This window comes from Cherax quadricarinatus, chromosome 48 (genome assembly GCF_038502225.1).
Source record: "Cherax quadricarinatus isolate ZL_2023a chromosome 48, ASM3850222v1, whole genome shotgun sequence".
Lineage (NCBI taxonomy): Eukaryota > Metazoa > Arthropoda > Malacostraca > Decapoda > Parastacidae > Cherax > Cherax quadricarinatus.
In genome coordinates this window covers 6862070-7006248 of record NC_091339.1, presented here as the reverse complement: position 1 = coordinate 7006248, position 144179 = coordinate 6862070, and the positions used below count along the sequence as shown (strand labels likewise).

Below are 144179 nucleotides of genomic sequence, written 5' to 3'. Positions count from 1 at the left end.
AGTGTCCCCTGAGCTGTTACTTTAACGTGTGCCAGCAGCTCATCCTGTGAGCGGTACTCCAAACACGATTACAGAATAGAAGTCACAATGGGTCTTTGTCAGACCCTACTAAACACTGTCACATTACTAGAAAGAAATATTAGTCATTTCACATTCGTAGACTGGCCTGGTGGTACTATAATACAGAGGTGTATTACAATTAATAACTGGGCCCCCCACCTTACAAATTGAGCTTTTCATGATTATTTATATAGAAAGCCCCTTGTTGTGCAGAGCATTTCGGGCAAATTAGGTAAATTTTGTCCCCAGGATACGACCCACACCAGTCGACTAACAGCCAGGTACCTATTTTACTGATAGGTGAACAGGGGCAGCATGTGCCTAATGTCTCCACCCATACAGGGCATCGACCCTCAGACCTCAGAGTGTGAGCCGAGTGTGCGAGCTTGTGGAAACTACGACCGAACAGTGTAATTGTAACTGACTCTTTTCCTCATTACTTGCTCTAAATAGCCTGAGACCTGAATGTAGCTAGGCACTGGAGTACACAAATTATTAAAAAAAAAAGGATTGCGGTTTAACTTTTGTGGATTCTGTCATATAGTTCTCCAAGAGCATGAAGAGTTGATAATTTAGGCACAGGTACACATAGGTACAGTTATCAGTGTAAATTTACTTAGGACAACCTAAAAAACATCAAAGTGACTTATTTTCAAGCATTAAATGTCGAATATAGTTTTTGTTGTTTGAATAAAAGTTTGAAAAGTATTGTCAGAAAAGAACTAGCAAATGAAGAGAATACATTATTAAACCATACCACGGGCGGGGATAAGAACCCGCGATCAGAAAGTCTCAAAAGGTTAGCATTTGTGGTCACAGTGGTGCCTATGCTAACCTTCCTATGGTGTAGAAATATACCTAGTTGGATGAATCTTATTGTGGCTAGCTGGCCCAGTGGCTAACGTGACCGTCTGGAGTTTTGAGACTGATCGCGGGTTCTATCCCCACCCGTGGTATGGTTTGTTTGCAATTGTGTCATTACGATTTCGTGAGTCGAGTAATTATAATAAAGGGGGAGCGCTAAACCCGTAGGATTATGCAGCGCCTCTAGGGGGGGGGGAATGTGGAAGGTATTCAGGCTTAATTCGGGGAACTGGAGCACAGATCCAATTTCCTAGATCAAGAGCCTCTCACCAACATCAAGGAACCTTCCTTGAGGGGAAGGAAAGTAAAACAGAACAGGTAGGAACTAGCATAGGTAGTAAGTAAGTTTATTCAGGTATACACAAATAGTTACATTGAATTATCATACATAGCAGCATATGTTTAGAGAACCTAGGATAACCCAAAAAAGTCAGCCAGAGTGACTTATTTCCACTGGGGTCCCCAAACTCGTGAAGGCGTCACCCTTCATGAAGTTTCAGATTGCCCATCGACACCCGAACATTTATTACACATGTTTAATAAATTGCAAAGGTTAGTGGACGAGTTTGGGAGAGTGTATGAAGGTAGAAAGTTGAAAGTGAACAGAGAAAAGAGTAAGGTGATGAGGGTATCAAATGATTTAGATAAAGAAAAATTGGATATCAAACACCCCTCAAGGAAGGTTCCTTGATGTTGGTGAGGGGCTCTTGATTTAGGGAATTGGATCTGTGCTCCAGTTCCCCGAATTAAGCCTGAATGCCTCCCACATCCCCCCCCCCAGGCGCTGTATAATATTCCGGGTTTAGCGCTTCCCCCTTGATTATAATAATAATGGATATCAAACTGGAGAGGAGGACTATGGAAGAAGTGAATGTTTTCAGATATTTGAGAGTTGACGTGTCAGGTGATGGATTTATGAAGGATGAGGTTAATCATAGAACTGATGAAGCAAAAAAGGTGAGTGGTGCATCGAGGTATATGTGGAGGCAAAAAACATTACCTATGTAGGCAAAGAAGGGAATGTATGAAAGTATAGTAGTACCAACACTCTTATATGGGTGTGAAGCTTGGGTTGTAAATGCTGCAGCGAGGAGACGGTTGGAGGGAGTGGAGATGTCCTGTTTAAGGACAATGTGTGGTGTAAATATGCAGAAAATTGGGAGCGTGGAAATTAGAAGGTGTGGAGTTAATAAGTATTAGTCAGAGGGCTGAAGAGGGGTTGTTGAGGTGGTTTGGTCATTTAGAGAGAATGGATCAAAGTAGAATGACATAAGAACATAAGAAAGGAGGAACACTGCAGGAGGCCTGTTGGCCCATACTAGGCAGGTCCTTTACAGTTCATCCCACAAACAAAACATTTACCCAACCCAATTTTCAATGCCACCCAAGAAATAAGCTCTGATATAAAAGTCCCACTCAAATCCAACCCCACCCACTCATGTACTTATCCAACCTAAATTTGAAACTACCCAAAGTCCTAGCCTCAATAACCCAACTAGGTAGATTGTTCCACTCATCAACTACCCTATTTCCAAACCAATACTTTCCTATGTCCTTTCTAAATCTAAACTTATCTAATTTAAATCCATTACTGCGGGTTCTCTCTTGGAGAGACATCCTCAAGACCTTAATAATATCCCCTTTATTAATACCTATCTTCCACTTATACACTTCGGTCAGGTCTCCCCTCATTCTTCGTCTAACAAGTGAATGTAACTTAAGAGTCTTCAATCTTTCTTCATAAGGAAGATTTCTAATGCTATGTATTAATTTAGTCATCCTACGCTGAATGTTTTCTAACGAATTTATGTCCATTCTGTAATATGGAGACCAGAACTGAGCTGCATAATCTAGGTGAGGCCTTACTAATGATGTATAAAGCTGCAGTATGACCTCTGGACTTCTGTTGCTTACACTTCTTGATATAAATCCCAGTAATCTATTTGCCTTATTACGTACGCTTAGGCATTGCTGTCTTGGTTTAAGGTTGCTGCTCACCATAACCCCCAAGTCCTTTTTGCAATCTGTATGGCTAAGTTCTACATCATTTAACTTATAAGTACTAGGGTTATGGGCACTCCCGAGCTTCAGAACCTTGCATTTATCTACATTGAACTGCATCTGCCACTTTTCTGACCAAGAATAGAGTTTGTTTAAATCCTCCTGAAGTTCCATAACATCTACGTTTGAATCAATTATCCTACCTATCTTTGTGTCATCGGCGAATTTGCTCATATCACTAGTAATTCCCTCATCAAGATCATTGATATATATTATAAACAACAATGGGCCCAAGACTGATCCCTGTGGAACGCCACTTGTTACAGATCCCCACTCGGATTTAACCCCATTTATGGACACTCTGCTTCCTGTCAGTGAGCCATGACTCGATCCACGAGAGCACTTTTCCCCCAATGCCATGAGCTGCCACTTTCTTTAACAGTCTATGGTGCGGAACTCTATCATATAAATCTGTAGGGGAAGGAAGGTGGGGTAGGGGTCGTCCTCGAAAAGGTTGGAGGGAGGGGGTAAAGGAGGTTTTGTGGGCGAGGGGCTTGGACTTTCAGCAAGCATGCATGAGCGTGTTTGATAGGAGTGAATGGAGACAAATGGTATTTGGGACCTGACGAGCTGTTGAAGTGTGAGCAGGGTAATATTTAGTGAAGGGATTCAGGGAAACCGGTTATTTTTATATAGCCGGACTTGAGTACTGGAAATGGGAAGTATAATGCCTGCACTTTAAAGGAGGGGTTTGGGATATTGGCAGTTTGGAAGGATATGTTGTACAGTGGACCCTCAGTTAACGCCTTTAATCCTTTCCAGATTTAGCCTCTAACTGAATTAATTTTCCCCAAAAGAAATAATGGAAATCCAATTAATCCATTTCAGACACCCAAAAGTATTAAACAAAATCATTTTTTTACATGAAATATACATTTCCCTACACAGAAAACAATGATACATGACAAATAAAACAATAATAACATCACACTTACCTTTATTCTGGACTTGCTGATGAGTGATGAGACAGGAGGAGTGCAGAGGATGAAGGTGTTCTATTGTTTGGAAGGGGAATCCCATTCCATGAAGACTTCAGGTAACAAGTCCTTTTCTGGCTTGTGTCCTGGGAGTGCCGTTTCCTTCTGAGTAATATAGGTCCTGTTTGACATTTTCTTCCTAAACAGGCCTGTTTTGTCACAATTGAACACTTGTTGGGGTTTTAATTTTTCAGCCTCTAGTACCCCTTTATGTCCTGCACATATTTTTCAGCCACTTTTTTGTCAGAACTGGCAGCCTCACCATGCCTTATCATACCATACCACCATCACAACCACTACCACCCTCTACCACCACTACTACCACCCTCTACCACCATCACTACTACCCTCTACCACCATCACTACTACCCTCTACCACCACCACTTTTATTTTTCTACAAACTTTTTCTTAAATTATATGTGTCTCTCACATTCTTTACCATAGGGCTGGCACTAGAAGCTTTCTTGGGGCCCATGGTGGTTTATTTAGCAGTTACAAGCACAAAAAAAAATGGAATAATACAAGATATATTGCATGTACGTGCAGAATCGTCCTCACTGCCTTTGTAAACAGTTGCACACTAGCTGGTACACAGAGTGAGTGGTGGACGGGCCCACTCAGGGTGCCATGCCGACACGTTCGGGACAAAAGCTTCTAACCGAGTTTTTAGGTGTTATCCGAGCCAATTTTTTTACGCCAAAGCAAGGCATTATCCAATTTTAGCACTATCCGACGCAGGCGTTAGCTGAGGGTCCACTGTATATCTTTATACGTGTATATGCTTCTAAACTGTTGTGTTCTGGGCACCTCTGCAAAAACAGTGATTATGTATGAGTGAGGTGAAAGTGTTCATTGATGATGAAAGTATTTTCTTTCTGGGGATTTTCTTTCTTTTTGGGTCACCCTGCCTCAGTGGGAGATGGCCGACTTGTTAAAAAAAAAAATTAATAAATAGTGTGCTTTAGCTAATAGTACTAGGATTAACCCTTTGACTGTTTATGCCGTATAAATACATCTTACGCGCCACTGTTTCTGACATATATATACTCAATAATTGATGGAGTCAATGATGGTGAAAGTTTTTCTTTTTCGGGCCACCCTACCTTGGTGGGAATCGGCCAGTGTGATAATAATAAAAAAAAAAAAATAATTCTAGCGGCTTCAAATCAAGCAGGAGAAAGCTGGTAGGCCCACATGTGAGAGAATGGGTCTGTGTGGTCAGTGTGCACCACATAAAAAAAATCCTGCAGCACACAGTGCGTAATGAGAAAAAAAAACTCTGATCATTTTTTTGGATTAAAACGCCGGCTTTGAGATGTATTTTCGTATAGTATTTATCGTTGTATTCGCTTTTTCATGGTCTTAGGTGATAAAATGGAAAACATATTACAGAAATAGAGATGATTTTCATTACTTTGACGATGAAAATTACCTTGAAACTGAGCTCAAAGTAGCGGAAATGTTTGATTTTTACCAATGTTCAGGAGTAAACAAATCACACCACATGTCCAATACGCATCAACTGGGGAGTCTAATATTCTTTCACTAGTGCACTGATATTATTTATACCATTTTTACAATAATGCAGTAGTCTGCATAACAGTAAATTTTGTATTTTTTTGTATGAATAAAAAATCAAAATAGAAAGCAATAATAATATGAGGGGCCTAGAGATGTGACTAATGAACAGAGGATATGTTATTTTAGTGCCAAGAATGTCTACCTTGTTTATTCTGGACCCTATTTTGAAATTGGCATCTTTTTTAATTTGTGTGAAATTGGCCAGATTGCCAATTTCTGACCACTATATTGGGTAGTTCAAATTGGTAAATGGGCGGTTTCTTGTACTCAGCTGATAGATCAAATGGAGTTCTAAAGAAATAGCTATGAGTTTGGTCAACTGGAACAGAATTGGCCGAAAACAGGGCTCAAAGTCGGCAAAATCACCGATACGCATATGTCGCCGAGACCGCTAACTTCACGGGAGCGTAATTCCGTGAGTTTTCGACTAAATTTCGAACTTTTGGTGTCATTACCATCAGGTAATTTTTTTTTTTTTTTTTTCAAAAATTTATCGACATAGAATGACAGTTTCAGAAAGGTGCCTGCGACAGTCAAAGGGTTAATAATGATAATAATGACTTCATAAAAAATAGGTAATATTTAAATTATGATAAATACAAGATTTAACATACCTTTTACTGAAACTTGGTACCATTAATGGAAAGGATACATCTGAAGAGTGTCACAGGAGACTATACATGTATTCATTTATAACAGCACAAAACTTACACAGCATTGGAAAATAAGGAATATCCGCTAGGAATTTTTATTGACCTAAGAAAAGCTTTTGACACAGTAGACCACGGCATCCTACTCCACAAACTTGACCATTATGGTATAAGAGGCCATGTGCTTGCATATTTCAAATCTTACCTTACTAATAGGTATCAGTATGTCACCATTAAAGACAGAGCATCAACAACATGGCCACTTGATACTGGAGTTCCGCAGGGAAGTGTCCTGGGTCCCCTGCTCTTCCTCATAACTGTCTTTAACTACAATATCAGATCTTTAAGCAAGCATTACGATGACCTCATAGCATTACTAAATTCCTTGCATGCCAATATGTCCATCATTACACTAACTGAAACCTGGCTAAAGCCTGATACTACAGATGTCTATGCCATTCCTGGTTACACAGCCATACACAACTGTAGGACAGATCAACAAGGGGGTGGCACAGCTATATACTACTCAGACCAACTAGAATGTATCACTAATACTTGCACAAGGGATGAACATGGGGAATATATAATAGCTAAATTCAAATCCAAATACCGACAAAAACCTCTCACATTGATAAGCATCTACAGAGTTCCACAGTCAAACATTAGCCAATTTAGTCAAAACCTAGGAAGTATGATAACTGATGCACACATGAACAAAGATCACTGTGACTTCAATATAAATCTCAGGTGACTTCAATATAAATCTCCTGCAAGACCAGGACCCACACGTTACTGAATTCACAAACACAATGAGTAACTGCATGTTGCTACCAACAGTAACAAAACCTACAAGAGTTACGGAGACTAGTGTTTCCCTACTTGACCACATCTGGACCAACACCATATCCCCTTTAAAATCAGGCATAATTACAGATAATACCACAGACCACTACCCTACTTTCCTCATAACAACTCTTGGTAAATTACCCCAAGACACTACTAAAGTCACCTTCAGACTTCACAATGAGGCAGCCATTAATAACTTCACAACAGCAGTAACAAACATTGACTGGCAGACTGAGCTAGAAATCTATACAGATATTGACGAATGTTTTAATAATTTTCTAAAAAAGACCCAATACCTCTATAACAAGCACTGCCCTAAAAAAACTAAACAGATGACAGCTAAGCGACTGAACAGTCCCTGGCTAACACCCAGCATTCTCAAATCCATAAATACAAAACACCAATATGAAAAACAGTACAGAATGGGTCACATAACCAGAGACCAAACAAAACGTTACTCGTCAATCCTAACCAGCCTGATAAGAAGGGCAAAAAAATTGTATTATGAAAACAGATTATCCAACTTACGAGGTGATATAAAAAAGACCTGGAAAACCCTATCAGAAATTCTGGGAACAAAAAAGATATCACGAAATAGCGAAATAAAATTAGCAAAATCAGATGAACCCCAACTCCCACCAACAGAAACAACAAACAGACTCAATGATTTCTTCTCCACTATAGGACAAAACCTTGCCAATAAAATCCCAAGCTCAGATACCCCACCAAATGACTACCTCACTGGCAACTACCCAAACACACTGTTCCTAGCTCCGACTAACCCATACGAAGTCTCCCTTATTATCTACGTACTAAAAAACAAGGCAAGAGATGTAAATACCTTACCACCCTTTATATACAAAAAAGTGTCACAAGTGCTATCACCAATCATTGCAACACTCTTTAACAAATCCATTGAATCCTCCACCTTCCCTACAGTTCTCAAAATAGCAAGGGTCACCCTGATCCATAAAGGAGGAGACCAAACAGAGTTGAATAACTATAGGCCAATATCCAATTTACACCCTCTCAAAAATCTTCGAAAAATTAATTCATAAACAAATCTACTCCTACCTCATCTCCCAAAACATACTCAACCCCTGCCAATTTGGATTCAGGCCTAATAAAAATACTAATGATGCTATTATACACATGCTAGAACATATATACACTGCAATAGAGAAAAAAGAAGTCCCGCTGGGGATCTTTATTGACTTACGTAAAGCTTTTGATACAGTTGACCATGACTTGCTCCACGTAAAATTGTCACACTATGGTATAAGAGGGCACTCCCTCAACTACCTCAAGTCATACCTCAGCAACAGAAGCCAATATGTGTACGCAAATGGGGCAAGCTCTTCCGCACAACCAATTACAGTTGGTGTCCCACAGGGAAGTGTCCTTGGCCCTCTTCTCTTTCTCCTATACATAAATGACCTACCAAATGCTTTGCAATTACTCAAACCCACACTATTTGCAGATGACACTACATACGTCTTCTCTCACCCGAGCCCAGTCACGCTAGCCAATACTGTAAATACTGAATTACAGAAAATATCTACCTGGATGAGGACTAACAAACTTACACTAAACATTGACAAAACCTACTTCATTCAGTTTGGTAACAGAGCTACAGATGTCCCTCTTAACATAATGATAAACGGATCACCAATCACAAAGCTAACAGAGGGAAAATTCTTAGGAATCCACCTTGATAATAGACTCAAATTTCATACACATATACAACAAATTTCTAAGAAAATTTCCAAGACTGTAGGCATACTATCGAAGATACGGTACTATGCTCCACAGTCAGCCCTCCTGGCCCTATATCACTCTCTTATTTACCCCTATCTCACCTATGGAATTTGTGCATGGGGCTCAACAACAATTAACCATCTCAGACCACTAATTACCCAACAAAAGGCTGCAGTTAGAATGATAACAAATTCTCACTACAGGCAGGACACTGCACCAATATTCAAAACACTCAACCTACTCACCATACAAAACATCCATACTTATTATTGCACCTATTACATACATAGAACACTTAACTCTGATATTAACCCTCCCCTCAAACATCTCCTTGCCAATCTCAACAGAACACATGACCATAACACAAGGCACAGATCACTCTTTGATGTTCCTCGTGTCCATCTCATGCTATGCAAAAACTCAATGCACATAAAAGGCCCTAAAATCTGGAATTCATTACCTGTAAATATAAAAGAAACACTACCTGTTTATAAATTCAAGTCTCTTCTCAAAGATCACTTACTCACCCAAAATCAAATAAATACTGAATAACTGAACCTTATAAATTGTATATCTTAAATGTTTCTCACAATTATATCACATAAATGTTAAACCTAAAACCCAATCTAACAGAATACTCCATTCGACTGAATGTACAGCAATGCATGCAACCATATGACCTGTCTTTGTAATACTCATTTGTGCTTTATAGTTATCTGTTTACAATAATGTCTTATCACTGATTTCATCATTGCTTAGTTAATCTTAAGTTAATTTTAAGCCAGCCCGTAATGCTATGCATATAAGTGGCTTTGGCATGCTGCTCTTACCTGTATTTTTTTGTACCTCTGTATGTATGCTCAAATTACTAAATAAATAAATAAATAAATAAATAAATAAATAAATAAATAAATAAATAAATATACATCAGTGATCTTCCAAACGTATCCCAACACCTGAACCCCATTCTCTTTGCTGACGACACGACTTATGTCATCTCTCACCCTAATCTTGCCACCCTCAACACCATTGTTAACGAGGAGCTGATCAAAATATTGACTTGGATGACAGCCAATAAACTTACGCTTAACACTGACAAAACCTACTACATTATGTTTGGTAGCAGAGCAGGAGTTGCGCAAATTAACATTAAGATCGACAACACTCTAATTGCCAGACATAATGAGGGCAAATTCCTAGGCCTATACCTCGACAACAACCTGAATTTCAGCACCCATATCCAATACATAACCCAAAAAGTATCCAAAACGGTTGGGATCCTCTCCAAGATACGATACTACGTGCCGCAAAATGCCCTTCTCACACTATACCACTCACTTATTTATCCATACCTCACCTATGCTATTTGTGCTTGGGGATCAACTGCAGCAACACACCTAAAGCCAATAATAACCCAACAAAAAGCTGCAGTAAGAATAATCACTAAATCCCATCCCTGGCAACCCCCCCCCCCCCCCACTCTTCATAGATCTAAACTTACTCCCTGTTCAGTACATCCACACTTACTACTGTGCAATCTACATCTACAGGACCTTAAATTCCAATATTAACCTTGACCTAAAATGCTTTCTTGATAGTTGTGACAGAACCCACAGGCATAACACCAGACAAACATCTCTATGACATTCCCCGTGTCCGACTAAACCTTTACAAAAATTCAATGTATGTCAAAGGCCCTAAAATCTGGAACACCCTACCTGAAAACTCTAGAACTGCAGACACGTTCATCACCTTCAAAACTACCATTAGAAAACATCTTATCTCCCTGATACACCCCGTCAACTAATTACACGAATACCACCTGGTGGTATTCGTGTAATTAGTTGACGGGGTAATTAGTTGACCATAAACAGAAATATCAATCTCAATCTTAAAATAATGAATCCTAACTAGTCATAAGTTGGCCTGTGATACTCCAATACTGAAACTATGTATTGTGCCAAAACAAAAGCATTCACATTGCTAAACTCACAAACTAGTATTTAGTCACTTAGCCATAATACCAACTTACCTCATAATTTGTAATATTTTAAAGTTAAGAATTAATCTAAGTCTGCCCGAAATGCCTAGCCATGCTAGGTGTTCTAGTGGTACACTCTGTAATCATTATTTTACTACATGTAAACCACACAATAACCAAATTCTGTAAACTCTGCACTGTAATCCTTATAGGGAATAAACTTTGAATTTGAATTTGAATTTGAAGGGCACAGATATTTGGTTGATTAGTCAGTTTTAGTTGTAAGTCAGACCAGAATGTTCTTTCAGGTTCAACCTGCTCCTCTGCTTAGCCCTTAAACTGTCCAAATGTAGATTTCGCCCAGCGCTCTGAATATTTTGAAAAAAAAGTTTTTTTTTTAAATGAAGAGAGCATTATTCTACACGTTATAAGATAAAAAAAATAGAATCAGTACTTACCGTGATATAAGCCTGTGAAGTTGGCGCTAGATGCTCATCTGACGGCAACATCGAGTCCTGCCGCAGAAGTGTTGCCGATATACCATTTTCTCTCGTTTTTATTTTAATTATATAATTTTTATGTTCTGATAATTACAATTTATAGTAGTTCTTGTGATTTTATAGCCAATCTTTGTTCTGACACTAATATTAGGTACTGAAACATTACTCAGATAGTCACAAACACACCGACAGGTGAACATTTTCACCTGGCTTGGTCATTTACTATTGTCTAGAAATATATACAAAGTATTTATAGGTCTCAGTAATGTTTTAGACATGCTGGAGTATATATGAAGCATGGTGTTAAGACGAGTGTCACTAAACTGCTGACATTGCAGCAGTGGAGTGGCACTAGAATGTGCACTGCTGCAGGTAACCCTGGCTTTATTTGTTTTCACTGTTATACACAAACATGTATGTCTGTCTGCCTGTGTATCTATCTGTCTGTCTAGCTCTGCATATCTGTCTTTCTGTCTTCCTGTGTGTGACTGTCTTTCTGTCTGCCTGTGTGTGTGTGTGTGTCTGTCTGCCTGTGTCTGTCTTTCTGTCCGTCTGTGTATGTCTGTCTTTCTGTCTGCCTGTGTGTGTCTGTCTTTCTGTCTGCCTGTGTGTGTCTGTCTTTCTGTCTGCCTGTGTGTGTCTGTCTTTCTGTCTGCCGGTGTGTGTGTCTGTCTTTCTGTCTGCCTGTGTGTCTGTCTTTCTGTCTGCCTGTGTGTGTCTGTTTTTCTGTCTGCTTGTCTCTCATGTCTCAGAGTTGCTCATGAACCAACTGGTACTGCACACGATCACGTCAGATTCCTGAACAAGTGAAAATGCGAATTACTTGCCAGTCGCCAGTCATGCATATCATGCATTATATCTACAAGCACAGTATAGCACTTTGTCTGGATTTTTTGGGTTATCCTAGGAAATTTACACTATGTATAATTGTATTTATGTATGTGTACCCATGAGATAGACAGATAAACTGAGACAGAGAGATAGACAAAGATAGATACAGACAGACAGAGATAGAGACAGCCAATCAGCCAGCCAGCCTCCTGAACATGTATTACACATTCCAGAATTGTTTCTTTTTACTTAGGGCATAGGTTATAAGACATTCTGGCAGGATGACACAACCAGTGGTACCAAAATTGAAAGGGTGTTGCACAAATGTTGCACATTGGTTATCGAGGTTTTTTTATATTTCCGTGACCACTTGTGGCCACATCCACCTCAGAGCCACTAAACTCAGGGTCAACATCACTTTCCTCTTAAAAGGGGAGTGTTAATATGACATGATATCAGTGAATCCTTGGTGTTTGTTGCGCTGTTTGCTCTAGCCTGCGCTCAATTGAACTGGTGCTCCCACAAGGTTCTAAGTGGTCTCAGATTTTTTTAATACTGCACACACCGAGTGTTAAGACCCATTCTGTGCTGACCAGGCATCTCAGGCCAATCGTGCCAAATTTGGAGGCAGGAAAAATAAAATGTAATTACATTTGGAGCGCTAGTGGTAAGAACGTAGATCTACGTTTGGACAGTTAACATGTCAAGATTTATTTACTGGAGAATGCATTTTCTCATAGGCTTAAAAATTTCAGAAATGGTGGACTTTACTAGAAGAAAGTTTGGCATTCATTTTGAGGTGTAGAATTTTTAATTTGAAAATTTTATTAATTAAACTGGCTCCCAGGTAATAATAGAGAATGCCTCTTTTGATTGGTTTTGAAAATTAACTGTTGGTGTGTCTTAAATGAAAAGAGTTTTTAGTATTGAATCTGGGCTGTGTGTCAGTCTGCCAAGCTTATACACAAAATTATATCAAATAGTACAGGTCAGCCATCACTAATCCCACAATCAGTAATCTGGTTCCATCAGTAATCCAACACTAATTTTGGCTAGCATAATTTCAAATTTCCAGGGTTGCCACACCAACCTGCCACTGCAGTTTGCTGCATAAGTCATTCCAGTTTCTTTTTTTCCATTTATTGTTATAACCTGCTCATTTTTAGCCCTAGCCATGGTTCCAATGAATAAAAGAAATGCTTCTTGTTGTGTAAAGCACATACACCATACATTGTCCATGAAAGATAAAGTGGCTTTGAAGCCACTGTCAGTTGCCATGAGCTCAGCTCACTCAGATAAGCTGTGACCGGTAAATTTGGGCCTACATATGAGAGAATAGGTCTATGTGGTAAGTGTGCACTATATAACAAAATATCTGCAGCACACAGTGCATAATGAGAAAAAACTGCAACCATGTTTTTGGTATAAAACTGACTACAGTGTATTTTCAAATGGTTTTTATGATTGTAGTCTCGTTTTTTGGTCTCATTTGATAGAATGGAAATATATTACAGAAATAGATATGATTTTGATTGGTTTCACAACAGAAAGTACCTTGAAATTGTGCTCAAAGTAATGGAAATATTCGATTTTTGCCAATGTTTAAGAATAAACAAATGATGTCACCATCCATGTCCAACTGGCCAGTCTAATACGCAGTCACAAATGGGTTGACATTATTTATACAATTACAATAATGCAGTAAATCTTCTATTTTTGTGTGAATAAAAATTTAAAATGGAAAGCAAGCATAGTATAAGAAGGGCCTGGAGATGTGACTAATGAACAGAGAAAATATTATTTTAGTGCCAGGAATGTCTGCATTGTTAATTATGGATCCTATTTTGAAATTGGCATCTCTTGAAATTTGTGTGAAATTCTCCAAATTACTGATTTCCAACGACTTTATTGGATAGTTGAAATAGGTATATGGGCGGTTTCTTGTACTCAGTTGACAGAATAGAAGGAATACTAGCAAAATAGCTATGAGTTTAGTAAACTGGATCAATGGAATTGGAAAAAAATAGGGCATAAAGTGGGTGAAATCGCTGATGCGTAAATACTGCCATTAGGTTAAGTGTATTCTAACCTGGCCACCCTGTAAACCAGCAAAATCACTAATCCGGCACCCTACAGGTCCTGATTGTGCCGGATTAGTGATGGGCAACCTGTACTTTCTAAAAAACAAAATTGTATATTTTTTCTTAAGGGAATGTAGAATATTTTAAATAAAATATAACTGTAAAAAAACTGAGCTGATCACAGTGTTAGGTACAATATTTTTGTCTGCCACTAACTTCCTCCAAGACTTTCATTTATATTTCAGAATGCCTTATTCATTTGACTTCAAATTTTCAACCTTGGTGAACTATAACTAGGGCAAAATTCATGGAACAACTGGCAATTTTGTATAAACCATTCATGGTATTGATTACCATTTGATAACTTTAGAAAACCTCTGTTGACCAGATTCAAAATTTCAACACTTTTGTATCTTAGGTGAAGGTTGGTAATGTTAGTGGGGGTGTGTAGATGCCATTTGCCACTTTTAATCTCAAAATAATACAAGAAAGCCCCGTTTGGATGACTCGTAGGCTCCCAACCTCATATACGTGAAAACACCTGATAACGTGTTTACACTATTATACATTAAGTGGTTAATACAGCTAGGCATGAGTAAAATAAATACACAGTACATACAATACTTATCTTAAAATATGGCTGCGGTCACCCTTCTCATACGCAACTGTGAAAAAGTGCTGGAAAAGTAGTAAAAGAACGAAACATAATGAAAAATGGCTCAATTAACCCTTAAACGGTCGAAACGTATATATACGTTCACTCTGTAGCGCCCCAAACGTAATTGGTCTTAACACTCGGTGTGCACAGTATTAAAAAAATCTGGGACCACTTAGTACCTTGTGGGAGCGCCAGTTAAATTGAGCACCAGCTAGAGCAAACAGTGCGGCAAACACCAAGAATTCACCAATGTAATGTCATGTTAACCCCAAGTTTAGGGTCTGTCGATCTCTGTCTATCTTTGTCTAGCTCTGTCTATCTGCCTCTGTCTATCTGACTCTATCTGTCTTTGTCTATCTGTCTCTGTCTTTGTCTATCTCTGTCTCTGTCTATCTGCCTCTATCTTTGTCTATCTGTCTCTATCTATCTCTGCCTATCTGCCTTTGTCTATCTGTCTATCTGTGTCTGTCTGTCTCTGGCTTTGTCTATCTGTCTCTGTCTATCTCTTTCAATCTGTCTTTGTCTATCTCTGTCTCACAGGTACACATAAATACAAGTATACGTAGTATAAATTACCTAGGATAACCCAAAAATCCAGACAAAGTGCTATACTCTGCTTGAAGATGTGAGTAGAGGTGATGACGCAGTCTTGTGGCTCTCTCTGAGACAGAGAGCTAGACAGATAGACAGGGAGCTTGACAGACAAATAGACAGACAGAAATGTTTGTGTACCAGCAAAAACAAAGGGAGGGGGGTGGTCATCTAATCTTTTCTTATCAGATGCACCCTCCCCCACCCTCGTTTACGCTCATCAAACGTCAGCTCTTATCAGATGTTATCTCCCCTTATCATGTCACTGTCAGGGCTGGACTTTGTTTTTCATGCTTCAGGGGAACATACTATTACATATTATTATTCTTACCTATTATTATTATGTATCGTCGTCAACTCCTCCTCCTCCTTATTATTATTATTATTATTATTATTATTATTATTATATACTTCCACATATCCAAAACATTCCTTGGACCTATAAATACTCTGTTTATATTCCAAGACAATAGTAAATGACCAAGGCAGGTATAAATGTTCACCTGTCAGTATGTTTGTGACAATCTGAGTACAATTTCAGTACCTAATACTAGTGTCAGAACAAAGATTGGTTATAAAATGACAAGAACTACTACAAACTGTAATTATCAGAACATAAAAATTACATAAAATATGAAAAATAAAATAAAAGGTATATCGGCAACACTTCTGCAGGTGCTGGAGGTGCTGTCCTGGTAGACAGTAATGGTGAAGCTGGAGGTGCTGTCCTGGGAGACAGTAATAGTGAGGATGGAGGTGCTGTCCAGGTAGTCAGTAAATGTACGCATGAAGGAATGCATATAAATGACCTCGAGGGAGACAGGAGCTGTAGTGGGGAAACAAGTGTAGTCAAGGACAAGATAAAACCAATATTACAAACTAGTAATACCACAGGAGATAGCAAACAAGGGGACTCCACTAGCAATAGTGAGGATACATTACCAAAAACAACTGGTGAGAGCTCCATTGTTAGTGCTAGTGAGGATAGGAAAGAGACAGGTAAACATGCACCAACAGGGAATACAGTCACAGAAACCCAAGGCAAACGGAAACCAAGTCTGTGCACATACTATGCACTTGGTATCTGTAGGCATGGGAAATCTGGAAAAACAGATGGGACGTGCAGCTTTGACCACCCTAGAAAATGCCGTGCCCATATGACAACAGGAAAATGCAAACTCCCTTCCTTTAAGCTTTTTCACCCTGAAATGTGTCCCTCTTCAGTACAGGAAAGACTGCTATAACTTAAATTGCCAGACACACCATCTAAAGGGGACAAAAAGATACAAAACATCCAGACCATGGGAAAACCTGGGTAGCCACAGCCACTCAAGAGGGAGAGGTTTTTTAGTGCCAGGAAGGAAAAAAAACTGGCAGGAAATGGCAGAAATCGTACACCAAATCTGGTCATTCCTGGAGTGGAACCACAGTCGATGGCCTCCACTCCAAACCAACAGATACAGATACTAATGCCGGAAAAAAAAGTCCCCCCCAGTACCACCAGTCCGATGACATTCTTCTTTGCAAATATACAGGGTCTAAAGCCAGCAACGAACAACAAAATACCTTTCATCCATGGACTGCTTGCAGAGACAAATGCAATGTTCACGGCTTTCACAGAGACCCACATAAAGGATCACTTGGACAACGAAATATGGATCCCAGGTTACAACCTATACAGATGCGACAGAGTGAACAGGCAAAAGGGGAGGGTTGGCCTGTATATCACAGTCACTTGTTTGCACAGAACTGCTTAATGCCTCAAATGATGTAGTGGAAGTTTTAGCAGTAAAGATCGAGAACCAAAACCTAGTCATTGTGGTAGTCTAATAGCCTCCAGATGCAACGTCCCAGCAATTCCAGGAACAGCTGTTAAAAATTGACCACTGTCTGGAAAATCTGCCAGCTCCTGCTCCCAACATCTTGCTCCTGGGGGATTTCAACTTAACCCTTTGACTGTCCAAAGGCCCAATCCTGAAGTGTCTCATGGTGTCGCAAAATATTCGAAAAAAAAAAAATATTTTTTCTTATGAAAATGTTAAGATTATTTTTCTGATTGTTTTAGTCCAAAAAAAAAAAATTCCCATCAGTACTTACCGAGATATAGAGGCATGAAGTTTGCCATACGCTGAACAGCGTATGGCAACAGCGGCGACTGCCGCTCACCCGGTAAACTTTAGTTTACTTGTATTTGAAGGTTTGTTGTTTTTTTCAGTATTTTATTTTTTCACATAACTTATGTGGCCTATGAGACCAAAGTAAGGTGCAATGTACATATATACACTCGTTGTATACAACACAATAAGCACACAAACATAATTATCAATATATTGTTTACAAAACTTGTTTACAAAAACAAACAATACAAAAAATTGTTTATTACTATTGTTCTATAATATATATACCAATATACAGTCACTGAACATACTCCTAGAAGTTCTGCAGCTTGTGGAACTCTTTGAAACATGGTGTCATACACAGTGGTGTTTTACACTCCTCACACATAAAACATGGTGTCATACACAGTGGTGTTTTACACTCCTCACACATAAAACATGGTGTCATATACAGTGGTGTTTTACACTCTCACACATAAAACATGGTGTCATATACAGTGGTGTTTTACACTCACACATAAAACATGGTGTCATATACAGTGGTGTTTTACACTCTCACACATAAAACATGGTGTCATACACAGTGGTGTTTTACACTCACACATAAAACATGGTGTCATACACAGTGGTGTTTTACACTCTCACACATAAAACATGGTGTCATACACAGTGGTGTTTTACACTCACACATAAAACATGGTGTCATACACAGTGGTGTTTTACACTCTCACACATAAAACATGGTGTCATACACAGTGGTGTTTTACACTCTCACACATAAAACATGGTGTCATATACAGTGGTGTTTTACACTCCTCACACATAAAACATGGTGTCATACACAATGGTGTTTTACACTCTCACACATAAAACATGGTGTCATATACAGTGGTGTTTTACACTCCTCACACATAAAACATGGTGTCATATACAGTGGTGTTTTACACTCTCACACATAAAACATGGTGTCATATACAGTGGTGTTTTACACTCCTCACACAAAACATGGTGTCATACACAGTGGTGTTTTACACTCCTCACACATAAAACATGGTGTCATACACAATGGTGTTTTACACTCCTCACACATAAAATCAGTGTGTGTGCATTTTTGTTGAAGTTTTTTTTTTATGTGCAAAGACAAAATACCTCGTCTGAGCAGTTTTCTTCAAAGTATTAGCAGGCAGTTGTGTTATGTAGTTATCCTAGGTAAATGGTCGTGTGTCATCATTCTTTCCTTCCTAATTTTCTTCATTCCTTTCCTACCTGGAGGCTACCTGGAGGGCATTCCATCTTTCTTCCTACATTCCTTCATCTGTCCTTCCTTACTTTTTTCCTTCCTTTCATCTAGTCCTTCCTTCATTCCTGCCTTCCCTTCTTGCTTCTGGTTTCTATAATATATATACACATATATAGTCACTAGATACTTTTATAAAACTGCTATTATCACCCTTCAGCAAGCTTGTCTTGTGTGCGAGTGTGTGGCTTATAATTGTTTTGAGTCAGGAGTCGGTAGCTGTCAAAATGACATATTGTCTCATTACTCACTCCCCCTCCCGCCTGTCAAAACAATGGGGTCGGATGCTGCTTCCCCCTCCATTCTATCTAATTATCTTTCTCCCTCATTCTATCTCTTTCAATCTGTCTCTCTTTCTCTCTGTCTGTCTATCTCTGTCTCACAGGTACACATAAATACAACTATACATAGTGTAAATTACCTAGGATAACTCAAAAAATCCAGACAAAGTGCTATACTCTGCTTGAAGATGTGAGTAAACGTGATGATGACAGTCTTGTGGCTCTCTCTGAGACAGAGCTAGACGGATAGACAGGGAGTTTGGCAGACAGACAAATAGACAGACAGACAAATGTTTATTCGTCGTCATCTTCTCCTCCTCCTCCTTCTCCTCCTCCTCCTTCTCCTTCTCCTTCTTCTCCTCCTCCTCCTCCTTCTCCTCCTCCTTCCCCTCCTCCTCCTTCTCCTCCTCCCTCTTCTCCTTCTCCTCCTCCCTCTTCTCCTTCTCCTCCTCCCTCTTCTTCCTTCTCCTTCTCCTCTTCCTTCTTCTCCTTCTCCTCCACCTTCTTCTCCTTCTTCTCCTCCTCCTTCTCCTTCTTCTCCTTCTCCTCCTTCTTCTACTTCTCCTCCTCCTCCTGGCTCTTGACAGATGGACAGCTGCCCCCCTCCCTCCCCCCTCATTTATGCTCATCAAAGGTCAGCTCTTATCAGATGTTATCTCCCCTTATCTTGTCACCGTCATGGGGTGAACTGTTTTCATGCCTCAAGGGAACATATTATTACATATTATTATTATTAGGTATTATTATTATTCTTCCTCTTCTTCCTATTCTTCCTCCTCTTCTTCTTCTTCTTCTTCTTCTTCTTCCTCCTCCTTCCACCTTCCTCCTCCCTCCTTCCTCCTCCTCCCTCCCTCCTTCCTCCTCCTCCCTTCCTCCTCCTCCCTCCTTCCACCTCCTCCCTCCTTCCACCTCCTCCCTCCTTCCACCTCCTCCCTCCTTCTTCCTCCTCCCTCCTTCTTCCTCCTCCCTCCTTCCTTCCTCTTTCTCCTTCCTTCCTCTTCCTCCTTCCTTCCTCCTCCTCTTCTTCCTCTTCTTCCTCCTCCTCCTCCTCTTCCTCCTCCTCCTCTTCTTCCTCCTCCTCCTCCTCCATTGCTTTTGGTCTCAAACTCCTCGAAATCATGAAATTGATCTTCATTGACACTTCCATCTGTGTTAGAGCATCACTTGGGAAGAGAAGAGTCCCAGATTTGCTGGGAAGTCACATATTTCTTACCGCTAGACATGCTGAAAAAGGACGACTGAAATGGTATTCCCACAATGCACCACTGGCTCCCCGATTTTTTTTATATGGTGCACACTGACCATGGAGATCCATTCTCTCACATGTGGGCCTACCAGCTTTCTCCTGCTTGATTTGAAGCTGCTAGAATTTATGCGTATAGATACAACACAGTATCTCCTATGACGTATATATACGACCGCGACAGTCAAAGGGTTAAGGCACCTAAAATGGAGGAATATAGCAAATAATGTTGTTGCAGTGATAACACCAGGAGGCAGCGCTGATGAAAAATCACACACACACGAGCTTTTAAATCTCTGCACAAAATTCAACTTAAACCAGCAAATAATAGAGCCTACTAGACTGGAAAATACACTAGACCTCATCTTCACTAACAATGATGATCTGATACGAAATGTCACCATATCAAAAACAATATACTCAGATCACAATATAATCGAGGTTCAGACATGTATGCGCAGAGCCCCAGACCGACATAATGAGATTAGTCACGAGGGAGCCTTCACCAAATTCAACTTCAATAACAAGAAAATAAAGTGGGACCAAGTAAACCAAGTCCTAACCGATATAAGCTGGGAAGATAGACTAAGCAACACAGACCTCAACTTGTGCCTAGAACAGATTAACTCTCTGGCACTCGATGTATGCTCAAGGCTTATTCCTTTAAGAAAAAGGAGGAGTAGATGTAAAATAGAAAGAGACAGGCGCTTCCTTTACAGGCAACGAAAAAGAATAACAGAGCGGCTAAAAGAGGCCAATATATCTAAAATGTGTTGGGAGTCACTGGTCAGAGAAATAGCAAACATCGAACTTAAGCTAAAGGAATCTTATGAGTCAAGAATCGCGGGAAGAACTAAAAGCCATAAATGAAATTGAAAGAAACCCAAAGTATTTCTTTTCCTATGCCAAATCAAAGTCGAGAACAACGTCCAGTATTGGGCCCCTACTTAAACAAGATGGGTCCTACACAGATGACAGCAAGGAAATGAGTGAGCTACTCAAGTCCCAATATGACTCAGTTTTTAGCAAGCTGCTAACCAGACTGAGAGTCAAAGATCAAAATTAATTTTTTATGAGAGAGCCACAGAATTTGGTTAACACAAGCCTATCTGATGTTATCCTGACACCAAATAACTTTGAACAGGCGATAAATGACATGCCCATGCACTCTGCCCCAGGGCCAGACTCATGGAACTCCGTGTTCATCAAGAACTGCAAGAAGCCCCTATCACAAGCTTTTACCATCCTATGGAGAGGGAGCATGGACACGGGGTCATCCCACAGTTACTAAAAACAACAGACATAGCCCCACTCCACAAAGGGGGGAGTAAAGCAATAGCAAAGAACTACAGACCAATAGCACTAACATCCCATATCATAAAAATCTTTGAAAGGGTCCTAAGAAGCAAGATCGCCACCCATCTAGAAACCCATCAATTACACAACCCAGGGCAACATGGGTTTAGAGCAGGTCGCTCCTGTCTGTCTCAACTATTGGATCACTACGACAAGGTCCTAGATGCACTAGAAGACAAAAAGAATGCAGATGTAATATATACAGACTTTGCAAAAGCCTTCAACAAGTGTGACCATGGTGTAATAGCGCACAAAATGCGTGCTAAAGGAATAACAGGAGAAGTTGGTAGATGGATCTATAATTTCCTCACAAACAGGACACAAAGAGTAGTAGTCAACATAGTAAAGTCCGAGGTGGCTATGGTGAAAAGCTCTGTTCCACAAGGCACAGTTCTCGCTCCCATCTTGTTTCTCATCCTCATATCTGACATAGACAAGGATGTCAGTCACAGCACTGTGTCTTCCTTTGCAGATGACACCCGAATCTGCATGACAGTGTCTTCCATCACAGACACTGCAAGGCTTCAGGCGGGCATCAACCAAATCTTTCATTGGGCTGCAGAAAACAATATGAAGTTCAACGATGAGAAATTTCAATTACTCCGATATGGTAAACACGAGGAAATTAAAACTTCATCAGAGTACAAAACAAATTCCAGCCACAAAATAGAGTGAAAAACCAATGTCAAAGACCTGGGAGTGATCATGTCGGAGGATCTCACCTTCAAGGACCATAACATTGTATCAATCACAGCTGCTAGAAAAATGACAGGATGGATAATAAGAACCTTCAGAACTAGGGATGCCAAGCCCATGATGACACTCTTCAGGTCGCTTGTTCTCTCTAGGCTGGAATATTGCTGCACGCTAACAGCACCTTTCAAGGCAGGTGAAATTGCTGATCTAGAAAATGTACAGAGGAGAACCTTCACGGCTCGCATAATGGAGATAAAACACCTCAATTACTGGGAGCACTTGAAGTTCCTGAACCTGTATTCCCTGGAATGCAGGCGGGAGAGATACATGATTATATACACCTGGACAATCCTAGAGGGACTAGTACCGAACTTGCACATGAAAATCACTCACAACGAAAGCAAAAGACTTGGCAGACGCTGCAACATCACTCCAATGAAAAGCAGGGGTGTCACTAGCACGTTAAGAGACAATGCAATAAGTGTCAGGGGCCCGAGACTGTTCAACTTCCTCCCAGCATACATAAGGGGAATTACCAATAGACTCCTGACAGTCTTCAAGCTGGCACTGGACAAGCACATAAAGTCGGTACCTGACCAGCCGGGCTATGCCTCGTACGTTGGATTGCGTGCAGCCAGCAGTAACAGCCTGGTTGATCAGGCTCTGATCCACCAGGAGGCCTGGTCACAGACCGGGCCGTGGGGGCGTTGACCCCCGGAACTCTCTCCAGGTAAACTCCAGGCTGTCACATGAGCATCCAGTGCCAACTTCTCGGCCTCATATCTCCATAAGTGCTGACCCTAAATTTTTTTTTATTCTATAATACTTAGAAAAAGGTGCTCTTTTTTTCTTTAAAATTTTTTTTTTTTTTTTAAATATTCAAGGCACTGCACAAGTGAACGTATATATATGTTTGAGGGTTAAAAACCAACGAAAATGTGGAACACCAACAAGAGGGAGTACCAAATATGCAGGGCCCTCCTGCATATTATTTTTTTTTTCCATTAAATACTTGGAGCACATCTACTCAAAGTGGTAGGGGGAGAAAGTGTTTTGATGCTGGTGAGAAGCTCTTGGTCAAGGAACTTGTCTTATAGTCTTTCTAGGATCAAGCCTGAATGCTTCCCAGTCCCCAGATACTACATGACCCCCATGATTTTAGTGCTCTACTCGTATATCGTGCATTAAGGTACAGGGGACTGAGGTTATGCAATACAGGGATACCACTCTGGGATCACAGCAACATTAAGACATTAGTCAAATTTAGATACAGGTCTTTCAATACAAATCTGGCATCATTGGGACCTGTGGTGTGCCGGATTACTGAGTTTGCTGAATTACAGAGTGGTTAGGTTAGAATGCACTTAATAAAATTAACCAACTTGTCTTACACAGTTCATTAAACATCGGCAAAAATCGAACATTTCCGCTACTTTGAGCTCAATTTCAAGGTACTTTTTGTCATGAAAGCAATCAAAATCATGTCTGTTTCTGTAATATATCTTCCATTCTATCAAATGAATCCAAAAAATGAGAATACAACCATAAAAAACATACAAAAATATACTGCAAAGAGGTGGCTAATGGCTGAGAAGTTAACTCCCTTATTTATTGTCCGTCTTTTTTTATTTTTGATGTACGTTAAGAAGCATCTTTCCATCATACATTGCCCAAGTTTCAATGAGATAGCCCAACAAACAACCGAGAAAAAAAAATATTTACCAAAAATCATATATGGCAAGCCCAAGCCAAGTACTGGAAATAAGTCACTTTGTCTGACTTTTCTGGGTTATCCCAGGTTCTCTATACATACACTGCTATGTATGAGAATCTATGTAACTGTATTTGTGTATACCTGAATAAACTTATTTACTTCTAGTCTGTCAACTTACTTCAATAAAGTGGTCAGAAATTGGCAATTTGGCCGATTTTACACAAATTTCAACAGATGCCAATTTCAAAATAGGGTCCAGAATAAACAATGCAGACATTCCTGACACTAAAATAACATTTTCTCTGTTGATTAGTCACGGCTACAGGCCCCTCTTATATTACTCTTGCTTACCATTTGGAATTTTTATTAAAAAAAAATAGAAAGATTTACTGTTATGCAGACTGCATTATTGTAATAATTGCATAAATAATGTCAATCCATTCTTGACTCTGTTTTGGAATTTAGACTGGCAGGTGGACAGGTATTGGACGGTGATGTCATTTGTTTACTCTTGAGCTTCGCTAAAGAATAGAACATTTTTACTACTGTGAGCGCAATTTCAAGGTACTTTTCATCATGAAAGCAATCAAAATCATATCTATTTCTGTAATATATCTTTCATTCTATCAAATGAGACTGAAAAAATGAGAATATAACAATAACAACCATACAAAGATATACCGCTAAGCGGCCGCTAATGGCTGAGAAGTGAACTCCGCTATTTATGGTCTGATTTCTTTTATTTTTGGTGTACGTGAAGAAGTATCTTTCCATCATACATTACCGAAGTTTGAATAAGATAACCCAACAAACAACTGAGAAAATAATATAATAATAATAATAATATCTTTATTTACTACACGTACATGTACAAGGTATACAGGCCTAGCTGACATCAGTGACATACTACTGTATAGAAAGGCACTTGTTATGCAGAGTATTTCAAGAAAATTAGGTCAGTGTCCCAGGATAACACCCACACTAGTCGGCTAACACCCAGGTACCCATTTACTGATGGGTAAACATAGACAACAGGTGTAAAGAAACACGCCTAATGTTTCTACCCTGGCTGGGAATCGAATATTTACCAAAAATCATATATGGCTAACCCAAGCCAGGTACTAAAAATAAGCCACATTGACTTTTTTGGGGTTATCCTAGGTTCTCTACACACATGCTGCTATGTGTGATAATCTATAGAGAGCAAATAACTTTTTTGTTTCATGTTTATGGTGGAGTACGAGTGTTATCATAGTTAGCCCTGTGCTACACTCCGTTTTCTCTAATATAAGCCCCCAAGACAAGGATAGGAGAATGGTATTTGTTTACCATATCCTCTTCATAACTCTGTCGAACTGCTCGGTGTTATGCCAATTATTCATTCTGGAGTATTTAACATGTTTTATGTTATTTATATTGTTTCTTATGTCATATTAGATCAATTGTGATAGGCAAATAAGCTGTAGTGTTGATATTAGTGTAATAATAAAGCATATTCTCCTGCTTCATGAGACTGAGCTCATGGCAACCGACAGTGGCTTCAAAGCCACCTTATCTTTAATAGATAATGTACTGTGTACCTGCTTTACATAAAGAGAAGCATTTTTTTATTCATTAGAACCATGGCTAGGACTAAAAGTAAGCAGGTTAAAACAATAAATGGAGAAAAAGAAATTGGAATGACTAATGCAGCAAGTAGCGCCACCAAACAGTTCCAGCAGGTTGGTGTGGCGACAGTGGAAATTTGAAATTATGCTAGCCAAAATTAGTGCCGAATAACTGATTGCCGGATTTGTGATGGTGGACCTGTACTACCTTTTTTTCCATGAAGCAAACTGTGTTATGCACCTAACCTTGATACAGCAACTCCAGCTTAAGAATAAGAATAATAATAATATTTATTTCTAGGAGTACATGTACAGTGTATACAGACCTAGCTGATAGCAATGACATATTACGTAGAAAGCAACTTGCTATGCAGAGCATTTCAGGGAAATTAGGTTAATTTTGTCCCCAGGATGTGACCCACACCAGTTGGCTAACACCCAGGTACCTATTTACTGCTAAGTGAACAGGGAGAGCGGATGTCTTAGCCCTTTCAGGGTCGACAGGCCCTCTCCTAAACTTGTTCTCAGGGTTGGAAATTTTTCAAAAAAAAAAAAAAATGATTTTTTCTAATGAAATGATAGAGAATCTTTTCCCGATCATAATGACACCAAAATTATGAAATTTGATCGAAAACTTATGGAATTATGCTCTCGCGAAGTTATCGGTCTCGACAATGTTTATGCATTGGTGATTTTGCCCACTTTGAGCCCTATTTTTGGCCAATTCCAGTGTACTAGTCGACAAAAATCATAACTATTTCATTAGAACTCCATTTTTTCTGTTGAATGAGTACAAGAAACTACCCATTTACCGATTTTAACTATCCAATAGTGGTCAGAAATTAGCAATTTTGCCAATTTCACACAAATTTCAAAAGATGCCAATTTCCTAATAGGGTCTAGAATAAACAAGACAGACATTCCTGGCACTAAAATCACATTTCCTCTGTTCATTAGTCACATCCCCAGGCTCCTCTTACATTCCTTTTGCTTTCCACTTTGAATTTTTATTCTCACAAAAAAATAGAAGATTTACTGTTATGCAGACTACTGTATTAGTGTAGAAATGGTATAAATAATATCAGCACACTTGTGAAAGAATATTAGATTCACCAGTTGACATGTATTGGACACATGGCATGATTTGTTTACTTTTGAACTTTGGCAAAAATCGAACATTTCTGCTACTTTGAGCTCAATTTCAAGGTACTTTTCACTGTGAAACCAATCAAAATCTTCTCAATTTCTGTAATATGTCTTCCATTCTATAAAATGAGACCAGGAAAACTAGAATAAAACAATAAATACCATACGAAAATACAGTGCAAAGTCGCTGTTTTAAACCAAAAACAAGGTTGAATTTTTTTTTCTCATTACGCACTGTGTGCTGCAGGATTTTTTTTATACTTCACACACTGACCACATAGACCCATTCTTTCATATGTAGGCCTACCAGCTTTCTCTTGCTAGATTTGAGGGCGCTAGAATTTAGGCGCACTAGTACATCACTAACCCTGGTGCGTAAGCCGTACTAGTACGTCAGAAACCCTGAAAGGGTTAATGTTTCCACCCGTACTGGGGATCGAATCACGAACCTTAATGTGTGTAAGGTGAGTGCACTAGCAATTGAGCTATGAGACACCATAACAGCTCTATTAGAGATTGGTTTTCAGTATCTTTTAATTTTTATCCATTTATTTGAGTGTTCAGCTCAGCTTCAGAAAAGACATTAAATTCAGACTACTTTTTCAGAGCAGCACAATAACAGTATCCAGATTATTATTATAATAATCATAGCTAAGCACTAAACCCACAATGGTCATACAGCATTGCCAATATCCAAAACAGTACTGTACTTTAATTTTCAAATGTTTTCCTACCATTCCTCAAAAAATTAGGTTAAAATTTATATAAAGGATATATAAAAATGCAATTTTTTTTGTAGGAAAGGAGAGGGTCTCAAAAATTTCATTTATATCCAACCTATAGTATGGAGACCAGAACTAAGTGAATCCTTAATAATGAGATATAGAGCTGTAGAATAACCTTTGAACACATTACTTATACTGTTTGATATAAATGCAAGTGGTATGATAACCTTATTCTGCACACTTAGGCAAGGCTGTCTTAGCTTCAAATTTCTTCTTACTATAACTCCCAAGTGTTTTACCTTTTGAGGGTCCAGACCCCCAATCTGAAAATTACCCACAGGGTCCAAGAATTTAAAAAAAAAAAAAATTTTTTTTTCCTATGCAATGGTAGAGAATCTTTTTCTGAAGGTAATAAAACAAAAAAGTATGAAATTTGATCAAAAATTGATGAAATTGTGAATTTTGCAGTATCAGCAATATTTACACATTGGTGATTTTGCCCAATTTGAGTCCTATTTTCAGCCAATTACATTGTTCCATTAGACCAAATTCTTAGCTATTTCACTAGTGTGTGTTACATTTTATCTACTGAGCATAAAAATTCACCCAGTTAAATATTCAACTACCCAATAAAGTGATTGGAAATTGGTAATTTGGCCATTTTCACACAAAGTTCAAAATATTCCAACTTCAAAATAGGGTCCAGAATAAACAGTGCAGGCATTCCCGACACTAAAATCATATTTCCTCTGTTTATAAGTTACATTTCCAGGCTTTACAGATGAATTCCATTTTGATTTTTTAGTCACAAAAAATTTTTATTCACACCAAAAAATAGAAGATTTACAGTTATGCAATACTGTAATACAGTGGACCCCCGGTTTACGATCAGCTCCCAATGCGACAAATTATGTAAGTGTGTTTATGAAAGTGCGTTTGTATGTGTATGTTTGGGGGTCTGAAATGGACTAATCTAATTCACAATATTCCTTATGGGAACAAATTCGGTCAGTACTGGCACCTGAACATACTTCTGGAATGAAATAATATCGTAAACCGGGGGTCCACTGTAATTGTATAAATAATATCAGTGCATTTATGAAGGCACATTAGACCCACAAGTTGATGAGTATTGGACGCATGGTGTGAGTTGTTTACTCTTGAACATCGGCAAAAATTGAACATTTCCACTACTTTGAGCTCAGTTTCAAGCTATTTTCAGTACTAAAACGAATCAAAATACAGTAGACCGTTATATTACATGGTAGTTACGTTCCTGAAAATGCCATGTTAACTAAACTGAAGAACTTATGGGAAAAATAGGGTTACGTTCCTGGGAGCCCCCAAAAAGCCAAACAACTTTTTTTTAGACCAACAGATCTTACAAAAATAAAAGTGAATACGTAATTGTAGTTCATTGCCATGATATATTATGGTTTTACTGCTTAGGACTACAAATGCAGCAAAAATAATAGTATTTCTTACCTTAAATTGTGGTTGCTAGTGTATATCAGTGATTGTGAAGACAGCAGAGATACATGGTTTGGCCCTACTGGGCTGAGGTGGATGGTAGTTTGTTGTCGGCAGAAGCGGATGGTAGAGGTTCTGGTACTAAAGTCGATGGTTGTATTGGAGTGTGCATAAATTCTGTAATGAGTCTCTGGGCTCTTTTACCCTACAGTACATTATACAGCTGATGGTAAGGCATCATCAGCTGGTCTAGACCCCATTTCAAAGCACTGCTTCTAGATTTGTCAGGGTCCTCTTCAGTGAAAAAGTCTGCAGCTTTACCAATAATATGGAACTTCTCACATAACTGCTGCAGTGTTAACTGTTTTTCTTCAGGTTGTTCTTCTTGTTATGTGGCTCCCTTGTATCTGTGCATTGAGCTCTGCCAACATTTCCTCTGGACTCGTCTTCATCATCTTCTAAGAGCTCATTCACATCTTCATTCATATCTTCAAAACCATCACCTGGTACTCTCCTTGCCAGCTGAACAATTTTCTGAACCTGACTCTCAAGTAAGGGAAACCACTGAAAGAACTAACTATAGAAGGCCATAACTTTCCCCAGCCTGCATTTAACCCTTTGACTGTCGCAACCCCCAATCCTGAGGTGTCTCCTGGTGTCGCAAAATTTAAAAAAAAAAAAATTATTTTTTCTTATGAAATGATAGAGAATCTTTTCCCGATTGTAATGACACCAAAAAAACGAAATTTGATCGAAAACTGACGGAATTATGCTCTCGCAAAGTTAGCGACCTCGACGCTGTTTACAAATCGGCGATTTCGCCCACTTTGAGCCCTATTTTCAGCTACTTCCATTATTCCAGTCGCCCAAACTCATAGCTACTTCTTTAGAACTCCATTTTTTTCTATCGATTGAGTACAAGAAACTGCCCATTTACCGATTTCAACTACCTAATAATGTGGTCAGAAATTTGCAATTTGGCCAATTTCACGAAAACTAAAAAATATGACAACTTCAAAATAAGGTCCAGAATGAACAATGCAGACATTCCTGGCTCTAAAATAACATTTTCTTTGCTCATCAGTATGTCTCCAGGCCCCTCTGATATTACTCTTGCTTTCTATTTGAATTTCTATTCAAACAAAAAATAGAAGACTTACTATTATGCAGACTACTGCAATACTGTAATAATTGTATAAATAACATTAACCCATTCATGACTGCATATTAGAATGGCTAATTGGACATTTATTGGACAATGGCATCATTTGTTTACTTTTGAACATTGGCAAAAATCAAACATTTCCCCAACTTTGAGCTCCATTTCTAGGTTCTTTTTATAGTAAAATCAATCAAAATCACCTCTATTTCTATAATATGTTTTCCATTCTATCAAATGAGACCAAGAAAACGAGAATGCAACCATAAATACTATACGAAAATAGACCACAAAGTCGGCATTTTAATTAAAAAAAATGGTCGGAGTTTTTTTTTTCTCATTATGCACTGCGTGCTCCAGGATTTTTTTTATATGGTGCACACTGACCATACAGACCCATTCTCTCACATGTGGGCCTACGAGCTTTCTCCTGCTTGATTTGAAGCCGCTAGAATTTATGAGTACATGTATATATACGTCAAACACGGTACCTCGTAAGACGTATATATACGGCCGCGACAGTCAAAGGGTTAATGTTGATTGGGGCACTTCATTCCATGCACTTCATGCATAACTGACGGCATCTGGAATGTTAAATTTATTCCAGAAACTTGGTACTGCTAGGTTGGAGTCAGAGTCCAATGATGCAACTAGTTTTTTCATAACTTTTTTGTGTAGTTACATTTGAATGACTTAATTACTCCCCGATCCAGTGGTTGTATTAAAGATGTATTTGGAGGTAAAAAACACAACTTTTACATGTGGGGTCACATCCAGCAAAGCTTGTGGACGAGTATGGGAAATATTGAGAATGAAGAGAGCCTTGAATGCAATGTTCTTGTTGTGCAGGTGAAACTTGACTTCAAGAATAAAGTGATGCTTAAACCTCAATAAATATTTCCTCTGTCATCCATGCTGACTGGTTTGACCTCCAAATTAGTGGAAAGGTGTTTTTATCTACAACTTTTAAAGCACGTGGATTCTTAGAGTGCACTCCAAATTATTTTCCCTCCCACAAACCGAACCGTGTTAAGTTAATTTTATGAAGTGTATAAAATTGTGCCGCAATTTTTCAATAGTACGATAACCAAAACGTGCCAAATGAAACTGAGTAATATAATGATCTACTGTATCACTATTTCTGTAATATATCTTCCATTCTATCAAATGAGACCAAGAAACTGTGAATGCAACTGTAAAAAACATGAAAATACACTGCAAAATCACTGTTTTAATCCAAAATCACAGTCACAGTTTTTCTTCTTATTATGCACTGCGTGCTGCAGGATTTGTTTTATATTGTGCACTTTACCACATAGATGCATTCTCTCATATCTAGGCCCAAATTTACCACTCGCAGCTTATGTGAGCGAGCTGAGCTCATGATGTAGTACACAGCCTGGACCCTGGCTTCAAAGCCGTAGAACTACAGGACGGACCTTCGAAGGGTTAATATTCTACATCATCCACTTTATACTTAAGAATATTCAGTGTTGTGTATCCACTGAGCCTCCTTTATTTGATTAAAGTGACACGTGACAAATAATTTCTTTTAAGAGGTATTTGATTAAAACTGGTAAATATTTTTATTGTTTATTGTATAATTATCAGACCTTTGTATTTTCTAACAGCTATTACAATCACATTAAGATTAACAATATATCTTTGGGTGAGGAATGTATATTTCAATAGTTATCTATAAAATCTCATAAAAATAAAATTAAGAAATATTAAAGCTTTTAATGTCATTTATACATATAAAGAGAGAGCAACATTAATATTCACCTAAGATAAAAGAGAAAAGAATATGCATTTTAAAGGGAAGAATCTCTCATATTCTATAAAAGAATGCATGACAGCAGCATTAATTAACAATAATCCTCAAAAGACGGAATAAAACATCTAGGTTGCCAGAGGCAAGATCACTTTCAGTATTACTGAATTTTCTGTAGAGAAGTGAATAATGATATTCACAGCTAATAAACTAATATTAACAAATCATAACTGAAAATGAAGTAAAACAAAAATTCAGAGATATTCTAAACCACTTTTCTAAAATCTTTACCAAGAAATTATTTTTCTTTTCAAGAGTGCTCTCTCTCTTATCAGAATATTGCATTTTCTAGAGTCTAGCTAAAGCCTTAACAGCACCATTAGTCATATTAGAAATGTTTTCTAACATCATTCTTATACTATGTGAATACCACAATTTCTCTGATTAATAACTTTATTGCTAATGACAACTGTCCCCTCCGGTTACGTGTCACACTGCTGCTGGATAATGCCTTACACTGAAAATATGTACACAATTTATATCACATGAAATGCTGTCTTTACTCATTTAACTCTTGTATCAAGAAAAATGACAAATTTCCCTGTGCCTATACCGAAGCTGATCTTGATAAACTACTATATTACCTAGTGCAACCATTATAATGTAATGCAAGGTGGAGTTTTCATTGTAAAAGTAAGCTTCATCTGCAGCAACATTACGAGTACTGAAGATCACTTAGATTTGCTTTGTCTGAAATGAAAATTAATTTTACTGATAGAATTAAATCATTATAATCACTGGTAGCAGAATTTAAATATAATAAAATACAAAAATCAAAGAAACACTGTTAATTATCATGAAAAGTATATAAATATGACAGACTCCACTGATCAAGTAACTTTCTTAATTCTCTCCTCAACCACAACTTTTATCTCACGTATTTTTATACCTTCTCTCCCTCACACAAATATAGTGTACCTCCCTACTGCATTTTTTTTTTTTTTTTTTCAAATTTAATTACAGATCATGCATTTCATACATGAGCTGTGTAACTGGTAAAACCCTTCCCAAGAGGAGCCTTCATGCTGATGAAGCTCTTTTTGCTGCAGCTACCCTCCTCTTAGACAAATCAAACTTGTTTACTTCCAGTTTCCAAGCTGCTGTAAGACTCCTTGGGATTAATGCTTTTCCAGAAGTGTAATAATAATCAATAGGAAAATAGTTTTGAATGATAGCAGTTCCTGTTATGCAACATGATGACCATTTGCTAACCTAAGGAAACCTTAGAATGATAGTGTCATAAGACATGATGAGGACCTGTTAATCTAAGGAATATAAAGTAAAATTATTTTACATATGGTTGTGCCTTTCTGAGGAGGACTCACATTGTAATACTTTTACAACCTGGAAACCTCATAAGATGAATCATTGATCATCTTATGAAATACAGTGGTCCCTCGACTTACGAGTTTAATCCGTTCCGTGACCTAGCGCATAACTCAATTTGTTCATATATCAAATAAATTTTCCCTCACTGAAATTAAGTGAAATGCCATTAATCCATTCCAGTGGAATTCCTGCTCTCAGGAGGCAGGAGAAAATTACTTCAATGTAATGCTAATATCAACTCCACGGCTTATTTATCTATTATAATTGATCTAATATGACATAATAAACAATATAAATAACATAGAAACATGATATATTCTCTAGAATGAATAAAATATGTCATGTGATGAGTGGTGGCGGCCACTCCCGCTCCCGTTTTGACCATATCTTCCCATTCTTCCCCTTCTGAAAATGGAGTGTTTGTGAGGCTACCTGCAATAGATCACTAGTTTCATAAGGAAAGCACTGAAACAATATACTATTTATAAATAAGAAATATTGCATAAAAACATAATAAAACATAACAGAGAATGTAAAGAAATAAACTGGTTTTATAAAGTGTACATATTTACCTTGGAGAAGAGATGCTGGTGGAGGTGGAGGGTGCAAAAGATAGGCTACTTGCTACACTCTTAATGTTACACTTTATTGCTTAGCTGGCGCTGTAGCCTGTAGCCCCCAGATTTTGTAATATTCAAAAACAGTAACGTTTTTTCGTCAAAATATTGGCTTGGTGAACGTCATTTAGCTCAGTAATAGTCATTCGTCCCGAATGTGTCTGAGCGGCCCGACACACCATTTACAGTCAGTGTGTCAATGTTTATCAGCCAGTGAGCATGATCCCATGCGCTCATACAATACATTTCATAATATTCCATTCGTTTTAGTGCTTGCAACTGCTAAATAAGCCACCTTGGGCCAAAAGATAGCTCCTAGTGCCAGCCATTTCGTAAAAAAGGCAATAAACATGATAAAATTCAAGAAAGAACACACTAACCAGGGTACTTCCCCACACACACCAGCCAGGGCATTTCCCTACACGCCAGCCAGGGTACTTCCCCACACACCAGACAGGGTATTTCCCCACACACCAGACAGGGTACTTCCCCACACCAGCCAGGGTACTTCCCCACACACCAGACAGGGTACTTCCCCACACACGATTTGATCTGAGTGGGACTTGTGCATGAGTGAATGAAATCATCAAAGCTTATTGCTTGGGAAGCATTGAAAATTGGGTTAGGTAAATACGATTCTGTTAGTGGGATGGTTTGTGAAGGACCTACCTAGTATGAGCCAACAGGCCTGCTGCAGTGTTCCTGCTTTATGTTCTTATGTATACCAGCTGAGGAAATTGCTTCAGAGGAGGAAGAGAGAGGGAAGAAGGTGCCTTCTTCAAAGATTAAGGACATTTATGCAAAGTGCAGTGAGGTGCAAACATTTGTGGAGGAACATCTCTCTAACCCTCTCCCCTCCTCCCATCTTCCATACACCAACAAGAGTCTTCAATAAAAGTAAGTGTGATATTATTGTTTTATACTCGATTTCTCATTCTTTTCTGTATGTAAATCTATATTTAATCTATAAAAAAATAATTTTTGCTAATACTTTTGAGTGTCTGGAACAGATTAATTGGATTTACATTATTTCTTATGGGAAACATGAATTCAGAAATCATCATATTCAGGTTTAGTCACTCTCTCTGGAATGGATTAATTACGATAACCGGGGATCCACTGTACTACGCTGGTACTGCCTGGCCAAGTCCACTACCCGCATATCTCGCTTGTGTTTATCTATGATTTCATTCTTTAATTCAATGGACATCATCCTCTTTTTCTTCTCAGCACTGTCCTTTGCACATACTTTCTTAGGAGCCACAGTTAGAAAAAAGAAATTTGGCAAAATAACTGCACAAAACGCAAGCACAACATAAGAGAGATGCTTCCATGGTGAGGTAAACACGTGCACTGTTGAGTGGATGTTGTGGCGTTCACTGTGCCAACTAGTGGTGGCATTCTGAAGCTCACTAGTAACTCTGATTTTGGCTCGTAACTCAGAGCAAAAAATCGACCAAGTGATGGCTCGTAACTCGAAAACTCTTATGTTGGGGTGCTCCTAAGTCGCAGTTCCACCGTAGATGAAAATACTTTTGGATTTAGGCTGTGTAGATGCAGATTTTATTGGATTCTGTGCAATAATTGTAGAATGCATTTCCTGGTTGATTAAACTTTTAGTGGAGATAAATTATATAAAATACCAACAAAGTGGGAGAGTAGACAAATGATGTTACTGTTAAATAACTGCTGAATGTCTGTCATGTGGATACCAGCAGAGCTCTGGCTATTGTGTATGGATTAGTATTTTTAGTGTGTGAAATAACTATTTGTGTAATAACACTTAAATATTTTAATAAAAAATTGAGTAGTTGTGGACTATCAAGTATGCTTAGCTTGTATTTTATAGGATTTGATTCATCTCATGTTAAAGGGCTTATATACCATATACAGACGATCCACAATAAAAAATAACAATCATAAAGTTCAGTAAGAATTATCACACAATCCAATGCTAGGCAACCCCCCCCCCCTCACTCTTCAAAGACCTAAATTTACTCACTGTACAGAACATTCACATCTACTACTGTGCAACCTACATTTACAGACCCATAAATTCTAATATTAACCCTGAACTAAAATACTTTCTTGACAGTTGCAACAAGACCCATAGACACAATACCAGACACAAAAATCTTTATGACATTCCCTGTGTCTGGCTAAATCTCTACAAATATTCAATGTGCATAAAAGGGCCTAAAATCTGGAACTCCCTGCCTGAAAACTCTACAACTGCAGACTTACCACGATTTTCAAAACTACCGTTAAAAAAACATCTTTTCTCCCTAACACACCCCATCATCAGCTAACTATATGAAAACCACTTATTCTCTTTTGTGTATCATGCACACATCCAAAACAAAATAGATTTAATTTCGATATCTGTGATTCCCCCTAATTTACACATACACTTACCCAAATGACTGTAAACATAAAATTCCTAATATAGCTATTGCCTAATAAATCTTAAGTTAGCCCTAAGTTTGCCTAAGATACTCTCCCAATATAGAAGCTTGAACAGAAACAGTATCATGCCAAGACTTAACCATTCCCATCACTAAATTTACTAATTTAATACTGTTATATGTTTTGAACTACCTTATTATTATAAATCTAATTAATCACTTCAGTTACCAAGTATGCAATAGAGTAGGGCCCCGCTTTATGGCGTTTCGCTTTACAGTGTTACGCTAATACGGACATTCCAAATTATGACCAAAACTCGCTATACAGCTCCTCCCAAGTGACTTTCTAATAAGGTCACTGCACCCCACCCGGATTGTTTACATTCTCCATGAGCTCTGCGTGTCTCCATTATGTCTGGAAACTTTCCAATATTTCAAGTGCTTTAAAGTTATTTCATATTTTATTTATTTTTTTTTTCAACAAGTCGGCCGTCTCCCACCGAGGCAATATCCCAAATCCTTCCTTTAAAGTACAGGCATTGTACTTCCCATTTCCAGTACTCAAGTCTGGCTATATAAAAATAACTGGTTTCCCTGAATCCCTTCTCTAAATATTACCCTGCTCACACTCCAACAGCTCATCAGGTCCCCAAAACCATTTGTCTCCATTCACTCCTATCTAACATGCTCACGCACGCTTGCTAGAAGTCCAAGCCCCTCGCCCACAAAACCTCCTTTGTCCCCTCCCTCCAACCTTTTCGAGGATGACCCCTACCCTGCCTTCCTTCCCCTATAGATTTATACACTCTCCATGTCATTCTACTTTGATCCATTCTCTCTAAATGACCAAACCACCTCAACAACCCCTCTTCAGCCCTCTGACTAATACTTCTAGTAACTCTACACCTCTTAATTTCCACACTCCGAATTTTCTGCATAATATTTACACCACACAATGCCCTTAGACAGGACATCTCCACTGCCTCCAACTGCCTCCTCGCTGCAGCATTTACAACCCAAGCTTCACACCCATATAAGTGTTGGTACCACTATACTTTCATAAATTCCCTTCTTTGCCTCCATAGATAACGTTTTTTTTGTCTCCACATATACCTCAACGCACCACTCACCTTTTTTTCTTCAATAATTTTATGGTTAACCTCATCCTTCATAAACCCATCCGCTGACACGTCAACTCCCAAATATCTAGAAACATTCCCTTCTCCCATACTCCCTCTCTCCAATGTGATATCCAATTTTTCTTTATCTAAATAATTTGATACCCTCATCACCTTACTCTTATCTATGTTCACTTTCAACTTTCTACCTTCACACCCTCCCAAACTCGTCCACTAACCTCTGCAACTTTTCTTTACAATTTCCCACAAGCACAGTATTATCACAAAAAAGTAACTTCCAAGTCCGATTTTGTATTTGATTCCCCATAATTTAATCCCACCCCTCTCCCCAACACCCTAGCATTTACTTCTTTTACAACCTCATCTATATTAAACAACCATGGTGACATTATACATCCCTGTCTAAGACCTACTTTTACCGGGAAGTAATCTCCCTCTCTTCTTCACACGCTAACCTGAGCCTCACTATCCTCATAAAAACTCTTTACAGCATTTAGTAACTTACCACCTATTCCATATACTTGCAACATCTCCCACATGGCTCCCCTAGCCACTCTATCATATGCCTTTCCTAAATCCATAAATGCCATAATTCGTTCCAGAAGGTTGGCTGATAACCGAAATGGCCGAAAACTGAATTAATATTTCCCACAAGAATTAATGGAAATACAATTAATCCGTTCCAGACAAAAATATTCACAAAAAAAATAATTTTTTTAACAATTATGTAAGTTTTACATACCTTTATTGAAGGCTAATGCTGGCTTCTGGAAGATAGGGAAGAGGGAGGAGTTAGTGTTTGGAAGGGGAATCCCCCTCCATAAAGACTTTAGGTAGCAAAGCCTCCTGTGGGGTTACTTCCCTTCTTTGTCTTTTAATGCTACTAGGACCAGCTTGAGAGTCACTGAACCCTTGCCTCACAACAAATCTGTCCATAGTGGTCTGTTTCTGGCATCTCTCTTAAGATTTCCCTGAAGTGGGACAGGGTTTTGTCACTGAACATGTTGCAGATATGGCTTGTTTCAGCTTGGTCAGGGTGGTGTTTCTCTACAAAAGCTTGCACCCTAGTCCACATTGCACACACCTCTTTAATCTGTCATTTACTGCTACAGTACATTCATTACTAACCTTAAAATATTTGTAGTCTTAATGTAGGGCATGAGGCGAGTAGTATTTATTTGTAGGAAGTCAGTATAGGTAGCAGTAGATGTAGGTACAGTACACGTATGTAGCATCCCCCTGGGCTACAATACACAGCCATTTTATTACACTGCACAGCCATATTATTACCATGTTCACTGAGTTTAATCATTTCTAACAGCTACCTTTAGATGCCATCATAAACAAAGGGAGAAGTAATGAATAATTCATGCCAAGAATTGTAAACAAATGCATGTGAAGGGCGGTTACTGCACCAGCCGCCAGATTCACGGTTTTCTCTAACGCTGCATCAGAGAAAACGTAATGTTTACTCTCCATACCACTCTCCGCTCGATAACATATAAAAACTGCATGTTTATATGCTATATGATATGTAACGTGTTTCTTATATAATTTTGAAGAAAATACCATAGATGGATTAATGAAAATGTCTATATTAACATAAAATAAGACATTTAATGTGGCAAAGAGTGATTATTAAATATACATCGCATATAATAAACATTGCATATTTATATGCAATGTAACATGTTTCTTACATAATTTTGAAGAAGATATAATAGATGGATTAATGAAAATGTCTATATTAATGTAAAATAAGACATTTAATGTACTAGTGATTATTATTAAATATACATCGCATATAAACATTGCATGTTTTCATATACTATGTAATGTGTTTCTTTGGGCCCATGGTTGTTTATTTTGCAGTTGTACTCGATCAATAACCACAAAAAACAATGGATTATAGCAAAATGTTTGGATGAATGAGCAGAAACTTCCTCACTCACCCAGAGACAAAGCCAAACTGACTCGCAAGCGGTCCCAGCCGGCAGATGGATGCCTCCCAAATGGCCAATAACCGAATTAATGGCCGATAACCGGGCGCCGAAAAAACGGCCGATAACCGAGTTGGCCGATAACTGAACTGGCCGATAACCGGGGGCCCACTGTACTGTACACATATATGCTTCAATGTAAACACTTGATCTACACATCCCCTATCCACTCCAAAGCCTCCTTGCTCATCCGCAGTCCTACTCTCTGTCTTACCTCTAATTCTTTAAATAATAACCCTACTGTACACTTTTCCTGGTATACTCAGTAAACTTATTCCCCTATAATTTTTACAATCTCTTTTGTCCCCCTTCCCTTTATATAAAGGGACTATACATGCTTTCTGCCAATCTCTAGGTACCTTCCCCTCTTTCATACATTTATTAAAAAAAAATACCAACCACTCCAACACTATATATCCCCCTGCTCTTAACATTTCTAATCCCATCAGTTCCAGCTGCTTTACCCCCTTTCATTCTACATAATGCCTCACGCACTTCCCCCACATTCACATCCTGCTCTTCCTCACTCCTATAAGAAGTTGTACCTCCCTGGCCAGTGCATGAAATTACCGCCTCCCTTTCTTTATCAACATTTAAAAGTTCCTCAAAATATTCCTGCCATCTACCCAATACCTCCAGCTCCCCATCTACTAACTCCTCTACTCTGTTTTTAACTGACAAATCTATTCGTTTCCTCGTCTTTCTTAACTTGTTTATCTCACTCCAAATTTTTTTCTTTTCATCAAAATTTCTTGACAGTGCCTCTTCCACTCTATCATCTGCTCTCCTTTTGCACTCTCTCACCACTCTCTTCACCTTTCTTTTACTCTCCATATACAGTGGACCCCTGCATAGCGACTTTAATCCGTGCAAGAGGGCTCATTGTTATGCGAAATGATCGGTATGCGAATGAATTTTCCCCATAAGAAATAATGGAAATCAAATTAATCCGTGCAAGACACCCAAAAGTATGAAAAAAAATTTTTTACCACATGAAATATACATTTTCCTACACACAAAGAGAAGGATACATGCACAATAGTAGAGTAGTACATGCACAATATATATTGTGCATGTACTACTCTACTAAATGAAGAATAAATGACACTTACCTTTATTGAAGATGCAGCAATGACTGATGAGACACTGTGTCCTGGGAGTGCCTTTTCCTCCTGAGTACTGTAGGTCCTGTTTAGCATTTTCTTCCAGAACAGGCCTTATCACACTGTGTATACCACTACGATTCTTAAATCTCTCAAACCAACCTTTGCTAGCTTTAAATTCACCAATATGAGCACTAGTTCCAGGCATTTTTCCCTGTTCACCTGGGTGTTAGTCAACTGGTGTGGGTTGCATCCTGGGAGACAAGATTAAGGACCCCAATGGAAATAAGTTAGACAGTCTTCGATGACACTGACTTTTTTGGGTTATCCTGGGTGGCAAATCCTCTGGGGTTAATTGTTTCTTGGTATTCTCAATAAGCCACACCAACAACGGTGCTACAGCAGCAGCAGCAGCAGCTGACAGTGCTACAGCAGCAGCAGCTGACAGTGCTACAGCAGCAGCAGCAGCTGACAGTGCTACAGCAGCAGCAGCTGACAGTGCTACAGCAGCAGCAGACGATGCTACAGCAGCAGCAGACGATGCTACAGCAGCAGCAGCAGCTGACAGTGCTACAGCAGCAGCAGACGATGCTACAGCAGCAGCAGACGATGCTACAGCAGCAGCAGACGGTACTACAGCAGCAGCAGACGGTACTACAGCAGCAGCAGCAGCAGCTGACGGTGGTACAACAGCAGCAGCAGCTGACAGTGCTACAGCAGCAGCAGACGATGCTACAGTAGCAGCAGACGGTACTACAGCAGCAATTGTAACAATGTGGAAGGCGCCACAGCCGAACCTGCCTCTCTCTGCTCCTTGGCTAGACTGGAAGATGGGTAACGATGCACACAGCATGAAGGAGCAGGTGGATGACAGGAGACAGGCTGGATGACAGGCTGACTGGCGTTCACTTCCACAGTCTGGCTTACTGACTGGCTTAATTGCAAAATCCGGGTCAACCCCTCGGAGATTGAAGCAATTAGCACACGAACTAAGCCAGGAAGCTTGAAACAGCTGCAACAGGCTTGCAGGCTACAGGGTAGAGGTTGTGAGGGGAGCGAGTAGCTGGAGATGGGTGAGACGGTTCACCTTTTGACCCGCCGGCTACTCACAGTCTTCTAACGTCTTGAAATACCCTTAAATAAGCTTAAATCCACGCTCCCACACCGTTGCCACCATTTATCATGTGTGGTTCGAAACGTGGATTGGGTAAAAATACTCACGTAAGCTGGTAGTACGTATAATTATAACGGTAAGTATTGGTAGGCGCCAAACAGCCGGTGACCTGCCTCCTTGCTCTCTCTCGTAAGACTGACTAACCACAGTGCCCATATGTGAGGGGGTGTTTGAAATCCTGCTAGGTCAGCAGCAATATGACAGTCAGTGATTCACGCAGAGACGGTTGGTAGTGAGTCATCTACTGGTACACTGGTTACTGGTAACTGGTTATTAGGAACTGGTACTACTACTGAGAGCAGCAGACGGTACTACAGCAGCAGCAGCAGCTGACGGTGGTACAACAGCAGCAGCAGCTGTACCACCAATAGTAGCGATGGTTGATTGGGGTTTATTATACAACCTGGCCAGCTCGGAGACACGCACTCCACTTTCATACTTATCAATGATCTTTTTCTTCATCTCTATAGTAATTCTCACCCTTATTGCTGTAGGGTTGGCACTAGAAGCTTTCTTGGGGCCCATGGTCACTTATTTTGCAGATAAAATCACCAAAAACACTGTAATAATACGAAATGTTCCGATTGTATGCTTGGATGTTACCGCGGAGGCTGGCTGGTAAACAATGCCACCGGCGGCACATGTGAGGCTGGCTAAGGGCGCACATTGGACGCGTCTCGGACGAAGAGCGGTGAGCGGGTTTTTGAGCGGTATGCGAGGCAAAATTTTTGCGATAAAAGCGAGCGGTATACGGATTGAACGTTATGCGATGCGTACGGTATGCGGGGGTCCACTGTACTCTGCTCTTCTTATAACACTTCTGCCTTGTAAAAACCTCTCATAAGCTACCTTTTTCTCTTTTATCACACCTTTTACTTCATCATTCCACCGATCACACCTCTTTCCTCCTGCACCCACCCTCCTATAGTCACAAACTTCTGCCCCACATTCTAATACTGCATTTTTAAAACTATTCCAACCCTCTTCAACCCCCCTCCCCCACTACTCATACTTGCACTAGCCCACCTTTCTGCCAATAGTTGCTTATATCTCACCCTAACTTCCTCCTCCCTTAGTTTATACACTTTCACCTCTCTCTTATTTGTTGCTGCCATTTTCCTTTTGTCCCATCTAACTCTTACTCTAACTGTAGCTACAACTAAATAATGATCTGATATATCAGTTGCCCCTCTATAAACATGTACATCCTGAAGCCTACTGTTACGAAGTACTGTAAATACTAAATATTTATATAAAATAACGCTCCATATATGTCATTTTCTGTGTAGTATACTGAAAGTGGACACGTATTATTCCCTGAAAGCGAACGCGTTTTATTCCTGTCAGTCAGCCAGTGGCCAGGACAGGAGCAGATGAGAGGCATGTTTAGTTCAGTACGAGTCGGTGGTGACGGGGGTAAAGTCATCATGTTTGGGCAGTAGTTTGAGTAGATAATTTTGGTAAGTTTTTTAGTGTATACCATAGGTATTTGTGTTTAAGTGCTCTCATGTTTATTTGTAAAGCCCTAGTATGCAGGGGCCTGTGTTATGGAGAGTATTTAATGTTTCCACTGTAGGCTATGTAGCCTGCAGAAAGGGGGGATGTCATGGAGCCTCCCTGTTCATAAATGTTCATTTATTTTGTTTAACTCATTAGTAGCAGTGTGCTAGTAAGCTAATGTAAACTGGAGTGTGGTGGGTTTTTTTTGTAGTAGTTGTAAGTTGTATATAAGTTACTATTATTAACCCTTTGACTGTTTCGGTCATATATATACATCTTAGGAGCCACCGTTTTTGACGTATATATACTCATAAATTCTAGCGGCTTCAAATTAAGCAGGAGAAAGCTGGTAGGCCCACATGTGAGAGAATGGGTCTGTGTGGTCAGTGTGCACCTTATAAAAAATAATCCTGCAGCACGCAGTGCATAATGAGAAAAAAAAACTCTGACCGTTTTTTTTTTTAATTAAAATGCCGACTTTGTGGTGCACTTTCGTATAGTATTTATGGGTGTATTCTCATTTTCTTGGTCTCATTTGATAGAATGGAAAACTTATTATAGAAATAGAGGTGATTTTGATTGGTTTTACTCTGAAAAGAACCTTGAAATGGAGCTCAAAGTATGGTAAATGTTTTATTTTTGCCGATGTTCAAAAGTAAACAAATGATGTCATTTTCAAATAAATGTCCAAGTAGCCATTCTAATATGCAGTCATGAATGGGTTGACATTATTTATACAATTATTACAATATTGCAGTAGTCTGCATAACAGTAAATCTTCTATTTTTTGTTTGAATAAAAATTCAAAATAGAAAGCAAGAGTAATATCAGAGGGGCCTGGAGACGTGACTGATGAACAAAAAAAATGTTATTTAAAAGCCAGGAATGTCTGCATTATTCATTCTGGACCCTATTTTGAAATTGTCATATTTTTTAATTTTCGTGAAATTGTCCAAATTGCAAATTTCTGACCACGTTATTGGGTAGTTGAAATCGGTAAATGGGCAGTTTCTTGTACTCAATCGATAGAAAAAATGGAGTTCTAAAGAAATAGTTATGAGTTTGGTCGATTGGAACAATGGAATTAGCCAAAAATAGGGCTCAAAGTGGGCGAAATTGCCGATTCGTAAATATCGCAGAAGTTGCTAACTTCGCGAGAGCGTAATTCTGTTAGTTTTACATCAAATTTCGTTCTTTTGGTGTCATTACAATTGGGAAAAAATTCTCTATTATTTCATAAGAATTTTTTTTTTTTGGAAATTTTGGGACACCAGGAGACACCTCAGGATTTGGGGTTGTGACAGCCAAGGGGTTAATATTATATATATTTTTTGTATAGGTGAGTTTGTTTGTCCTTCCATATACTATATTAATTATTTGCACTCATGCTTCATTATTTAATATGAGTGTATGCTGGCCCAAGGTTTGCTGTGTATTTTAGTGTAATTTTATAACCCCTAGACAACAGTGTGAGCAGCCTTTAGGAGTCAGGAACATTTTATTTAAGTTAAGACATCAAAGTGGTAACACCTACCCATCAACCTTTTATCCACCAATACAAAATCTAACTACTTTCATTACATGCTATATCATACCTTATACTATACTTATCCTTTTTTTCATAAAATATGTACAGTAAACCCCCGGTTTGCGATATTAATCCGTTCCTGAGAGCTCATTGTAAACCAAAATTATCAAAAAGCGAATCAATTTTCCCCATAAGAAATAATGGAAATCAAATTAATCCGTGCAAGACACCCAAAATTATGAAAAAAAAAATTTTACCACATGAAATATTAAGTTTAATGCACACAAAATGAAGAAGACATGCACAGTTTGTAGTACTCTACTAACACTAGAATACATGACACTTACCTTTAATGAAGATCTGGTGATGATTGATGGGATGGGAGGACGGGAGAGTGTCGAACTTATTGTTTAGAAGGGGAATCCCCTTCCATTAGGACTTGAGGTAGCAAGTCCTTTTCCGGGGTTACTTCCCTTCTTCTTTTAATGCCACTAGGACCAGCTTGAGAGTCACTGGACCTCTGTCGCACAACAAATCTGTCCATAGAGTTCTGTACCTCCTGTTCCTTTACGATTTGTCTAAAATGGGCCACAACATTATCATTGTAATAGTCACCAGCATAGCTTGCAATAGCTGTGTTAGGGTGAATTTCATCCATAAAGGTTTGCAGTTCAACCCACTTTGCACACATTTCCTTAATTTTTGAAGTAGGCACAATGGATTCCACAACTGGCATAGGCTTCTCAGGGTTAGCCCCAAACCCTTCAAAATCTTTCTTAATTTCCATACTAATTCTCACCCTTTTTACCACAGGGTTGGCACTAGAAGCTTTCTTGGGGCCCATGGTGACTTATCTTGCAGAAACAAGCACTATGATAATATGGAATGTACCGAATGTATCCTTAGATGCGAGCACACTGGCTGGCTTGTAAACACTGGGCCACACGTGGGCACGTCTCGGACGAATCGCGTATGGCGGGTTTTTTAACGGAAACCGAGGCAAAATTTTTGCTTTAAAATGTATCGAATACCGGATTTATCGGATACCGATGCCATCGCAAACCAGGGGTCCACTGTATTACTTATTACCAAACCTCTTTCTACACATAGCTCAATTAAAATCAATAATTGCTGAGGCAATTTGTAGCCATCTTGAAAGGCATAAATTGATTAATGAATCTCAACACTGTTTTACTAAGGGGCGTTCCTGTCTTACGAATTTACTGACTTTTTTCACTAAGGTGTTTCAGGAGGTAGATCATGGTAATGAATGATATTGTGTATATGGACTTTAGTAAGGCTTTTGGTAAGAGTTCTATATCAGAGGCTATTGAGGAAACTTAAGGCACATGGAATAGGAGAAATTTTTTCCTGGGTAGAGGCATGGTTGAAAAATAGGCAGCAGAATGTTTGCTCAAATGGGGAGAAATCAGAATGGGTGCACGTCACAAGCGGTGCTCTGCAGGGGTCAGTGTTGGGCCCGTTGTTGTTCACAATTTACATAAACGACACAGATGAGGGAATAAATAGCGACATAAGGGTATTTGCTGATGACACCAAAATAGGTCGTCCAATTCATTTTAATGAGGACATTAGAACACTCCAGGATGATTTGAATAGACTGATGCAATGGTCAGGGAAGTGGCAGATGCAGTTTAACCCCTTCAGGGTCCAAGGCCAAAATCTGAAGTGGTGCTCCAGTGTCCAAGAAATTTTGAAAAAAAAAAAAAAAATTATTTTTTCTTACAGAATTAAAGAGCATATTTTTGTGAAGGTAATAAGACAAAAAAAAAAATTCTGATCAGTACTTACCGAGATACAGTGCCAAGAAGTTTGTCGAAAATGATGTGGTGGCGGCAACATCGATGAATTCCACATACTCGCATTACATTATTTTGCGGTTTTTGTTGTTTTTTCTTTTCTTTTCCAATTTTTTTCTATTCCTACTAACATTTGGGGCCTGAGAGACCAATACTGTATATAATGTATATATATAAACTCACTGTATTGAACACAATAACAGCACTAAAGTTATTATCATATTATTGTTTACCACTGTTTATTACAATAAACATGCACAAATCTTGTATAATACTAATGTTCTATCATATATTTACATATTTACAATCACTGGACATGGTTTTAGAACTGCTGGAGCTTGTGGAACTCCTTGAAACAAGGCACCATGCACAGAGGCACCTTACATTCCTCACACATAAACCGAGTGTCTTTGCGTCTTTGTTGCCGTCTTTTTGTTTGTGCACAGACAATGCATTTCTTCTGAGCAAATTTCTTCTGAGTTGAAGGAAGTTGTATTATGAAATGATCACCTTCCCTCCTCAAACGCTTGGGTATATCCTGAGGAATTCGAGGACCGTGTTGTATAGCAGGTGTTGTTACCTGGTACTTCATTATGAGTTGTCTGACAACAGACAAACAAAATTCACCATACGGTGGTCTGTTGCAAGTCTTTATTTGGTACATATTATATGCATTGAGCATTGAAATGTCCATGAGATGGAAGAAAAGTTTCATGTACCACTTGTAACTCTTACGAACACAGTCAACAAAACCAATCTGCATGTCACATTTGTCAACCAAGCGCATGTTTTGTGTATAATCAATCACTGTCACTGGTTTTCGAATACGTTCATTAGTCACTCGATCAACTTTGCCACTGTCTTGCATTTCATTACGGTGAATGGTTGTCAACAATGTGACATCTCGTTTGTCATGCCACCGTAATGCCATGATGTCATTGGCAGTAAACACCTGCACGTCATCACCACGAGCACCTGCGTTGAGCCTGGGCATATGTTTACGATTAGAACGCACTGTGCCACACACATCTGTCTTGTTCACTCGCATGAAATCACTGAGTAATGGGCTTGTGTACCAGTTATCGGTATATAATGTATGCCCCTTACCAAGAAAAGGTGCCATCATGTTTCTCACTACTTCACCTGAGATACCCAATAACATCTTGGTATCTTTCAATGTTTTACTACCCGTGTATACAACAATATCCAACACCAGGCCACTGTCACAATCACAGAGTACAAACAGTTTTATACCAAAGCGTTTCCTCTTGCTCGGTATATACTGCTTGAATGACAGTCTACCTTTGAACAAAATCAAAGACTCGTCAATAACAAGATTCTTGAATGGATAAAAGTATATGCTGAACTTTTGTTTGGGATACATGAAAACATTTCTAATCTTGTATAACCTGTCACTTCTGTCAGGCCTGGTTTTGTCAGAGAAGTGCAACATACGTAAGAGTAAGATAAACCTGTTCACTGGTATGATTTCACTGAAGACCGGGGTAGAAATTAGCCGATCTGTGGACCAGTATGCTTTTATATTATGCTTATAGACGTGAGGCATAAGCATTATTGTTGCAAAAAGCAAATACATTTCTGCAACAGTCGTCTCTTTCCACCTGTGTAGTCTTGACTGTGGTGATATGATCGTATTTGCCATGATGTACTCAAAATACTTATTACTTTCCCTGACAATAGTTTCCATCAATGGCTGGTCAAAGAATAATTCAAAGAATTCCAGTTCATTGGCTGTGGTTCCAAGGGGACAAGTAGGTAGAATTCCACTTTGAGAGTCATCAAAGTGGTGAGGCTTGGGAACAAAATTGGGATTTTGCTGCCAATCCCACATACGGTTTGCTGGTGGATACTGGACATCATAGGCTGGTTGTGCGGGTGGTTGTGGTTGTGGTGGGCTGGTGGCTGGCGCTCCACTTTGTCCTTGAACTGACGAGTCAGCAGCGTGGGTCCCAGCGTGGCCTGGTGAGTCACGCATGGCGGTGCCACTACCATCACCACTAACACCATCCACTGATGCCTGTGGTCTATCCATGCCAAGTGTAGCCACATCATCCTCACTATCACTACCTAAAACTGGTGTTGGGCCACGGAATGTACTCCGGGATGTACTCCGTCCCCTGGGCACAGCATAGGGTACACTACCCGAGCGCATGCGGTGGCGAACATACCGACGCTTCACTGGTGAATATGATTCCTCACTATCACTACTCGAATGATCGTCGAGCGCAATAAAATCACAGTCCACGTCACTATCATCATCATTACTGAAGTCAGAGGCCTGGCCACACGAAAATATTAGTTTTCTCTTGCGATGAGGAACAACCGACCGTGAGTCACGAGTGCCCACACCAGAGGTAGAAGGTTGAGGATCGTCAGGGTTTTCTACACTATTATCGATATCCTGGTCATTCTTTTCGGTCACTAACTGATCAAAGCCGTAGAATTCGTCTTCATTTCCACTTCCATCAGTGTCAGAACTATCAGATAGGAAGAGGAAAGTCCCAATTTTCCGGGGAGTGAGAGCTGACTTGCGACGAGGCATGGTGAACAAGGGTAACTGAGCCGGCGTTCCCACAATGCTATGCGGGCGCCTAGATTTTTTGTTTATGGCGCACACCCACCACGCAGACCCATTCTCTCACATGTAGGCCTATGAGCGTTTTCGCGCTAAATTTGACGGCGCAAGAATTTTGGCGTAGATCTACGGTTTGGACACTCAACGTAAAGCCGTTGATCTACGGGACGGACCCTGAAAGGGTTAATAGAGACAAATGCAAAGTTCTAAATGTTGGACAGGAAAATAACCATGCCACATAAATTAAATAATGTAGATCTTAATATTACTGATTGCGAAAAGGATGTAGGAGCTCTGGTTAGCAGTAACCTGAAACCAAGACAACAGTGCATAAGCATTTGCAATAAAACTAACAAGAAGTATAAATAAAACTAACAAGAAGTATAAACAACAGAAGTCCTCAGGTTATTCTTCATCTCTATATATCCTTGGTTAGGCCTCATTTAGATTATGCTGCACAGTTCTGGTCACCGTACTATTGACTGGACATAAATGCACTAGAAAACGTAGAGGAGGATGACAAAGTTAATCCCATGCATCAGAAATCTTCCCTATGAGGATAGACTGAGGGCCCTGAATCTGCACTCTCTAGAAAGGTGTAGAATTAGGGATGATATGATTGAGGTGTGTAAATGGAAAACAGAAATAAAGGGGATGTAAACAGCATGCTGAAAATATCCAGCCAAGACAGGACTCGCAGCAATGGTTTCAAGTTGGAAAAATTAGATTCAGGAAGGCTATAGATAAGCACTGGTTTGGTAATAGAGTTGTGGACAAGTGGAACAAACTCCTGAGTACCATATAGGAGCTAAGACGTTGTGTAGTTTTAAAAATAGGTTAAAAATAATCGGACTTGAGTCCTGGAAATGGGAAGTACAATGCCTGCACTTTAAAGGAGAGGTTTGGGATATTGGCAGTTTGGAGGGATATGTTGTGTATCTTTATATGTGTATGCTTCTAAACTGTTGTATTCTGAGCACCTCTGCAAAAAGTGATAATGTGCGAGTGTGGTGAAAGTGTTGAATGATGATGAAATATTTTCTTTTTGGGGATTTTCTTTCTTTTTTGGGTCACCCTGCCTAGGTGGGAGACGGCCGACTTGTTGAAAAAAAAAAAAATACATGAGTGGGTGTGAGTGGCACCTGACTAGCTTGTGCTACTAGGTCTTATGCTGTGTTCCTACCTTAAGTGGAATTGACCTGACTAGGTGGGTCACTGGTCTAAGCCGGGGAGTAACATGGACCTGCCTCGCATGGGTCAGTAGACCTGCTGCAATGTTCCTTTTCTTATTTTCTTATGTTCTAGGGAGAATATTCAGTTCTTTTGTATTCATTGTAAACTCCTAAATTTAAAATTATACTCACCTAAGTGACTATATGTACAAAATTAAATAAATAGCTACTGCCTTTTCAATCTTAGATTAGTCTTAAGTTTGTCCAAAATGTTCTCCGTATGAAGGGGCTTTTGGCATGTACACCTAAATGTCATACTCCTTTGTATAAACATTGTATCATGATGAAATAAACTTCTTATTCTTATAAATCTGTAGTGGAAAGAAGGCAGGTTAGAGGTCATCCTAGGAAAGGTTGGTGGGAGAGGGTAGTGGTGGCTTTTTTTTGTGTGAGGGGCTTAGACTTCCAGAAAGCGTATGTGAGCACGTTAGATAGGAGTGAGTGAAGGCAAATGTTTTTTTATGACGCTGTGCTGTTGGAGTCTTAGAAAGGTAACACTTATGGATTCAGGGAAACCGTTTAGCAGGACCTGAGCCCTGGAGGTGGGAAATACAGTGCCTGCATTCTGAGAGGGGTGGAGATATGTTGCAGTTTTTGAAGCATTGTGTAGATGTGCCTTTGGCAAGACAATGACAGTGAATGATGATGAAAGTGTTTCTTCTTTTTTGGGTCAACCTTCCTTAGTGGGAAACAGCTGATGTGTTAAAAAAAAAAAATAAATGTAAATAAATCAGCAAAGTATATGGTTGAAATTGTTTTCTTACTCTTATGTGGTGTGAATGAAAGCATTTTTTGAATCTTTGCTATTTTTGTTGATGTGTAACATACACTCAATGTGCTTGCTCTGCAAATGCTGCTTCAAGTCTTCTAGCCCCCTTCCAATCAGACTACTAACCCTATGCTCTTCCTTTATAGTAATTCTGGTGCTGCCACCGCTTATGAGTATCCTCTTGAACTCTGTCATAACAATCACGGGGACTACAAGAGCTTCAATATTTTTAAATTTTCTTGAACTTCTTAGAAAACATGTACAAAAGTTATAACAATGCTAGAATTAATGCATGCGGACACAATTTTTTAGAAAGTATAATTTAAAAAGATCAGAGGTATGATGTACATGCCTGGAGCTGGGCTGCATGTACACAGTCATCATCTCTTTCAGTTATTTTGTTTTCTAAGAGTTAAACTAAACTGCAAGTGATTCTTAAAAGCATAAAGAGCATCTATGACAACTACAACAGTAATATGGGATAAGGAACCCACCTCTGATTTGCCAAGAGAATCATGTTCTGAACAGCAGAGAGCGTAGACTGAGGGTTCTGACCTGTAACAACCCCAGCATTAACTACAATGTGAATACTAGTTGGAGCCCCTGTGGAGAATATCCCAGCCCGGTCCAGTATGGCATCTCCAGGGATCAGTGGTAAAGATGCAAAGTAACTTGTTGCTGTAACTTCTGCTAGGGATGACTGCAAAAAAAAAAAATATAGAAATTATACTAGCTGAGGAAATTTTCTAAATGTAAAGAAACCAGCAGGAAATCTGAAGTAGACCATCCATAAAACTGTTTTACACTATTATCACCATTTCACTTAAGAACATTGCTCTAATAATGCTTACAGAAATGAGATTAGTTATATGTTACATGTTATTGGTTTAGTTTTATTACCCCATGACCTGGTCTTGAATCAAGTCAAACTACTGTATTAAGGAGCAAAGAGGAAAGTAAATGGAAGTGTGTATAGTATATGCATGTACTATTCAATATATGCAGGAGGACTGGTAAAAACAGATAAGTGGGCAGATTAGTCAGAAATGCACATGAAAAAGTGAGAAGAGAGGTCGAGAGACAATCTGAGAATAATATAGCAGCTAAGACTAAGTCTTAACAAAAACTGCTTCACAGCCATATGAAAATAAAGACAAAAGTAAAAGACCAGGTAAATCCACTCAAGGAAGTTGGAGAGCTTGTGGAAAATAACAAGGAAGTTTGTGAAATGCTGAAGAAATTATTCAATAATGAGTTTTTTTTTTTTTTTAGTGGAAATTGGGGGAAATGCCAAAAAGCCTAGTATAGTACTTCAACAGATAATGGACACTATGCACACAACGCAGGAAGAGATTAAAAAAAAAAAATGATGGAGCTGGATATGTCAAAGGCAGTGGAACCTGACAAGGTGGCAACCTGGATTCTGAAAGGAAGAGCAGTGGCATTGTCCAAACCAACAGCTGAGATCTACAAGTCAGTGAACGCAAGACAGTTGCCAGTAATCTGGAGGACAAATGAAGTACTGTACCTATATTCCAGAAAGGAGGCAGACAGGAAGCACTGAACTACAGGTCAGTTTTGATGACATGCATACCTTGCAAAATATGAAGAAGATAGTCAGGAGAGTGGCAGAGCACTTGAAGAGAAGTGGTTTCATAAACAGTAACCAGCATGGGTTCAGAGATGGTATACCCCATCTTACCAACCTGTTGTAATTATATAACAAAGTAATGGAAGCGAGACGAAAGAGAGAGGGTTAGACGGATTGTATTTTCTTAGACTGCAAGAAGGCATCTGATACAGTACCACACATGAGACTGATGTAAAGAGTATCTCGGAGAAAGGAGGCATAGAGTGACTGTCTGGGAAGAGATATCAGAATTGTCAAGTGTAACAAGTGTGGTGCCACAAGGATAAGTGTTAGGGTTAGTATCATTTCTGGTTTATGTAAATGATATCCCAGATGGGATTGAGCCAGATGTATGCCTAACTGCTGATGACGCAAAATTGATGAGAAGACTAAAAATAGACGAGAACAGAGAAAGACCACAAATAGATCTGGACAAACTGCAAGACTGGTTAGATAAGTGGATGCTTGAATTCTACCTCCAGCAAATGCAAGATTGTGAAGATCAGGGAAGGGGACAGAAGACCTGGCATGATGCATAGTCTTGGGGAAAGAGAAAGACCTAAGGGCGAGTATAATGACCAGCATTTCACTTTTAGATTTGCAAGGCAAGCCAATGCGTGCCTTGCAAATCTAAGAGTAGCCTTCAGTAATCTCAACAGAAAGTCTTGCTGGGCACTTTATACAACATATGTCAGGTAGTAGGTTGGTAGACAGCAACCACCCAGGGAAGTACTACCATCCTACTAGATGACTGTGAAACAGAAACCTGTAACTGTTTTGCATGATGGTAGGATTGCTGGTTTCTTTTTCTGTCTCATAAACACGCTAGATAACAGGGATATCTTGCTACTCCTACTTACACTTTGGTCACACTTCACAGACACGCACATGCATGTATATATACATACATCTAGGTTTTTCCCCCTTTTTCTAAATAGCTCTTGTTCTCCTTTATTTCTTCTATTGTCCATGGGGAAGTGGAAAAGAATCTTTCCTCCGTAAGCCATGCGTGTCGTATGAGGCGACTAAAATGCCGGGAGCAATGGGATAGTAATCCCTTCTCCTGTAGACATTTACTAAAAAAGAGAAGAAGAAAAACTTTATAAAACTAGGATGCTTGAATGTGCGTGGATGTAGTGCAGATGACAAGAAACAGATGATTGCTGATGTTATGAATGAAAAGAAGTTGGATGTCCTGGCCCTAAGCGAAACAAAGCTGAAGGGGGTAGGGGAGTTTCGGTGGGGGGAAATAAATGGGATTAAATCTGGAGTATCAGAGAGTTAGAGGAAAAGGAAGGGGTAACAGTAATGTTGAAGGATCAGTTATGGAAGGAGAAAAGAGAATATGAATGTGTAAATTCAAGAATTATGTGGATTGAAGTAAAGGTTGGATGTGAAGTGTGGGTCATAACAAGCGTGTATGCACCTGGAGAAGAGAGGAATGTAGAGGAGAGAGAGAGATTTTGGGAGATGTTAAGTGAATGTATAGGAGCCTTTGAACCAAGTGAGAGAGTAATTGTGGTAGGAGAAACTTTTAGAGAGGGTGTGGTAGGTAAGTCTGGGGTGCCAGGTGTAAATGATAATGGGAGCCCTTTGATTGAACTTTGTATAGAAAGGGGTTTAGTTATAGGTAATACATATTTTAAGAAAAAGAGGATAAATAAGTATACAAGATATGATGTAGGGCAAAATGACAGTAGTTTGTTGGATTATGTATTGGTAGATAAAAGACTGTTGAGTAGACTTCAGGATGTACATGTTTATAGAGGGGCCACAGATATATCAGATCACTTTTTAGTTGTAGCTACACTGAGAGTAAAAGGTAGATGGGGTACAAGGAGAATAGAAGCATCAGGGAAGAGAGAGGTGAAGGTTTATAAACTAAAAGAGGAGGCAGTTAGGGTAAGATATAAACAGCTATTGGAGGATAGATGGGCTAATGAGAGCATAGGCAATGGGGTCGAAGAGGTATGGGGTAGGTTTAAAAATGTAGTGTTAGAGTGTTCAGCAGAAGTTTGTGGCTACAGAAAAGTGGGTGCGCGAGGGAAGAGGAGCGATTGGTGGAATGATGATGTAAAGAGAGCAGTAAGGGAGAAAAAGTTAGCATATGAGAAGTTTTTACAAAGTAGAAGTGATGCAAGGAGGGAAGAGTATATGGAGAAAAAGAGAGAGGTTAAGAGAGTGGTGAAGCAATGTAAATAGAGAGCAAATGAGAGAGTGGGTGAGATGTTATCAACAAATTTTGTTGAAAATAAGAAAAAGTTTTGGAGTGAGATTAACAAGTTAAGGAAGCCTAGAGAACAAATGGATTTGCCAGTTAAAAATAGAAGAGGAGAGTTATTAAATGGAGAGTTAGAGGTATTGGGAAGATGGAGGGAATATTTTGAGGAATTGTTAAATGTTGATGAAGATAGGGAAGCTGTGATTTCGTGTATAGGGCAAGGAGGAATAACATCTTGTAGGAGTGAGGAAGAGCCAGTTGTGAGTGTGGGGGAAGTTCGTGAGGCAGTAGGTAAAATGAAAGGGGGTAAGGCAGCCGGGATTGATGGGATAAAGATAGAAATGTTAAAAGCAGGTGGGGATATAGTTTGGGAGTGGTTGGTGCAATTATTTAATAAATGTATGGAAGAGGGTAAGGTACCTAGGGATTGGCAGAGAGCATGCATAGTTCCTTTGTATAAAGGCAAAGGGGACAAAAGAGAGTGCAAAAATTATAGGGGGATAAGTCTGTTGAGTATACCTGGTAAAGTGTATGGTAGAGTTATTATTGAAAGAATTAAGAGTAAGACGGAGAATAGGATAGCAGATGAACAAGGAGGCTTTAGGAAAGGTAGGGGGTGTGTGGACCAGGTGCTTACAGTGAAACATATAAGTGAACAGTATTTAGATAAGGCTAAAGAGGTCTTTGTGGCATTTATGGATTTGGATAAGGCGTATGACAGGGTGGATAGGGGGCAATGTGGCAGATGTTGCAGGTGTATGGTGTAGGAGGTAGGTTACTGAAAGCAGTGAAGAGTTTTTATGAGGATAGTGAGGCTCAAGTTAGAGTATGTAGGAAAGAGGGAAATTATTTCCCAGTAAAAGTAGGCCTTAGACAAGGATGTGTGATATCACCGTGGTTGTTTAATATATTTATAGATGGGGTTGTAAGAGAAGTAAATGCGAGGGTCTTGGCAAAAGGCGTGGAGTTAAAAGATAAAGAATCACACATAAAGTGGGAGTTGTCACAGTTGCTCTTTGCTGATGACACTGTGCTCTTGGGAGATTCTGAAGAGAAGTTGCAGAGATTGGTGGATGAATTTGGTAGGGTGTGCAAAAGAAGAAAATTAAAAGTGAATACAGGAAAGAGTAAGGTTATGAGGATAACAAAAAGATTAGATGATGAAAGATTGGATATCAGATTGGAGGGAGAGAGTATGGAGGAGTGAATGTATTCAGATATTTGGGAATGGACGTGTCAGCGGATGGGTCTATGAAAGATGAGGTGAACCATAGAATTGATGAGGGGAAAAGGGTGAGTGGTGCACTTAGGAGTCTGTGGAGACAAAGAACTTGGTCCTTGGAGGCAAAGAGGGGAATGTATGAGAGTATAGTTTTACCAACGCTCTTATATGGGTGTGCAGCATGGGTGATGAATGTTGCAGCGAGGAGAAGGCTGGAGGCAGTGGAGATGTCATGTCTGAGGGCAATGTGTGGTGTGGATATAATGCAGAGAATTCGTAGTTTGGAAGTTAGGAGGAGGTGCGGGATTACCAAAACTGTTGTGCAGAGGGCTGAGGAAGGGTTGTTGAGGTGGTTCGGACATGTAGAGAGAATGGAGCGAAACAGAGTGACTTCAAGAGTATATCAGTCTGTAGTGGAAGGAAGGCGGGGTAGGGGTCGGCATAGGAAAGGTTGGAGGGAGGGGGTAAAGGAGGTTTTGTGTGCGAGGGGCTTGGACTTCCAGCAGGCATGCGTGAGCGTGTTTGATAGGAGTGAATGGAGACAAATGGTTTTTAATACTTAACGTGCTGTTAGAGTGTGAGCAAAGTAACATTTATGAAGGGGTTCCCATCTCCAGGACTTGAGTCCTGGAGATGGGAAGTACAGTGCCTGCACTCTGAAGGAGGGGTGTTAATGTTGCAGTTTAAAAACTGTAGTGTAAAGCACCCTTCTGGCAAGACAGTGATGGAGTGAATGATGGTGAAAGTTTTTCTTTTTCGGGCCACCCTGCCTTGGTGGGAATCGGCCAGTGTGATAATAATAAAAAAAAAATGTCAGGCCCATCTTGGAGTACACAGCACCAGTATGGAACCCACACCTGAAGCAGCAAGTTAAACTGGAGAAAATGCAGAAGTAGCAAAACAAGACTTGTCCCTGAATTAAGAGGTATTAGCTGTGGAGGGAGGTTAATGGAATTAAATCTAATGACATTGGAGGACAGAAGAACCAGGGAGGATGTAACAACACACAAAATACTCAGGGAACTGATAGGGTAGACAGGGACAGATTGACAGATCCAAGAAACAGGAGCCTCGAGGACACAGCTGGAAGTTAAAGACACAGATGAGCAACATGGATGTCAGGAAGTATTCAGTCTCAGGTTGGTCAGAAAGTGAAAAGATCTCAGTGAAGAGAAGGTGAAGGCAAGCTCCATACATAGCTTTAAGAGTAATTATGATAATTCCATGAAACTAAGAGTGAATCTGGCAAACAGCAAATTGAGTGGTGGAGCCAGGAGCTGAGACTTGACCCCTGCAGCCACATATATGCAAGTACATATATAAGTATGAGTGCACACATGCACATGAGAGTATTGCCATGTATTCATAGCTCTGTGAATTCTGTGTCTCCAAGCCTGGAGTTAAAGAAAGAGGGGAATGTATGAGAGTATAGTTTTACTAATGCTCTTGTATGGGTGTGAGGCATGGGTTGTGAATGTTGCAACAAGGAGAAGGGTGGAGACAATGGAGATGTCACGTCTGAGGGCAATGTGTGGTGTGAATATAATGCAGAGAATTCGTAGTTTGGAGATTAGGAGGAGGTGTGGGATTAACAAAACTATTATCTAGAGGGCTGAGGAGGGGTTACTGAGATGGTTTGGACATGTAGAGAGGATTGAACGAAATAGAATGACTTCGAGTGTATAAATCTGCAATGGAAGGAAGGCGGGGTAGGGGTCAGCCCAGGAAACGTTGTGTGTGAGGGGCTTGGACTTCCAGCAAGCGTGCATGAGCGTGTTAGATAGGAGCAAATGGAGACAAATGGTTTTTAAAACTTTACCTGTTGTTGGAGTGTAAGCAAGGTAACATTTATGAAGGGATTCAGTGAAACTGGCAGGCCGGACTTGATTCCTGGAGATGGGAAGTGCAGTGTTTGCACTCTGAAGGAGGGGTGTTAATGTTGCAGTTTTATAGCTGTAGTGTAAGTATGCCTCTGGCAAGACAGTGATGGAGTGAATGATGATGATAGTTTTTCTGTTTTGGGCCAGCCTGCCTTGGTGGGAAATGGCCGATGTATTACTAAAAAAAATATAATAAATAAGCCTGTATTATGTGTGCCTGGGAATTGATAGTGGGTAACTCTGTTCATATCTATATATGTGAAAGAAAATTAAATGAAACATAGAAACAGTAGAGAAAGAGATTAATTCAGCAAAATAACTTGAATGTGAGGGTGGCAGGTACCTGAAGCAATGTTAGGCACACCATGGGTGTTGCCAGGGAAGAGCCCTAGTGTCTGTTGTTACAACAAATTAAGCAAGACAATTAGTGAACAGTGTGTTTATTTACTGAGGTGGCGGTTAAAAGTGAAGTTCAGTGCATGAGCATGTATTGAGAAGTGTGATCAAGGGATAATACGAAAATTATAACAATGAACAGAGGAGGTGGCAGTATGTGATGCAGCTATGTCAAATCTCTTCTAGGATTCAACTCTTTAATCATTTCTAAAACCAAGTAAGACCATTAACAGTGAGTAGAGTGACTAGTACAGTGGACCCCCGGTTAACGATTTTAATCCGTGCAAGAGGGCTCATCGTTATGCGAAATAATCGTTATGCGAATGAATTTTCCCCATAAGAAATAATGGAAATAAAATTAATCCGTGCAAGACGCCCAAAAGTATGAAAAAAAATTTTTTTTACCACATGAAATGTTAATTTTAATACACACAAACTGAAAAAGGCATGCACAATTAAATGACACTTACTTTTATTGAAGATCTGGTGATGATTGATGGGATGGGAGGAGGGAAGAGAGTGTGTTAGTGTTTAGAAGGGGAATCCCCTTCCATTAGGACTTGAGGTAGTAAGTCCTTTTCTGGGGTTACTTCCCTTCTTCTTTTAATGCCACTAGGGCCAGCTTCAGAGTCACTGGACTTCTTTCGCACAAGATATCTGTCCATAGTGGCCTGTACCTCTCGTTCCTTTATGACTTGCCTAAAGTGTTTCACAACATTGTCAGTGTAATAATCACCAGCACGGCTTGCAATAGCTGTGTGAGGGTGATTTTCATCCATGAAGGTTTGCACTTCAAGCCACTTTGCACAGATTTCCTTAATCTTTGAAGTAGGCAACTTCTTCAATTTCTCTCTCCCCTCCTCCGAAGCAATTTCCTCAGGTGTGGCCTCTTGCTCTTGAAGTTGATCTAGCAGCTCATCAGTGGTTAGTTCTTCATTGTCCTCCTCCACCAACTCTTCCACATCCTCCCCACTAACCTCCAACCCCAAGGACTTTCCCAATGCCACAATGGATTCCTCAACTGGCACAGGATTCTCAGGGTTAGCCTCAAACCCTTCAAAATCCCTTTTGTCTACACATTCTGGCCACAGTTTCTTCCAAGCAGAGTTCAAGGTCCTCTTTGTCACTTCCTCCCAAGCCTTACCTATAAGGTTTACACAATTGAGGATATTAAAGTGATCTCTCCAAAACTCTCTTAGAGTCAGTTGAGTTTCTGAGGTCATTACAAAGCACCTTTCAAACAGAGCTTTTGTGTACAGTTTCTTGAAGTTGGAAATAACCTGCTGGTCCATGGGCTGCAGGAGAGGAGTGGTATTAGGAGGCAAAAACTTCACCTTAATGAAGCTCATGTCCCCATAAAGTCGCTCTGCCACGTCTGTAGGATGACCAGGGGCATTGTCTAACACCAGGAGGCACTTAAGTTCTAATTTCTTTTCAGTTAGGTAATTTTTCACATTGGGGGCAAATGCATGGTGTAACCAGTTATAGAAAAATTCCCTAGTGACCCATGCCTTACTGTTTGCCCTCCACAGCACACACAAATTATCCTTGAGGACATTCTTTTGCCTGAACGCTCTGGGAGTTTCAGAGTGATACACTAATAAAGGCTTCACTTTGCAATCACCAGTAGCATTGGCACACATCAACAAAGTAAGCCTGTCTTTCATAGGCTTATGTCCTGGGAGTGCCTTTTCCTCCTGAGTAATGTAGGTCCTGCTTGGCATTTTCTTCCAGAACAGGCCTGTTTCATCACAATTAAACACTTGTTCAGGTTTCAGTCCTTCAGTTTCTATGTACTCCTTGAATTCCTGCACATATTTTTCAGCCGCTTTGTGGTCCGAACTGGCAGCCTCACCATGCCTTATCACACTATGGATGCCACTACGCTTCTTAAATCTCTCAAACCAACCTTTGCTGGCCTTAAATTCACTCACATCATCACTAGTTGCAGGCATTTTTTTAATTAAATCCTCATGCAACTTCCTAGCCTTTTCACATATGATCGCTTGAGAGACGCTATCTCCTGCTATCTGTTTTTCATTTATCCACACCAATAAGAGTCTCTCAACATCTTCCATCAATTGCGATCTTTGTTTCGAAAACACAGTTGAACCTTTGGCAAGAACAGCTTCCTTGATTGTCTTTCTGGTGCCCACAATAGTAGCGATGGTTGATTGGGGTTTCTTGTACAGCTTGACTAGGTCGGCTATACGCACTCCACTTTCATACTTATCAATTATCTCTTTCTTCATCTCTATAGTAATTCTTACCCTTTGAGGTGTAGGGTTGGCACTAGAAGCTTTCTTGGGGCCCATGGTCACTTATTTTCCAGAAACAGCACCGAAAATACTGTAATAATACGAAATATTCCGAGTGTATGCTTGGATGTTACCGCGGAGGCTGGCTGGTAAACAATGGGACGGAGCGGCACATGTGAGGCTGGCTGAGGGCACATTGGACGCGTCTCGGACGAAAATCGGTATGCGGGTTTTTAATCGGTATGCGGGGCAAAAATTTTGCGATAAAAGTAATCGTTATGCGGAAAAATCGCTATGCGATGCCATCGTTATGCGGGGGTCCACTGTATAAGTGGTGGTGGTTAAGAGTGAATTTTTGGTGAATGGGAGTTCATTAGACTGAGGGAAATTCAGAATACAATACAGTCTGATCACTTAACAATGTACTCATTTAACAACTGCTCGGACTTACGACCAGCTCTCTGACCAGTATGCATACCTAGGTAATGTACATTACAGCTGATTTTCTCTATTCTGTTTATTACAATATAGAGTACACTACTGTATAAACATTAAAAATACACTAAAAATTTTATTAATGCTACAAAGGTGACATTAAAACAATATCTATAGATGGTTGACACAAACCCACTACCAGTATAGTATGCTCCTCGCTTAATGACCAATTCGTTTACCAACCTACTCTTAGGAACAGAACTCTGTTGTTAAGTGAGGAGAATGTAACAATAAACATTAGGGGTAGTGATGTGTTGCAACTCAGCCAATTATCTACAAGACTTTTTTTCAATTCAGAAGTAGACACCTCCTTGTCTCTTTGTGGAAGCAGAGAAGATTTCAGTAGACTTAAGCACATGACAAAGATGTGGAGGATCTACTTCTGCCAGATGTATGACACACCAGCCTCCATGTCTCACCAGTTTGTGCAAAGGGGTTAAGCCAAGATACTAGGTTATTTCCCTGATTGGCAAGATAAGATGATTTTGAGCTAGAAAAGGATACCAGGATTTTTTTTTTTTTTTTTTTGCCTCCACTGTTGTATGATTTCAGTACTACAAAAAAAAAAAATAAAACACCTCAGCAAATTGCACACACACACACACACACACACACACCAGTACTGATGTGAGGTGAGGGGCCTGCATGGCACCCCTCCCACTGACTCACCCAAAGGTCAAGGGGTTGTGATCCCAAAATAAAAACATAAGTGGGAATATCTGGTGGTGGATGAGTTTGGTAGGGCATGTAAAAGAAAGATTATTATTATTATTATAATAAAAAAGAAGCGCTAAGCCACAAGGACTATACAGCGCTGCAGGGCAGGAAGGAAGCGAGGGCATCAGGTGGCAAAAGGGAGATGGATGAGTAATAGGTTATGGATAACAGCGGGGTAGTGGATGGTGAAAGGGTAAAGGGCAGCAAGAGACTGAACTAGAAAGGGCTGAGGGGAGTGCGAAAAGTATCATCAGAGTTTGTGGAGTAAATCAGTCGTTGTCAAGAAGTCAATGAGAGAGTCAGGATTAAAGGAGGGTCCATCAGCAAGAAGGGAAGGTAAAGAGAGAGTAGTAGAACGAAGACGATGTTGGAGGTAAATTCTGCGTGCTCGTTGATAGAGAGGGCAGTCTAACAGAATGTGGCTAATCGATACTGGAACTTGACACTGCTCACAGAGAGGAACAGGGTGCCTCTCCATGAGATACCCATGAGTAAGACGAGTGTGGCCAATGCGAAGGCGGGAGAGAGTGGTCTCCCAACCTCGGCACTGATGACAAGAAGACGGCCAGTAACCTATGCTCGGTTTAATAGAATGAAGTTTGTTACCGAGCAGAGTTGACCAACGTTGTTGCCAACGGGTGCGAAGGTGGGTAGCTATTGCAGCAAAATAGTCCAGAAATGGAGCACCTCAATAGGAAATCGGTAGGTCATGTACTGCTGACCGTGCAGCAGTGTCTGCCTGTTCATTGCCCTGTACGTCGACATGACCAGGGACCCAACAAAAAACAATATCTTTATGTTTGGTAGAGATACGGCGTAGCCAAAGTTGGATACGGAGAACTAGGGGATGAGATGTATCAAATTTTCGTATAGCCTGTAGAGCACTAAGGGAGTCTGAGACTACTACAAATGATGACACAGGCATAGATGCGATACGAATAAGTGCTGCAAGAATGGCATACAGTTCAGCAGTAAAAATGCTAGCTGAAGATAGTAAATGCCCCTGCACGACGCTGTCCGGAAACACTGCTGCGAATCCGACGCCGTCTGAAGACTTAGAGCCATCTGTGTACACAGCGGTGGCATGAGAATGGGAGTGGAAGTGATCAAGAAAAAGAGAGCGGGAAGCCACCGTAGGCAGTTGAGCTTTCGAGCAAGGGAGTGAGAAAGAACAGACCCGAACAGCTGGAACTTCCCAGGGGGGTAGGGAAAAGTGAGATGCTACATGAACATATAAAGGTGGTAACTGAAGGGAAGACAAGAGTGAATGTAGGCGAAGAGAAAAGGGACGGAGCAAACAGGGGCGGCGAACGAATAAAGAATGTCTACTAATATCGGTGACCATTCTATAAATGGAAGGATTGTGTAGATCGTGAGAGCGTACATAGTAGCAAACGCAATGGGCATCACGGCGATCAGACAAGGATGGAACATTTGCTTCTGTATAGAGGCTCTCAACAGGGGAAGAGCGAAAAGCACCAAGGCACAAACGTAATCCTTGGTGATGGATAGAGTTAAGGCTAGAGAGAGTAGCAGGAGAGGCCACGGAATAAATCTGGTCACCATAATCGAGTTTCGATAAAACGAGGGCTGAATGTAGGCGAAGCAGAGTTCGACGATCAGCTCCCCAGGAAAGATGAGCAAGGGTTTTAAGAAGGTTTAGCCAGCTGTGACAAGTTGCCTTCAGAGAGGTAATGTGAGGTTTCCAGGATAACCGACGGTCAAAGAGAAGGCCTAGAAACCTGACTATCACGTTCGGGGATACGGGAGCCATAGAGATACAAAGAATGATCGGAGATAACAGAGCGTCTAGTGAAAGTAATTTGGTGAGTTTTGGTACTTGAAAATTTAAACCCATGCGTGGTGGCCCAAGTGGAAACACGGTCGACCACATGCTGGAGAGAAACTGCAATAAGGTGACAGTCAGCGCCTGCACAAGCAATAGCGAAGTCATCAACATAGAGTGATGACCAAATATTGGGTGGAAGAACAGAGGCCAAATCATTTATAGCAAGGAGAAAAAGTGTTGTGCTTAGAACACATCCCTGAGGGACACCTTCAGCTTGGACGAAGTCCGGGGAAAGAACATTATTGACTCGAACACGGAAATGTCTGTCAGTTAAAAAGTTCTTAATGAAGGATGGTAGATTGCCTCGGAGGCCTAAGGAATGGGCCTGGGCCAAAATATTATACCTCCAAGTTGTGTCATATGCCTTCTCAAGGTCAAAAAATATGGCAATAACTGAGTGATTATTCGCAAAGGCATTACGAACATACGTATCCAAGCGTAGTACGGGGTCTATGGTAGAACGACCCTTACGAAAGCCATATTGACTAGCGGATAGACTGTTGTGTGTCTCTAAATACCACATTAAACGTCGATTTACGAGACGTTCCATCACTTTGCAAACTGCACTAGTAAGAGCGATGGGGCAATAGTGGGAGGCATCATGTCTTGTAGTACCCGGTTTGCGGAAAGGGAGAACAATGGCAGATTTCCACAGCTGGGGAAGAACTCCTTGTGCCCAAATAAGATTGAAGAGGTGTAAGAGGACTACAAGGGCTGACCGATGTAAATGTTGTAACATACGAATATGAATGTCGTCAGGCCCAGCTGCCGATGATCGGCAAGCTGAGAGCATTGCCTCCAGTTCTTGAAGTGTAAAAGGCACATTATACTGTTCTTCTCTGAGAGAAGAAAAGTCCAAGGGTACTAACTCTCTGGCAGACTTTGAGGAAAGAAACGAGGGGCATAGATGGAGCCCTCGGGAAATACGGACCAGATGTGTGCCAAGTTCAATGGCAACGTCGAGAGGGTTTGCTACATCAACACCAGCGACCCGTAGAACAGGAGCCGGGTCAGGAGAGTATTTACCACTCAATTTCCTCACTTTTTTCCAGACTGCACTCATAGAAGAAGCAGAGGTGATGGTGGAAACATAGTCTCGCCAATAAGTGCGTTTAACTTCACGGATGACACGGCGAGCGATCGCACGCTTCTGCTTAAAATCAAGAAGTCTCTCAGCGGTTCTATTGTACCGGTACCTGCCCCATGCAGCACGTTTCAAACGTACTGCACGAGCACAAGCAGGAGACCACCAAGGCACGCACTTCTGAGAATGCCTGCCTGAGGTTTGGGGTATAGAATGAGAAGCTGCGGTATAAACTGACGTCGAGAAGATGCGTAGGAGCTCATCAACGGAGGATGAAGAAGGAACCTCACTAAAAGCAGTGAGGTGTGAGTAAAGATCCCAATTTACCCGATCAAATTGCCAGCGAGGGCTACGGAAAGGTGGTGAATAGGAAGGAGAAGTAAGAATGATCAGAAAATGATCGCTGTCATGTAAGTCTGGTAGAACAGACCAGGTGAAGTCTAGTGCAGTGGAGGAAGAGCAGACTGATAGATCGATGCAAGAGAGAGTATGAGTACGAGGATCAAAATGGGTGGGAGTACCCGTATTTAAAACATGGAGGGGGTGAGAGGCGAGAAAAGCCTCCAACTGGATGCCACGTGAGTCACAATGAGACCCCCCCCAGAGGAAATGGTGGGCATTAAAATCACCAAGTAACAGAAGTGGTGGCGGTAAGGATGAAACAAGAAAGGCAAAGTCTGGGATAGAAAATGCCCGAGAAGGAGAGAGATATAAAGAACATATTGTAAACCACTTATTCAAGTGGATACGGGCTGCAGTGTAATGCAGCGAGGTATGGACAAATAGTTGACAGTACGGAATATCATTGCGTAGAAGAAGGGCACTTTCATTAACCCTTTGACTGTTTCAGGCCCCTCTCTGAAACTGTCATTCTATGTCGCCAAATATTCAAAAAAAAAAAATTATTTTTTCTTATGAAAATGTTAAGATTATTTTTCTGAGTGTTTTAGTCCAAAAAAAAAATTTTTGCCATCGGTACTTACCGAGATATAGAGCCGTGAAGTTTGCAGAAAATGAGCCGCGTATGGCAACAGCGGCGACTGCCGCTCACCCGGTAAACTTTAGTTTACTTGTAATTGAAGGTTTTTTGTTTTTTTCACTATTTTATTTTTTTACATAACTTATGTGGCCTATGAGACCAAAGTAAGGTGCAATGTATATATATACACTCGTTGTATACAACACAATAAGCACACAAACATAATTATCAAAATATTGTTTACAAAACTTGTTTACAAAAACAAACAAACAAACAATCCTCCTCCTCCTCCTTCTCCTCCTCCTCCTCCTCCTCCTCCTCCTCCTCCTCCTCCTTCTCCTCCTCCTCCTTCTCCTCCTCCTCCTCCTCCTCCTCCTCCTCCTCCTCCTCCTTCTCCTCCTCCTCCTCCTCCTTCTCCTCCTCCTCCTTCTCCTCCTCCTTCTCCTCCTCCTCCTCCTTCTCCTCCTCCTCCTCCTTCTCCTCCTCCTCCTCCTCCTCCTCCTCCTCCTCCTCCTCCTCCTCCTCCTCCTCCTCCTCCTCCTTCTCCTCCTCCTCCTCCTCCTTCTCCTCCTCCTCCTTCTCCTCCTCCTCCTCCTCCTTCTCCTCCTCCTCCTTCTCCTCCTCCTCCTTCTCCTCCTCCTCCTTCTCCTCCTCCTCCTTCTCCTCCTCCTCCTTCTCCTCCTCCTCCTTCTCCTTCTCCTCCTCCTCCTCCTCCTCCTCCTCCTTCTCCTCCTCCTCCTCCTCCTCCTCCTCCTCCTCCTTCTCCTCCTCCTCCTCCTTCTCCTCCTCCTCCCCCTTCTCCTCCTCCTCCTCCTTCTCCTCCTCCTCCTCCTTCTCCTTCTCCTCCTCCTCCTCCTCCTCCTCCTCCTCCTCCTCCTTCTCCTCCTCCTCCTCCTTCTCCTCCTCCTCCTCCTTCTCCTCCTCCTCCTCCTTCTCCTCCTCCTCCTTCTCCTCCTCCTCCTCCTCCTCCTCCTCCTCCTTCTCCTCCTCCTTGTCTTGTGTGCGAGTGTGTGGCTTATAATTGTTTTGAGTCAGAAGTCGGCAGCTGTCAAAGTGACATATTGTCTCATTAGTCACTACCCCTACCGCCTGTCAAAACAATGGGGTCGGATGCTGCTTCCCCTCCTCCATTCTATCTAATTATCTTTCTCCCTCATTCTATATCTTTCAATCTGTCTCTCTTTCTATCTGTCTGCCTATCTCTGTCTCACAGGTACACATAAATACAAGTATACATAGTGTAAATTACCTAGGATAACCCAAGAAATCCAGACAAAGTGCTATACTCTGCTTGAAGATGTGAGTAAACGTGATGACACAGTCTTGTGGCTCTCTCTGAGACAGAGAGCTAGATGGACAGACAGGGAGCTTGACAGACAGACAAATAGACAGACAGAAATGTTTGTGTACCAGCAAACACAAAGGGAGGGCGATGGTCATGTAATATTACCCTCCTTTACGCTCATCAAAGTCAGCTCTTATCAGATGTTATCTCCCCTTATCTTGTCACTGTCATGGGGTGGACTTTTTTTTTTCTTGCTTCAAGGGAACAATATTATTACATCTTCTTCTTCCTCCTCCTCCTCCTCCTCCTCTTCTCCTCCTCCTCCTCCTCCCCTTCCTTCCCTCCTCCTCCTCCTCCTCCTCCTCCTCTTCCTCCCCTCCTCCCCCTCCTCCTCCTCCATTGCTTTTGGTCTCAAACTCCTCCAAATCATGAAATTGATCTTCACTGACACTTCCATCTGTGTTAGAGCATCACTTGGGAAGAGAAGAGTCCCAGATTTGCTGGGGAATCACATATTTCTTACCGCTAGACATGCTGAAAAAGGACAACTGAAATGGCATTCCCACAATGCACCACTGGCTCCCCGATTTTTTTTATATGGTGCACACTGACCATGGAGACCCATTCTCTCACATGTGGGCCTACCAGCTTTCTCCTGCTTGATTTGAAGCTGCTAGAATTTATGCGTATAAATACGTCAGAAACATTGGCTCGTAAGACGTATTTATACGTCGGAAACAGTCAAAGGGTTAAAGGTCCCATCTGAGAAAGGATCCGAAGAATACAATAAATTATAGCCTGAGATAGGTTGGAAAACAGTCGAGTGTAATTTTGGTTCTTGTAAGCAAGCACCAACAGGGGAAAACCTGGAAAGCAACATCTGAAGCTCACCCCGATTACCCGAGGCCGCGGATATTCCACTGTAAATAGGCCATGATTGGCAATGAAGAAAATACCAGGGATCTGTAGGTAAAGGCACCTACGGACTAGAGGGGTTAGAAAAGTCAACGTGTGGTGGCATTGGAAGACGTTCAAGTAGTGAAGGAACGGAGCGTTGCGAAGAATGGGGTTGTGAAGATGGAGGAGAGGGAAGAGAAGGAACAGAAAGTGAATCAGTGTCCATTGAAGGTTTAGTCTCTGCAATATATTCTGAAATGGCTTCAAGTGTTTCTGAATTCAAAGATGTATGGGAGACCATATTGGAGATAGAAGGAGGAGGGTGAGTAAAGATTGGGACAGTAATGGACTGTACCAAAGTAGAGGGGGAGGGAAGAGTGTAAGGGACTGGAGATGAAGTGTGGGGGGGGACAGAAGAGGCAGAAACCTAGGAGGTGGCAGAAGAGGGAGAAACTTGGGAGGGGACGGGGGTGGAAGGCATAGTACAAGGAGGAGGGTGAATCTCCACACTTGTAATAGAGCCAGAGAGAGGGGAAGAACTAGGTACAGAGACTGGAAAGGTAAAGTGTGGAGGTGGAAGAAGGGAAGGAAGGGGCAAAGAAGATTTGAGCAATGTGGATTTTTTGGACTTCTGAGTAGAGGGGCGATTGGTAGTAGGTGTCGTAAGAGGTCTTGTTGATACTGGGGCTTGTGAGGAAGGACGCGAAGATGTGAGAACAGACTGAGTTGTAGTCGGGACGTCAGAGCCAAGGACAGCAAATGGATTAGATGCCGTAGTGGCTATGGGAGGGGTAACAACAGAGGAGGCTGCAGAAGATGGGACCCCAGAAGTGGGGGGATGTTTGGAAACACGAGAATAAGAAACACAGGGTAGTCTCCCTTGGAGGCGGAGATGAGTAACTGCTATAGCATAAGGGAGACCTTCTGCCTTTTTGAGGCAACGGATTTCACGTTCATTTAAGTAGACCTGGCAACGGCGGGAGTACGAAGGGTGAGTTTCATTACAATTAAGGCAAGATGGAGGTTGACTGCAAGATGTATTAGAATGGTCGTCGGCACCACAGACTGGGCATTCAGCCATAGATCTGCAATATTTCGCTGGGTGACCAAAACGCCAGCAATTTCTACATTGTTGCGGTGTAGGTATCACCTTTCGAACTTGTAACCGATGTCCCGCGACATATACAGAGGACGGGAGTTCTCGGCTGTCAAAAGTTAAACGAGCCACATTGCAAGGGTAACGTCTCTGCCCCCGGGCAGGAAGGACATAAGTGTCTACTTTGAGGATTGGGAGATCCTGGAGTTCCAGCTGTTCAAAAATGTCATTGCCACATGACTGGAAATTCTGTTGGACTATGGTATGGGGCAGAATGACAGTACCACTACAAGAATTGAGAGAAAGATGTTTTTCAATAGTGATAGGAGTAGTATCGATATTCGAAAGGAGAGAAAGATCATGAGCTTGGGTAGCATTCTGGACAGTGACGATGCGCATACCGCTCTTGAGAGCATGAAATGAAATATCTCTACCAACATGACGCAGGAGCGCTTTGCCAATACTATGGTCAGAAAGGTAGGCAGAAGAAGAAGTCGGTCTTAAAGTAAAGAATTTAGTCCATTGTGTGGTCCGAAACTGAGTGTGGAGAGGGAGTGCTTGATGTGTCGGTCTTTTCCGAGTAGAATGGGAAGGTAACGAAGGAGCATCATCAGGAGATTGACGCTGGTGTTTAGGAGTAGGACCGGAGTTGGTCCGGCATGAAATGGGCGGGCGATTCGAAAATTGCCGTACCGTAGAGGGAGAAGCCGGAAGCATAGTCAAAGGAGAGCGGAGTTCAGACAAATCGAAGGAGTCAGTCGAAGCCCCGGTACCTGAAGCGGGTGAGGAAACAGCACCAGCAAGAGGTACAGGGGCATCAGGAGTGTCCGAAGAGTGGTCTAAACACAAGGCAGGGTCAGAATGGGGTGCGGTATCAAGAAGGGGCCCGGGGGTAGTGGGTTCATGGACTAGGGCTGCCATGGTTAGGTTACTCCTTTGCTTTTTGTTTTTAAGAAAAAAAAAAAGAAAGAAGAAAAGAAAATAAAAATAAAAAAAAGAATAAAAAAAGGGGGAGCGGGGAGGAATAGTTCCCAGGAGGAATGAAAGGGCCGGAAATCTCCCTCCGCGCCCAAGAGGACCTCAGCACCGCTAGTAGCGCAGATGCAGCATGGAACCCGTGCCATACCCTACCCTTCATGCCAGTAAACCAGCAATCCGGGATAGCAACCTCACATCTGCCGAGCTACCTCGGTGGACAAAAGAGAAGGCGGCCGGATATCCACCACAAAGCATACCTCCTTCGGCCACCACCCCCAGAATCCGAAAGGTGGCTTCCAGAGATACACCCGTCGCCCGAAAGACACCCAAAGCTACTCCGGGATACCGGAGAGGGATCGGGACATCCCCAGGCAATCCAGATTCCACGGCAAACTACGCCACCGCCAACAACCTCAACGGAATGGGATGGACCCCGGTGTCCTTTCCCCTACCTAGGAACTAGCGCGCCTGTGGGAGAAATCCCAAAGGCCAAAAAGAGGAAGGGCAAAAGGGAGGGGTGAGGAGGAGGAGGAGGAGGAGGAATGGAAAAAGGGGAGGATGGGATAGGGGAGGGGAGAATGGGGGGTAATTAGGTTCGGTCTGAGGAAGAAGACCGACAGGGCTAATTCCTCAGACTAAGAGCCTCTTCACCACGCCAAGGAGCCCCCCTTGAAGAGGTGTAAAAGAAAGAAATTAAAAGAACATAGGAAACACCAAGGTGATGAGGATAGCAAAAAATTTAGGTAATGAAAGATTGGACATCAGATTGGAGAGAGGGAGTATGGAGGAAATGAATATATGTATTCAGATATTTGGAAGTGGTCGTGGCAGCAGATGGGTCTATGAAATTTGAGGTGAATCATAGAATTGATGAGGGAGAAAAAAGGTGAGTGGTGCACTGAGGAGTCTGTGGAGACAATATACAGTGGGACCTCGATTTTTGTTTGCCCTAGTTTTCATCAAATTCGGTTTTCAATGACTTTTTTCATCAAAATTTTGTCCCAGTTTTCATTAGCCACCTTGGTTTTCATCGAGTTGACACTGGTCCGCCATACTGAACGTGTCCACCCGTGCCCACACAAAGCATCCCATGCGTTCTGAGTCAGTCCAGCTTTGTTTCTTGTCAGTAGAGGGTGGTAGTGATGGTGGTAAAGGGTGAAAGTGATGGTGGTAGTGATTGTGGTAGAGGGTGGTAGTGATGGTAGTAGAAATAACCTCTCCTCCCTCTCCCCTCCTCACCATCTTCTATACGCCAACAAGAGTCATCAATAAAGGTAAAAGTGATGCTGAATGTTCATTTATCCACTTCATTAGTCCTTTATATTTATTTCTCATTGTTTTCTGAATGTAAAACTATAGTTATTTTCTACAAAATGTATTTTTTTTTTAATACTTTTGGGTGTCTGAAATGGATTAACCCTTTGACTGTCGCGGCCGTATATATACGTCTTACGAGGTGCTGTGTTTGATGTATATATACAGTGGACCCCCGGCTTACGATATTATTTCATTCCAGAAGTATGTTCAGGTGCCATTACTGAATGAATTTGTTCCCATAAGGAATATTGTGAATTAGATTAGTCCATTTCAGACCCCCAAACATACAAATACAAACGCACTTACATAAATACACTTACATAATTTGTCGCATTGGGAGCTGATCGTAAAGCGGGGGTCCACTGTACTCATAAATTCTAGCGGCTTCAAATCAAGAGGGAGAAAGCTGGTAGGCCCACATGTGAGAGAATGGGTCTGTGTGGTCAGTGTGCACGACATAAAAAAATCCTGCAGCACGCAGTGCATAATGAGAAAAAAAAAACTCCGACCGTTTTTTTTTTTTAATTAAAATGCCAACTTTGTGGTCTATTTTCGTATAGTATTTATGGTTGTATTCTCGTTTTCTTGGTCTCTTTGATAGAATGGAAAACATATTATAGAAAAAGTGATATTTTGATTAATTTTACTATAAAAAGAACCTGGAAATGGAGCTCAAAGTAGGAGAAATGTTTGATTTTTGCCGATGTTCAAAAGTAAACAAATGATGTCATTGTCCAATAAATGTCCAACTAGCCATTCTAATATGCAGTCATGAATGGGTTAATGTTATTTATACATTTATTACAGTATTGCAGTAGTCTCCATAATAGTAAATCTTCTATTTTTTGAATAAAAATTCAAAATAGAAAGCAATAGTAATATCAGAGGGGCCTGGAGACATGACTGATGAACAAAGAAAATGTTATTTTAGAGCCAGGAATGTCTGCATTGTTCATTCTGGACCTTATTTTGAAATTGTCATATTTTTTAATTTTCGTGAAATTGGCCAAATTGCAAATTTCTGACCACGTTACTGAGTAGTTGAAATTGGTAAATGGGCAGTTTCTTGTACTCAATCGATAGAAAAAATGGAGTTCTAAAGAAATAGCTATGAGTTTGGTCGACTGGAACAATGGAATTAGCTGAAAATAGAAAACTTACGGAATTATGCTCTCGCAAAGTTAGCGGTCTCGGCGATGTTTACGGATCGGCGATTTTGCCCACTTTGAGCCCCATTTTCGGCCAATTTCACTGTACTAGTCGACAAAAAACATGAATATTTCGCTAGAACTCCATTTTTTCTATCGAATGGGTGCAGGAAACCACCAATTTATAAATTCAACTATCCAGTACAGTGGTCAGAATTTAGCAATTTTGCCAATTTCACACAAATTTCAAAAGATGCCAATTTCCAAATAGGGTCCAGAATAAACAAGAAAGACATTCCTGGCACTAAAATGACATTTCCTCTAGTCATTAGTCACGTCTCAAGGCCCCTCTTATATTCTTTTGCTTTCCACTTTGAATTTTTATTCTCACAAAAAATATAAGATTTACTGTTATGCAGACTACTGCATTAGTGTAAAAAATGGTATAAATATTATTGGTGCACTTGTGAAAGAATATTAGACTCACCAGTTGACATGTATTGCACGCTTGGCACGATTTGTTTACTTTTGAAGTTTGGTAAAAATCGAACATTTCTGCTACTTTGAGCTCAATTTCAAGGCACCTTTCATTGTAAAACCAGTCAAAATCATCTCAATTTCTGTAACATGTCTTCCATTCTATAAAATGAGACCAAGAAAACTAGAATACAACAATAAATACCATACGAAAATACACTGCAAAGTCGCTGATTTATTAAAAAAAAATGGTCAAAGTTTTTTTTTCTCATTATGCACTGTGTGCTGCAGGATTTTTTTTAGACTGTGCACACTGACCACATAGACCCATTCTTTCATATGAAGGCCTACCAGCTTTCTCCCACTACATTTGAGGCCGCTAGAATTTATGAGTACTAGTACGTCAAAAACCCCTACGCGTAAGACGTACTAGTACGACCAAAACCCTCAAAGGGTTAAACGTTGATGAAGAAAGGGAGGCGGTACTTTCATGCACTGGCCAGGGAGGTATAACATCTTTTAGGAGTGAAGAAGAACAGGATGTGAGTGTAGGGGAGGTGTGTGATGCATTACGTAGAATGAAAGGGAGTAAAGCAGCTGGAACTGACGGGATTATGACAAATGTTAAAAGCACGAAGGGATATAGTGTTGGAGTGGTTGGTATTTTTGTTTAATAAATGCTGAAAGTGAACATAGATAAGAGTAATGTGACGAGGGTATCAAATGATTTAGATAAAGAAAAATTGGATATCACACTGGAGAGAGGGAGTATGAAAGAGTGAATGTTTTCACATATTTGGGAGTTGACATGTCAGTGGATGGGTTTATGAAGGATGAGGTTAAACATAGAACTGATGAAGGAAAAAAGGTGAGTGGTCCATTGAGGTATATATGGAGACAAAAAACGTTATCTATGGAGGCAAAAAAGGGAATGTATGAAAGTATAGTGGTACCAACTCTCTTATATGGGTGTGAAGCTTGGGTCATAAATGCTGCAGTGACAAGGCAGTAGAGATGTCCTGTCTAAGAGCAGTGTGTGGTGTAAATCTTTCAACAACAAACCGGCCGTATCCCACCAAGGCGGGGTGGCCCAAAAGGAAAAACGAAAGTTTCTCCTTTTAAATTTATTAATATATACAGGAGAAGGGGTTACTAGCCCCTTGCTCCCAGCATTTTAGTTGCCTCTTATGACACGCATGGCTTATGGAGGAAGAATTCTGTTCCACTTCCCAATGGAGGTAAGAGGAAATAAACAAGAACAAGAACTAGTAAGAAAAATAGAAGAAAACCCAGAGGGGTGTGTATATACAGTGGACCCCCGGTTCACGTCATTAATCCATTCCTGAGAGCTCATCGTAAAGCAAAATTATCGGAAAGCGAATCAATTTCCCCCATAAGAAATAATGGAAATCAAATTAATCCGTGCAAGACACCCAAAAGTATGAAAAAAAAAAATTTACCACATGAAATATTAAGTTTAATGCAATAGAACAATTACAATAGCAATAATAAAAATAGAATAAACACAATAGAATAATTGACATTTACTTTTAATGAAGATCTGGTGATGATTGATGGGATGGGAGGAGGGGAGAGTGTCGAAGTTTTTAATTTTTAGAAGGGGAATCCCCCTCCATTAGGACTTGAGGTAGCAAGTCCTTTTCCGGGGTTACTTCCCTTTTTCTTTTAATGCCACTAGGACCAGCTTGAGAGTCACTGGACTTCTGTCGCACAACATATCTGTCCATAGAGACCTGTACCTCTCGTTCCTTTATGACTTTCCTAAAGTGGTTCACAACATTGTCAGTGTACAGGTTGCCAACACGGCTTGCAGTAGCTGTGTCAGGGTGATTTTCATCAAAAATGGTTTGCACTTCAAGCCACTTTGCACACATTTCCTTAATCTTTGAAGTAGGCAACTTCCTCACTTTCTCCATCCCCTCCTCCGAAGCAGTTTCCTCAGGTCTGGCCTCTTGCTGTTGAAGATGATCTAGCAGCTCATCAGTGGTTAGTTCATCATTGTCCTCCTCCACCAACTCTTCCACATCCTCCCCACTAACCTCCAACCCCAAGGACTTTCCCAATGCCACAATGGATTCCTCAACTGGCATAGGGTTAGCCTCAAACCCTTCAAAATCCCTTTTGTCTACACATTCTGGCCACAGTTTCTTCCAAGCAGAGTTCAAGGTCCTCTTAGTCACTTCCTCCCAAGCCTTACCTATAATGTTTACACAATTGAGGATGCTAAAGTGATCTCTCCAAAACTCTCTTAGAGTCAATTGAGTTTCTGAGGTCACTTCAAAGCACCTTTCAAACATAGCTTTTGTGTACAGTTTCTTGAAGTTGGAAATGACCTGCTGGTCCATGGGCTGCAGGAGAGGAGTGGTATTAGGAGGCAAAAACTTGACCTTAATGAAGCTCATGTCTCCACAAAGTCGCTCTGACAAGTCTGTAGGATGACCAGGGGCATTGTCTAACACCAGGAGGCACTTAAGTTCTAATTTCTTTTCAATTAGGTAATTTTTCACAGTGAGGGCAAATGCATAGTGTAACCAGTCATAGAAAAAGTCCCTAGTGACCCATGCCTTAGTGTTTGCCCTCCACAGCACACACAAATTAGCCTTGAGGATATTATTTTGCCTGAATGCTCTGGGAGTTTCTGAGTGATACACCAATAAAGGCTTCACTTTGCAATCACCACTAGCATTGGCACACATGAGAAGAGTAAGCCTGTCTTTCATAGGCTTATGTCCTGGGAGTGCCTTTTCCTCCTGAGTAATGTAGGTCCTGCTTGGCAATTTCTTCCAAAACAGGCCTGTTTCATCACAATTAAGCACTTGTTCAGGTTTCAATCCTTCAGCCTCTATGCACTCCCTGAATTCATGCACATATTTTTCAGCTGCTTTCTGGTCTGAACTGGCAGGATCACCATGCCTAATCACACTATGTATGCCACTACGATTCTTAAATCTTTCAAACCAACCTTTGCTGGCCTTAAATTCACTCACATCACCACTAGTTGCAGGCATTTTTCTAATTAAATCCTCATGCAACTGCCTAGCCTTTTCACAAATGATCGCTTGAGAGATGCTATCTCCAGCTATCTGTTTTTCATTTATCCACACTAGTAACAGTCTCTCAACATTTTCTAACACTTGTGATCGCTGTTTTGTAATCACAGTTGCACCTTTTGCAAGAACAGCTTCCTTGATTGCCGTTTTCCTGCTCACTACAGTAGAGATGGTTGATTGGGATTTACTATACAACTTAGCCAGGTCCGACACACGCACTCCACTTTCATACTTTGCAATAATCTCTTTCTTCATTTCAATAGTCATTAGCACCCTTGGTCTCGAAGGGTTGGCACTAGAAGCTTTCTTGGGGCCCATGGTGACTTATTTTGCAGAAACAAGCACCAGAAACAGTGATAATATGGATAATATGGAATGTACCGAATGTATCCTTAGATGCACGCACACTGGCTGGCTTGTAAACACTGGCACACACGGGGCAGTTCAGGCCACATGTGGACACGTCTCGTACGAATCGTATCATGTACCGGGTTTTGTTACGGGAATCGGGGCAATTTTTGGCAATACGTATAACGCTTCGGATACTGGATTTATCGGTTACCGGTGACTTCGCGAACCGGGGGTCCACTGTATATGCTTGTACATGTATATGTAGTGTGACCTAAGTGTAAGTAGAAGTAGCAAGACGTACCTGAAACCTTGCATGTTTATGAGACAGAAAAATGGACACCAGCAATCCTACCATCATGTAAAGCAATTACAGGTTTCCATTTTACACTCACTTGGCAGGACGGTAGTACCTCCCTGGGCAGTTGCTGTTTACTAACCTACTACCTAGGCGTGGTGTAAATATTAAGCAGAAAATTTGGAGTGTGGACATTAGGAGAATGTGTGGAGTTAATAAAAGTATTAGTCAGAGGGTTGAAGAAGGGTTGTTGAAGTGGTTTGGCTAGTAAGAGAGAATGGATCAGAGTAGAATAACATGGAGAGCGTATAAATCTGTAGGGTAAGGAAGGCAGGGTAGGGGTCGTCCTCAAAAAGGTTGGAGGGAGGGGGGTAAAGGTTTTGTGGGCAAGGGGCTTGGACTTCCAGCAAGCATGCGTGAGCATGTTAGATAGGAGTGAATGGAGACGAATGGTTTTTGGGACCTGACGAGCTGTTGGAGTGTGAGCAGGGTAATATTTAGTGAAGGGATTCAGGGAAACTAGTTATTTTTATATAGCTGGACTTGAGTACTGGAAATGGGAAGTACAATACCTGCACTTTAAAGGAGGGGTTTGGGATATTGCCAGTTTGGAAGGATATGTTATAGTATATCTTTATACATGCTTCTAAACTGTTGTATCTGGGTGCCTCTGCAAAAACAGTGATTATGTATGAGTGAGGTGAAAGTGTTGAATGATGATGAAAGTATTTTCTTTTTGGAAATTTTCTTTCTTTTTGGGTCACCCTGCATTGGTGGGAGACGACCAACTTGTTGGAAGAAGAAAAAAAAAAAAGCAGCACATATAAACATTGCATGTTTTTATATACTATGTAATGTGTTTCTTATATAATTTTGAAGAAAATATCATAGATGGATTAATGAAAATATCTATATTGACCTAAAATAAGACAACGTGCCCAAGAGTGATTATTATTAAACATACATTGCATATAAACATTGCATGTTTTTATATACTATGTAACATGTTTCTTTTATATTTTTGAAGAAAATATCATAGATGGATTAATGAAAATGTCTATATTAACCTAAAACAAGACATTTAATGTGCTCAAGAGTGATTTATTACATGTCCAATACGGCTAATCTCCAAAATAACGGCCAATACCCGGGATAGAATTTTGGTCAAAAAAGTGGGTGAAAACCAAATTGGCCGATATTCAGAATGGCCAATAACCGAGGGTCCACTGTAAATAAATGTGTGAACAGTAGTAATGCAAAACATTTGGACCTGTGTGTGTATTTACATTGTTGTGTATACATGTTTTGTAACAATGTATCGATGACACTGTTAGTGAAAGTGTACAATGGGTGGCCATATGTAAGTTGTGCATATGGGTCTCTCAGACCACAACAGTAACCGGAAAATGTAAAAAAATTAGAAAACCTCAAAAACCTGCAAAAAGAGGAAAAAAATATAGAGCACAGCAATCACCAATATTGCCATCAGTGGGTCATTAACCTTCGACTTCATGCTTTCATATCTCAGTAAGTACTGATGGGAAAAATCTTTTCTTTATTTCATTACTACCAGAAAAATGTGCTGACAGTGCCAGCAATTTTAATATCAGAGGTCCTGACACTGAAAGGGCTAAACCATCATGCTTTCATGACCATGAAAGCATTATAGTTTAAGAAATTTCACATACATGCTAGAAACATGTTTTGAAAATAACTTCTTTGATTTTTTTCAGCATCTTAAGATTTTTAAGACTTCCCAAATTAAAATTCTGCCTAGGCCACCTTGTAATTATAACACTAATGGACAATTCTGTAACCAATAAACTTTGTTTCACAATCAAGTGATTTTGCAGACTTTGTCCTATATTTCTGAGATCCATTAAATCAAGAATTTACTACACTGTACATAATTTCTGAAGAATTTACCATATACACAACTGTTACAATGTTATAGACAGCTCCTAGCATGTGCATCATTTGTGGCAGACTTAAAACTAGCACTAAAACTACTTAATACTTAAAAATTTACATGGCTATGCCATGGCTTATCAGCAAAGTGAAAGGAATGGTATGTATGGACATGCACTAGTGAGACTGACAATGGATCCTTCACTAATGAATGACCCATATGGGTTTACTGCTTGTTTTTAATATAAAAATAACAATAGATCACCCAACTCCACAAGAGAAAGTGGGAGTTGCAAAAGAACAGATGCAGGCACTCAGCCCATGTGCTTGTTTTTAATTGGTAAAGAAGAATGTAATTATTACATTACTAGTTATTAGAAAAGTACAGTTAAAACTACTCTATAATGATGACAGTGATAAAAACAGTAGTGGAAACACTACGTACATGGACATACATGCATCATTTCAGAAAATTATAAGTAAAAGCTTAGAGAGTAGTCTTAGCAATAATTTTATTATGGGAATTCAGAAAATAGTCAAAAATGAATGTAATGATTCTTACCCCAGTTAGTGCAATGTCTCTGAATACCCACTGCTGAGGATTTCCCTTTACTGCTGATAATAATGCACACACACCAAGACCAATAGCACATACAGGCTCTGAGGATTAGAAACAGTTATAAGAAAGTAAAGAACTCTACACACAAGCAAAGTCAATTAAAACATTAGTGTAATTAGTGTAAGCAGATTAGCCCAGCAAATCCACTGCATGGACACTACATTTTATTTATCTGTACACACTGGGCCCCCCACTTAAGTCCCCTGTGAGTGCCAGAAAACTGTTCGTTACTTGAGTGTCTGGAACTTGGTATCTATTTTCCAATAAATACCCATGTTATGATCACAGATGCAGTCCAAAACCATAATAGCATTTCAAATCTAATTTCATTTATTTTTAAACTGAACTTTAAAATAAATAGAGTACAGTACTGCACTCAGATGAGCCCCTACTCACTCCTCTTCTCATTTTTACCATTCTTGCATTCACTCCCAGCAAAAGGCAACCTGACATGGCAAAAAATATGACATCAATTCACACACTCTCTCTCTCTCATTCACACTCTCAAGCATTTTCTCTCTCCCATACAACTCTCTTACACACACACACACACACACACACACATGCACGCACGCACGCACGCATGCACGCACACACACGCACGCACACGCACGCACGCACACGCACATGCACACGCATGCACGCACGCACGAGCGATGCCAAGCAGAACAGACAGACACCTTATCCAGGAAGAAAAGGACTATACCTGTTTTGCAGAGTTGGGAATAGTGTTCTATGTGGATTAAGAATAACATTCAAAATACTAATGAAGAACAGAGTAACACACCAGTACAGTGGCATATTTGTTTACATACAATATAGTAGAGGGTACACACACTAAGAATAGCTATGATTATACAGACAAGAAAACCACTGGATAGATGAGGAGAATGACTAAAACTGAACAAAATCAGGTAAGGCAAAAAAGCTGAACAGAAAAGTTAAATAAGGCAAATGCAACTTTAAGACATAAACAGAAATTTTAAAGGTTTCTTTACAGAAAATGCAGAAGACATTAAGTGAACACACTGAAGTAATGAAGAAGAGAGAGATAATAGATCAGGAACTGACTAGAAATAAGGATCATATTAAGAAAGAAATTAAAGGTTTAATAGAGTACAAAACCAAACTAGAAGATAGTTATATAGCACAGAATTAGAACAGCAGGTGCAGCTAGCATAAGATATTTGGGACAAGTCCCAAATTCGCATAAGAAAGTCAATCCCTACAAGAGCAAAAAACTTGGCAGGCGATGCAACATCCCCCTATGAAAAGCAGTGGTGCCACGAGTACATAAGAGAAAACACAGTAAGTGTCAGGGGCCCAAGACTGTTCAACTGCCTCCCAGCATACATAAGGGGCATTACCAATAGACCCCTGGCTGTCTTCAAGAAGGTGCTGAACAGTCAACTAAAATCAGTACCTGACCAGCCAGATTGTGGTTTGTACATTGGCTTGTGTGTCGCAAACAGTAACAGCCTGGTTGATTAGGCCCCTGATCCACCGCAAGACCTGGTCACAGACCAAGCCACGGGGGCGTTGGCCCCCAAAACCCTCTCCAGGTATAGAAAGGGAAGGAAAGGTCTGGAAGAATATAAATGTAATAATAAAGATAGTTTTTTAAAATTCATTAGAGAAAAGACACATTGAACAAAAAAAAAAAAAATTCTTATGAAATAATCAGTATTGGGCCCCTGCTTAGATGAGATGTGACCTACACAATGACAGCAAAGAAATGAGTGAGATACTAAAGTCCCAATACGACTCAGTGTTCAGCAAGCCGTTAACCAGACTAAGGGTCGACAATCTAAACTAGAGACTCAAAACTTGAATAGAGAATCTTTTCCCAATGGTAACAATATCATAAGTATGAAATTTAATGGAAAACTTACAGAATTATGCTCTCGACGATGTATACGCATCGGTGATTCTGTCCACTTTGAGCCCTATTTTCAGCCAATTCCAGTGTTCCAGTCCACTAAAATCATAACTATTTCGCTAGAACTCCATTTTTTCTATTGAGTACAAGAAACCGCTCGTTTACTGATTTCAACTACCCAATAGTCAGAAATTGGCAGTTTGGCCAATTTCACACAAATTTCAAATGATGTCAATTTCAAAACAGGGTCAGAATAAACAAGACAGACATTCTTGGCACTAAAATAATATTTTCTCTGTTCACTAGTCATGTCTCCAGGACCCACTTATATTACTCTTGCTTTCCATTCTGACTTTTTATTCTCACAAAAAATAAAAGATTTACTGTTGTGCAGACTACTGCATTATTGTAAAAATGGTATAAATAATATCAGACTCACCAGTTGACGTGTACTGGATGCGTGGCGTGATTTGTTTACTCTTGAACATCGGCAAATATTAGACATTTCTGATTCTTTGAGATCAATTTCAAGGTACTTTTCATCGTGAAACCAATCAAAATCATCTCCATTTCTGTAACATATCTTCCATTCTATCAAACGAGACCAAGAAAATGAGAATACAACCATAAATACCATATGAAAATACACTGCAAAGTCGCTGTTTTAAACCAAAAACATGGTCGGAGTTTTTTTCTCATTATGCACTGTGCTGCAGAATTTTTTTATACTGTGCAGACTGACCACACAGACCCATTCTTTCATATGTAGGCCTACCAGCTTTTTCTTGCTAGATTTGAAGGCACTAGAATTTATGCGTACAAGTACAGCACCGACCCTGGCTCTCAAGCCGTACAAGTATGGCACCGACCCTGAAAAGATTAACATCACCTTGGAGAAGAGTTTGGTTTATTTACACAGCACTGATTATTCAGAGTCTAAACACATTCCATTTCTAACATCAAATTTACATCTCCATTATCAATTTGCTTCTGCAATGACCAATGTATTCTCATAAATACTTAACCCTTAAACTCTTCCAAACATAGATCTACGTTCACTTGCGTGGCGCTCTGAATATTTTGAAAAATAAAAAAATTGTGCTTTATTTTTAAATTAAAGAGGGCTATTTTCTGTGTGGTGTAACACCCAAAAAAAAATTTAGGACCAGTACTTACCGAGATATAAGACCACGAAGTTTGCTCTGGATGCTCACCTGACGGCAACATCCAGTCATGCCTCTTGCAGAAGTGTTGCCAATTTACCTTTTTTTCTCTCGTTTTTTAGTTTATATAACTTTTATGTTCTGATAATTACAATTTATAATAGTTCTTGTGATTTCATAACCAATCTTTGTTCTGACACTAATATTATGTACTGAAATAGTACTCAAATTGTAACAATCACACTGACAGGTGAACATTTTCACCTGCCCTGGTCATTTACTATTGTCTAGAAATATATACAAAGTATTTATAGGCCCCAGCAATGTTTTAGACATGCTGGAGTATGATACTCCTTGAAGAATGGTGTTATGACAAGGGTCCGATAAGTGACATTTGATGAATGTGCCCTGCTGGAGGGAACTTTGCCTTTATATATTTTTACTCTTGCACACAAACATGTCTTTGTATGTCTGTCTGTCTGACTATCTGTCTGCCTGTCTGTCTGTCTGTGTGCCTAGCTCTCCTTATCTGTCCGTCTGGTTCAGGTTATCTGTCTTTCTCTCTTCTGTGTGTGCCTGGAGTATAATATGAACTCCTTGGATAATGGTGTTATGACAGGCGACAGATAACAAGTGACATTTGACGAATATGCGCTGCTGGAGTGGGAACCTTGTCTTTATATGTTTTTACTCTTGCACACAAACACATCTCTGTATGTCTGTTTGTCAGTCTGTCTATCTGTACATCTATCTGTATATCTGTACATCTATCTGTCTATTTGTACATCTATCTGTCTGTCTAGTTCTGCTTACCTGTCTTTCTGTCTGCCTGTGTGTCTGTCTTTCCATCTGCTTGTCTCTGTCTCAGGGAGCGGCTAGTAAACCTGTTGGTTTGTGGTGTATGGGCTGCTCCCTGATTTCTGCTATTATTTGTGTCATGTTTATTTATGTCTTATATCTACAAACACTGTATAGGACTTGGCCTGGAATTTTTGGGTTATACTAGGTAATTTACATTATGTATAATAACTGTATTTATGAGTACATGTGAGAATGACTTTGAATTATATTTTCCTTCAACAAGTGCAATTATAGGTATTTACAAGTATGTACACTATGAAAATAAATGGTATAAAATACCGACACAATGGAAACAAACACACATGCAGTTTAATGTGATCCTTTATTGACAATGTTTCGCCCACACAGTGGGCTTTTTCAAGTCACAAACAGATCTACCTGGGGTGGAAGGTACATGAGTATTTATAGTCAGGTTCAGAATGTTGAGGTCAGGTGGAGAATGCTGCATCTGATGATCTACCGGGTGGGGTTATAGAGTCTAAAATCTTGGGTAGCTTGGCAGGGGGTATTGGACAAATTGTGAAAATGACTATCCTCGTCACTTCATCAGAGACTGCAGACGGCGGGCATTAAACATCTTCAACACACCCAGAGAAGACACTGCCGAGAAGAGATACATAGTCCTCCCCACCAACTCCATTGCCAAACATGTTTCCAACATCTTTTCCAATACATCATTCCAAGTATCTACCTCCACAACCACGACCATCAAGGACATCACCAGTAGTAGACAGGACAAGCTTCCATCCTCTGCAGGGGTATACATAATCCCTTGTAATGACTGCAACAAATTATACGTGGGTGAAACATCAAGAGACCTCCAAACACGTATTTCAGAACACCAATACGCAAGCAGGACTGACGATACAAGGAATGCCTGTGTACAACATCGCAATTCACACAACCATTTAATTAACAACAGAAACTCAAGACTTATCGCCACAGAAGACAGCACTCAATACCGAAGAATCCTGGAATCATCACTTATCTCTATAACCAACAATTTCAACCAGAACAATGGCTTCTATAACATAGCTGAACCACTTGCCAAGAAACTTTTTCATCGCTATCCCACATAAGAACATAGAACACTGCAGAAGGTCTGCTCACAACTTGTCCAATACCCCTGCCAAGCTACCCAAGATTTTAGACTCGATAACCCCACCTGGTAGATCATTAGATGCAGCATTCTCCACCTGACCTCAACATTCTGAACCTGACTATAAATACTCACATACCTTCCACCCCAGGAAGATTTGTTTGTGACTTGAAAAAGCCCACTGTGTGGGCGAAACGTTGTCAATAAAGGATCACATTAAACTGCATATGTGTTTATGTTTCCATGTACACTATATACAGATGGAAATGAATGTGTACAACATGGTTAAGGCAAGGCAAAGAAACAGCCTGGAGACAGACTGGACAACCGTGTTCAACCAGCAGCTGGGTGAAAATGACAAGGGTGAGAATGTGAGTGGTGTCCACATCACATCCATAATTGCCAGTTCCACAATATGATTGGCTGAACCTAGATGCTGATTTGACGATGGGGCCTCCAAATCATCAAACCCTTAGCAACCTGGTTCGCTTGTTGGGAGGTAGCCTTTTATGAGTGTGTTCACATGCTACGATTAAAGGTACATACTCTTTGCATGCAACATCAGTTTTATTTGTATCCAACATTCTCAAGACACAGATCTCGTGTCCATATCACACTGTAAAAACTCTATGCACATAAAGGGCCCCAAAATATGGAATTCATTACCAGAAAATATTAAAGTAACCCAGTCTGAAAATCAATTTAAGACTCTCCTCAAAAGCCACTTAATCACCCTAGACTAAATGCTAAATACTCAGTACACATTTACTCACCTATGTACTACCACATCATAACAATCACATTGAACCTTTTATCCATTGTTGACAGGAATATAATTGAATCATTGTTTTTCACAAAAGCATTTTAAAATATAAATACGTATATCTTTGTATTATACAAATTTTGATTCATTTATAATTAATATTCTACTGTACAACTGTGAAACAATTACTTTCCTACTGTACAACTATGATATACTACTCCTTAGTATTAAGTAGAATGTAAGCCAATAATGTTAAGTTGGCCCATAATGCCTAGGCATAATAGAGGCTCTCTTTGCATTGCAACCCACTATTGTATATACACAATCTCAATGTACTGTTTGCAAAGACATTAAATAAATAAATATGGTTTATCTTCCATTTGTTCTAATACACCTTTATATACTGATGTCAATTATTTCAGTATTGTTTAACAAATATTATGAATTCCTTCAGTTAGTGGTATTCACTTCTTCCAAGTGATATTTGCATTGATGGCATACTTTGGTAAGTTGTAAGGGTAAGACTTGAGTATAAATTAATTAACTAAGCATGAAATCATCAACTATTTTGGCTATACTGAGGGGGATTGGAAAAGGCTTAAATCTCCACAGTAAGTCTGTATAGTCTGTATAGCATGTATAGTCCCTTTATATAAAGGGAAAGGGGACAAAAGAGACTGTAAAAATTATAGAGGAATAAGTTTACTGAGTATACCAGGAAAAGTGTACGGTAGGGTTATAATTGAAAGAATTAGAGGTAAGACAGAATGTAGGATTGCGGATGAGCAAGGAGGTTTCAGAGTGGGTAGGGAATGTGTAGATCAAGTGTTTAGATTGAAGCATATATGTGAACAGTATTTAGATAAAGGTAGGGAAGTTTTTATTGCATTTATGGATTTAGAAAAGGCATATGATAGAGTGGATAGAGGAGCAATGTGGCAGATGTTACAAGTTTATGGAATAGGTGGTAAGTTACTAAATGCTGTAAAGAGCTTTTATGAGGATAGTGAGGCTCAGGTTAGGGTGTGTAGAAGAGAGGGAGAATACTTCCCGGTAAAAGTAGGTCTTAGACAGGGATGTGTAATGTCACCATGGTTGTTTAATATATTTATAGATGGGGTTGTAAAAGAAGTAAATGCTAGGGTGTTCGGGAGAGGGGTGGGATTAAATTATGGGGAATCAAATTCAAAATGGGAATTGACACAGTTACTTTTTGCTGATGATACTGTGCTTATGGGAGATTCTAAAGAAAAATTGCAAAGGTTAGTGGATGAGTTTGAGAATGTGTGTAAAGGTAGAAAGTTGAAAGTAAACATAGAAAAGAGTAAGGTGATGAGGGTATCAAATGATTTAGATAAAGAAAAATTGGATATCAAATTGGGGAGGAGGAGTATGGAAGAAGTGAATGTTTTCAGATACTTGGGAGTTGACGTGTCGGCGGATGGATTTATGAAGGATGAGGTTAATCATAGAATTGATGAGGGAAAAAAGGTGAGTGGTGCGTTGAGGTATATGTGGAGTCAAAAAACGTTATCTATGGAGGCAAAGAAGGGAATGTATGAAAGTATAGTAGTACCAACACTCTTATATGGATGTGAAGCTTGGGTGGTAAATGCAGCAGCAAGGAGACGGTTGGAGGCAGTGGAGATGTCCTGTCTAAGGGCAATGTGTGGTGTAAATATTATGCAGAAAATTTGGAGTGTGGAAATTAGGAGAAGGTGTGGAGTTAATAAAAGCATTAGTCAGAGGGCAGAAGAGGGGTTGTTGAGGTGGTTTGGTCATTTAGAGAGAATGGATCAAAGTAGAATGACATGGAAAGCATATAAATCTATAGGGGAAGGAAAGAGGGGTAGGGGTCGTCCTTGAAAGGGTTGGAAAGAGGGGGTAAAGGAGGTTTTGTGGGCGAGGGGCTTGGACTTCCAGCAAGCGTGCATGAGCGTGTTAGATAGGAGTGAATGGAGACGAATGATACTTGGGACCTGACGATCTGTTGGAGTGTGAGCAGGGTAATATTTAGTGAAGGGATTCAGGGAAACCGGTTATTTTCTTATAGTCGGACTTGAGTCCTGGAAATGGGAAGTACAATGCCTGCACTTTAAAAGAGGGGTTTGGGATATTGGCAGTTTGGAGGGATATGTTGTGTATCTTTATACGTATATGCTTCTGAACTGTTGTATTCTGAGCACCTCTGCAAAAGCAGTGATAATGTGTGAGTGTGGTGAAAGTGTTGAATGATGAAAGTATTTTCTTTTTGGGGATTTTCTTTCTTTTTTGGGTCACCCTGCCTCGGTGGGAGACGACCAACTTGTTGAAAAAAAAAAAAAAAAAAAAAATATGATAGAGTGGATAGAGGAGCAATGTGGCAGATGTTGCAAGTATATGGAATAGGTGGTAAGTTATTAAATGCTGTAAAGAGTTTTTATGAGGATAGTGAGGCTCAGGTTAGGGTGTGTAGAAGAGAGGGAGACTACTTCCCGGTAAAAGTAGGTCTTAGACAGGGATGTGTAATGTCACCATGGTTGTTTAATATATTTATGGATGGGGTTGTAAAGGAAGTAAATGCTAGGGTGTTCGGGAGAGGGGTGGGATTAAATTTTGGGGAATCAAATTCAAAATGGGAATTGACACAGTTACTTTTTGCTGATGATACTGTGCTTATGGGAGATTCTAAAGAAAAATTGCAAAGGTTAGTGGATGAGTTTGGGAATGTGTGTAAAGGTAGAAAGTTGAAAGTGAACATAGAAAAGAGTAAGGTGATGAGGGTGTCAAATGATTCAGATAAAGAAAAATTGGATATCAAATTGGGGAGGAGGAGTATGGAAGAAGTGAATGTTTTCAGATACTTGGGAGTTGACGTGTCGGCGGATGGATTTATGAAGGATGAGGTTAATCATAGAACTGATGAGGGAAAAAAGGTGAGTGGTGCGTTGAGGTATATGTGGAGTCAAAAAACGTTATCTATGGAGGCAAAGAAAGGAATGTATGAAAGTATAGTAGTACCAACACTCTTATATGGGTGTGAAGCTTGGGTGGTAAATGCAGCAGCGAGGAGATGGTTGGAGGCAGTGGAGATGTCCTGTTTAAGGGCAATGTGTGATGTAAATATTATGCAGAAAATTCGGAGTGTGGAAATTAGGAAAAGGTGTGGAGTTAATAAAAGTATTAGTCAGAGGGCAGAAGAGGGGTTGTTGAGGTGGTTTGGTCATTTAGAGAGAATGGATCAAAGTAGAATGACATGGAAAGCATATAAATCTATAGGGGAAGGAAGGCGGGGTAGGGGTCGTCCTCGAAAGGGTTGGAGAGAGGGGGTAAAGGAGGTTTTGTGGGCAAGGGGCTTGGACTTCCAGCAAGCGTGCGTGAGCGTGTTAGATAGGAGTGAATGGAGACGAATGGTACTTGGGACCTGACGATCTGTTGGAGTGTGAGCAGGGTAATATTTAGTGAAGGGATTCAGGGAAACCGGTTATTTTCATATAGTCGGACTTGAGTCCTGGAAATGGGAAGTACAATCCCTGCATTTTAAAGGAGGGGTTTGGGATATTGGCAGTTTGGAGGGATATGTTGTGTATCTTTATATGTGTATGCTTCTAAACTGTTGTATTCTGAGCAACTCTGCAAAAACAGTGATAATGTGCGAGTGTGGTGAAAGTGTTGAATGATGATGAAAGTATTTTCTTTTTGGGGATTTTCTTTCTTTTTTTTTTTTTGGGGTCACCCTGCCTCGGTGGGAGACGGCCGACTTGTTAAAAAAAAAAAAAAAGTGAGTGAGTTTAAGTACAATCTAAATTAAATCAAGAGAGTGGGCAGCATTTGTGCAACACCCTTTCAGAATGTCTTATAACCTATGCCCTAAGTAAAGAGAAACAATTCTGGAATGTAATACTTGTTCAGCAGGCTGGCTGGCTGGCCGGCTGCTGGCGGCCTGGCTCCATTTGTTTGTCTGTGTCTATGTCTATCTCTGTCTGTCTCTGTATATCTTTGTCTCACGGGTACACATAAATATATGTATCCATAGTGTAAATTACCTAGGATAACCCAAAAAATCCAGGCAAAGTGCTATACTCTGCTTGAAGATATGAGTAAATGTGATGACGCAGTCTTGTGACCCTCTCTGAGACAGAGAGCTAGACGGATAAACAGATAGACAGGGAGCTTGACAGACAAATAGACAGACAGACATGTTTGTGTACCAGCGAAAACAAAGCAAATGCCGATGCTCATCAAATGTCACCTCTAATCTTTTCTTATCAAGTCTTATCACCATACCCTCGCATATGCTCATCAAATGCCAGCTCTTATCTAATGTTATCTCATCTTATCATGTCACTGTCAGGGGTGGGCTGAGGCTTTTTTTTTCATGGTTCAAGGAAACTTATTATTACGTAGTCTTCTACTTCTTCTTCTTCTTATATACTTCCACTTATCCAAAACATTGCTGGGACCTATAAATACTTTGGATATATTCCCAGACAATAGTAAATGGCCAAGGCAGGTGTAAATGTCCATCTGTCAGTGTGTTTGTGGCAATTTGAGTACACTTTCAGTACCTAATACTAGTATCAGAACAAAGATTGGTTATGAAACGAAAAGAACTACTATAAATTGTAATTATCAGAACATAAAAATTATATAAAATAATATGAAAAAATAGAGAAAAAGGTATATCAGCAACATTTCTGCAAGCAGCAGGACTCGATGTTGCTGTCCCATGAGCATCCAGTGCAAACTTCTTGGCCTCGTATCTCTGTAAGTACTGACCCTAATTTTCTTTTTATCTTATAACACTTTGAAAAATGTGTTTTTTTTTTCAACAAACAGGCTGTATCCCACCAAGGCAGGGTGGCCCAAAAAGAAAAACGAAAGTTTCTCTTTTTAAATTTAGTACTAATTCATACAAAAGGGGTTACTAGCCCCTTGCTCCTGGCATTTTAGTTGCCTCTTACAACACGCATAGCTTACAGAGGAAGAATTCTGTTCCACTTCCCCATGGAGAGAAGAGGAAATAAACAAGAACAAGAACTAGTAAGAAAATAGAAGAAAACCCAGAGGGGTGTGTATATATGCTTGTACATGTATGTGTAGTGTGACCTAAGTGTAAGCAGAAGTAGCAAGATGTACCTGAAACCTTGCATGTTCATGAGACAGAAAAATGGACACCAGCAATCCTACCATCGTGTAAAGCAATTACAGGCTTTCGTTTTACACTCACTTGGCAGGACAGTAGTACCTCCCTGGGCAGTTGCTGTCTACCAACCTACTACCTAGGATGTGCTCTTTATTTTCATTAAAATTTTTTTTTTTTTTTTCAAAATATTCGGGGCACTGGGGTAGTGAACGTATATACGTATATGTTTGGACCATTTACGGGTTAATCTGTACCAATATAGTTTTGAATTAATCTTAGTCTGCCCGAAATGCCTAGTCACGTTAAGTGTGATAGTGGCCTTCTCTGTAATTAGTTTTATATAATATGTAAATTCTTATTCTTTTTAGTAATCTTTACAGGAAAAGGGGTTACTAGCCCATTGTTCCCGGCATTTTAGTTGACTTTTACAACACGCATGGCTTACGGAGGAAAGATTCTTATTCCACTTCCCCATGGATATAAAAGGAAAAGTAATAAGACCAAGAACTATTAAGATAAAATCAAAGAAAACTCAGATGAGTGTGTATAAATAAACATGTACATGTATGTGTAGTGTGACCTAAGTGTAAGTAGAAGTAGCAAGACGTACCTGTAATCTTGCTTATTTATGAGACAGACAAAAGACACCAGCAATCCTACCATCATGTAAAACAATTACAGGCTTTGGTTTTACACTCACTTGGCAGGACGGTAGTACCTCCCTGGGTGGTTGCTGTCTACCAGTTTGGAGGGATATGTTGTGTATCTTTATACGTATATGCTTCTAAACTGTTGTATTCTGAGCACCTCTGCAAAAGCAGTGATAATGTGTGAGTGTGGTGAAAGTGTTGAATGATGATGAAAGTATTTTCTTTTTGGGGATTTTCTTTCTTTTTTGGGTCACCCTGCCTCGGTAGGAGACGACCAACTTGTTGAAAAAAAAAAAAAAAAAATGTAAACCACACAATATCCTATAATATGTAAACCCCACATTGTAATCTTTATAGAGAATATTATACATTGATGGGGTTGTATAAAATAATTTAAACACCGCTTAATACTACAATATGTAATTTAAACACTGCTTAATACTAAAATACAGTGGACCCCTGGTTAACGATATTTTTTCATTCCAGAAGTATGTTCAGGTGCGAGTACTGACCAAATTTGTTCCCATAAGGAATATTGTGAAGTAGATTAGTCCATTTCAGACCCCCAATCATACACGTACAAACGCACTTAAATAAATACACTTACATAATTGGTCGCATTGGGAGGTGATCGTTAAGCGGGGGTCCACTGTACATACATAAATACAAAAGAATTAGATGAAATAAATGCATATTTAACCCTTTGAGGGTTTCGGACGTACTAGTACGGCTTACGCGCAGGGGTTTTTGACGTACTTGTACGCATAAATTCTAACGCCATCAAATCTCGCGGGAAAAGGCTGGTAGGCCTAGATGTGAGAGAATGGGTCTGTGTGGTGGGTGTGCGCAGTAGAAAAAGAATCTGGGACCCAGTGGTGCATTGTGGGAACGCCATCTTAGTACACAATGTCCACCATGCCTCGCGGTAAGAAGTTCCTCACTCCTCAGCGAATTGGGACACTTTTGTTCCCCAGTGGCAGTTCTAATACAGATGGAAGTGCCAGTGAAGATGAGTTTCAAGGTTTTGGTGAGGTTTTGACCGAAACTAATGACCATAATAGTGAGGAAAACCCAGATGACCCTCAGCCTTCCACCTCTGGTGCTGGCCATTTTGTTCACATTCAGTTGTACCAGAATCAAAGAGGAAACTCCTATTTTCCCAAATCCCAGACTCAGATGTGAGCATTTGTGATGATAGTGATAGTGATTATGAACTACAAGCTCTTGAAAACAGTTCCAGTAGCGATAGTAAAGTGCAATATTCCCCAGTGAAGCGTCAGTATATACAATGATAGATGCACTCTGGTAGTGTGCCATATGCTATTCCAAGGGGAAGGAGTACATCTCAGAGTACATCCCGTGGCTGTACAACAGGAACAGACAGTGAAAATGATGATGATAGTGTTGCAATTGGGATGGAAAATGTGCATGGTGGTGGTAGTGGTGGTGACGGCCGTGAGGCACCAGCAGTGGGCCATGCTGCCACCCATGCTGCCACCCACGCCGCTGCCTCAGCTGATCTACAACAAAGGCCACCATCCCCCACCCACCCACCACACCAGCCTCCACAACCACAACCACCTGTCATTGTCCAGTACCCACCAGCAGACCGCACCTGGGATTGGCAGGAAGCTGTCAATTTTGTTCCAAATGCCCACCAGTTTGATGACAGCCAAAGTGGAATACGGCCATCTTGTACACTTGGGAAAAATGCCACTGAACTGGAATGTTTCGAGTTATTCTTTGACGAACCCCTGATCGAAAGTATTGTCATGGAAAGCAACACATACTACGAGTACACGATGGAAAACACAATACTTTCACCAAAATCACGTCTACACCAGTGGAAGGAGGCAACTGTGGCTGACATGTATCTTTTCTTTGCCAAAATAATGCTTATGCCACATGTGTATAAGCACAAAGTGAAATCATACTGGTCAACAGACCGCCTGATTGCAACCCCAGGTTTCAGTGATATAATGCCAGTGAATCGATTTGTGCTAATGTTATGTATGCTTCACTTCTCAGACAAAACCAGGCCTGACAGAAACGACAGGTTATATAAGATTAGGCATGTGTTTGTGTATCTGAAAGAGAAATTCAGTATGTATTTTTATCCATTCAGAAAGCTTGTAATTGACGAGTCTTTGATTCTGTTCAAAGGAAGACTCTTTCAAGCAGTACATACCAAGCAAGAGGAAACGCTTTGGTATAAAGTTGTTTGTGCTTTGTGATTGTTACAGTGGTCTGGTATTGGATATTATTGTGTACACTGGAAGTTATACATTGCAAAATACCAGGAAGTTATTGGGCATCTCTGGTGATGTGGTTAGAACAATGATAGAACCATACCTTGGTAAGGGGCATATATTATATACTGATAACTGGTACACAAGCCCCTCACTCAGTGATTTTTTGCGAGTGAACATGACAGATGTGTGTGGCACAGTGCGTGTAAATCGGAAACATATGCCCAGGTTTGATGCTGGCACTCGTAGAGGTGAGGTGCAGGCATTTGCTGCCAATGACATCATGGCATTTCGGTGGCATGACAAACGAGATGTCACACTGTTGTCATCAGTTCACCCTAATGAAATGGCAGACAGTGGCAGGCAGCATAGAGAGAGCAATGAACCCATTCTAAAACCTGCAGCTGTGATTGATTACACCTTCAATATGCATTCAGTGGACAAATGTGACATGCAGAGGCAGCGGCAGCGGCAGCGGCAGCAACGGTATCCTACCAGCTCTTCTTTCTCAAAAAAACATCGCCCATCAAAACTTGTGATGGCCTAAGTGAAAGTTCAACTACATGAACCCACGTAGACCACAACATGACCCAAGAATACTAAGAATGTAACCCAAATCTTGACAAAATTAGAAGATCTAAGGAAGACAGCCCTGCTAACCCAAACACTGCCTCCGCTGCCAGACAACCACTTAACCCAAGCTCCGAGAAAACAAGCCTTCTCCTCCATTGCTACACAGTATCTACTTCAGTGATACTATGAAAGGATATCGCAGAAGACACAACACCAGTAATAAAAGAATAACAGCAAGGACCCTAGAACTCAACTTGTCTACCCAGCAGGACGCCAGTGTATCATCAACCCCTCTCTCCGCCGCCACCCAAGGAACAACAACAACAACAACAAACATGGCTGACTCCCCCTCCAACTCCACTCCCTTCAAAGGATTCATCCATGATAACTCAGGTACGATTATTCCTGACAATATCAAGGACTACATCGTTGCTCTAGAAAATGAAATCAAAGATATCAAAGCAGCACTCGAGCGACGAGATTCCAAGATAACCAACCTCGAGAATAAGATCCAAAACCTTGAAGAGAAGATTACATCGGGAAGTGTTGATACAGAAAATACTCTAAAAGCAGCTATAGCCAGTCACACTGAACAAATAACAACAATAAATATGAAGGTTGAAGAAGCAATCAAGGACTGGAATCTGAACATGCACACTCGACTAAATGAATACCTTGATTTCCAAGACGACAAAACTGAACAAGATAAGTTGTCTGATGCAGTTATAATAAACAGTCCACACATTCCTAGTGACATAACACAAGCACAGTGCAAAGAAACTGCTATCAGGATAATACAGAACCACGTACAAGTCATCGTGCAAAACAATGAAATCAAAGAAACACGTTTGTTAGGAAAACCAGGAAGTAAACACAGTATAATGATCCGACTTCATTCATACGATAAAAGAAAGGACCTAATTAAATCAGCAATTACAATGAAAAATGGAGTGTACATAAATGAGTGTCTAACAAAAAAACGTCAAAACCTTCTGTTCAGGCTGAGAAAACTTAAACAGGAAAACAAAATACATCAGTGTTTCACGCGAGATGGGAAAATACTAGTAAGGAAAACATCAACAGGACAACAATATACCATCTCAAACGAACATGATTTCTCTACCTTCCTTAGAAAAGCTGACATTTCTGTAACAGATTAAATAAGTGCCCTTAATACATATATACGTGTGGTGCATATAGTGTACGTTACTATCATATTGTACATTATTATTTTTATTATTTTTCATCACTAGCTAATGCCAACTACCTCCAATACTCTATAACTTTCTTACTGCTATTAATTGCTCATAATTTTAAATTAAAAGTCAAATCTTACTCCAAATTAATAATATTCATTTTTTCTTACCTGTCCATTTAATTTTGTTTATCACTACTTGTTTTTTTAGTCACTTTACATTGTATATTCAATTAGTGTATATTCCAATTACTTTTTTGCAAGTACCAAAACTATCTTTTGCTAGCTAGTACCAACTACCTCATTTTTTTTACTTTTATTGTGCAATAAACTGCTCAATTTATCTAATATTACAAATCAGATCTTACTCCTAAACCAATATTATTTCATAGTGACCATCTGTCCATTTAACTTTGTTTACCATTACTTAATTTTAGTCCCTTATATATTTTCTCCTTTATTTTAGCTTTATATAACTACCCTAGCTTATACATTCACAATTGTTAAAATAATCAAGGTGCTATTCTCAGGTGCTAAAGTAGAACAAGTTCACAATTTTGCATTATATTCCAAAGCTCATTTATTTTATAGTACTACCTACTATCATATTCCCAAGCTCCATTATTTGATCATCACTTTATTTGTACTAGTCCCTTTTATATTGTCTCCTTTATTTTAGCTTAAAAAAAAAAAAAAAAAAAAAAAAAAAAAGCTCATTATTTTACTACCTTAGCTCATTATTTTACATTTGTTAAATAATTCAGGTGCTATTTTTTAGCTTAAGACTATTTACTTTGTTTTATACTTAATTCTAACTATAGATTCACTACAAATCTTATGATTACAAGCATTGATCCAGATACCAACCTCTTATTTAATGACTTAAATGAATCAAACAGTTACTGTAATTACTACACTGCAGAACAATCAAAGGCACTTCTCAGTGCCAACAACAACATAACTATCTTTAACTACAATATCAGATCTTTAAGCAAGCATTACGATGACCTCATAGCATTACTAAATTCCTTACATGCCAATATGTCCATCATTACACTAACTGAAACCTGGCTAAAGCCTGATACTACAGATGTCTATACCATTCCTGGTTACACAGCCATACACAACTGTAGGCCAGACCAACAAGGGGGTGGCACAGCCATATACTACTCAGACCAACTAGAATGTATCACTAATACTTGCACAAGAGATGAACATGGGGAATATATAATAGCCAAATTCAAATCCAAATACCTACGAAAACCTCTCACATTGATAAACATCTACAGAGTTCCACAGTCAAACATTAGCCAATTTAGTCAAAACCTAGGAAGTATGATAACTGATGCACGCATGAACAAAGATCACTTACTACTCTCAGGTGACTTCAATATAAATCTCCTGCAAGACCAGGACCCACACGTTACTGAATTCACAAACACAATGAGTAACTGTATGTTGCTACCAACAGTAACAAAACCTACAAGAGTTACAGAGACTAGTGTTTCCCTACTTGACCACATCTGGACCAACACCATATCCCCTTTAATTACAGATAATACCACAGACCACTACCCTACTTTCCTCATAACAACTCTTGGTAAATTACCCCAAGACACTACTAAAGTCACCTTCAGACTTCACAATGAGGCAGCCATTAATAACTTCACAACAGCATTAGCAAACATTGATTGGCACACTGAGCTAGAAATCAATACAGATATTGACGAATGTATTAATAATTTTCTAAAAAAGACTCAATACCTCTATAACAAGCACTGCCCTAAAAAAACTAAGCAGATGACAGCTAAGAGACTGAACAGTCCCTGGCTAACACCCAGCATTCTCAAATCCATAAATACAAAACACCAATATGAAAAACAGTACAGAATGGGTCACATAACCAGAGACCAAACAAAACGTTACTCGTCAATCCTAACCAGCCTGATAAGAAGGGCAAAAAAATTGTATTATGAGAACAGATTATCCAACTTACGAGGTGATATAAAAAAGACCTGGAAAACCCTATCAGAAATTCTGGGAACAAAAAAGATATCACGAAATAGCGAAATAAAATTAGCAAAATCAGATGAACCCCAACTCCCACCAACAGAAACAGCAAACAGACTCAATGATTTCTTCTCCACTATAGGACAAAACCTTGCCAATAAAATCCCAAGCTCAGATACCCCACCAAATGACTACCTCACCGGCAACTACCCGAACACACTGTTCCTAGCTCCGACTAACCCATACGAAGTCTCCCTTATTATCAACGCACTAAAAAACAAGGCAGGAGATTTAAATACCTTACCACCCTTTATATACAAAAAAGTGTCACAAGTGCTATCACCAATCATTGCAACACTCTTTAACAAATCCATTGAATCCTCCACCTTCCCTACAGTACTCAAAATAGCAAGGGTCACCCCGATCCACAAAGGAGGAGACCAAACAGAGTTGAATAACTATAGGCCAATATCCAACTTACACCCTCTCTCAAAAATCTTCGAAAAATTAATTCATAAACGAATCTACTCCTACCTTATCTCCCAAAACATACTCAACCCCTGCCAATTTGGATTCAGGCCTAATAAAAATACTAATGATGCTATTATACACATGCTAGAACATATATACACTGCAATAGAGAAAAAAGAAGTCCCACTGGGGATCTTCATTGACTTACGTAAAGCTTTTGATACAGTTGACCATGACTTGCTCCACGTAAAATTATCACACTATGGTATAAGAGGGCACTCCCTCAACTACCTCAAGTCATACCTCAGCAACAGAAGCCAATATGTGTACGCAAATGGGGCAAACTCTTCTGCACAACCAATTACAGTTGGTGTCCCACAGGGAAGTGTCCTTGGCCCTCTTCTCTTTCTCCTATACATAAATGACCTACCAAATGCTTCTCAATTACTCAAACCCACACTATTTGCTGATGACACAACATACGTCTTCTCCCACCCGAGCCCAGTCACGCTAGCCAATACTGTAAATACCGAATTACAGAAAATATCTACCTGGATGAGTACTAACAAACTTACACTAAACATTGACAAAACCTACTTCATTCAGTTTGGTAACAGAGCTACAGATGTCCCTCTTAACATAATGATAAACGGATCACCTATCACAAAGCTAACAGAGGGAAAATTCTTAGGAATCCACCTTGATAATAGACTCAAATTTCATACACATATACAACAAATTTCTAAGAAAATTTCCAAGACTGTAGGCATACTATCGAAGATACGGTACTATGCTCCACAGTCAGCCCTCCTGGCCCTATATCACTCTCTTATTTACCCCTATCTCACCTATGGAATTTGTGCATGGGGCTCAACAACAAGTAACCATCTCAGACCACTAATTACCCAACAAAAGGCTGCAGTTAGAATGATAACAAATTCTCACTACAGGCAGCACACTCCACCAATATTCAATACACTCAACCTACTCACCATACAAAACATCCATACTTATTACTGCACCTATTACATACATAGAACACTCAACTCTGATATTAACCCTCCCCTCAAACATCTCCTTGCCAACCTCAACAGAACACATGACCATAACACAAGGCACAGATCACTCTTTGATATTCCTCGTGTCCATCTCACGCTATGCAAAAACTCAATGCACATAAAAGGCCCTAAAATCTGGAATTCATTACCTGTAAATATAAAAGAAACACTACCTGTTTATAAATTCAAGTCTCTTCTCAAAGATCACTTACTCACCCAAAACCAAATAAATACTGAATAACTGAACCTTATAAATTGTATATCTTAAATGTTTCTCACAATTATATCACATAAATGTTAAACCTAAAACCCAATCTAACTTTATTATTTTTTAAATTCACTACCTAACAGAATACTCCATTCTACTGAATTTACAACAATGCATGCAACCATATGACCTGTCTTTGTAATACTCACTTGTGCTTTATAGTAATCAGTTTACATTAATGTTTTTCACTGATTTCATCATTGCTTAGTTAATCTTAAGTTAATTTTAAGCCAGCCCGTAATGCTATGCATAGTATAAGTGGCTTTGGCATGCTGCTCTTATCTGTATTTTTTTTTGTACCTCTGTAAGTGTGCTCAAATTATAAATAAATAAATAAATAAATAAATAAATAAATAAGTACCAAGGAAGAACACCTGCAATAGACCGCCCACCACATTATCAACAACTACCTTCTCGTCTGAAGCATGGTGATCACTTCCTGGTAAAACTGCCTGCTACTGCTTTCAAGTAAAAGGCTTAGAAGAGGTGTTGTGTGTGTGCACATGCAAAAAATGCCCACAACAATGCAGAGACACTCGTTTTATGTGTGAGGAGTGTAAAACACTACTGTGCATGACACCATGTTTCAGACTTCCACATGAGGCCTGGTCACAGACCGGGCCGCGGGGGCGTTGACCCCCGGAACTCTCTCCAGGTAAACTCCAGGTAAACAGGCTGCAGAACTTCTAGAAACATTCCCTGTGATTGTATATGTGTATATAGAATATAGAAAAATAGTAATAAACAACATTTCATATCATTTGTTTGTATAAATATTTTTTATAAACAAAACAATGACAACAGTGTTTATGCCCTTATTGTGTAGTATTGAAAAAAAAAAAAACTTACAAAATACTGATCATATTGGTCTCACAGGCCATAAAAGTATTTGGAAAAGGAAAAATTAAAAAATAATAGAAATTAGTACATAAGAAAGTAAATAAAAGAATACCGGGAAACGGCAGTCGGCGATGTTGCCACATTTTCCCCCTTTTTCATCAACTTCACGCCTCCATATCTCGGTAAGTATTGATGGTAAAAAATTTTTGTTTAGCCTATAATATTTAAAAAAAAAAACTATTTTTTTTTCATAAAAAAACAATTTTTTTTTTTTTAAATTTGGCTGACCCTGAGAACGAGTCTCTGAGAGGACCTGTCGACCCTCAAAGGGTTAACCTCACTTTACTTTGCTGAAAAGAGTTGAGTGCGTACCAGGACAGTGTTGAGAAGGGAGGAGGAGGAAATGTTGTTTGGCAGGAGAGTCCCCTTCTCTTTTCTGTATCTTTTTACCTATATGGACCTGGTTGAAGCTCACCAGGTTTGACTTTTACTAAATATCTGTCCAAAGAACTTAGCTTCTGCCTTTTCCTTAGGATGTTTTTGAAATGTGACATTGTCTGGTCATTCGAGACAATGCCATTATGGCTTGTTTGAGCTTTGTTGGGGTGGTACTTCTCTGCAAAGTTTTTGACGTCCATCCATTTGGCAAAGATTTCCTTGATTAACCCATTAACTGTCCAAACGTATATCTACGTTCTTACCGCTAGCGCTCCAAATGTAGATCTACGTTTTATTTTTCCTGCCTCCAAATTTGGCACGATTGGCCTAAGATGCCTGGTCAGCACAGAATGGGTCTTAACCCTCGTTGTGTGCACTATTAAAAAAATTTGGGACAACATAGTACCTTGTGGGAGCACTAATTCAATTAAGTGCCAGTTAGAGCAAACAGCATGGCAAACACCAAGGATTCTCTGATATCACATTTTGTTAACACTCCCTTTTCAAGAGGAAAGTGTCATCCTGCCAGAATGTCCTATAACCTATGCCCTAAGTAAAAAGAAACAATTCTGGCTGTAATTTCGGCAGGCTGGCTGGCCACCTGGCTGGCTGGTGGCTGGCTGACCTCCTGGCTGGCCACCTGGATGGCTGGTGGCTGGCTGGCCTCTTGGTTGGCCACCTATCCAGCTGGCTGGCTAATTGGTTGTCTCTATCTCCAAATGTCTGTCTGTATCTCTGTCTATCTCTCTGTCTCTATCTCACAGGAACACATGCATAAATACAATTATACATAGAGTAAATTACCTAAGATAACCCAAAAAATCCAGACAAGTTGCTACACTGTGTTTGTAGATAGTGATCGCTTGTAATATCAGTTGGTTCATGAGCAACTCTCTGAGACAAGAGAGACAAGCAGACAAACACACAGGCAGACAGAAAGACACACAGACAGACAGAGAGCTAGACAGATACACAGAGCTAGACAGACAGACAGAGCTGGACAGATACACAGAGAGCTAGATAGGCAAAAAGTTAGACAGACACAGACATGTTTATGTGAAACAGTGAAAATAAATAAAAGGAAGACTCATCAAATGTCACCACTGTCATTAGCGGGGTGATAAGACGAGATAAGAGGATGCTCATCAAATGTCACCACTGTCATTAGTGGGATGGTAAGATAAGACCACGCTCATCACATGTCACCATTATCAGTAGTGGAGTGATAAGACAAGATAAGACGAGTGACACTCTTACATGATCCTTCAAGGGAAATTATTATTATTATTATTATTATTATTATTATATATATATACTCCCTATCCAAAACATTGGATACATATTTCTAGACAATAGTATGTGACTAAGGTAGGTGAAAATATTCACCTCTCACTGTGTTTGTGAATATTTGAGTACTATTTCAGTACCTAACATTAGTATCAGAACAGAGATTGGCTATCAAATCACAAGAACCACTATAAATAGTAATTATCAGAACATAAAAATTATGTAAGGTACAGGTCCTCCATCACAAATCCGGCATCATTGGGACCTGTAGTGTGCCGGATTACTGAGTTTGCAGGATTACAGAGTGGTTAGGTTAGAATACACTTATGTGACAGCCCCCTGCCAAACTAGCGGTTAAATTGTTAACCTGCCAGCCGGCAGTACCAAGGGTACGTCATCAAACCCTATGTGGGGACTGCTGAGCTGGCCTTAGAAGCAGTAATTACCAGAACACCTAATGGTACACATCTACTGGCAGTAGAGAGTATTCTACTGGCTTCTACTGATTTTAGAAGAACCGCTCACTGCAGCTCACCGAGTCTGATGGCCTCAGTTACTTGACGGCCGCATTCAGTGAGCTCGCAGCATGGTGTTCTGCTAGTAATTAACCGGACCACCTTGCGGTGTGTCAACTGGTCTTGAAGGCGGTAGACAGTACTCACCAGACCATCTTACGGTGTACTTCTACTGGCCTCAGAGAGTATTTACATGACGGGTGATGTCTGCGGACTCACCGCCTACGCTGGTCAACTGTGGGCCGAGTCATCTGATGCTGTTTTAGTGGGACACTACATGAAGAAAAGGTTGGAGTGTGACACTGAACTAGGCTGGGAACGTAGTGTGACACTTAACCCTTTGAGGGTTTTCGTCGTACTAGTACGTCTTACGCGTAGGGGTTTTTGACGTACTAGTACTCATAAATTCTAGCGGCCTCAAATCTAGTGGGAGAAAGCTGGTAGGCCTTCATATGAAAGAATGGGTCTATGTGGTCAGTGTGCACAGTCTAAAAAAATCCTGCAGCACACAGTGCATAATGAGAAAAAAAAACTATTACCATTTTTTTTAATAAATCAGCGACTTTGCAGTGTATTTTCGTATGGTATTTATTGTTGTATTCTAGTTTTCTTGGTTTCATTTTATAGAATGGAATACATATTACAGAAATTGAGATGATTTTGACTGGTTTTACAAAGAAAGGTGCCTTGAAATTGAGCTCAAAGTAGCAGAAATGTTCGATTTTTGCCAAACTTCAAAAGTAAACAAATCGTGCCAAGCGTGCAATACACGTCAACTGGTGAGTCTAATATTCTTTCACAAGTGCACCAATAATATTTATACCATTTTTTACACTAATGCAGTAGTCTGCATAACAGTAAATCTTATATTTTTTGTGAAAATAAAAATTCAAAGTGGAAAGCAAAAGAATATAAGAGGGGCCTTGAGACATGACTAATGACTAGAGGAAATGTCATTTTAGTGCCAGGAATGTCTTTCTTGTTTATTCTGGACCCTATTCGGAAATTGGCATCTTTTGAAATTTGTGTGAAATTGGCAAAATTGCTAAATTCTGACCACTGTACTGGATAGTAGAATTTCATAAATGAGTGGTTTCTTGCACCCATTCGATAGAAAAAATGGAGTTCTATCGAAATATTCATGTTTTTTGTCGACTAGTACAGTGAAATTGGCCGAAAATGGGGCTCAAAGTGGGCAAAATCGCCGATGCGTAAACATCGCCGAGACCGCTAACTTTGCGAGAGCATAATTCCGTAAGTTTTCTATCAAATTTCAAACTTTTGGTGTCTTTATGATCGGGAAAAGATTCTCTATCTTTTCATAAGAGAAAATAATTTTTTTTTTTTTAAATTTGGCCGACCCTGAGAACGAGTTTTGGAGAGGGCCTGTCGACCCTCAAAGGGTTAAGGAAGTATGATGGAGTGTAACACTGAGATATACTATAGGACCGTAGTGGAACACTGAGAAAAGAGTGCCGTGTGACATTGAAGATGATCAGGTTGTAGTGTACATTGAATAGTGTCATGTGACTGGCCTCTGAGAAGAAAGACGCTGTGGGTGATAGTGTGCGACGCAGAGACAAGGGTGTCAAGATTGTGACACAGTAGAGATATTGTGTATGACGCAGAGAAAAGGGTGTCGTGTGACACGGAGAGTAGGAGTGTCGTGTGACACAGAGAAAAGGGTGCCTAGTGAAACGGTTGAGCAGGAGCGTCATTACACGGAGGAAAGGGTGTCAAGTGACACAGTTGAGAAGGAGCGTCACAACACACCATGGATAAGTGTCGTGTGACACAGTGTCATAAGGGTGTCGTGAGACACGAAGAATGCAGTTGATTATTTATTATTGTACAAATGTTATTTATAATTTATTATTTTAGCATAGATATATGACACAGTAGTGTCTAAGAAAGTTGTACCCTGTGTGTAGTGTCATTAATTATTATTTATTATTTTAGATGCTAATAATTTATTATTGTAACATGTGTATGTTCAAATACCTCTAGACCAAAGATTGTGTGTTTTATATAATATTAAAGATTATTTTTATATGGAATTAAAATGATAAATATTTTGTGTATTTATGTATCCCGAACTCTTTATTACAAAATGAGTAAACTACCATCTAAAAATAACTTTTTTTTTGTAATAACTTAATAAAATTAACCAACTTGACTTACACAAAGTTCATTGAACATCGGCAAAAATCGAACATTTCCGCTACTTTGAGCTCAATTTCAAGGTACTTTTCGTCATGAAATCAATCAAAATTATGTCTATTTCTGTAATATATCTTCCATTCTATCAAATGAAACCAAAAATCAAGAATTCAACCATAAAAACCATGCAAAAATATACCGCAAAGAGGCAGCTAATGACTGAGAAGTGAACTCCCTTATTTATCGTCCGTCTTTTTTATTTTTGTTGTACGTTAAGAAGCATCTTTCCATCATACATTGCCCAAGTTTCAATGAGATAGCCCAACAAACAACTGAGAAAAAAAAATATTTACCAAAAATCATGTATGACAAGCCCAAGCCAGGTACTGGAAATAAGTCACTTTGTCTATACATACGCTGCTATGTATGATAATCTATGTAACTGTATTTGTGTATACCTGAATAAACTTACTTATTTACTCCTAGTCTGTCGACTGAGTACAAGAAACCGCCCATTCACTTATTTCAACTACCCAATAAAGTGATCAGAAATTGGCAATTTGGCCAATTTCACACAAATTTCAACAGATGCCAATTTCAAAATAGAGTCCAGAATAAACAATGCAGACATTCCTGGCACTAAAATAACATTTTCTCTGTTCATTAGTCAGTGCTACAGGCCCCTCATATTCCTCTTGCTTACCATTTGGAAATTTTATTCACAAAAAGATAGAAGATTTACTGTTATGCAGACTACTGCATTATTGTAATAATTGTATAAATAATGTCAACCCATTCTTGACTCCGTATTGGAATTTGGACTGGCAGGTGGACAGGCATTGGACGGTGATGTCATTTGTTTACTCTTGAGCTTCACTAAAGAATAGAACATTTTCGCTACTGTGAGCGCAATTTCGGTACTTTTCGTCATGAAAGCAATCAAAATCATATCTATTTATTTATTTATTAATTTGAACATGATACAGTGAAGTACAAAAGAATACAGTTAAATGCAGCATGCCAAAGCCGCTTGAATGCATAGCATTACGGGCAGGCTTAAAATTAACTTAAGATTAACTAAGCAATGAAGTATTCAGTGGTAAAACATTATTGTAAACAGATAACAAGCACAAATGAGTATTACAAAAACAATAATGATACAATAATACAATAATGAGATACATATATGAGATACAATTTATGAGATACAATTATTCAGTATTTATTTAGTTGTGGGTGAGTAAGTGATTTTTGAGAAGAGACTTGTATTTATAAACAGACAGTGTTTCTTTTATATTCACAGGTAATGAATTCCAGATTTTAGGGCCTTTTATGTGCATCGAGTTCTTGCATAGCGTGCGACGGACACGAGGAACATCAAAGAGTGATCTGTGTCTTGTGTTATGGTCATGTGTTCTGTTGAGGTTGGTAAGGAGATGTTTGAAGGGAGGGTTTATGTCAGAGTTAAGTGTTCTATGTATGTAGTAGGTGCAGTAATAAGTATGGATGTTTTGTATTGTGAGTAGGTTTAGAGTTTTGAATATTGGTGGAGTGTGCTATAATATATCTTTCATTCTATCAAATGAGACCAAAAAAACGAGAATATAATCATAAAAACCATACAAAAATATACTGCTAAGTGGCCGCTAATGGCTGAGAAGTGAACTCCGCTATTTATGGTCTGATTTCTTTCATTTTTGGTGTACATTAAGAAGTATCTTTCCATCACACATTGCCCAAGTTTCAATAAGATAACCCAACAAACAATTGAGAAAATAATAATAATAATAATAATATCTTTATTTACTACACGTACATTTACAAGGTATACAGGCCTAGCTGACATCAGTGACATGCTACTATATAGAAAGCCACTTGTTATGCAGAGTATTTCAAGAAAATTAGGTCAGTGTCCCAGGATAACGCCCACACTAGTCGGCTAACACCCAGGTACCCATTTACTGATGGGTAAATATAGACAACAGTTGTAAAGAAACACGCCTAATGTTTCTACCCTGGCTGGGAATCAAATATTTACCAAAAATTATATATGGCTAACCCAAGCCAGGTACTAGAAATAAGCCATGTTGACTTTTTTGGGTTATTCTAGGTTCTCTACACATATGCTGCTATGTGTGATAATCTACATAGAGAAAATAACTTTTTTGTTTCAGGTTTATGGTGCAATACGAGTGTATATCAGTTAGCCCTGTGCTACACTCCATTTTCTCTAATATAAGCCCCCAAGACAGGGATAGGAGAATGGTATTTGTATACCATATCCTCTTCATACCTCCGTCGAACTACTCAATATTATGCCAAATATTATTTATTCTGGAGTATTTAACATGTTTTATGTTATTTATATTGTTTATTATGTCATATTAGGTCAACTGTGATAGGCAAATAAGCTGTAATGTTGATATTAGCATAATAATAAAGCATATTCTCCAGCATCACGAGACTGAGCTCATGGCAACCGACAGTGGCTTCAAAGCCACCTTATCTAATGGACTATGTACGTACTGTGTTGGTGCTTCACATAATGAAAACCATTTCTTTTATTCAATGGAACCATGGCTAGGGCTAAAAGTAAGCAGGTTATAACAATAAATGGAGAAAAAGAAATTAGAATGACTTATGCAGCAAATAGCGCCACCTAACGGTACCAGCAGGTTGGTGTGGCGGCCCTGGAAATTTAAAATTATGCTAGCCAAAATTAGTGCCGAATAACTGAAGGAACCGAATAACTGATTGCCGGATTTGTGATGGTGGACCTGTATTATGAAAGTGAGAAAAAAAAGGTATATCGGCAACAATTCTGCAAGCGGCAAGACTCCATATTGCCATCAGATGAGCATCAGGGTCAACTTCGCAGGCTCATATTTCAGCGCGTACCGACCCTAAAAATTTTTTTTATCCTACGTCACATACAAAAATGCAATCTTTATTTCTATTTTTTTTTTTTTTCAAAATACAGTGGACCCCCGGTTAACGATATTTTTTCATTCCAGAAGTATATTCAGGTGCCAGTACTGACCGAATTTGTTCCCATAAGGAATATTGTGAAGTAGATTAGTCCATTTCAGACCCCCAAACATACACGTACAAATGCACTTACATAAATACACTTACATAATTGGTCGCATTGGGAGGTGATCGTTATGCGGGGGTCCACTGTATTTGGAGTGCTGAGCAAGAGAACATAGATCTACGTTTGGACAGTTAACAGGTTAATGAAGTAGGGGCTTCCTCTATCTCTTCTTCACAGAGAGTTACAGAGCGGGTTGTTCACTGAATGGTAGCAACGGGCATACTGACGCTAGTGGGCAGTCATGGCTTTGTCTCGAGAGAGAGGTAAACAAGGGTATCACGTGGTGTCGTGACTCATTTTGACCCATACAAGTTCTAGCATGTGAGTCATATTCCAAACAAAGGTCGTATACCAAGCAAAAATTTTCGCGTCCAAACAGGATGTATACCAAGTTGGACTTATTCCAAAGCGGACATACACCGAGGTACCACTGAACTTCCAAACTTCAGAGAGTAGATAAACTCTCGAAACTCTTCAAAGGTATATCAAAGGTATATTTTCCCACTACTAGCATGAACAGTTTAACAGCAGGCAAGAAGAGGCCTCTAATAAACTATAGTCCAATACTATACTTGACAGCACTTACCAAAATATAGCATAATAAGTATGTCTGTAGCAACATAAACTTACTTTTCTCTGCCAGGCACTGACTGAGAATGTTTCCTAGTGCTTCACATGTTGCTAAGTCCTCACTTGCACCAGGACTATGAGGGATCACCACACAGGAGTACTGACTTCCTACAAAAAAAAATAAAAAATGATTACTATATAGCAGACAAAACACTGACTTTAAGCTAACACTCAGTTTCTTTAACAGAGACAATAAAACACTAACATTAACTGCTTCCCAAGGGACATCATACTATACAATACAGGAATATGCAAAGGTGATGCGACTAACTTTACCTAGACAATACATAAAGAACTGCTGAAAAGTCATGGGCATAAAGAAGCAAAATTTCACTGTACAAAAGTATACAACTGTTACAAAATTAGGTGGCATATATCATACATTTTGAAATGCCCAATCAATGATTAGAATTACAAATTTTACATTATTTTCAACAAATTCCAATTTAACCCCTTCACTGATCCAACCCCTGAAATTAATATTGCTCTCAGTATCCACTTCAAAAAAAAAATCTTCTGAAATGGTAAGGAATCTTTTTCTGAAGGTATGACACCAAAAGTACGAAATCTGATGGAAAACTTTCGAGATTACACAGACACAAAGTTATCGTGGTCTCGGCACAATTTATGCATCAGCAATTTTGCCCACTATGTACTATTTTAAGCCAATTCCACTGTTCCATTCTAACAAATTCTTAGGTATTTCACTAGTATGTCATCTGTTCTATTGCTTGAGCACAAGAAACTGCCCATTCAACTAAATCAGCTACCAAATATAGTATGTACACAGAAATTAGTGATTTGGCCAATTTTAAACAGAATTAAAAAAATTTGAATTTAAAGAGGGTCCAAAATAAATACTGGACATTCCAGAAACTAAAACAACATTTTCTATACTATTCATTAATCATGTCTCCAGGCCTGTTCTATATTACACTTGCCATCCATTTTGAATTCATCACACAAAAAATCAAAGATTTACCCTATTTCTGATAATAAAATATGACCAGGAATGATTGGTCGTAGTTTATGGCACCCCAATAATTGAATCAGACTTAGTAAAAACCCATAAAACAGACAGGAGAGCCTTACCCATCCTCAGGAAAATTGGCAAAAATCAAACTACACCTGACTTCCTACAAATAAATACTACTCACCTCTCACCCTACATTAAGACTACGTACAAATATTTTAAGGTAAGTAATGAGTGTACTGTGTGTGTATTTTACTTTTTATATTTGTTAATGCTTAGTTCTATTGTTAACTTAATATATGTTATTGTAAACTTGTTATCTGGCATTTATATGCATTTATAAGTGGAAAAAATGTTCTGCTCTCCGGTGATGTCCACTTTCCGGTGGTAGCCTGGAACTTCACCTGCTGTATAAGTGGGGCCCTACTGTAAGTGTATAAATAATATCAGCGCATTTGTGAATGCATATTAGACACACCAGTTGGACGTGTATTGGATAAGTGACATGATCTGTTTACTCTTGAACATCAGCAAAAATCGAACATTTCTGCTACTTTGAGCTCAATTTCAAGCTATTTTCAGTCCTAAAACCAATCAAAATCATCTATTTCTGTAACATATCTTTCTTTCTAACAAATGACACCAAGAAACCAAGAATACAACCATAAAAAGCATACAAAAATACACTGCAAAGTTGCTGTTTTAAACCAAAAACACAGTAAGTTTTTTTCTCTTTATGCACTGCGTACTGCAGGATTTTTTTATAAGGTGCACACTTACCACACAGACCCATTCTCTCATATCTAAGCCCAAATTTACCGCTCACAGCTCATCTGAGTGAGCCAAGCTCATGGTGTAGTATTACAGCACTGACAGTGACCTCAAAGCCATAGCATTACAGCATAGTCAGTGAAAGGGTTAAACCAAACACAAGGTCAGAGTTTTTCTTTTCCCACCATCCACAGCATTATGCATGATTTTTCTTTACATTGTGACCCATTCTCTTATATCTAGGCCAAAATTTACCTTTCACAGTTTATCTGAGTGAGATGAGCTCATGACAGATCCATGTGACAGACAGTGAAAGGGTTAAAAAAATAGATACACTGCATGTCACAATACGAATGTTAAAGTGATTAAAATCGTTGGACCGGAAAAAATTAATAATCTTAGAAAACTCTTTCCCAAGCACCCAGGATTAAGGATATTTAATTGTATGCTTATAATGCTTTGAGAATAAATGTATTTGTGGTTTCTGTTTAATGATTTTAACATACTTTCACAGGAACTCGATTTTAAGTGCCTGACAATATACCCCTCATCTTATGGCTCTTAATATTACTGAAAAGTTAATCAAGTTGTCAGGTGAATTAATTAAAGGGCTAGAACAACGTACCGTCATGACAGTATAAGAGTTAGTATATCTTTATGTGACTCATGAAAAATTAAACAGGGAAGGATCAAAGCAAATGAAAACTTATCTTGGATGAAATTTTTAAAAAGATTAGCTTTACAGTTTCAGTAAAATTCTAAAATTTGCCACTTCAGGAACAACAGTACTGTCATATTCTTTGTAAGGACAATAATTAATACACCATGGTGCTTTAGAGAGATAAGAGGTATATAAGGTGTATAATTAGTGGGTGAGTAGTGTATTGTTGAATTATGTGACCTCTGCTGGTCAGGCAAAATGAATAATCTGGCAAAAATTTGGAAACAAGGGTACTCATCTATATGCACTCACTTATGTGATTGCAGGGGTCAAGTCACAGCTCCTGGCCCCACCTCTTTGCTAGTAGCTACTAGGTCCACTCTCTCCATGCTCCAAGAGCCTTATTGTACCTCCTCTTAAAGTTATGTATGGATCCTGCCTCCACTAATGCACTCTCCAGATTGTTCCACTTCCCGACAACTCTAAAGCTGAAGAAATATTTCCTTACATCCCTATGACTCCTCTAAATTTTCAACTTTCAGTTGTGTCCCCTTGTTCCTGTCTTCAATCTATGAAACATTCTGGCCCTGTCCACCTTGTCAGCTCCTCAGTATTTTATAGATCGTTATGTCGGAAAATCCATTCTTCTTCTTTCAACAAACCGGCCGTATCCCACCGAGGCAGGGTGGCCCAAAAAGAAAAACACAGTTTCTCTTTTTAAATTTAGTAATTTATACAGGAGAAGGGGTTACTAGCCCCTTGCTCCCGGCATTTTAGTCACCTCTTGCAACATGCATGGCTTACAGAGGAAGAATTCTGTTCCACTTCCCCATGGAGAGAAGAGGAAATAAACAAGAACAAGAATTAGAAAGAAAATAGAAGAAAATCCAGAGGGGTGTGTATATATATGCTTGTACATGTATGTGTAGTGTGACCTAAGTGTAAGTAGAAGTAGCAAGACGTACCTGAAATCTTGCATGTTTATGAGACAGAAAAAAGACACCAGCAATCCTACAATCATGTAAAACAATTACAGATTTCCGTTTTACACTCACTTGGCAGGACGGTAGTACCTCCCTGGGCAGCTGCTGTCTACCAACCTACTACCTACAGAAAATCCGTTATCCTGGAAAATTGGTGGTGCACTTGTAAACAGCAACAAGATCATGATTTCTACAGCCTTAATTTCAAACTTGACATATATATAGCTGGTGAGTTACCTTGTATATCACTAAGTGAATGAGGCTCTAACAGCTTTTTGGCTGCAATGTCATTTAACCATCGAGTGCTTTGGTCATCCTTATCAATAAAAACTGCTGCCGCTGCCTGAAAATAAAGACAATTATAAGCAAAACTATAATATGCATACATATGTGTGAAATAACTGATGTTAAAAAATGTGGATAACTAAACAGTCAGTTTATAAATACGTAATGTCTTTCAAAGAATAAAAAAAAAAAAGCATAATACCATGACTGGAATAATACATATATAACCCACACATAGGAGAGAGAAGCTTATGACTACATTTCGGTCTGACTTGGACCATTACAAGTCACACAGTGACTTATAAATGGTTGCAAAAGCTTTTCCCTCTTATGTATGGGTTATTTGTGCAAATAATGTCTTATTTGATATGGAAACAGAGAAATTTTATTTTACAGCACATTTCCAATATCAATAGCATGTGCAGTATTTTTGACAAGTACTACTAAAGCTATCAAATATTTTTATACAGTGCATCCTCAGTTATCAGCCATAATCCATTCCAGAAGGTCGACCTAAAACCGAAACGGCCGAACCAAAATATTTCCCATAAGAATTAATGGAAATACAATTAATCCGTTCCAGACAAAAATATTCACAAAATAATTTTTTTAACAATTATATAAGTACATGTATTACATACCTTTATTGAAGGGAGGAGTAAAGAGGGAGGAGTTAGTGTTTGGAAGGGGAATCCCCCTCCATAAAGACTTTAGGTAGCAAAGCCTTCTCTGGGGTTACTACCCTTCTTTGTCTTTTAAATGCCACTAGGACCAGCTTGAGAGTCACTGGACCCCTGTCACACAAAATAACTGTCAAGAGTGCTCCGTTTCTGGCATCTCTTTAAGATTTCCCTGAAGTGGGACGGGGTTTTGTCACTGAACATGTTGCAGATATGGCTTGTTTCAGCTTGGTCAGGGTGGTGTTTCTCTACAAAAGCTTGCAGCCTAGTCCACAGTGGACACACCGCTTTAATCTCTGATGAAGGCACTTCCTTCACTCCCTCTTCCTCCTCCTCTGAAGCAAGTTCCTCAGCTGCAGTCTGTTGCTGTTCAAGTTGAAGGTCTTGCAGCTCTTCAGTGGTTAGCTCTTCCCTGTGGTCCTCCACCAACTCTTCCACATCCTTGCCACTCACCTCCAACCCCAGGGACTTCCCTAGTGCCACAATAGACTAGTCCACAGGGTTGGCAAGGTCAGGGTCAGCCTCAAACCCTTCAAAATCCCTCTCTTGGACACAAACTGGCCACAATTTTCTCCAAGCAGAGTTCAAAGTCCTGGAAGTCACTCCCTCCCAAGCCTTACCTATAAAGCTTATGCAATTGAGGATAGTGAAGTGATCTTTCCAGAAGTCTCTTAGGGTCAACTGAGTGTCAGAGGTCACTTCAAAGCACTTTTCAAACACTGCTTTTGTGTAGTTTACTGAAGTTAGAAATGACCTCTTAGGGTCAACTGAGTGTCAGAGGTCACTTCAAAGCACTTTTCAAACACTGCTTTTGTGTAGTTTATTGAAGCTAGAAATGACCTGCTGGTCCATGGGTTGGAGGAGAGGAGTGGTGTTAGGAGGCAAGAACTTCACTTTTAAAATTTTGAAGTCCCTAAACACTTGGTCTTCCAAGTCTGCAGGAAGTGTAGGAGCACTGTCCAGCACCTAGACAAATGTGTATTACACATGTTTCTGAAGCATTTCTCCTTACCTACTGGCTGACTTGCCAAATGCATATTACACATGTTCCAGAAGTGTTTCTCCTTACTTACTGGCCGGTCGGCTGGCCAAATGCATGTTACATGTTCCAGAAGCGTTTCTCCTTACTTATTTACTTACTGGCCGGCTGGCCAGCCAAATGCATATTACACATTTCAAAAGCGTTTCTCCTTACTGGCTGGCCGGCCAAATGCATATTACACATTTTTCTAGAAGCATTTCTCATTAGGGCATATGTTATAGGACATTCTGGCAGGATAACACTACCAGTGGTATCAGAAATGAAAGGATGTTGCACAAATGTTGCACATGGGTTATTATTGAGGTTTTGGATATTTCCTTGACCACTTGTGGCCACATCCATCTCAAACCCACTAAACTTTGGGTCAGCATCACTTTCCTCTTAAAAGGGGAGTGTTAACCCTTTCAGAGTTCAGAGGCCAAATTTCAAAAGGTGCACCAGTATCCAAGAATTTTCAAAAAATAATTTTATTTTCTTCTTCTTATGAAACGGTAGAGAATCTTTTTCTGAAGGTAATAAAACAAAAAGTATGAAATTTGATGGAAAATTGACTAAATTATGCTCTCGCGAATTTTGACGTGTCAGCAATATTTACGCATCAGCGACTTTGCCGACTTTGACTCCCATTTTAAGTCAATTAGATTATTCCAGTTGAGCTGGCTCATGATGTAGATCTATGGTTTGGACCCTCAGTGCAAAGCTGATCTGCAGCACGGACCCTCAAAGGGTTAATTAAAAAAAAAACGGTCGGAGCTTTTTTTTTCTCATTATGCACTGCGTGCTGCAGTGCATAATGACCACACAGACCCACTCTCTCACCTGTGGGCCTACCAGCTTTCTCCTGCTCGATTTGAAGCCGCTAGAATTTATGAGTATATTTTATTTTTATTTTATTATCACACTGGCCGATTCCCACCAAGACAGGGTGGCCCGAAAAAGAAAAACTTTCACCATCATTCACTCCATCACTGTCTTGCCAGAAGGGTGCTTTACACTACATATATACGTCAAAAACGGTGGCTCTTAAGACGTATATATACGACCAAAACAGTCAAAGGGTTAGATGTCTTATTTTAGGTTAACATAGTTAACAGACATTTTCATTAATCCATCTATATTTTCTTCAAAATTATAGAAGTAACACTTTACATAGCATATAAACATGCATATAAACAAATCCCCAGGCCCTGATGAACTGTTTGCAAAGGTGTTAAAGGAATGTAAAGAGGAACTTAGCATACCTTTGGCTAATCTTTTTAGCATATCCCTACAAACTGGCATAGTGCCTGATAAGTGGAAAATGGCAAATGTAATACCTATTTACAAGGCAGGTGACAGGTCCTTGGCTTCGAACTATAGACCAAAAAGCCATACCTCCATAGTGGGAAAATTTATGGAATCAATAATTGCTGAAGAAATTCGTAGCCATCTTGACAGGCACAGATTGATTAATGAATCTCAACACGGTTTTACAAAGGGGCGTTCCTGTCTTACGAATTTACTAACTTTTTTCACTAAGGTGTATGAGGAGGTAGATCATGGTAATGAATATGATATTGTGTATATGGACTTCAGTAAGGCTTTCGATAGAGTTCCACACCAGAGGCTATTGAGGAAACTTAAGGCACACGGAATAGGAGGAGAAATTTTTTCCTGGGTAGAGGCATGGCTGACAAATAGACAGCAGAGAGTTTGCATAAATGGGGAGAAATCAGAATGGGGGCACGTCACAAGCAGTGTTCCTCAGGGGTCAGTGTTGGGCCCATTGTTGTTCACAATTTACATAAACGACATAGATGAGGGAATAAATAGCGACATAAGCAAATTTGCTGATGACACCAAAATAGGCCGTGCAATTCATTCTAATGAGGACACTAGAGCACTCCAGGATGATTTGAAAAGACTGATGCAATGGTCGGAGAAGTGGCAGATGCAGTTTAATATTGACAAATGCAAAGTTCTAAATGTTGGACAGTTAAATAACCATGCCACACATAAACTAAATAATGTAGATCTTAATACTACTGATTGCGAAAAGGATTTAGGAGCTCTGGTTAGCAGTAATCTAAAACCAAGACAACAGTGCATTAGTGTTCGCAATAAAGCTAACAGAATTCTTGGCTTCATATCTAGAAGTATAAATAATAGAAGTCCTCAGGTTGTTCTTCAACTCTATATATCCTTGGTTAGACCTCATTTAGACTATGCTGCTCAGTTCTGGTCACCGTATTACAGAGGAGGATGACAAAGATGATCCCATGTATCAGAAATCTTCCCTATGTGGATAGACTGAGGGCCCTGAATCTGCACTCTCTCGAAAGGCGTAGAATTAGGAGGGATATGATCGAGGTGTATAAATGGAAAACAGGAATAAATAAAGGGGATGTAAATAGCGTGCTGAAAATTTCCAGCCAAGACAGGACTCGCAGCAATGGTTTCAAGTTGGAAAAATTCAGATTCAAGAAGGATATAGGAAAGCACTGGTTTGGTAATAGAGTCGTGGATGAGTGGAACAAACTCCCGAGTACAGTTATTCAGGCTAAAACATCGTGTAGTTTGAAAAATAGGTTAGATAAATACATGAGTAGGTGTGGGTTAGACCTGACTAGCTTGTGCTCCTGGGTCTGATGCAGTGCTCCATCCTTGAGTGGAGATGACCAGCCTGGGTGGGTCATTGGGCTAATCCAGGGGATGGGGGTCACTGGTCTAATCTGGGGGCGGGACATGGACCTGCTCCGCATGGGTCAGTAGGCCTGTTCCAGTGTTCCTTCTTTCTTATGTTCTTATGTTCTTTCTTACTCGTTCACTATCAGTGTCCCTCTAGTCTTAACGCCACAGCTATAATATTAATACGTAATAATAATCACTCTTGGGCACATTAAATGTCTTATTTCATGTTAATATACACATTTTTATTAATCCATCTATGATATTTTTTCAAAATTATATAAGAAACATGTTACATAGCATATAAACAGCACATAAACATGCAATGTTTATATGCTATCGAGTGGTAAATCGGGTAGAGGGTAAACATCACGTTTTCTCTGGTCGAGCATTAGAGAAAACTGTGAATCTGTGTCTGGCCCAGTGATCACCCTTAACCATTTCAGGGTTTCGGCCGTACTGGTATGGCTTACGCCCCAGGGTTTTTGACATACTAGTACGCCTAAATTCTAGCACCCTCAAATCTAGTGAGAGAAAGAATGGGTCTATGTGGTCAGTGTGTGCAGTATAAAAAAAATCCTGCAGCACAAAGTGCGTAATGAGAAAAAAAAACTTTGACCATGCTTTTGGATTAAAATAGTGACTTTGCACTGTATTTTCATATGGTATTTATTGTTGTATTCTAGTTTTCCTGGTCTCATTTTATAGAATGGAAGACATACTACAGAAATTGAGATGATTTTGACTGGTTTTACAATGAAGAGTACCTTGAAATTGAGCTCAAAGTAGCAGAAATGTTCGTTTTTACCAAAGTTCAAAAGTAAACAAATCATGCCAAGTGTCCAATACACGTCAACTGGTGAGTCTAATATTCTTTCGCAAGTGCACTGATATTATTTATACCATTTTTACAATAATGTAGTAGTCTGCATAACAGTAAATCTTCTATTTTTTGTAAGAATAAAAATTCAAAGTGGAAAGCCAAAGAAATATAAGAGGGACCTGAGGATGTGACTAACGAACAGAGAACTTGTTATTTTAGTGCCAGGAATGTTTTTCTTGTTTATTCTGGACCCTATTCGGAAATTGGCATCTTTTGAAATTTGTGTGAAATTGGCAAAATTGCTAAATTCTGACCACTTTATTGGATAGTTGAAATCGGTAAATGGGTGGTTTCTTGTACTCATTCGATAGAAAAAATGGAGTTCTAGCGAAATAGTTATGATTTTTGTCGATAGTACACTGGAATTGGCCGAAAATAGGGCTCAAAGTGGGCAAAATTGCCAATGCGTAAACATCGTCGAGACCGCTAACTTCGCAAGAGCATAATTGCGTAAGTTTTCCATCAAATTTCATACTTTTGGTGTCATTTTGATCGGGAAAAGATTCTCTATCTTTTCATATGAAAAAGTAATTTTTTATTTTTTTGAAATTTGGGGGACCCTGAGAACAAGTCTCAGAGAGGGCCTGTGGACCCTGAAAGGGTTAAAGCAGGTAAGTTCATATTTCATTCATTGTAGAGTGTATATCAGGTTTTTATGTTATTTACATATATTGTTTATTATGTCATATTAGATGAATTGTGATAGATAAATAAGCTGTATAGCAATATTAGCATCATACTGAAGATGTGACAATTCTGCTTCATGTGTAATACCTGTTGGTTCATGAGCAGCTGAGACAGAGAGACAAGCAGACAGAAAGACAGACACACAGGTAGACAGAAAGACAAGACACACAGGTAGACAAAGACAGACACACAGATAAACAGACAGATATACAGGCAGACAAATACAGACAGATTTATGTGCAACAGTGAAAACAAATAGAGAGAGTTCAAGAGTAAGAGCCTTTCTTGCCTTCTTGCCACAATCTCCAGTGCAAAATTCAGACTTCCTCTTAGGGACCATGGTGAAATTTACTGTCCAGTTAGTACAGTTAATACAGTATGATGCTGCTGATAGGGGAGGGTAACTCAAACTCATTCTGCCTGCATGGCGCATTGCCGCCGCGATATCGTCAAATATTGTACAGTGGTATGTATCAGCCGGCCCAGCCCAGCTGCCAGATGTACGGTCATAAGTCAAGTGGATGTATGTTGAGCAGGTCGTAAGTCGGATGGTAGGTGTATCTCTGTTTTCTTCATTAATTCCTTAAGACTTAAATGCTTATACCTTTTCTTGCCACTTTCAGCAACACTGATAATGCTACTGTGTGTCATGATTGCTTGGCAGATACAAGATATGGTAATTAAAAGATCAAAATACAATTCACAAACATAGCTAGCTTGTAGCAGAGAAAAGAAACTGGACACATATGAAGTACGAATTCTAGGATGGTGTGTCAGGAGTGTCAGGGGTGGGTGGCAGGGTATGGCAGGTCTCCCCTGCTGATCCACAACAAGGCGGCCGCTTGAGGAAAAGGGAATTTTTTCCCTCCCGCAAACTGAACTGTGTTAAATTAATTTTATGAAGTGTTGTATAAAATTGTGCTGCAATTCTTCAACAGTGCTATACCTGAATCGTGCTAAGCAAACTTGTGTTAAATGATGGTCTACTGTATATAAGTACAGTGGTCCCTCGTTTTTCGTAATTAATCCGTTCCTGGAGGAGCTACTATAAACGAAATTTACGATTTGTGAATCAATTTTCCCCATAAGAAATAATGTAAATACAATTAATCCGTTCCTGACACCCAGAAGTATTAAAACAAAAAAATTTTTTACATGAAATATACATGTAGTACATAAACAATACAATGGAAAATGATGAATGAAACATTAACAGCATAACACTTACCTTTATTGGAGATTCTTCTTAGTGTATGGGAGACTGGAGGAGGAGAGAGAGTGGATTGTTTATAGTTTGGAAGGGGAATCCCCTTCCAGCAACACCTCAGATACCAATTGCTTTTCTGGGGTTGCTTCTCTTCTCTGTTTCTTAATGCCACTAGGACCACCTTGAGAGTCACTGGAGTCCTGTCTCGCAAAATAACTGTCCAGAGAGCTCTGTTTCTGGCATCTCTTTAACACTTCCCTAAAATGGCCCAAGACTTTGTCACTGTACATGTTGCCAACATGGCTTGCAACAACCTTGTTAGGGTGATGTTTCTCCATAAATCTTTCCATCTTACCCCACATTGCAAAAATCTCCTTAATTTCTGAAGAAGGCACCTTCTTCCATCTCTCTTCCTCCTCCTCTGCAGCAAGATTATGAGCTGCGATGTGTTGCTCTTCCTGCTGAAGCTCTTGCAGCTCCTCAGTGGTGAGCTCTTCGTTGTGGTCTTCCACCAATTTTTCCACATCCTCCAAACTCACATCCAACCCCATGGAACTCCCCAGTGCCACAATTGATTTTGCAACAGACACAGGCTCATCAGGGTCAGTCCCAAACCCTTCAAAATCCCTCTTGTCGACTCAATCTGGCCACAATTTTCTCCAGGCAGAGTTCAAAGTCCTGGTAGTCACTCCCTCCCAAGCCATACCTATAAGGGTTATGCAATGGAGGATGCTGAAGTGTTCTCTCCAAAATTCCCTTAGGGTCAAGTGAGTGTCTGTGGTCACAGTCAAGCACATGTGAAACATTGCTTTTGTGTAGAGTTTTTTAAAGTTTGCAATGACCTGCTGGTCCATGGGCTGGAGGAGAGGAGTGGTATTTGGGGGCAAGAACTTTACTGTGATGAACCCAAAATCCTCGAAAATTAGGTCATCCAAGTTTGGAGGATGAGCAGGTGCATTGTCCATTACTAGCAGGCACTTGAGATCCAATTTCTTTTCCAGGAGATACTCCTTCACACTAGGGCCAAACACTTCATTGAACCACTCGACGAAAATTTCCCTCGTGACCCATGCCTCTATGTACTCCTTGAATTCATGCACATATTTTTCAGCTGCCTTGTGGTCCGAACTGGCAGCCTCACCATGCCTTACCACACTGTGTATGCCAGTACGGTTCTTAAATCTCTCAAACCAGCCTTTGCTGGCCTTAAATTCACTCACATCACCACTAGTTGCAGGCAATTTCTTTACCAAATCGTCATGCAACTGCCTAGCCTTTTCACAAATAATCGAAGTCATAAGAGTATCTCCTGCTAATTGTTTCTCATTTATCCACACCAATAATAACTTCTCAACCTCTTCCAGTACTGGTGATCTCATTTTTGTCAGCATAGTTACCCCCTTTGCAACAACAGCATCCATGATTTCCTTTTTCTTGGCCACTATGGAACATAAGGTTGTGTAGGGTTTCTTATATATCCTGGCCAGTTCGGTCACACTTGTACCACTTTCATATTGTTCAATGATGGTTTTCTCAAATTCAATCGTATTTCTCACCTTCTCTACCACAGGCTTGGCACTAGGAGCTTTCTTTGGAGCCATGGTAGCTTATTTAGTACTTGCAAGCACTAAAATAAATGGAATATTATGAAATATTTCGCTGGAGCACGTGAGGGGACCTTCGCTCACTGGTAAACAATGCCAGACTGGCTGCTGCCACGGCTCACACCATGGGTACGCATCCCGGACGAACTACGACTCGCAAGTCAACCTATGAAAAGCGAGCCCATGTTTATATGAAAATATCCCTATGATTGCCGAAATTTACGATTGCCGAGAACTACGAAAAGCGAGGGACCACTGTAGTCTATATTCACTCATGTGATCACTGAAGCCCACTACCACTCGATTTTTTAACAATAATTTTTTTTTTAACACATCAGCCATTTCCCACTGAGGTAGGGTGACCCCAAAAGAAACAAAAAAAAACTTTCATCGTCACTCACACATCACTGTCTTTGCAGAGGCGCTCAAATACGATAGCTGAAACAATTACTGTACTGTATATTTATTATCCCTCCAAACTGCCAATATCCCAAAACCCCTCCTTTAAAGTGCAGGCACTGTACTTCCCATTTCCAGGACTCAAATCCAGCTAACCAGTTTCCCTGAATCCCTTCACAAAATATGTATTACACGTATCTGAAAATGTTCACTTCTTCCATACTCCCTCCCTCCAATGTGATATCTAATTTTTCTTTATCTAAATCATTTGATACCCCTCATCAACTTACTCTTATCTATGTTCACTTTCAACTTTTTACCTTTACACACCTTTACTATACATATCTCATTAAATATCACTCTACTAAGATTCATAAGAATGAATGATCAGAGAGAAAACAGAATTAGGGGTTGGAAATCCAGGTGCATATTCTGAATGAAATTCTATAGGTGATTTTCAATTTAAGTGTCTTGTGCCAAGTCAAAAGAAAATGAACACCCGGCCAGATGCAATCGGGTTGCATCGACGCAAAGTCAGGACAAGGAGTAGAGGGAGTGAAGTATAGTAAGATGTTTATTTACAGATTAATTACATGCATCCCTCAGACCAGATAAAGACTGGTTGGTTGGTGGTGGAGAGAGGGAGGATAAAAGAGGAGAGGATAATGATTGAATTTTGGTTTAATTAAAAAAAAATATTTTGAAGACTTGCATTTATTTTTGGTATATGCTTGGTGCTTATCTGGTATGCTTACAATTTCTGATAAGAACAAAGAATGGGGATTTTTCCTGACTCTGAATTGTACAGGAATTATTAAATTTTGTATATTTTTTATTTGTTTTTCAAATAAATTCATTTCTTCTTTGTATGTGACCATTTGGTGCATATGTGGTAAGCTCGTAGTATTTTTTTTTTTTTTGGTGAATACTAGTCAAGAAAGCCAAAATTTGCAGTCTCAGAATGAATCCCTATGTTTTACATTTTATATTAGGTTTTTTATGCCCCAAGGGCCATCTATCATATAAAGTGACAGAGACATGTAAAAGATATCTGATAGAGAACAACAAATCTTGGATTTTTCCACACATGATAATCTCTGTAGAAACTATGCAAATAAAGAGAGACAAAATATGGAGCACTCCAGCAGAAGTGAGAAAATAGCCAGTAAGTTAATCCTTTCAGTGTATCCTTTTGACAGTTTTTCTTTCTTAGTTTGCAATGACAGCCTCTTGTTATGCTGGCTGATGGGGGTCAGGAAGTTTTTCTCATACTTTTTAGTAGCATTTTTATAATTCAGAATGTAGATACAGTATTGTCATATTTTCCTACTATCGGTCAAAGATGGCACATTCAGTGCTTTCACCATTATTCACATATAATCACTGTCTTTGAAGAGGCACTCAGATATGACAGTTCAGCTGTCACTCCAAACAGCAAATATCCCAAATCCCTCCTTTAAAATGCAGGCATTTTACTTCTCACCTAATGGACTCAAGTCTGCCTAACCAGTTTCTCTGAATCCCTTCACAAAAATATTACCCTGTTCATACTCCAACAGCTCGTCAAGTCCCAAAAACCATTCATCTCCATTCACTCCTATCTAACACACCCACACATGCATATCATTGAATCAAATACGAGAATGTGAAAAGTAAACCAAAAGAAGCTCAGTATCTAGTAATAAAATATTATGAAGAGTGCTTCCACAGTCCTAAGAAAACTTAGGACAAGTAACCAATCTTGGAACACAGTAAAAATCTTACCTCTGGTGTTGCTATTTCTATATTAAATGCAGACTGTGTTAACTTGTAACACTGAAGAAATGATGGAGCTGAGACACCTGCAAAACAATTACAATGGTAACTGTTCACTTTTATCATTGTTTAAGCTATTTTTGAGCTGAAAATCTCATTACTGCAGTAAATGATAACTTTACTATGGGTTAAGTTTTAAATCATGCACACTAATATTGGTGTACTTTAGCAGGTGACCACTCTCATTATTTATATATGGAAACATACCCTGCAAATTAAATTATGAAATAATGCAATGTACTTGAATTTATGATTTAATGATGGTAACACTGTTATATGTATACAGTAATTTTAAAGAAAAATGGGCAATGTAGCCTATTTCATCAGAATATACATGAATATTACAGAGAATTGTATGTTCCAAGGAAAGCTCCTTATATGTTAAGCATATAATGCATACTAGAAATAACTGACTTAACATTAGTAATTTTGTACATACTAATACACAACACCCAAATTTTCTGCACGTATAAGGTAGTTTAAATTATGATGGAGATTACAATGTATTACAATGTACGTACAAGTCATCGTGCAAAACAATGAAATCAAAGAAACACGTTTGCTAGGAAAACCAGGAAGTAAACACAGTATAATGATCCGACTTCATTCATACGATAAAAGAAAGGACCTAATTAAATCAGCAATTACAATGAAAAATGGAGTGTACATAAATGAGTGTCTAACAAGAAAACGTCAAAACCTTCTGTTCAGGCTGAGAAAACTTAAACAGGAAAACAAAATACATCAGTGTTTCACGCGAGATGGGAAAATACTAGTAAGGAAAACATCAACAGGACAACAATATACTATCTCAAACGAACATGATTTCTCTACCTTCCTTAGAAAAGCTGACATTTCTGTAACAGATTAGATAGTGCCCTTAATACATATATACGTGTGGTGCATATAGTGTACGTTGCTATTATTTTTTATTTTTTATTATCACACTGGCCGATTCCCACCAAGGCAGGGTGACCCAAAAAAGAAAAACTTTCACCATCATTCACTCCATCACTGTCTTGCCAGAAGGGTGCTTTACACTACAGTTTTTAAACTGCAACATTAACACCCCTCCTTCAGAGTGCAGGCACTGTACTTCCCATCTCCAGGACTCAAGTCCGGCCTGCCGGTTTCTCTGAATCCCTTCATAAATGTTACTTTGCTCACACTCCAACAGCACGTCAAGTATTAAAAACCATTTGTCTCCATTCACTCCTATCAAACACGCTCACGCATGCCTGCTGGAAGTCCAAGCCCCTCGCACACAAAACCTCCTTTACCCCCTCCCTCCAACCTTTCCTAGGCCGACCCCTACCCCGCCTTCCTTCCACTACAGACTGATACACTCTTGAAGTCATTCTGTTTCACTCCATTCTCTCTACATGTCCGAACCACCTCAACAACCCTTCCTCAGCCCTCTGGACAACAGTTTTGGTAATCCCGCACCTCCTCCTAACTTCCAAACTACGAATTCTCTGCATTATATTCACACCACACATTGCCCTCAGACATGACATCTCCACTGCCTCCAGCCTTCTCCTCGCTGCAACATTCATCACCCATGCTTCACACCCATATAAGAGCGTTGGTAAAACTATACTCTCATACATTCCCCTCTTTGCCTCCAAGGACAAAGTTCTTTGTCTCCACAGACTCCTAAGTACACCACTCACTCTTTTTCCCTCATCAATTCTATGATTCACCTCATCTTTCATAGACCCATCCGCTGACACGTCCACTCCCAAATATCTGAATACGTTCACCTCCTCCATACTCTCTCCCTCCAATCTGATATTCAATCTTTCATCACCTAATCTTTTTGTTATCCTCATAACCTTACTCTTTCCTGTATTCACCTTTAATTTTCTTCTTTTGCACACCCTACCAAATTCATCCACCAATCTGCAACTTCTCTTCAGAATCTCCCAAGAGCACAGTGTCATCAGCAAAGAGCAGCTGTGACAACTCCCACTTTGTGTGTGATTCTTTATCTTTTAACTCCACGCCTCTTGCCAAGACCCTCGCATTTACTTCTCTTACAACCCCATCTATAAATATATTAAACAACCACGGTGACATCACACATCCTTGTCTAAGGCCTACTTTTACTGGGAAAAAATTTCCCTCTTTCCTACATACTCTAACTTGAGCCTCACTATCCTCATAAAAACTCTTCACTGCTTTCAGTAACCTACCTCCTACACCATACACTTGCAACATCTGCCACATTGCCCCCCTATCCACCCTGTCATACGCCTTTTCCAAATCCATAAATGCCACAAAGACCTCTTTAGCCTTATCTAAATACTGTTCACTTATATGTTTCACTGTAAGCACCTGGTCCACACACCCCCTACCTTTCCTAAAGCCTCCTTGTTCATCTATCCTATTCTCAGTCTTACTCTTAATTCTTTCAATTATAACTCTACCATTATTATTTTTTCATCACTAGCTAATGCTAACTACCTCCAATACTTTATACTTCTTTCTTACTGCTATTAATTGCTCATAATTTTAAGTTACAAGTCAAATCTTACTCCAAATTAATATTATTCATTGTTCTTACCTGTCCATTTAATTTTGTTTACCACTACTTGTTTTTTAGTCACTTTTTATTGTGTGTGCAATTAGTGTATATTCCAATTACTTTTTTGCAAGTACCAAAACTATCTTTTGCTAGCTAGTACCAACTACCTCATTTTTTTACTTTTTATTGTGCAATAAACTGCGCAACTTATTTAATATTACAAATCAGATCTTACTCCTAAACCAATATTATTTCATAGTGACTATCTGTCCATTTAACTTTGTTTACCATTACTAAATTTTAGTCCCTTATATATTTTTTCCTTTATTTTAGCTTTATATAACTACCTTAGTTCACATATTCACAATTGTTAAAATAATCAAGGTGCTATTCTCAGGTGCTAAAGTGTAATAAGTTCACTATTTTTCCATTATATTCCAAAGCTCATTTATTTGATTACCACTTTATTGTTCACCACAACTTATATTAGTCCCTTTTATATTATAATTTTATATTATAATTCTAACTTCAAAGAATTACCTTTAAAGTACTACCTACTATCATATTCCCAAGCCCCATTATTTGATTATCACTTTATTTGTTCACCACAAATTATTTTAGTCCCTTTTATATTGTCTCCTTTATTTTAGCTTTAAAAAACTACCTTAGCTCATTATTTTTACATTTGTTAAATAATTCAGGTGCTATTTTTTAGCTTTAGAATATTTACTTTGTTTTATACTTAATTCTAACTATAGATTCACTACAAATCTTATGATTACAAGCATTGATCCTGATACCAACCTCTTATTGAATGACTTAAATGAATCAAACAGTTACTGTAATTACTACACAGCAGAACAATCAAAGGCACTTCTCAGAGCCAACAAAAACATAACTGTCTTTAACTACAATATCAGATCTTTAAGCAAGCATTACGATGACCTCATAGCATTACTAAATTCCTTGCATGCCAATATGTCCATCATTACACTAACTGAAACCTGGCTAAAGCCTGATACTACAGATGTCTATGCCATTCCTGGTTACACAGCCATACACAACTGTAGGACAGATCAACAAGGGGGTGGCACAGCTATATACTACTCAGACCAACTAGAATGTATCACTAATACTTGCACAAGGGATGAACATGGGGAATATATAATAGCTAAATTCAAATCCAAATACCTACAAAAACCTCTCACATTGATAAACATCTACAGAGTTCCACAGTCAAACATTAGCCAATTTAGTCAAAACCTAGGAAGTATGATAACTGATGCATGCATGAACAAAGATCACTTACTACTCTCAGGTGACTTCAATATAAATCTCCTGAATTCACAAACACAATGAGTAACTGCATGTTGCTACCAACAGTAACAAAACCTACAAGAGTTACGGAGACTAGTGTTTCCCTACTTGACCACATCTGGACCAACACCATATCCCCTTTAAAATCAGGCATAATTACAGATAATACCACAGACCACTACCTTACTTTCCTCATAACAACTCTTGGTAAATTACCCCAAGACACTACTAAAGTCACCTTCAGACTTCACAATGAGGCAGCCATTAATAACTTCACAACAGCAGTAACAAACATTGACTGGCACACTGAGGTAGAAATCTATACAGATATTGACGAATGTATTAATAATTTTCTAAAAAAGACACAATACCTCTATAACAAGCACTGCCCTAAAAAAACTAAACAGATGACAGCTAAGAGACTGAACAGTCCCTGGCTAACACCCAGCATTCTCAAATCCATAAATACAAAACACCGATATGAAAAACAGTACAGAATGGGTCACATAACCAGAGACCAAACAAAACGTTACTCGTCAATCCTAACCAGCCTGATAAGAAGGGCAAAAAAACTGTATTATGAGAACAGATTATCCAACTTACGAGGTGATATAAAAAAGACCTGGAAGACCCTATTAGAAATTCTGGGAACAAAAAAGATATCACGAAATAGCGAAATAAAATTAGCAAAATCAGATGAACCCCAACTCCCACCAACAGAAACAGCAAACAGACTCAATGATTTCTTCTCCACTATAGGACAAAACCTGGCCAATAAAATCCCAAGCTCAGATACCCCACCAAATGACTACCTCACTGGCAACTACCCGAACACACTGTTCCTAGCTCCGACTAACCCATACGAAGTCTCCCTTATTATCAACGCACTAAAAAACAAGGCAGGAGATTTAAATACCTTACCACCCTTTATATACAAAAAAGTGTCACAAGTACTATCGCCAATCATTGCAACACTCTTTAACAAATCCATTGAATCCTCCACCTTCCCTACAGTTCTCAAAATAGCAAGGGTCACCCCGATCCATAAAGGAGGAGACCAAACAGAGTTGAATAACTATAGGCCAATATCCAATTTACACCCTCTCTCAAAAATCTTCGAAAAATTAATTCATAAACGAATCTACTCCTACCTCATCTCCCAAAACATATTCAACCCCTGCCAATTTGGATTCAGGCCTAATAAAAATACTAATGATGCTATTATACACATGCTAGAACATATATACACTGCAATAGAGAAAAAAGAAGTCCCACTGGGGATCTTCATTGACTTATGTAAAGCTTTTGATACAGTTGACCATGACTTGCTCCACGTAAAATTGTCACACTATGGTATAAGAGGGCACTCCCTCAACTACCTCAAGTCATACCTCAGCAACAGAAGCCAATATGTGTACGCAAATGGGGCAAGCTCTTCCGCACAACCAATTACAGTTGGTGTCCCACAGGGAAGTGTCCTTGGCCCTCTTCTCTTTCTCCTATACATAAATGACCTACCAAATGCTTCGCAATTACTCAAACCCACACTATTTGCAGATGACACTACATACGTCTTCTCTCACCCGAGCCCAGTCACGCTAGCCAATACTGTAAACACCGAATTACAGAAAATATCTACCTGGATGAGGACTAACAAACTTACATTAAACATTGACAAAACCTACTTCATTCAGTTTGGTAACAGAGCTACAGATGTCCCTCTTAACATAATGATAAACGGATCACCTATCACAAAGCTAACAGAGGGAAAATTCTTAGGAATCCACCTTGATAATAGACTCAAATTTCATACACATATACAACAAATTTCTAAGAAAATTTCCAAGACTGTAGGCATACTATCGAAGATACGGTACTATGCTCCACAGTCAGCCCTCCTGGCCCTATACCACTCTCTTATTTACCCCTATCTCACCTATGGAATTTGTGCATGGAGCTCAACAACAATTAACCATCTCAGACCACTAATTACCCAACAAAAGGCTGCAGTTAGAATGATAACAAATTCTCACTACAGGCAGCACACTCCACCAATATTCAAAACACTCAACCTACTCACCATACAAAACATCCATACTTATTATTGCACCTATTACATACATAGAACACTTAACTCTGATATTAACCCTCCCCTCAAACATCTCCTTGCCAACCTCAACAGAACACATGACCATAACACAAGGCACAGATCACTCTTTGATGTTCCTCGTGTCCATCTCACGCTATGCAAAAACTCAATGCACTTAAAAGGCCCTAAAATCTGGAATTCATTACCTGTAAATATAAAAGAAACACTACCTGTTTATAAATTCAAGTCTTTTCTCAAAGATCACTTACTCACTCAAAACCAAATAAATACTGAATAACTGAACCTTATAAATTGTATATCCTATATGTTACTCACAATTATATCACACAAATGTTAAACCTAGGACCCAATCTAACTTTATTTTTTTAAATACACTACCTAACAGAATACTCCATTCGACTGAATGTACAGCAATATAGTTAGTGTAATGATGGACATATTGGCATGCAAGGAATTTAGTAATGCTAGGAGGTCATCGTAATGCTTGCTTAAAGATCTGATATTGTAGTTAAAGATAGTTATGTTGTTGTTGGCTCTGAGAAGTGCCTTTGATTGTTCTGCTGTGTAGTAATTACAGTAACTGTTTGAATCATTTAAGTCATTAAATAAGAGGTTGGTATCAGGATCAATGCTTGTAATCATAAGATTTGTAGTGAATCTATAGTTAGAATTAAGTATAAAACAAAGTAAATATTCTACAGCTAAAAAAATAGCACCTGAATTATTTAACAAATGTAAAAATAATGAGCTAAGGTAGTTTTTTAAAGCTAAAATAAAGGAGACAATATAAAAGGGACTAAAATAATTTGTGGTGAACAAATAAAGTGATGATCAAATAATGGAGCTTGGGAATATGATAGTAGGTAGTGCTTTAAAGGTAATTCTTTAAAGTTAGAATTATAATATAAAATTATAATATAAAAGGGACTAATATAAGTTGTGGTGAACAATAAAGTGGTAATCAAATAATTGCACTAAGGTCTAATATAATGACTTTTGTGGAGTCTATGTTTTGAGCTAGAATGAGCTATAGTACAACTAGATTTAATCTAATAATATAACAATACAAATTAAAAATAGCACCAGTCTCTCACTAGTAATTGCAATATGGTCTAATATGGTATTGACTATAGTACAACTGAGTTTAATCTAATAATATAAAAAAGGCACAAGACTCTCAATTGTAATTGCACTAAGGTGTTATATAAGTTGTTTACAAGAATTAGAGTATAACTAGATTTAAATTGACAAGATAAAATATACAAGTTAAGGTAGCAAAAGAATAAAAAAAAGTAGAAAAAAAAAATATATGAGGTAGTTGGTACTAGTTAGCAAAAGATAGTTAAGGGCCTTGAACAATAATATAATTGAAATATACACTAATTGCACACACAATATAGTCACTAAGATATGAAAACAATCTTAGAGTAGGAATTATAATATAAACTTATAATATAAAAATACAAATTGAAATGGTACTTGCAATTGCACTAGAGTCTGGTATAGGTTGTTGACAAGATCAGGAGTATAACTAGATTTAAATTGACAAAATATAATTCACAATTAAAGTACCAAAAGAATAATAGTAAAAAATAACCAGGGTAATGTCTTGGTTATAATATGATAGTAAGATGGTGGACAGGTACACAGGTACACAGGTACAAAGGATAATATAAAGGTTGGAGTTGAATATACAAACTTGAAAATTAGGCAACAAAATGTTATGGGAAGTATAAAATAATGTTTAATGTACAAAAGTAAAATTGACTGGTAGTAAATATGGTGTTTACTAATGGAGGTTTATGTTGTGCTATGATTAAATTTACAATAGGTGATGTGTTGCTGTAGATCCCCACACACAAAAATCATAATTGTGGCAGAATAAGTAACTTTCAATGTGTCACTAATTTATCTTTGTATCAGTTGAATATTTTTAGCTTTATTCCCAAACATTATGTAGTAAGTCTTTTTAATACAGAGTGAATTTATTTAATGCCATCCAGGATACCTTTTCTAGTTCATCATTAACAACACTTCAGTTTGACCAGATCTGGATTGGAGATCCTGAAAGTACTGTCGTGTCATCCATGAATAAATTGGATCATAGTCACTGAAATGCATATGCTAAGTCATTAATATAAAGGAGAAAAGGAAGTGGTCCTCGGACTACTCCTTTGCAGTACTATGTTGCAGTATTATGTTGTGTAATGTCCTTGTATTCTCAGTAAACAATGAACAGTACTTTTTTTTTTTCACTAACAATCCTGATGTCCTGGTTCAATTGTGACAAGATTTTTCAACTGGCATACTTAAATTAATAGGCAAATACAATTATCTCTGTAACAGCATTTAGAATATCTTCTAAATGCTGATACAAAAACACGTGAGGATGACAGATACATGTGAGTATCAAATTACCAATAGTGAACTGGAAGAACTAAATGTTACAAACATAACTGTTGCTGAAAATGTATAACAATTACAAAACAGTGTTCCTGAATATGTATAATAAAGAAAATTTAGGCTTAATTTAGCTTACTGCTCAACGAACCTGCGTTCACAGAGCAGTACGTTTATTTAGGTACAGATACACATAAATACAAAAATCATACATAGTAATATAGTGGAACCTCAGTAGTCAACTGCATTACTTGTTGAACAAATTGGTTTTCAAACGAGGAATTCAAGAAAAAAATGTCCTGGCTTTTGTAAGTCTTTTGGTTGTCGACTGACAATGCAAACATATGAGTCAGTATAGCCACTAACTTGTGTGCTGTAAACATCTCTTGAGCTTTTCTTGTGCATCTTGTGAACTTTTTTGGAGATAAGCCATCATGGGTCCAAAGAAGGATAGAGAGATGAAAGCAAAAAGAAAAGTTGTAAAAAGCACTGATGAATTTAAAAAAGAACTCATTAGAAAGTATGAAGAAGACAGGCTCTGCATGGTTGATATAGCAAAACTTTCTGGTAAAGCAAAGTCTACCATTAGCATGATACTGGGTCAAAAGGAAAAAATTAAAGCAGCTGACCTTGCAAAAGGTACAAAAAGTGATATCAAAGCAAAGGCCACAAATTATTGAGGAGGTTGAAAAAACTCTTGTTGATTTGGATAAACAAAAAATGGTTACATGGTGATAGTGTTTCAGATGTCATTATTTGTGAAAAAGCGAGGCAGTTGAATGATGGCCTAAAAAAAAAAAAAAAGAATGAAACAAGTGCTGGAACTCAATCCTTCAAGGCTAGTAGGGGTTGGTTTGATAATTTTAAGAAAAGAAGTAGCATTCATAGTGTGGCTAGGCATGGGGAAGCTGCCAGTGCTGACAAAGTGGCTGTTGAAAAGCACATTACTGAATTCCAAGAGTACATGAAGGCTGTGGAGTTTGTTCCCCAATAAGTGTTTAACCCTTTGACTGTCTCAGCCGTATATATATGTCTTATGAGCCAGTGTTTTGGACGCATAAGAACATAAGAAAGGAGGAACACTGCAGGAGGCTTGTTGGCCCATACTAGGCAGGTCCTTTACAATTCATCCCACTAACAAAACATTTGCCCAACCCAATTTTCAATGCTACCCAAGAAATAAGCTCTGATGTGAAAGTCCCACTCAAATCCAACCCCTCCCACTCATGTACTTATCCAACCTATATTTGAAACTACCCAAAGTCCCAGCCTCAATAACCCAACTAGGTAGACTGTTCCACTCATCAACTACCCTATTTCCAAACCAATACTTTCCTATGCCCTTTCTAAATCTAAACTTATCTAATTTAAATCCATTACTGCGGGTTCTCTCTTGGAGAAACATCCTCAATACCTTATTAATATCCCCATTATTAATACCTATCTTCCACTTATACACTTCGATCAGGTCGCCCCTCATTCTTCGTCTAACAAGTGAATGTAACTTAAGAGTCTTCAATCTTTCTTCATAAGGAAGATTTCTAATGCTATGTATTAATTTAGTCATCCTACGCTGAATGTTTTCTAACGAATTTATGTCCAACGAGTTCTAGCAGCTTCAAATCAAGCAGGAGAAAGTTGGTAGGCCCACATGTGAGAGAATGGGTATGTGTGGTCAGTGTGCACTGTATAAAAAAAATCCTGCAGCACGCAGTGCATAATGAGAAAAACTCCAACCGTGTTTTTGTTAAAACGCCGAATTTGAGGTGTATTGTCGTATAGTATTTATGGTTTTATTCTCGTTTTCTTGGTCTCATTTGATAGAATGGAAAATATATTACAGAAGTATAGATGATTTTGATTAGTTTCACGATGAAAACAACCTTGATATTGAGCTCAAAGTAGCGGAAATGTTCGATTTTTACCAATGTTCAAGAGTAAGGAAATCACATCACACGTCCAATACACGTCAACTGGGGGTTTAATATTCTTTCACTAGTACACTGATATTATTTATACCATTTTTACAATAATGCAGTAGTCTGCATAACAGTAAATCTTCTATTTTTTTTTTTTTGAATAAAAAATCAAAATAGCTCAGTGTTGACGTGTACTTAGCTCAGTGTTGACGTGTACTTAGCTCTGCGAAGACCTGTTTGCGCGCTCTCTACGAATTGAAGCAAGATGCCCTCCATTGAGCAACTTTACCAACAGCTTAAGGAAGAATTGAGGATGGCGAAGTTGGAGATTCGGCGACTGACTGAGGAAAACAAGAAGATTCGTAGTAGTCCTCCTGTTTTGAGTCCTCAGGTCAAGAAGGGAAACTGGTCAGTGGTTGGACAGCAGGGAACGAAGTTGACGATCAAGAAGACGAATGGAAAGGTAGAAACGATGAAGAAAAAAGAGATTGCCGTGGAAACTGTTGTGGAAACATCTAATACATTCTCAGTGCTACCCGACGAATGTGAGTCGACTACTGGGAACATCACGACGAACGACACCAAGGAAGGTAAGAATATTGTTGTTGTTGGGGATAGCCAAGTTAGGTATATGGATAGGGCATTCTGCTTAACCCTTTGAGGGTTTTCGACGTACTAGTACGTCTTACGCGTAGGGGTTTTTGACGTACTAGTACTCATAAATTCTAGCGACCTCAAATCTAGTGGGAGAAAGCTGGTAGGCCTTCATATGAAAGAATGGGTCTATGTGGTCAGTGTGCACAGTCTAAAAAAAATCCTGCAGCACACAGTGCATAATGAGAAAAAAAAAAACTTTTTCCATTTTTTTTTAATAAATCAGCGACTTTGCAGTGTATTTTCGTATGGTATTTATTGTTGTATTCTAGTTTTCTTGGTCTCATTTTATAGAATGGAAGACATATTACTGAAATTGAGATGATTGTGACTGGTTTTACAATGAAAGGTGCCTTGAAATTGAGCTCAAAGTAGCAGAAATGTTCGATTTTTACCAAACTTCAAAAGTAAACAAATCGTGCCAAGCGTGCAATACACGTCAACTGGTGAGTCTAATATTCTTTCACAAGTGCACCAATAATATTTATACCATTTTTTACACTAATGCAGTAGTCTGCATAACAGTAAATCTTATATTTTTTGTGAGAATAAAAATTCAAAGTGGAAAGCAAAAGAATATAAGAGGGGCCTTGAGACGTGACTAATGACTAGAGGAAATGTCATTTTAGTGCCAGGAATGTCTTTCTTGTTTATTCTGGACCCTATTCCGAAATTGGCATCTTTTGAAATTTGTGTGAAATTGGCAAAATTGCTAAATTCTGACCACTGTACTGGATAGTTGAATTTATAAATGGGTGGTTTCTTGTACCCATTCGATAGAAAAAAATGGAGTTCTAGCGAAATATTCATGTTTTTTGTCGACTAGTACAGTGAAATTGGCCGAAAATGGGGCTCAAAGTGGGCAAAATCGCCGATGCGTAAACATCGCCGAGACCGCTAACTTTGCGAGAGCATAATTCCGTAAGTTTTCTATCAAATTTCAAACTTTTGGTGTCGTTATGATCGGGAAAAGATTCTCTATCTTTTCATTAGAGAAAATAATTTTTTTTTTTTTTTAAATTTGGCCGACCCTGAGAACGAGTTTCGGAGAGGGCCTGTCGACCCTCAAAGGGTTAAAGGACAGGAGTAGGAGACAGAGAGTTTGCTTTCCTGGGGCTGGGATGGAGGATATTGTTAGCCATCTGGATGACATCATGAAAGGTAATGGGAGCAATCCTATTATCTGTCTCAGTGCTGGAGGCAACGATGTTGGCAGACGTAGGAGTGAAGACCTGATTAGCAGGTATAGGTCAGCAATAGAAATAATTAGGAGTAAGGGTGGGAACCCTGTCATATGTGGTATTTTGCCAAGGAGGGGAGTTGGAAATGAATGGTTGTCCAGAGCAATTGGTGTCAATTGCTGGCTGGACAAATGCTGTAAGGAAAATGCGGTAACATTCATTGACAACTGGGACCTCTTCTATGGCAGAAATGACATGTATGCCAGGGATGGGGTTCACTTATCTAGGTCTGGGGTGGTAGCACTGGCAACTGCAGTGGAGGGAGCAGTTAGGACTTTAAACTAGGAATAGTTAGTGGTATGGGTTTTGGCAGGAAAACAGTGAAGTCCCAGTGTAGTAATATTACGAGTTCTAGGGGAACTAGTAATAAGCAGAACGAGGTAGATATTGAAAAGCCAGGGACTTTGGGTGATAAGGACAGTAATAGGTTTAGTTACTTTAGTAGAAAAACAGAAATGGGCAGGAAGGGTAAAGAGAAAGGAGAGTCTTTCAATGTTTATTATGCTAATTGCCGTAGTGCTAGGAATAAGATGGACGAGTTGAGATTAGTTGCTAGTGCAGGTAACATTGATGTATTTGCCTTAACTGAGACGTGGTTTAATTCAAAAAGTCGGGACATGCCTGCGGAATGTCATATTCAGGGTTTTAAATTGTTCCAAGTAGATAGAAGTATCGGGAAGGGGGGTGGGGTGGCATTGTATGTCCGAGATCGCTTGAACTGTTGCATAAAAATGGGTATTAAGTCTGAAGTAACACATACAGAGTCTGTTTGGAGGGGCATGAAAAACTGATTTTAGGAGTGATATACCGTCCCCCAAACTTAGATAGGGACCAAGGGAGACTACTATGGGAGGAAATTGTTAAGGCCACAAGGCACGATAATGTAGTAATTCTAGGAGACTTTAACTTTAGTCATATTGATTGGAATTTCTTGACTGGGAATTTAGAATCATACAACTTCTTAGAAGTAGTTCAGGATTGTTTTTTGAAGCAGTTTGTGACAAGGGGAAATAACCTGCTTGACTTAGTTATGGCAAACAATGAATCCCTTGTTAATAATTTAGAAATTTCAGAGGAACTGGGTGCTAGCGACCACAAATCAATTACATTTAGCATTGAATGGAAGTACGATAGTAGCGATAACTCAGTAACAGTCCCAGATTTTCGCTTAGCAGATTACGATGGGCTTAGAGAACACTTATCATCTGTTGACTGGGGTAACGAAGTGAGCTATCAATATGACAGTTTTCTGAGCACTATACATGCTGCTCAAAGAACGTTTATCCCATATAAAGAAATTAGATGAAATAGAAATGACCCAAAATGGATGAATAATAGGCTCAAATATCTACTAGGGCATAAGAAAGGAATTTATAGGCATATCAAAAGAGGTGAGGGTCATCTTATGAATCAGTATATTGACATTAAGAGGGACATTAAAAAGGGGATAAGAAAAACTAAAGGGACTATGAAATTAAAGTTGCTAGGGATTCTAAAACTAACCCAAAAAGTTTTTTCCAGGTCTATAGAACAAAAGTTAGAGATAAGATAGGTCCCCTTAAAAATAACTATGGGCACCTTACTGACAAAGAGAATGAAATGTGCTCAATTTTTAATAATTATTTTCTCTCAGTTTTTACACAGGAAGACACTAACAATATTCCAGTAATTAATTTTTATAGTGGGCTAGAAGAGGATAAATTATGTAACATCACAGTCACTAGTGAAATGGTTGCGAAGCAGATAGACAGACTGAAGCAAAATAAGTCGCCAGGTCCTGATGAGGTTTTTTCAAGGGTTCTTAAGGAATGCAAAATGGAACTCTGTGAACCATTAACTAATATTTTTAATTTATCTCTTCAAACAGGTGTAGTGTCTGATATGTGGAAGATGGCTAATGTAATTCCTATTTTTAAAACAGGGGACAAGTCGTTACCGTCAAATTACCGCCCAATAAGCCTGACCTCAATTGTAGGCAAATTACTAGAGTCAATTATAGCTGAGATTATAAGAAGCCATCTCGATAAGCATAGCTTGATTAATGATACTCAGCATGGATTCACAAGAGGCCGGTCTTGTCTAACTAATTTATTAACTTTCTTCAGTAAAGCTTTTGAGGCTGTTGACCACGATAAAGAGTTTGATATTATTTACTTAGATTTTAGTAAGGCTTTTGATAGAGTTCCGCACCATAGACTGTTAAAGAAAGTGGCAGCTCATGGCATTGGGGGAAAAGTGCTTTCGTGGATCGAGTCATGGCTCACTGACAGGAAGCAGAGAGTGTCCATAAATGGGGTTAAATCCGAGTGGGGATCTGTAACAAGTGGCATTCCACAGGGATCAGTCTTGGGCCCGTTGTTGTTTATAATATATATCAATGATCTTGATGAGGGAATTACTAGTGATATGAGCAAATTCGCCGATGACACAAAGATAGGTAGGATAATTGATTCAAACGTAGATGTTATGGAACTTCAGGAGGATTTAAACAAACTCTATTCTTGGTCAGAAAAGTGGCAGATGCAGTTCAATGTAGATAAATGCAAGGTTCTGAAGCTTGGGAGTGCCCATAACCCTAGTACTTATAAGTTAAATGATGTAGAACTTAGCCATACAGATTGCGAAAAGGACTTGGGGGTTATGGTGAGCAGCAACCTTAAACCAAGACAGCAATGCCTAAGCGTACGTAATAAGGCAAATAGATTACTGGGATTTATATCAAGAAGTGTAAGCAACAGAAGTCCAGAGGTCATACTGCAGCTTTATACATCATTAGTAAGACCTCACCTAGATTATACAGCTCAGTTCTGGTCTCCATATTACAGAATGGACATAAATTCGTTAGAAAACATTCAGCGTAGGATGACTAAATTAATACATAGCATTAGAAATCTTCCTTATGAAGAAAGATTGAAGACACTTAAGTTACATTCAATTGTTAGACGAAGAATGAGGGAAGACCTGATCGAAGTGTATAAGTGGAAGACAGGTATTAATAAAGGGGATATTAAGAAGGTCTTGAGGATGTCTCTCCAAGAGAGAACCTGCAGTAATGGATTTAAATTAGATAAGTTTAGATTTAGAAAGGACATAGGAAAGTATTGGTTTGGAAATAGGGTAGTTGATGAGTGGAACAGTCTACCTAGTTGGGTTATTGAGGCTGGGACTTTGGGTAGTTTCAAATTTAGGTTGGATAAGTACATGAGTGGGAGGGGTTGGATTTGAGTGGGACTTTCACATCAGAGCTTATTTCTTGGGTGGCATTGAAAATTGGGTTGGGCAAATGTTTTGTTAGTGGGATGAATTGTAAAGGACCTGCCTAGTATGGGCCAACAGGCCTCCTGCAGTGTTCCTCCTTTCTTATGTTCTTATGTAAAATAGAAAGCAAGAGTAATACTGTAATAAGAAAAATGATGTATAATTAAAATTTACTATTTTATATGTCTAGTATTAAGTAGTCTGAAAGCATTAGGTTTCGTCTGCCCGAAATGCCCCGGCATAATAGCGGCTACCTTTGTACTTAACAAATCAAAATTGTAAGAAATAAAATCTTTATCTTTATTGAAGACACTGCAAATCTCTAAGCGGATATAAACCAAGTTTTCAAATGGGCCTCAGAAAACAACATGAAATTCAATGAGGACAAATTTCAATTACTCTGCTACGGAAAATTTTTTTTATTTTTATTATCACACTGGCCGATTCCCACCAAGGCAGGGTGGCCCGAAAAGAAAAACTTTCACCATCATTCACTCCATCACTGTCTTGCCAGAAGGGTGCTTTACACTACAGTTTTTAAACTGCAACATTAACACCCCTCCTTCAGAGTGCAGGCACTGTACTTCCCATCGGAGTACATGAAGGAGTCAACATTTTCAGTTTTCTTCCTTCCTCAAATATGAACCCAACTGGGCATACATATAAAAAAAATTCTAACCACACAATAGTGAAAAACTAATGTGAAAGACTAGGGAGTGATAATGTTATAGAATCTCCCCTTTCAAAGATCACAAAAATGTCATTATCACATCTGCTAGGAAAATGATGGGATGGATAATGAGAACCTTCAAAACTAGGGATGCAAAGTCAATGATGATTCTTTCTAAATCACTTATTCTCTCTAGGTTGGAATATTGCTGTACATTAACAGCCCTTTTCAAGGCAAGCAAAATTGCAGACCTGGAGAATATACAGAGAACTTTCACTGCATGTACAAGTATAATAAAGCACCTAAATTACTTGGAACAGATGAAGTTCCTTGACCTGTATTCCTTGGTAAGCAGGCAAGGAAGATACATGATAATATACACTTGAAAAATCCTAGAGTCTAGTCCCAAACCTGAACATGGAAATCACTCCCTACGAAAGCAACATCCCCCCCCCCCAGTGAAAGGTAGGGGGTAGCACGAGCATCCTAAGAGATAACACAATAAGTGTCAGGGGCTCAAGACTGTTTAACTGCCTCCTAGCATACATAAGGGAATAAGTGATAGACCCTTGGCTGTCTTCAAGAAGGCGCTGGACAAACACCTAAGTCAGTACCTGACTAGCCAGGCTATGATTCATACGTCGGTTTACATGCAGCCAGCAGTAACAGCCTGGTTGATCAGGCCCTGATCCACCGCATGTCCAAGTCATGGACCGGGGCGCGGGGGCGTTGACCCCCAGAACACCCTCCAAGTATGTGACTCATAAGTCAACTAACACCCAGTTACCTACTAGAACAGGAACAGCAGGTGTAAAGAATTGTGTTCAATTACTCTTGGTAAAACATGTATGAATAAAGGTACATCCATGAAACTGGTTATATTGGTAATATCTCCCTTGTGGTGTGATCCTCGACACTGTCACATACCTGGCTATTACTCTACTCACTCTCATACAGTTATATATATATGCACACAACACTTACCCAGAGATGATGCTGACAAAACAATTAAACAACTTTGTTTGGCCATGATGCAGCTGCCTCATGAATTAGATGAGTGAGAGTGAGTGAGACAGTTGATGTGACGGAGGAGCGACCCTCCATCACACACACCACCACTACTATCTCAAACACTAACCACTGACTTCAGTTTGGTTTCCTCCCACCTTATCATAGCTATTGTACCATTGTTTCTAGATAAACATTCAATGGAAACTATATGTGTTTTGGTCGCTGAGCGATCTGATAGTTATTTTATCCCATAATTATTATATTATTAAACCCGTAAGGGTCATTTAATGTCTGGGTAATGAAAGGCATTCAGGTTTGATCCAGGAAAGAAAAGAGTGGGTCCATTTCCTTGCATCAAGAGCCTCTCTACATCAAGTCACGTAAGGGAAATTGTATACTTAAAGTATCTTCTGATCGCTTTCAAACTTTCAACAATGGTGTACTCTCCTTAATAATAATAATAATAATAATAATAATAATAATAATAATAATAATAATAATAATAATAATAATAATAATAATAATAACAACAACAATAATTTGGGATTTTATCATTTCTGAGTGCATGTTCTTTCCAGAAATTCACAAGCACTCGCGCATGAAACTATAAATACAATTGCATGAAAAGAAAGAAAAAATAAGGTTCAAGAGTACAGTCTGGGCTGAGTGGTTGATTATATGCCACTGTGGATCGAATAATTTGACATTTGACATTTATTGAGCATTTGTGAGTTGTCTCTGAATTCATTAATTTGATCGTATTATCATTGAACCTGTTTAACTATCAATACTTTGCGGCCCAGTCCTTGGACCTATTATATGCCATTGTAATCTTTTGACTGATGTCCACAGGATGGGTTTGGTGCACATAACAAAGTTATACATAACATAAAAGGTGATATGAAAAAGACCTGGAAAACCCTATCTGAAATTCTAGGACATAAAAGGATATCCAAAAACAAAACACTCAAATTAACAAATTCAGATGAACCCCGACTCCCACCAACTGAAACAGCAAACAGACTCAATGTTTTCTTCACCATAAGAAAGAATCTAGCGAGCAAAATCCCAATTCAAACACCCGTCCATCAACTACCTCACGGGTACCTACCTGAATGCACTATTCCTAGCTCCAATAAACCCAAAAAGTCTTGCTCATCATCAACTCTTAATAACAAGACAGGAGATATAAATAACTTACCACCTTATATGTACAAAAAAGCTTCTCAAGTAATGTCACCAATTATTACAACACTCTTCAACAAATCCATCGAATTCTCAACCTTCCCATCAATTCTCAAAATAGCGAGGGTCACCCCGATTCACAATGAAGATCAAACAGACTTGAATAACTATAGACCAATATCTAACTTACCTCTGATCTCTAAAATCTTTTGAAAAATTAATTCATAGGCAGATCTATTCCTACCTCGTCTCTCAAAACATACTCAACCCCTCTCAGTTTGGATTCAGGACTAATAAAAGCACAAATGATGCTATTGTGCACATGCTAGAACTAATATACACCGATCTCGAGAAGAAAGAAGTCCCGCTGGGAATCTTTATTGATTTACGTAAAGATTTTGTTACAGTCGATCACGATTTGCTGCACATTAAATTAACACACTATGGTATAAGAGGGCACTCCCCCAATTACCTTACCTGGAGAGAGTTCCGGGGGTCAACGCCCCCACGGCCCGGTCTGTGACCAGGCCTGGTGGATCAGAGCCTGATCAACCAGGCTGTTACTGCTGGCTGCATGCAATCCAACACGCGAGCCACAGCCCGGCTGGTCAGGTACCTACTTTAGGTGCTTGTCCAGTGCCAGCTTGAAGACAGCCAGGGGTCTATTGGTAATCCCCCTTATGCATGCTGGGAGGCAGTTGAACAGTCTCGGGCCCCTGGCACTTATTGTATTGTATCTTAACGTGCTAGTGACACCCCTGCTTTTCATTGGGGGGATGTTGCATCGTCTGCCGAGTCTTTCGCTTTCGTTGTGAGTGATTTTCGTGTGCAAGTTCGGTACTAGTCCCTCTAGGATTTTCCAGGTGTATATAATCATGTATCTCTCCCGCCTGCGTTCCAGTGAGTACAGGTTCAGGAACTTCAAGCGCTCCGAGTAATTGAGGTGTTTTATCTTCGTTATGCGCGCCGTGAAGGTTCTTTGTACATTTTCTAGGTCAGCAATTTCACCTGCCTTGAAAGGTGCTGTTAGTGTGCAGCAATATTCCAGCCTAGATAGAACAAGCGACCTGAAGAGTGTCATCATGGGCTTGGCATCCCTAGTTTTGAAGGTTCTCATTATCCATCCTGTCATTTTTCTAGCAGATGCGATTGATACAATGTTATGGTCCTTGAAGGTGAGATCCTCCGACATGATCACTCCCAGGTGTTTGACGTTGGTTTTTCGCTCTATTTTGTGGAAGGAATTTGTTTTGTACTCTGATGAAGTTTTAATTTCCTCATGTTTACCATATCGGAGTAATTGAAATTTTTCATCGTTGAACTTCATATTGTTTTCTGCAGCCCATTGAAAGATTTGGTTGATGTCTGCCTGGAGCCTTGCAGTGTCTGCAATGGAAGACACTGTCATGCAGGTTCGGGTGTCATCTTCAAAGGAAGACACGGTGCTGTGGCTGACATCCTTGTCTATGTCAGTTATGAGGATGAGAAACAAGATGGGAGCGAGTACTGTACCTTGTGGAACAGAGCTTTTTACCGTAGCTGCCTCAGACTTTACTCTGTTGACTACTACTCTTTGTGTTCTGTTTGTGAGGAAATTATAGATCCATCTACCAACTTTTCCTGTTATTCCTTTAGCACGCATTTTGTGTGCTATTACGCCATGGTCATACTTGTCGAAGGCTTTTGCAAAGTGTGTATATATTACATCTGCACTCTTTTTGTCTTCTAGTGCATCTAGGACCTTGTCGTAGTGATCCAGTAGCTGAGACAGACAGGAGCGACCTGCTCTAAACCCATGCTGCCCTGATGGGTATCTAGATGGGTGGCGATCTTGCTTCTTAGGACCCTTTCAAAGATTTTTATGATATGGGATGTTAGTGCTATCGGGAAATAGACAAAGAAAAAGAGAAGCAGCCCAGCCACCGTGGAGAGAAGACGTCGTCGTTCCTGCTCTTCAGCTGAGCAACTCTGAACACTGTTGCTCGAGATTTTTCTTGGGTTATCCTGAGTAGTTCTTCACCAGAGCTGAGAGGAAACTTGCTTGCAGTCACTTCGAGCCCCATCCCATCAAGAGGGTAAGGCGGTGACTTGCTTGCTTGTTCATCCCTCTCATCCCCATCCCCCCATCCTTCCCCATCCTCCCCTCACCCAAACATCAACACTGGCCCACACACTAACACACTATATACATTGCTATCCTTCTGACTTTCCTATCTTCTTTTTCGGCAACTTCGCTTTGGCGAGTTAACACAAGGCATTTTGACCATCCGGTAGCCCGTGTGGTTTTTTAAAATCCGGCCGATCTTTGCCTTGGGCCCTTTCCCCTCACCACTCGAGGGTAGGCTATCTTAGGCTATCTTAGGGGCTGACCTTCATAAGTCAGCTGAAATAGGATGCTAGTATAACATTAAGGAAAGTTCCCTTTTTGTTAAGAAACTCCTCTGCCTGATGTTCCTTCCTAGACATCATGGCGAGGATACGAGTAAGATTACGTATTGATGGAAATCAAATGTCAATGAAAGAAATTCTAGCATGTATTTGCTCGAACTCAACTGTTGCTCCAGTGGATGTTTTTCAAACCCACGCTGGAGCAGTACTTCTCCTCTCTTCGGAAGAAGAGTTACTTCAACTGCTGAAGCATGATGTCCTTGAAAAACTGAAGACTTCTGGTGTTATCCCAGTTGCACCTGAGAGCTATCAAGCTCAGAGGACTGTGTTTGTTGCAAGAATCAACAGTTTCATGAAACATAGCACAGTGAATGAAATTGTTGAGGACTTCAATACAGAGAATGCTGAATTTAGGGCTGTAGAAGCACATAAATTCTCGAATCCTAACAACAACAAGGTAACCTTAAAGTTAATACTTGAGACACCTGAGGAGGCCAAACTTGTGTGTCAAAATGGCTTTAAATGTTTTGGCACCAGATGTACACCCGACCAAATCTCTCTTGAACGATTTGTCAGTGTGACACAATGTTTTAAGTGTTATGCCTTTGGTCATAACACCAACAAATGCAGTACTCAAGGGCAGATTTGTAGCATTTGCTCTGGCCAACATTCTTATCGAGATTGTAATAATAAAAATACACCCAAATGTGTCCTCTGCAACGGAAAACATCATGCTGTTTCTGCTATTTGTCCTGAAAGAAAAAAGGAAATGCAGAAAATTCTTGAAGCCAAGAAACTGTCCACTTCTAAGAAGACCACTCCCCAGGCACCGCCAACGATGTCCCAGCTCTGCCTGGATCAAGTGGGACTCCTCATGTCTCTACCAATGGTTCCAATGTTTGGAATTCTGCCCCTCTTGGAGCGCCCCAATCTAACCCTCACCTACAACATACACAAACGCAACAACAAGGTTCAGTCTCATCTCCTATGTCTCAGGTATCCACAGCTGGGGATATGACGAGAGCACAACTAATGTATATGATG

At 39.4% G+C, this 144179-nt stretch overlaps 2 protein-coding genes across 3 annotated transcripts; both read right to left on the bottom strand.

Moving 5' to 3' along the window:
* Window positions 1-31832: 31832 nt before the first annotated feature.
* Window positions 31833-139888, bottom strand: LOC128696143 (glutamine amidotransferase-like class 1 domain-containing protein 1). 2 transcript variants are annotated; one of them, XM_070094842.1, is made up of 7 exons: window positions 139536-139827; window positions 122405-122481; window positions 111424-111529; window positions 107799-107906; window positions 79414-79511; window positions 51792-51997; window positions 31833-32775 (listed from the first exon to the last, which is right to left on the bottom strand). In XM_070094842.1, exons 1-7 carry the CDS (start codon window positions 139579-139581, stop codon window positions 32757-32759), a joined length of 660 nt encoding a protein of 219 aa, XP_069950943.1. In that variant the 5' UTR covers window positions 139582-139827; the 3' UTR covers window positions 31833-32756. The 2 variants fall into 2 exon arrangements, with proteins under 2 accessions (XP_069950943.1, XP_053643240.1); XM_053787265.2 differs by lacking the exons at window positions 31833-32775; window positions 51792-51997; window positions 79414-79511 and adding an exon at window positions 83740-84123 and having other exon boundaries at window positions 139536-139888.
* LOC138854066 (tigger transposable element-derived protein 1-like) lies at window positions 39594-60046 on the bottom strand. The gene is made up of 2 exons (XM_070094841.1): window positions 58893-60046; window positions 39594-42412 (listed from the first exon to the last, which is right to left on the bottom strand). The coding sequence occupies exon 1, from the start codon at window positions 59993-59995 to the stop codon at window positions 59171-59173; it is 825 nt and encodes a 274-aa protein (XP_069950942.1). The 5' UTR covers window positions 59996-60046; the 3' UTR covers window positions 39594-42412; window positions 58893-59170.
* Window positions 139889-144179: the final 4291 nt, after the last annotated feature.

What these genes read in the sequence shown, in the direction of transcription:
- LOC138854066 (XM_070094841.1), bottom strand. Translation starts at nt 59,995, where the DNA reads ATGAGCTTCATTAAGGTGAAGTTTTTGCCTCCTAATACCACTCCTCTC.
- LOC128696143 (XM_070094842.1), bottom strand. Translation starts at nt 139,581, where the DNA reads ATGGCCAAACAAAGTTGTTTAATTGTTTTGTCAGCATCATCTCTGG. An exon ending in TTTGTCAGCATCATCTCTGG is followed by an intron (nt 122,482 to 139,535) that starts GTAAGTGTTGTG and finishes ATTGTTTTGCAG; the next exon opens with GTGTCTCAGCTCCATCATTT. An exon ending in TAGAAATAGCAACACCAGAG is followed by an intron (nt 111,530 to 122,404) that starts GTAAGATTTTTA and finishes CTTTATTTTCAG; the next exon opens with GCAGCGGCAGCAGTTTTTAT.